The sequence below is a fragment of the Xyrauchen texanus genome, chromosome 8, assembly GCF_025860055.1.
Source record: "Xyrauchen texanus isolate HMW12.3.18 chromosome 8, RBS_HiC_50CHRs, whole genome shotgun sequence".
Classification (NCBI taxonomy): Eukaryota; Metazoa; Chordata; class Actinopteri; order Cypriniformes; family Catostomidae; genus Xyrauchen; species Xyrauchen texanus.
This window is the reverse complement of record NC_068283.1, coordinates 22450404-22594582: the sequence shown is the minus strand read 5'-3', so window position 1 is coordinate 22594582 and position 144179 is coordinate 22450404. Positions and strand designations below refer to the sequence as shown.

Genomic DNA, 144179 nt, shown 5'->3' with positions numbered 1-144179 from the left:
ATCACATTTATAATTTGCAAGATATGATATATTCCTTATGTAGTCCCATGTATGCACTTTAAAGATATAAATTCATCATATTAACCTCAGCCGTCCTGACATTTACATGTGCTTTTAAGCCAAGAGTTCTGCGGAGGAGTTGATGGGTTTTCAGTCACCCGTTTATTCATGCTGTCATGCAACTTTTGCCCATGTGTAGTGTTTTCACAAGAAGGATCAAAGAGTATTCACCGAGTTAAAGATCTGATTATTGGCTGAGAGAAAAGACTCAGAAATCAGTTGTGATGTGTAATATACAGTAGGTAGATATTAGGCCTAATCTGTGAATTAGCAATGTGTATATAACATGAAATCAGACAACCCAAACAAGACCAACACTGACTGATATACAAAGAACAAAAACAAATATACCTGAATGGTCCAGAAATGAGACATATAACAGGTGTTTTATGAGGATGATATGAAGTTCAAATATTCATATTCACATTGCAGCTGAACAGCTCTGATAATAATAGCCTAATAGCCATAGTGATCTTGCTTCATTTCATATCAAATGCCATTACCATGTGAAATTAATATTTACGTTTTGAAACATTACCTAATTAAATGCATACTTACATTTTGGATATTGAGCAGCTCATGATTTCCAGAAACGTGTATAACTGTTGATTTCTTGTGTTCCAATATAATTTTCACCAATATGTAAAAACGAAAAATGTGGGGATTTAACGCACTGTGAACACGGCATGGTCGGGTATACTTAAAATGTTGCAAACACATTAAATACCTCTACGAAATTCAAGTGGGTTTTTTTTCCTGCTATTTTCTACACATTGGTAATAGCTGCTGCTAAGACACTTGGAAAAGAGCAAGGACAATGCTAGGAGAGTGCGCACGGTATCTGCACGATCTTTTGCGTGCACGTGACTGTGCCTTGGCGCATCCTGTATATTATGCGTCTTTGCAAGATAATATACTCGTGCTCGCTCCTGGGAGACTAGAAGACTTTTTACGCTCCATGTTATTTTTACTTGTAGTTTGCTTGCACTAATGTTATTAATGCAGCACTGGCCCGAACGGGCAAGTGCCAGTTCTAGCAACTGGCCCGAATCTTTCTCACACTGGCCCAGGGCTATCAGGCAGTCCTTATTGTCGAGCCCTGTAATTCCAGAACAACAGCAAAGGACCTTGTGTAGATGCTGGAGGAAACAGGTTGACAAGTATCTACAGTGGGGCAAAAAAGTATTTAGTCAGCCACCAATTGTGCAAGTTCTCCCACTTAAAAAGATGAGAGAGGCCTGTAATTTTCATCATAGGTACACTTAAACTATGAGAGACAAAATGAGAAAAAAAATCCAGAAAATCACGTTGTAGGATTTTTAATGAATTTATTTGCAAATTATGGGGGAAAATAAGTATTTGGTCAATAACAAAGTTTATCTCACTACTTTGTTATATACCCTTTGTTGGCAATGACAGAGGTCAAACGTTTTCTGTAAGTCTTCACAAGGTTTTCACACACTGTTGCTGGTATTTTGGCCCATTCCTCCATGCAGATCTCCTCTAGAGCAGTGATGTTTTGGGGCTGTCGCTGGGCAACATGGACTTTCAACTCCCTCCAAAGATTTTCTATGGGGTTGAGATCTGGAGACTGGCTAGGCCACTCCAGGACCTTGAAATGCTTCTTACGAAGCCACTCCTTGCGGTGTGTTTGGGATCATTGTCATGCTGAAAGACCCAGCCACGTTTCATCTTCAATGCCCTTGCTGATGGAAGGAGGTTTTCACTCAAAATCTCACGATACATGGCCCCATTCATTCTTTCCTTTACACGGATCAGTCCTCCTGGTCCCTTTGCAGAAAAACAGCCCTAAAGCATGATGTTTCCACCCCCATGCTTCACAGTAGGTATGGTGTTCTTTGGATGCAACTCAGCATTCTTTCTCCTCCAAACACGACGAGTTGAGTTTTTACCAAAAAGTTCAATTTTGGTTTCAACTGACCATATGACATTCTCCCAATCCTCTTTTGGATCATCCAAATGCTCTCTAGAAAACTTCAGACGGGCCTGGACATGTATGTGGACATGTAAAATAAAGTAGTGATCTTAAATGACTTAAGACAGGGAAAGTTTTCTACGATTAAATGTCTGGAATTGTGAAAAACTGAGTTTAAATGTATTTGGCTAAGGTGTATGTACATTTCTGAATTCGACTGTAGGCTATGTGTATATGAGGTATATAATTTTTAGTTAGATGGCAAAGGTAATTTTTAGTGCTGTCAACAGGGCTAAGAGACACAAGTTTGCATACATAGTAACATGTTTGATAGATTTTTATATCTTCTCCTTGTTCCTAATACCCAAACAGTACTTTAGCCTATGATTTTATACATAGCGATGGAACATGTTTTCATAGATTTATCAACAGCACACAAATATACTATACATAATAGTATCGATCTAGCTGTAGGTTTGACGCAGTAGAATAAATCAGCCTTAAGCCACAGCAGTTTCAGGACCGCAGTCTCCGTACTGATGTTACGGGCAGAGTTAATGACAGAACTATCATGTCAGAGAGCACGGTAAGTTGTTGTCTATGTAAAGTTTTATTAAATCTAGTATTTTTGGTAAACATATTAACTAGGGCTGTCAATCGATTACAAATTTTAATCGAATTAATTACATGGTGTCCCGATTAATTAATCGTGATTAAACGAAGAAGCGTATGCTGTTGGATATATGGTGCATTCCAGCTGATTTCTCTCCTTCTGTGTGATCTTTGCAAGAACATGACCATGGCAACATTGTGGTTGCGGCTTTCCTTCTTCCATGGGAAAGCTGCTCCTGCCGCCCCCCGCGCCGTGCCTTCTACCTACGGGTACGAGGCTGGCTCGGCTGGCACTAGAGCCAATTTGGGGATTTCAATGGGCACGGTCTCGCCGGGTAAACTCCCGCAGACCTCCCATTCCCCAGCACGCTCGTTTGCCCCATCGAGCTCCGAGATGAGACCAGCTCACCTCACAGCTAGCTTAACGTCTCTTTCGGAGCCCGCGAGCAGGATGAGTGCTCGATCGCTGCATCGGAGAGCGCCCTGGCAATGTTGCACACTGAGGACTCGACTCGACCTTCCAGTCTGCCCGCCCAGTCTGAGTCCGATGCAGAGCTGACCACCATGCTGGCCACCGCAAGTGTCGGGTTGGACAGGAACCCTCCAAACTCCCCTGAGCTCTCGTGGCTAGATGATTGGTTCCTGGGTTCCCCAAACCACGAACCCATGAACCCTGGATGCTTTCCTCTCTAGCCCTGTGGCTTGTGAATTCGATGGGGGAATTCGCAGCCAGACCCACTACGGGTTCTAATATGCCCTGTACTGTGATAGGTGCTCCACAGATGCGGACTACTCCGGTAACTCCCTGTGATGTATTTTCCACGGTACGGTCTCCCTGTTGGAAGACCCCATCTCCCTTGTGCAGTGCTTTCTCTGCCATTGTTTGTAGAGCTCCTCCCCTTTGAGGCAGGACCTACCAACCCGCCTCTTCCATGTGCGGCGGATGAACCAACGTGTCGTATTGCCACATGTTACCCCATGTTACATGTGGTCTCCTTTTTTCCCCCTTAAAGAATAGGAAAGGAAAAGAACACCTTCCCCGATGCGTATAATAGCGTTAGATTGCCCCATCCAAATATAATATTCTGTGTAGAGAAAACATAGAGAGAAAAGGCCACGGCTGACGTGGCCTGCTCCCATGCTAGTTACATTGCTTCCCCACCTCAGGGGTGTGGGGAACTACCTGACGTCTTGTGGGGTGTTGGGGGAGGTTAGGTGCAGACAAATGCACCTGCTATTACACATGCAGCAGCTTGCTTGCACCTGCATCGGCAGTTCACGTAACACGGTTCAGCTGTTGTGGCGTTTTTCTATAGGGACCCCTAGTGTCACTACATCAACACAACATTGAGTGAGTGACAGAAGGGGAACGTCTCAGTTACTGTTGTAACCTCCGTTCCCTGATGGAGGGAATGAGACATTGTGTCCCTCTTGCCACAACGTTGTACTATCCATTGTAATGGCCAAGACCTTGTCTCAGCTCCTCAAGCAAAAAACCTTAATGAGTGGCCGTATTCCAGCTCCTTTTATACATGTAAGTCTGGGGGAGTGGCATGTAAATTCCACTCGCCAATTCTCAATGGACTTTTCTCAAAGATTGGAGGTGTTTGGGGCTCCCAAGAGCGACCCCTTTTGTCACTACATTGACACAACGTCTCGGTTTCTCCATCAGGGAACGGAGGTTACAACAGTAACCAAGACATTTTAGATAGTAATCAAATCGATATCGATGTAAAAACAGCACATTTTAAACCTAAAAAAGCATGAAGCAAGCAAGAAATGATGCTCAAACGATAGATTGTGCTAATCTAACACCACATCGGGCCTGAAACTGCTGTTGCTCTGTGGCTCTGCAGATGGACATATCTCGAAACACATTACAATATTTAACAATTTTATTAAATATAAAAATATTGGTGACGCCATGTGAGGCGCAGACGTGTAAAAGGTGAGCTCTGCGCATTTTTGGTTATTTTTATGTCATAAACCAGTGAGATTCGATACACCCTGCTAAATATCTGTTCTTTGAAGTTAACATGGCAAAGAATGAAAAATCCTCAGGCTCTGGAGATATTAAAAGACACTTAGCTGCTCAAGATGAAACCTCTGACAGGCCTGCAGACCAGGGACTTGGTTTGGAATGTATGGTGGGAGAAATCCAGCCTCGGATGAGTAAATAATTACAAAATGTTCATTTTAGGTTGAACTATTCCTTTAACTTGTTAGAGAAGAGCTGAACACTACAACGCAGAAACACATTGGTTTCTGACTCCCAAGTAGCTTGTCTCGCTGAATATACACTTGACCGGCCGAGGAAACGGGCATCTGTTTTGTTTCTTTTTGTGCTGGTTCCGCCTAGCGACTGTAGTTTGGTTTGTGAAATAACACTCCTTCGGGACAGTTGTGGATGAATCTGCATGTGCCTTGTGTTTATGCCTCCTATTGGCTGGAGTTTGTTTTGTGAAGTATTTTTTGTAGGACATTGGGAGGATTAAGTCATCAGTTGTCGCAGGGACTCTAGCAGGCATACATGGACCTTTTGAGTTTAGAGTTGGCGCTGTCGTGCGCAGGGTTAATGTGCATGTTTTTCTTTTATGTTTGTTTGGTTCTGGGGAAAGTTCTGGAGTTGATTGTTGCACTAATGTTGGAAGGTGGTCTTTATAGTTTTATTTTTGACACATGATCTATTTTTTCTAATATGTCAAAATGTCAAACGCTAATTTGAGTGGATTATCTCTCTCCACATGGAATGTGAATGGGTTGGGGCACCCCATAAAAAGAAAGAAGGTTATTTCTTTTCTTAAACATAAGAAATATTATAACATGTTTCTTCAAGAAACGCATCTTTCCCCGCAGGAAGCTGAAAAATTTGGGAACACATGGGGTGGACATATTTTCTTTAGCGCTGGCTCAAGTAAGAACAGAGGAGTAATTACATTGATAAGTAAACATCTACAATTCAAATGTCTCAAACAGTATTAAGATAAATTAGGAAGAGTCATTATTTTAGCAGAAATTCAGGGGCAAAGGTTGATTTTGGATAATATTTATTCACCTAACATTGATGATCAGGGATTTTGTTATAGATTTTGAAGGGATGTTGCAAGCTGCTGGCACCCCTCATGATGGACTCAGTCCTTGATCATAGTGAAGCAAACGTGTGCAAGCCCCCTAGAGCAACATTGATGCATCACAGGATGTGTAAAAATCTTGGTCTTACTGATATTTGGAGACTTTTGAACCCATCATGTAGGGACTATACATTTTTTTCATCAGTCCTTAACATTTATTCTAGAATAGATTTGTATCTGTTGTTGAGTGCTCAATTGGAAACATCTTAGATTCAGATCATGTCCTGTTGAGTTTAGAAGTGTTGCCACATACGGAGAAAAATAAATCATATATTTGGCACTTTAATGTATCCCTTTTGCAAAATCTTGATTTTCAACAAATGTTAAAGACTGAAATCAATGTCTATATGGAGACCAACTGGTCCTCATTTTCCTCTGTGGGTATAGCTTGGGAGGCACTTAAGGCAGTTCTTAGGGGCCGGATCATTCAGTATGCCTCATTCATCAAAAAATCCAAAGCACGAGAACTCTTGGATTTAGAAGGGAATATTAAAAGTGCCGAGGCAGTGCTGAAGCGCTGAATGTCATCTGATGGCCTCAGGGAATTGACCTGATTCAAATATATATATATATATATACACACGTCACGGACCAAGTAGTCCGGCAATGAGGAAAACAGGAGTTTCTTGTTGAAAAATGTTTTTTTTTTTTTATTTACCCCAAAAATACTAAACAATAGAAACCAAAACGTTAACAACTAGGCCTATAAAAGAGGTCAACAAAATATAACTATACTCAAAACAGCATACAACAAAACAGGATATGAACTGAACAACCTGACCTAACTGAATGAGACACAAGGGAACATATATAGTGGCTTGGCCAAACCAATTTACACAAAGGAAAAACAAAATGGATGACAAATACAAACAACTACAAAGTAAAACAAACTAAGCCCAAAATCCCCCTCCAACATGGCAACACATGGTATGGCTTAACTGGCAGGTCACAGGATATCACAGTCCTCCACCTTTGGCCACACCTTTCTTCCCCCAGGACAGACCTCTCTCCAACATGGTAACAAATAAACAATGATTAATAGAACAAAAAATGTTTACATAACCCTACAATGTGAAAATGTGTGCACTCCATTTAAATAGTGTATGGCTAAAGCAAATAAATGTATATTATACCTGAAATAAACTATGTGATAAATCATGAATTGTTTGGGGTGTGGCTAACTGCAAAAATAACTTAACCTGTGTACTTAAAACATGGCTTGTGTGCTGTATTACCCTTGCTGGTTATTCATCCTGTGTGGCTTGGGCCATCACATCCCCCTTCAGGACTCTCGCTGGTACTGCGAGAGAGGTAGTCTGCAGTAACGTTCACTTTGCCAGGGATGTGCTGGATGATGAAGCAGAAAGGTTGTAATGCCAGATACCAACGAGTAATCCGGCCATTAGTGTCCTTCATTCGTTCCATCCACTGTAGAGCTTTGTGGTCGGTCTCAAGGGTGAATTCTCTGCCCAGGAGGTAATAACGGAAGGAGTCGAGAGCCCACTTTATAGCCAGCGCCTCCTTTTCCACCGTTGAATACCTCACCTCTCGGGGGAATATTTTCCGGCTGATGTAGGCAACTGGATGGCGGTCGTCTGGTGGTCCCTGGAGAAGCACCGCCCCCAGTCCCTTATCGGAAGCATCTGTTTGCAGAATAAAGTCGTCATCAAAGTGTAGACTATACAGAACTGGTTCCTTACTTAGTGATTGCTGGATGTCCTGGAAAGCTGCCACTGCCTCCTCTGTCCACTGGATCTGGTTGGGACACCGAGATCCTATCATGTCTGTGAGAAGAGCTGCTCTGGTAGAGAATTGTGGGATAAAGCGGTGATAGAAGCCTGCCATGCCCAAGAAAGAGCGTAGTTGCTTCCTTGTGTGTGGCAACGGACATGACTTTATGGCCTGGATCTTGTTGACCTGTGGCCTTATCACCCCATTTCCAATGATGTGACCAAAGTACTCTGTCTCTGCTGCAGCGAAGACACTTTGATGCATTTATGGTCAGCCCAGTAGAATGGAGACGATCCAAGACAGCATGCAGATGTTCCAAGTGCTCCTCCCAGGTGGTACTATAAATGACAATGTCATCCAGATATGCAGCTGCAAAATCAGTGAAACCACCCAGTACCTGGTCCATGAGCCTCTGGAAGGTGGCTGGAGCCCCATGCAAACCAAATGGCATAACGGTAAACTGGAAGAGACCCCATGGAGTCCTGAAGGCTGTCAACTCCCTGGACCGCTCCGTGAGTGGAACCTGCCAGTAACCCTTACACAAATCTATTGTGGTCAAGTACTTTGCCTTCCCCAATCGTTCCAACAGTTCATCAATTCTCGGTGTGGGATATGAATCGAACTGAGAAATGGAATTCAGGTACCTGAAGTCGATGCAGAACCTTATGCTTCCGTCCTTCTTTGGCACCAGGACCACTGGGTTACACCATTCACTTCTTGAAGACTCAATGATCCCCAGGGACAGCATTAGGTCTATCTCCTTCTTCAGTGAGGCCAGCAGGCATTCAGGGATCCTGTAACTAAGCCTCCTCACTGACGCACCCTCCTTAACAACAATGTCATGTTTAACAATATCGGTCCTCCCAGGATTCTCCTGGAATACTTCGTAATTACAGATTTCTCTCACCTGAAGCTGCTTTTCTTCCGAGAGGTGGTTGAGGTTGTGGTCCCCTGGAACCCCAGCTGAAGGCAAGTACTGTTCATTCACTTCCTCCTCCTCTTGCACACCTCTGATAAGCATCACTTCTTTTTGTTCAGGTCGCTGCACCCACTCCTTCAGGAGATTTATGTGAAGTGTCCTGCTTGACCGTGGCCGCCCTGGGGTTGCTACCTGGTAGGTGGTGGGACCAAGTTTCTTTAAAACCGCAAACGGCCCTTTCCACTTTGCCAGGAGTTTGTTGTCGTCACTGGGGAGGAGCACTAGCACCTTCTGTCCCGGGTTGAAAGATCTCTGCTGGGCTGACCGGTCATACCAGGACTTCTACTGTTGCTGGGCCTCCACCATATGTGATTGGGCAAGTTCACTCATCATTTCCAGCCGCTCTCTCATCTGAACAACATGGGATATAATATTAATTGATTCCCCTTTCCCCTTTATCATCTTTCTTCAGTGTTGGGGGATCAGCAACAAAAAAAACTGTTTCCTCAACTGTATAATCCCACCGCTGCCACCAATTGTCACGAACCATGTAGTCCAGCAATGAGGAAAACAGGAGTTTCTTGTTGAAATATTTGGGGTTTTTTTATTTACCCCAAAAATACTAAACAATAGAAACCAAAACTTTAACAACTAGGCCTATAAAAGAGGTCAACAAAATATAACTATACTCAAAACAGCATACAACAAAACAGGATATGAACTGAACAAACTGACCTAACTGAATGAGACACAAGGGAACATATATAGTGGCTTGGCCAAACCAATTTACACAAAGGAAAAACAAAATGGACGACAAATACAAACAACTACAAAGTAAAACAAACTAAACCCAAAATCCCCCTCCAACATGGCAGCACATGGTATGGCTTAATTGGCAGGTCACAGGATATCACAGTCCTCCACCTTTGGCCACGCCTTTTTTCCCCCAGGACAGACCTCTCTCCAACATGGTAACAAAGAAACAATGATTAATAGAACAAAAAATGTTTACATAACCCTACAATGTGAAAATGTGTGCACTCCATTTAAACAGTGTATGGCTAAAGCAAATAAATGTATATTATACCTGAAATAAACTATGTGATAAATCATGAATTGTTTGGGGTGTGGCTAACTGCAAAAATAACAACCTGTGTACTTAAAACATGGCTTGTGTGCTGTATTACCCTTGCTGGTTATTCATCCTGTGTGGCTTGGGCCATCACAATATAATACTATTTTGTCGCAGAAAGTGGAGTTTTGGTTATTCAGGGCAAGACAGTCATACTTTGAGTCGGGGGACAAAGCAGGGAAGCTTTTTGCTTAATATATTAAGCAGAGAGAGGCTTTTTCTACCATTTCCCTCAGTCAAAAGATATTTGCCTGCAGAGGTAAAATATTTTTCTCGTTCATTGATATTAATAATGCTTTTAAAGAATTCTATCTTGATCTCTATAATTCCATGTCTTTGTCTACTGATGAGGATATTAGAAACTTTGTGGAACCATTAGATCTCCCTAAACTGACAACTGAGCAAAAACATTCCCTTGATTCTGAGATAACCTTGGAGGAAGACAGTGGTTATAAGGCCTTGCCTACAGGCAAGGCTCCGGCGCCAAATCGCTTTGCTGCTGGATTTTTTAGATCTTATACAACAGAACTGGCTCCACTTTTCTTAGAAGTTTATATGGAATCATTTAAGAATGGAACGCTTCTGTCAACCATGACACAAGCCCAGGTCAGTCTGATACTTAAAAAGGACAAAGATCCAAGCGAGTGTAAGAGTTACCGTTCAATTTCCATGATTCAGCTAGATGTAAAAATGTTGTCAAAAATTCTAGCTAATCGATTCAGTAAAGTTATGACATATAGATCAAGTGGGGTTTATTTGAGGTCATAGCTCTTCTGATAACATTAGCCGTTTCATCAATATCATGTGGTCAGTGGTGAATGATCAGTCTCTGGTCGCTGCCATCTCACTTGATGCAGAAAAGGCATTTGATATGGTAGAATGGGACTATCTTTTTAAAATTTTGGAAATATACAGATTCAAAAATACTTTTATTGAATGGAATAAGTTACTTTGTAGACACCCGGTAGCGGCGGTACAAACAAATTGATTAATTTCAGATTATTTTACTTTGGGTAGGGGCGCCTGGCAGGGTTGCCCTCTTTCCCCATTATTGTTCTGTCTTGCTCTAGAACCAATAAGAAAGGAGGATGTCCAGGGGTGATGGTGGGAGGGGTGGCGCATAAGCTTTTGCTTTACACAGATGATTAGTTTTAAAATGTTATACAATTTTCAATGTTATTGAAAAAATATATCATATATGAAAAATGTTGCGAGAATCTCTTGCACATTTATTGAAATAAATGTATTTTTGTAGGATGTACAGAGGGGAAAAGAGAGCCATGAAGTTCGCTATCCCAAGAATTTGGCGGGAACCCACTGACCACTCAAGCTGTAACGCTTGAGCAGCAAGGCAGACGAGGAGATGTGGATCTAAATGCAGTTTCAATTTATTAAATAAACAAGCAAGAAAAACACAAAGGAACAACCCTCAATGGGGAAAATAGAACTGAAAACTGAAAACTAAACACGAAGGGACAAGACAGAGAACGCGAGCAGGGAACACAAACCAGGCTAACAACAAACAACGAACGACAAGGAGTGAACAAAAAGCAGGGCTTAAATACACAGTGAGTGATGACTGAATAAGACACAGGTGAGAACAATGAACAAAATGGCAGTGATGATGGCAGGTGGATGCTGGGAAGTGTAGTTCTTAAACAATGACAAGTGAACAAGAAAGCTACACAAGGGACAAAAGTGAAAACTAAGGAATGCAAAGGTGACAAAAATGGCAGACAAAGGGCAACAGAGAAACAAGACAAGGTATATGTAACACAAGCAACTGCTACTTCTGCATGGTGGACCCTTCAAAACATCGGACTGGCAAGAACACACCTGCTATCACGTATCCAGACCTTCCTTCATCCATCGCCGCTGTAGGGAAACAGTATGTGTGAGCTAGGAATTAATTTTAACTGTCCTTATTCTGCATCATTATGTAAGGAAATTTATAATGGAATTAGTCATGTTTGACAACCATAAATGACAAATAACTAGATTATTTGTCTGAATACAATTCTCGAATAATACGTAATACAACATCTCATTGTATCCTCTCACAATTTCTATTGTAAGGAATCTGTAGTGGTTGAAAGAATAGTTCTACCTGAACGATAGCGTGGTGTAGATTGAGTAACATTAGCTGATTGCAGCATGCAAGAGACGAGGTAATGATCCGAGATGTGATCGCTCTGCTGCAGAATTTCTATATTATCAACATCAACTCCATATGAAAGAATTAAATCTAGCGTATGATTATGGCAATGAGTTGGTCCTGTTACATTTTGTCTGACTCCAAGAGAGTTGAGAATATCGATAAATGCTAATCCCAAAGTATCATTTTCATTATCTATGTGAATGTTGAAGTCACCAACAATTAAGGCTCTATCTACAGTAACTACAAGATCTGATAAAAAATTTGCAAATTCACTAAGGAAATCTGAATAAGGCCCGGGTGATCTATACACTGTAGCAAGGGTAAAGGACGACAGAGAATTTTTATTTATATTTGTATTTGACGGTCACCTTAAGCATTATTAGTTCAAAAGACTTACATTTATATCCTGTCCTCTGAGTAACACCAAAAACTTCACTGTAAATTGTAGCAACACCTCCTCCTCAACCCTTCAGACGAGGCTCATGTTTATAACAATAACCTGGGGGAGTAGATTCATTTAAACTAATATATTCATCCGGTTTAAGCCAGGTTTCAGTCAAACAGAGCGCATCCAATCTATGATCTGTAATCATTTCATTGACAATTAGTGCTTTGGCAGAAAGAGATCTAATGTTTAGTAGCCCTATTTTTATATGATGTACATTTTTAATTTGTTTGTTTTGTTCACGTTTGACCTTAATCAAATTTTTTCTAAATGATTTAGTGAGGGTATTGTGTTTCGTAGTTCGTGGAACAGACACAGTCTCTATGAGATATCTAGGTGATACAGTCTCTATGTGTTGTAGTTTATGTGACCTGTGTGACGTCTCACGGCAGCTAGCAGATGTTCGGATTAACCAGTTTGTCTGCTTCCTGACCTGGGCCCCATTTAGTCAATTAATATCATTATTAAGTCTATGAGCCAAATTACCAGAGAGGAGAGCGGCACCTTCCCTGGAGGGACGGAGTCCGTCTCTCTTTAACAGGTCAGGTCTACCCCAAAAACTTTTCCAATTGTCTATAAATCCTATTTTATTCTGCAGACACCACTCAGACATCCAGCCATTCAGTGACACTAATCTACTATAAACCTCGTCACCACGACAAGCAGGGAGGGGACCAGAGCATATTACAGTGCTCTGGTTACAGAGGGTTTACGTTTGTGGAACAAAGAAGGGTCGTCTTTATTAGTCAGCTCCTAATCCTTGTTTGAGATTAAGCAGGCATGGGAGTGACGGTCTCCTTCAGCAATTTAGGCACCATGGATTCATTTTTATGACACTCTAATGGCTCGTTGGAGGATCTCTCTGATCTATGGAATGTGGTGTTGAGTTCATTTGATAGCTACGTTCATGGATAATCCTACACCCCACACTGCCATGAGCTCCCTTTACCCACAACTACAGAGAGAGAGCAGCCTTCTTTAGAAGAGAGTAGCAAGTCAGAGAGCGAGGAAGATGTTGTAGATCCAGATGACAATTTCAGAGGTGGAGTTGAGGAGAGATGCCCATACAACCCCAAACAAAAAGACCTCAACGACTTGATTAGAGATCTTGGTCTCACCAAGTCCAATGCCGAGCTTTTGACATTTGGCTCAAGCAGTGGAACTTGTTGGATTAAAGTGTGCAAGTCGCAGATCAGAGGAAGCATCACCAACCTTTTCCAGCTTCTTCTCTGCTTCTGCCACAATGTGACCAGTCTGTTCGAGGCAATCGAAATCGTCAGTAACCAGAATGAGGGCCGCCTCTTCATAGACAGCTCATCCAGGAGCCTCAAAGCCGAGCTGCTCCATAGTGGTAATAAGTTCCCATCTCTTCCCCTGGCTTACTCTGTGCACCTCAAAGAGGATTGCAGCATGGGTCTCCAAGGCTGCCCTTACAATCACCATGTGATGGCCATTACTGCTTCCTCTCTCCCCAATGACAGACACACAAACACGTCCCGCTCCACAACACCTTGTGGTTGATATGAAAAATAAAATTGTGTTTTATAAACGACAGAGGAAATGGGTTGTGGGGAGGAATTAGTGGTTCTCTGTTCCTTGAGTATACCTTTCTTTTATATATTCATAAGGTACTTAAGGAACTCATAAGCGTTCCTCATTTCTATGCACATATCCTAAAAGTAATGTAACAATTCCTTTTTAACATGTAAGTATTCAGTTACAGTTATCAAGAATTATGTTTTTTACTAGTTGAAATGTATTTTTGATATCAAGAATGTGATTTCTGTGAGTAATGACATCATTGTTGTTTTCAAGAATTCACATTTTTACTAATGGAAATGTAATTACTGATATCAACAATTGCTGTTTCCACTAGTAGAAATTACAATTCTGATATGAAAAATTAGCATTTTTACTAGTGAAAATGGTATAGTTTATATCAACAATTAATATCCTATATGTGATTATAAGTTAAAAAGGGAAAAAAACAGGGTTTAAATAGACAGACATGGTAATAACAAAATCACGAACAGGTGCGGACAATAACAAAGTGCAGGCACTGATGAGGGCTGGGAAACATGGGAAATGTAGTTTCTTACACGGACAGTGAAACACGGGGCGGACAACAAGGAAAACGTGACATGGAACGTGATAAGTGATATGTGAAACAGAAAACACGGGGCAGACAACACGGGATCATAACATAACCCCCCCTCAAAAGGACCGGATTCCAGACGGTCTAAAGAAACACAAAAACAACAAACACAAAATGTTCCAGGAGATGGGGGCTAGAAGAGGGGGAGAACAGACAGACCAAAGGGGGCACAAGGGACACAGAGACAGACCAAGGAGGCACAAGGGGCAATTAGGCAGTCCAGGGAGGCCGAGAGGGCCGACAGGCAGTCCATAGGGGTATGAGACGGGGAACGGGTCAGGTGGCCTGGGGGGCGTCCACCGGTAGGGGCAGGTTTAGGAGGCCAGGGAGGTGTCGACCGGGCAGGGACAGGTTTAGGTGGTCTGGGAGGTGGCCATAATATGGGGACAGGTTTGGGTGAACCGAGATCTGGCCATAAGGTAAGGGCCGGTTCCGGGGGCCTGGGAGGAGGAGTGGCCACTGGGGGAGCTGGCGGAGCCAAGGATGACTGAGCAGTCAGAGCAGTCGAAGATTTGGTTGGCGGCGCCAATGGAGGCGTAGGCAAGGCCGCAGGAGACCCTGGGGGCGGAGCAGAGGCAGGCAGAGCCGTGGGAGACACTGTGGGCGGAGCAGAGGCAGGCAAAGCCGTGGGAGACTCTGAGGGCAGAGCAGAGGCAGGCTGAGCCGTGGCAGACTCAGGTGGTAAGGCCTTGGGTGGGTCAGGAGGCGGAACCGTGGTGGGCGGAGCCAAGGAGGACTTCGGTGGCGGAGCCGTAGAAGGCTTGGGAGGCAGCGCCGAGGAAGGCGTAGGTGGAGCCGTAGAAGGCTTGGGAGGTGGCTGTGCCGAGGGAGGATTGGGAGGCAGAGCCGAGGGAGGCGATGGTGTAGAAGGCTCAGAAGGCGGAGCCGAGGGAGCCACTGGAGGTGGAGCCGAGTGAGGCTCAGGAGGTGGATCCGAAGGAGGCTCTGGATGTGGAGCTGAGGGAGGTTCAGGAGGCGGAGCCAGGAGAGGCTCGGGAGACTCCGGAGGCGGAGCCGTGGTTGGCGGAACCATAGAAGGTTCTGTAGGCTCAGGGGGCGGAGCCGTGGGAGGCTCAGGAGGCAGAGCAGAGGGAGGCTCAGGAGGCAGAGCAGAGGGAGGCTCGGGAGGCGGAGCCGTAGGAGGCTCGGGAGGCTCAGGATGCTCGGGAGGCAGAGCCCTAGGAGACTCGGGAGGTGGAGCCGTAGGAGGCTCGGGGGCGGAGCCCTGGAAGGCTCAGGAGGCGGAGCCCTGGGTGGCTCGAGAGACCTGAGAGGCGGAGCCCTGAGTGGCTCGAGAGACTTGAGAGGCGGAGCCCTGGGAGGCTCGGGAGGCTCGAGAGACAGAGCCCTGGGAGGCTCGGAAGGAGGAGCCCTGGAAGGCTCGAGAGACTTGAGAGGCGGAGCCCTGGGAGGCTCGGGAGGAGGAGCCCTGGAAGACTCAAGAGACTTGAGAGGCGGAGCCCTGGGAGGCTCAGGAGGCAGGGGCCCTGGAAGGCTTGGGAGGATCGAGAGGCGGAGCCTTGGAAGGCTCAGGGGAGGAGCCCTAGAAGACTCAAGAGGTGGAGCCCTGGGAGGCTCGGGAGGCGGAGCCCTGGAAGGCTCGGGAGGCTCAAGAGGCGGAGCCTTGGAAGGCTCGAGGGGCGCTGGCTCTTGGACGGTCATGGCTACTGGCGTTGGCTCTTGGACGGTCGAGGCTACAGGCGCTGGCTCAGGGATGGTCGAGGCTACAGGCACTGACTCAGGGACGGTTGAGGCTACAGGCTCTGGCTGGTTAGCCATGGTATGCATGAGCTTGTGTCCGCTGGACACTGGGGACAGAGCCACGGGGGGTTCCGAGGACGGAGCTGCGGGAGGCGGAGGTCGGAGAGCAGTGGACTTTCCCCTTCTCCTCTTCCTCCGGGCGGGTGAGACTTGCGACACTGGAACGCTGTGCGTGGTTGGCGTGGCGTCAGGCTCGCTGACCGTGGCTGACGTGGGCTCAGGCTCGCTGACCATGGCTGACGTGGGCTCAGGCTCGCTGACCATGGCTGACGTGGGCTCTGGCTCGCAGACCGGGGCAGGCATGGGCTCTGGCTCCCAGACCGGGGCAGGCGTGGGCTCTGGCTCGCAGACCTGGGCAGGCGTGGGCTCTGGTCTCGCAGACCGGGTTAGGCGTGGGCTCTGGCTCGCAGACTGAGGCAGGCGTGGGCTCTGGCTCGCAGACCGGGGCAGGCGTGGGCTCTGACTCCCAGACCGGGGCAGGCGTGGGCAGGAGTCCGGGAAGTCAGAGACGTTTGCCAGCTCAAGGAATTCGCCAATGTGGTCCTCCAACGGTCGGTCCCCTTGTTTTAGGCAGAGCAGCCGGTAGTTTGCTTGTTGTACCGCTGGATCCATAGTGTTGGTTCATTCTGTTATGGGTGCGGGAAGCAGGAGAAGGCAGACGGGTGGTTAGGATCCAAATGCGGTTTATTTCAGAAATAACAAGAAAGCAAAACACAAAGAAAAGTCCACGAGGGGAAAAACTAACTTAAACACAAAAGAACACACAGCGGGTAGAACAGACAGCGAAACATCCACGAAGGGCAGGGTAAGCCTCGAACGAACAAGGGGGACAGAGAGAGAACATTGGCATGAACATGAAATGTAAACGTGCAACGATAACGAACCACAAAGGAAAGGGAAAACAACAGGGTTTAAATAGACAGACACGGTAATAACAAAATCACGAACAGGTGCTGACAATAACACAGTGCAGGCAGTGATGAGTGCCGGGAAACATGGGAAAAGTAGTTTCTTACACGGACAGTGAAACACGGGGCGGACAACAAGGAAAACGTGACATGGAACATGATAAGTGATATGTGAAACAGAAAACACAGGGCAGACAATACGGGATCGTAACAATTAGAAAGGATAAGACAGAATTTTACCAAACTATGTGCAAAGAAATTGAAGATGAACATACGAAAGGAAGATCAAGAGCAGCCTACAAGAAGATCAAGCAGATCCGAAGGAATTTTCAGCCAACGATGGGCATGCTGAAAGACAAAAACGGGAATATACTAAACGAGCCAGAACAAATCAAAAGACTATGGAAACAATATACAGAATATCTCTACAAGAATGATGTAGCAACTCAAGAATATTCACCCCCTGTATACGAGCAAGAACCAGACATACTGAAGGAAGAAGTCATTGCTGCCATTAAGCTTTTGTCAAACAACAAAGCTCCAGGATGGGATGCAATACCTATCGAACTTATCAAACCATCAGAATGCAATCGATGCAATCACGAAACTCTGCCAAAAAGTGTGGGAAACTAGAAAATGGCAGACAGAATGGACCAAATCAATCTTCATTCCTATTCCCAAAAAAGGAGATGCAACAGACTGCGGTAACTACCGAACCATCGCTCTAATATCACATGCCAGCAAGATTCTGTTGAATATCATACAAAGACGACTACAGCCTTACGTTGACAGAGAACTTCCAGAAGAACAAGCGGGGTTCAGAAGAGGCCGAGCAACACGAGACATCATTGCAGACGTTCGATGGATGATGGAAAAGACCAAAGAATACCAGAAGAGTATGTACATGTCTTTTATTGACTACAACAAGGTGTTTGACTGCATCGTTCATGAGAATCTATGGAAAACACTCAAGAACATGGGCGTACCAGACCATCTGACTAGCCTCATCAGAAATCTATATGGTCAACAAGAAGCAACCGTCCGAATGGCACATGGAAACACCGAATGGTTCAGAGTGGAACGAGGCACCAGACAAGGCTGCATCCTGTCACCGTTCTTGTTCAACTTGTACGCTGAAACAATCTTCAGAAAAGCCGGACTGGACGAGGTCAAAGAAGGGATCAAAATTGGAGGCCGAAACGTGAGCAATTTACGGTATGTGGACGACACTACCTTGATAGCGGGCACTGATGAAGGAATGAAGAACCTACTGCGGACAGTTAAAAGAGAGAGCCAGGAAATGGGACTGTTGCTGAACTTCAAGAAGACCAAGGTGATGACCAATGAAAATTACGATCGACGAACCCTTGACCTGGATGGAGACGAAATTGAGGTTATCAACGACTTCAGCCTACTTGGATCAATGATCAACACTAAGGCAATGACTCTCGAAGAAGTGAAACGAAGAATAGCCATGGGAAAATCAACGATGAAATCATTGGACAGAATTCTCAAATCGAAGGACATTTCTTTGCCCACAAAGACATGACTCGTTCACAGTCTCATCTTCCCCTTTGTAACATATGGCAGCGAGAGCTGGACAGTTAAGAAACAAGAACAGAAAAGAATCGATGCCTTCAAAATGTGGTGCTGGAGACGAATCCTGTCGATACCACAGCCAGACGGACAAAAAAATCTATATTGGAGCAAATCAAACCGGACATGTCTCTCGAAGCAAGGATCACCAAACTACGACTTGCCTACTTTGGACACATCGTACGAACAGATCACTTACTGGAGAAGGACGTTTTGATGGGAAGCATCAAAGGAACAAGAAGGAGAGGAAGACCAACAACCCGATGGCTCGACATTATCAAGACAACAACGGAGAAGACCTTAGCCCAACTTATCCAACTGGCACATGATCGATCTTCCTACAGATTGTTCATCCATCAAGTCGCCATGGCTCGGACTAACTAACTAACCAATATTCTGCCAAAATCTAATTTTGTGTTCCTCAGAAAGAGAAATTCATACTGGTTTGAGGGTGAGTAATGCTTTATTTCTGTGCACTTAAACCCTATTAGGTGTAAATGATGATAATGGAGGCTTTATTTTTCCTTTAGTTTTTGTCAGACAAGTACATTTTTACCTCGGACATGTGAATGACCAATTTACTTGTCTGAAGGGCAAGCACATGACAATACTAGTCCAGACCAAAAAGAAGAAATAAGGACAGTCTCTCTCTCTCTCTCTCTCTCTCTCTCTCTCTCTCTCTCTCTCTGTCTCACTCGCTCGCTCTCTCGCTACCAAAATATAACGTAAACTGTGTTTTCCATTTGATTTGTCAGTTGTTGTGCATATTGTGTTTTGTTTTGTTTGATTAACTTTATTGTATAGTGGATGCAATGCACTTTAACACAATTTTGGACCCTGCTTTGCACTCTCTTGATTGTGTTTTTTGAGTGCGCCTAACATTATTTTGTAGTAGTAAGGTTACATTAATTCTAGGGTGAGTTTTCCCCCTATATCCTCATGCTAAAATTTACTGTAAATCCACATTTTAAAGCTGATATTTAAAACAAAATTCTTCAAGGGGGGGCATGCCTAGGGGACCACCCTAGGGGGTTTGCATCTTTGTCACCCTGATGAGTTTGCATCACTGCAATGTATGTATAATGTCTCCAGTATTAATGAACATCTGGAAAGGTTAAAAAAAAAAATTGGTGAAAAAGTGTGGGAACCCAGTTACTTTTAGAAGTTGTGAATGTACATGTATTCTAGACTGTCACCAGCAACCAAAGAATCAATTTCATTGAGCACTGAAACTTAATTGTATTAGATAAATATACAAAAAAATTAAAAACATTCAGGTGGTCAGTAGCTCTAAGCACAAAGGGTGCTCACCCAGCACATTGATGGACTACAAAAAACTGTGGTAACTTAGCAGTAACCAACATAGTTCTTTTTATTTTATTGTTTTCATATTCTAATTTGTTTCATGTTATTTTAGCCACAGATGTTGCAGTTAATGTGGGATCAGTAAATATGTTGGTCAGTTTAGCCTGTGGAAAGTGGTATAATTCTGAAACTGCTTTAAAACACAATGGGTTTTATATTCAGTTTTTCTGTGGCTTTACTGTACAACACCATATGGAAGTTCTCACTTTATCGCTCTTTTGGCTTTTAACCACAAGAGGGCATACGAGATTTCAGACCCATAAATATGTGATTTATACAAATGGAAGCTGCTTCTTCAGAAAGGTTCAGAGCACAGTATAAGGTATTTGAAGTTTGTTGACGTTTTCATTCTAAAATAAATATTTTAGTGCCATGCTTGCCCTGTTTAGTAGGCAAAAATCAAGTTGGCTGGATTGCTGTATGAGTCACAATTAATTGGAGCACTGGTGAAAAAACAGGATGCCTTGTGTTGAAAACAAACAATAGGCAATCTTACTGAGCTCATTGGCTGAAATTATTGTCTTCATTCTTTCTTGATACCTAAGTTCTATTGCCAGTTTAACTGAAGATTGTTTGTAATTTACTTTAAATTAATTTTGCAATTGGCCATTTAAATGTATTGGACAAAACTTGAACAGATTTCCAGACCATGCTCTGTATTAACCAATATAGAAGTACACAAAAGAAACTGGACTAAACAACCAAAGAGAACATAAATGTGTCGGTTGGCATTCAGCTGAAAAAGGAGCATTCCTTTGGTGGGCTGGCACAGTGTTGATGGTTGGCACAGAAATATTGTATGTCCTGTGTGTGTTTGTCCTCACAAGTGGGGTGTTCTCGCTTCAAGTTTTTCTCTAGTCTCCCCCTGCCACCATGTCTGGCACTGCCTTCTGAGTGAGTCTGCGTCAACTGCATGCCAGATAAGGGAAAACACCCCACCTCTCTGCATGCATATTAGGGCTGTAAATAACTATTATTTTGATTAATCGATCATTCGACTATTCTGCAATTATTGCAACAGTTAATCATTAGCTCTTAACCGATTATTCATCTTGTACCCCGACTTGTATTAAAAAAAATGTATTGTATTAAATGTGCTTACTAACAATAAAGAGGACAAAATCAGCTTTTAAAAATACCTCTAAATTACATTCACTGAATTAAAAGGAAAAAATACTTTTCTATTAAGACTTGCTTTAAGAGAATGTATCTTAAATATACAGTAAGTGTATTTTAAATATAACATTTTTTCACTTGGATATAATTCTGTGAGTGCAGTAAAGACAAAATATACTTATATTCAGGATCTATTCTCTGAAAGCAAGTCTAATTATCTTATATGCTGCTTCTCAGGTGAATGCATCTTTTTTTAAAGACATTTCATGATTTTTTATTATTATTGTGTTTGTTTTTTAAATACAGTCAGTATTTTAAATTGCCTACAATGAGTGCTCTGACAGTGTGAGAAGCAAGAATAAAGGTTAATTTATGCCTGGGTGCACATATGCACAGTTGCTTATGTGTTTGTTCTCATTTTTGTCTCTTGTTTTCGTTTTACCAACACTCCCTGTGGTAAACGTCTAGGTTACGTATGTAACCTCCGTTCCCCGATGGAGGGAACAAGACGTTGTGTCAGAGAAGCGACACTAGGGGTCTCTCTTGAGTGCCGATATTCACCTCTGAACTATGAAAAAAGGCCAATGAGAGTTGGCAACCAGTATTTGCATGTCCCGCCCCCGGACATACGGGTATTTAAGCGGCGCAAATACGGGAGTTCATTCAGGGTTTTTCTGAGGAGCCGGAAATGGTCCGGCCACAACAGGGGCTCGGCTCAGCAACGTGGCAGGGGAGACACAACGTCTCGTTCCCTCCATCGGGGAACGGAGGTTACATACGTAACCTAGACGTTCCCCTTCTGTCGCTCTCTCCACGTTGTGTCAGAGAAGCGACACTAGGGGTCCACTTAAAAATAGCCATGCGCTGAGCCGTGTACGTGATCCGCTGATACAGGAGTGAGCAGGTATTCCTACGTGCAGAACGACCAACTGTATCAGGCTGCACGTACCCTTCCCCAATGCCCCGTTTAAGCCATCAGGATTCCTTATCGTTACCCTGGAGGGGGGAACAAGGTGATGGCCACCAACATGGGAACGGGCCAGCCTGGCTGGGCCTCTTTTCTCTCTATGTTTCTTGCATTGAGTAACTACGGCCGGGGCCCTTACACGCATTGAGGGAAGGGGGTCTTAGCCCTTATTAGGGCGGAGAAGACCCTGCTGAGGCCACACCTACCCGGGAGGGGAGGCAAATTTTGAGTGGCAAATACATTGCATGGCCTATACTTAGGTCTTATGCGGAACAGTAGTGCGGTGGTAGATCCAGCCTCGCAGAGGGGGGAAGCATACAGCACGGCACCCGAGGCAGCTGTAACTGCCTAAGGAAAACACGGAGTCAACTCTCGTGAGGGGACAGAACCATGGTTTTACACACAGGGGGAGTCCGAACAGGAGGCCTTACCTGTGGGGGCACCTATACCAGTACAGGGTAGCTAGTGGTACCCGCAGTGGTTTGGGTCAGCGAGTTCCTCCGCAGAACTGCGACCCACGAGGGCTAGGGAGGAGTCAACCAGTGTCCCAACCTGGGATCTCCTGGGAAAGAAGGCGCACTGTTTCCCCTGGTTAGGGGGAAGGGCGCTGGGTGCAAGCGATTCACCCGGTCAGATCGTGGACGTGCCACCGAGTTCTACGGGCTCGGTTCCTGAGAGAACACGGGACGATACTGACTCAACTCGGAGATTGTAGAATCTCGCCAAAGTGTTAGGTGTTGCCCAGCCTGCTGCTCTACAAATGTCTGCTAGGGCAATGCCCCTAGCCAGTGCCCACGAGGACGCAACACTCCTAGTGGAGTGGGCTCGGACCCGCAAAGGGGGGGGGCACGGCCTGGGTGTGATAAGCCAGGGAAATGGCGTCGACAACCCAGTGGGCGAGTCTCTGCTTGGAGACAGCATTCCCTTTCTGCTGTCCCCCAAAGCAGATGAAGAGCTGCTCAGAGCGTCTGGTGCTCTGTGTGCGGTCCAGGTAAATATGTAAGGCACGTACTGGACACAGCAGTGAAAGGGCTGGGTCTGCCTCCTCCCGGGGCAGCGCTTGCAGGTTCACCACCTGATCCCTGAAGGGTGTGGTAGGAACCTTGGACACGTAGCCCGGTCAGCGGTCTTAGGATCACGAAGTGTCCGCCGGACCGAACTCCAGGCAAGCGTCGCTAACAGAGAACACATGCAGGTCCCCGACCCTCTTGATGGAAGCGAGCCGATCAGCAGGGCGGTCTTGAGAGAGAGGGCCCTGAGTCCAACTGAGTCAAGCGGCTCGAAGGGGGTCTCCGGAGTCCCATAAGGATGACCGAGAGATCCCAGGAGGGAAACAGGTTAGGCCGGGAGGAGTCATCCTCCGGGCACCTTTTAGGAACCTGACGATTAAGTCGTGCTTACCAAGAGACTTGCCGTCTACCGTGTCGTGGTGGGTCAGCGACAGTGGCAAAATACACCTTGAGGGTGGAGGGGGACAGCCTCCTCTCCAGCCTCTCCTGAAGAAACACGAGCACTGACCTAACTGCGCACTTCTGCGGGTCTTCGGCTCGGGAAGAACACCAGTCAGTGAACAGACGCCACTTCAGGGCGTAAAGATGCCTGGTCGAAGGGGCTCTGGCTTGGTTAATAGTGTCTATGATGGCAGAAGGTAGGCCGGCTAGATCCTCCGCGTCCCGTCCAGGGACCAGACGTGGAGATTCCAGAGGTCTGGATGCGGATGCCAGAGCGTGCCCTGTCCCGGAGAAAGAAGGTCCTTCCTCAGGGGAATTCGCCAGGGAGGGGCTGTCATGAGGAGCGTGAGATCCGAAAACCACATCCGGTTGGGCCAGTAGGGGGCCACCAGAGTGACTTGCTCCTTGTCCTCCCTGACCTTGCATAGCACCTGTGCAAGAAGGCTCACTGGGGGAAAAGCGTACTTGCGCAGCACCGCGGGCCAGCTGTGTGCCAGAGCATCTGTCCCAAGGGGAGCCTCTGTGAGGGCATACCAGAGCGGACAGTGGGAGGTTTCCTGGGAGGCAAACAGGTCTACCTGGGCCTTGCCGAACCTGTCCCAAATCAGCTGAACCGATTGGGGGTGGAGCTCCACTCTCCGCCGGGCAAGTTTTGCCTTGACGGCGCGTCCGCTATCACATTGAGGTTGCCGGGGATGTGAGTGGCGCGCAGTGACTCCAGTCACTGCTGAATCCAAAGGAGGAGACGACGGGCGAGCTGTGACATGTGGAGGGAGCGTTCTCCGCCTTGGCGGTTTATGTAGGCCACCACCGTGGTGCTGTCTGTCCTGACTAGGACATGCTTGCCACGAATCAACGGAAGAAATTTCTTCAGGGCAAGAAAAACAGCCAGCAGCTCTAGGCAGTTGCTGTGCCAGCGCAGCGGGCCTCGGTTCCACCAGCCTGCGGCTGCGTGCCCGTTGCACATGGCGCCCCAACCCAATTTGGAGGCGTCGGTTGTAACCAGAACGCGACGGGACACCTGCTGCAAGGGTACTCCTGCCCGTAGAAAGCAGAGGTCTGGCCAGGGTTTGAAGGTTTGGCGGCAGGCGGGGGTAACTTCCACGCCGTGCGTGCCGTGGCGCCATGCTCGTCTCGGGACTCAAGTCTGGAGCCAATGCTGAAGTGGTCTTATATGCATCAACCCCAGTGGCGCGGCCGCCGCGGAGGATGCCATATGCCCCAGGAGCCGTTGGAAACGTTTCAAAGGGACCACGGTGCCTGGTTCGAAAGAAGCGAGGCATTGCAGCACTGACTGAGCACGCTCGTTGGAGAGACGTGCTGTCATTGAGACTGAGTTTAACTCCAAACCGAGAAAAGAGATGCTCTGGACCGGGGTGAGCTTGCTCTTTTCCCAGCTGACCTGAAACCCTAAACGGCCGAGGTGCTCGAGCACCTGGTCTCTGTGTGCGCATAGTAATTCCTGCGAGGAGGCCAAAATGAGCCAATCGTCGAGGTAATTGAGTATGCGTATGCCCGCTCCTCGTAGCGGGGCAAGAGCCGCCTCTTCGACCTTCGTGAAGACGCGAGGGTACAGAGACAGGCCGAAGGGGAGGACCTTGTACTGATACGCCTGGCCGTCGAACGCGAACCGTAGAAAGGGTCGATGTCGAGGGCGAATTGAGACGTGGAAGTACGCGTCCTTCAGGTCTACCGCTGCGAACCAATCTAGATGCCGGACGCCAGATAGAATTTGTTTCTGGGTAAGCATTTTGAACGGGAGTTTGGACAAGGTCCGATTGAAAACTCGCAGGTCCAAGATCGGTCGTATGCCGCCGCCTTTCTTGGGTACAACAAAGTAAGGGCTGTAGAAACCAATTCGGGCACTGATGTAAAATGTGTACAATATGTTTTTTCTGTATAATACACGGATGACCTACTACATTTGCAATATGAGCATTATACAACTTAGCTTACTGTATCCCAAAATACAATGCAATCAGCTTGACCTTCCATTTCCAGGATTTTTAACATCTCTTTCTTGACAAATGTTTGAGCAGACTGCTAAATGTTAAGACATTTGTTCACAAAATTGGATATTTCCAAGATGATAACTGAATGCCACTTACTGTTCATGTGACAACAATGTACACTGTTAGTCTACTGTTTATAACATTGATAATGGTGTAATACCTATACTGTTTCACTCATTCAAGAAAATGTAAGCAGTATACATTGTATACTGCTCAGTATTCAGTAAGCAAGCTAGTATTCCATTCTGAACCTAGTCATTCTCAAAGCTTTGCAAATGAGCACAGGTAAAGCAGTGTCTGTTTTTACAAAGGAAAGGAAAACCCAAGCAGATATAGTGGATCAGCACCTTGCCAAAACCATTCTTTGTCATGTGCCTCTATGTCAGAGCATCCTTTGCTAACAATGTATTTTCACAAGAGGTGTTGACTCACAGCTTCTTAATGACTGTCTGGTCTGGCAGTATAGCTCTGCAGGGCTCTCCCTGACCTGGCACATACGCACAGAAACTGTTCCAGTGGCAGTCTGCTAGCCTCCATATGTCTGGCCTGTAATATACTTACAGAATTGCACATACTAACAGTAACTCTTTTCTTTATCTCATTATATTTTCACTATAACATCTCAAGAGCCAAGAAACCTGGCAAGTTATGTAGAATTGATTTAGGAAATTAAGTTTCTGTGCTACATACAACAACTTTAAGTTCAGGTATTCTTTTAAGTGTTATACTGCTTGCTTGTAATTATTTTCCACCATAAGTTTGTTTACGTGTTTTATAAAAAATGAAGAGAGCAATAAAATTGACAGAGGAAGATTGAAAACACATTATGTATAATTTCTGCAAGTTTTACAACATTTGACAAAGTAGAATATTTATACAATGTTTTGTGCCTTTTGTACTTTGCACATTGCAAAGGATATATGCTGGTAGCATTTTATTTTACAGTACTTTTCTGCTTTTACATACTATATAATTACAGCAACTACAGTAATTACTAGGTACAAACCCTAAACCTAAACCTAACCCCAACCCTAAACTTAACCCATATTAATTTCATATTTATTACTATTCTTGGGTAAGTATTCTGAAAGTACACATACTGTCAAAAAAATTGCAACTCATATGCTTATAACACTGGATAAACATGTTATTGTATTGCATTGCACTGTACTGTGCAGTGGGTAAGCTTTTTATAAACTTTCATATTTTTGCAATTTTGTAGAAAGTTTGCATAACAACTGAAATATATTATTAAAAAAAAATATGAAAGGTTCTCACTGATATAAAAATAATAATTTCCAAAACAATAAACCCAATAAAAGAAAATCTTTTTATCAGTGGGATTTTCACTGTAGTATTTTTACTGTACATTCATAGACAGATGAACTGGCCTGGCACTGTTACATTCACACAACCTGTCAAGTCCTTACACTACCTGCAAGGACTCACTTTCAAAACATTACATGATTATACTCTAACAAATGCTATTAAAAAAACTGCAGAGAACTAACTGACATCCCAGTTGGCAGTTCACAAATAACATGAGGATTCTTTTTTATCAGGATTTTAAGTTAAAAATGTAGACATGTCAAAGGCAAATTTTATTTAGGTGCTAAACTGGTCACCACTATTTTTTTTTTTTAAACCGTTTTCAATAAGCTTTTAGCATTTTCTGCAATTCAATTAAATATTCATTCAGTGTGGTGCATGCATTTCTAAAAAATTACAAATATTCCATGTAGTCTCTAAATTAATTTAAGGCCATGAAAACTGCTTGTACAATTTGTAAAATTATACAAGAATTAGAAACAGTAATGTTGTTTAAAATAGTGACACTGCAGATTATTGATGTCATGGCTTGACATGGCTTCTCATATCAGCTACCACAATAAGCAATAGCCACCCAACATGTTCCAAATGTACCAAATAATACAGAGCTCACTCTGTAAGGTGACCTCTTCTGCTTGATATCTGTAAGTACAGGTCACAGAGAGGGTGTTTAAGTGGATCATTCATAATAAAGAATTTCAGAATATTGCACATATAAATATTTGAACTGATTTACCATTCATCACTGTTTGATATAGAACAGAATGGTTCAACAGGGAATTGCTTAGACTTGACTATGGGTTGACAGGTGATGTGCCACTAACTTGCTGGATGGTGATATTTTTTTCTTTGCAAACCAGGTTCAAAGCAGGCCACAAAGAACTATTATGAGGCTGGTTGCTTTGGAATTATTGTGGCTGCTGCCTCTGGCTGTTTGTCTGTCTGTATCTGTGGCTGAACAGTGACTGCAGTGCTGAGAGGTGCTGAGTCCTGATTGCATCTCCTGTGCCACCACTGCTTCCTGGCCCTGCCTTTGACCAGAGCTGTGCACAGAATTTAAATGAGCTTTGTGAAGGAACAAGAGGTTGTCTGCCTCACTGTGTGTGTGTGTGTGTGTGTGTGTGTGTGTGTGTGTGTGTGTGTGTGTGTGTGTGTGTGTGTGCGCGCGCGTGTGTGTGTGTGTGTTTGTGCGTGTGTGTGTTTTGGAGGGGTGGGGGTTGCTGGTTTCAATGTTGAGAAGAGGTTTTTACAAGCTTCGTGTTCCACTAGTTTTTTTTATTTTGCAAGCAATCAGTGGCACTAACGTTGAAGGGACATGCCATGCTCCCCTAAAAACCTCATACACAACCTGTCAAGAACATGTCATAAGTAACATTTAATGTAATTAGCAAAAACGTACTTACATCATCATAAAAATAACGTGACAATGCTAAAAAATCTTAATAAACAATAGTGTTATTTTAATTATTAGTATTACTAAAAAAAAACTCAACTTTAAAATGAGGGATGGGAGTGGTGCTTAGAGGTCATGAAAATAATGCGACTGCAAACAATTCTAAGGCTTCATTTCATATGCCAATTATGAAATAATTTAATAATATTAATAATAATATTGTGATTATGATAATTTTTATTAGAATCATTATTATCATTATGGGGTAAAAATGTGAAAAATCTGACGAGGACATATTTCTTGAGATTCGTCCTACGCCCAGGGCCGGCGCTACCTATAGGCGAACTAGGCAGTTGCCTAGGGCCTCGGCCTTGGAGGCGGGGCCTCCAAAACATACACATGCTTATCCACCAATCAAGAGCAGCAAAATACTATGCTGTTTGTCCATTGGATATAACAATTGTCATTCACCTGTAGTTAAACCAATTAATATCACCGTTTACATGCGAGTCACTCCCAACCTCTGAATTTATGAATGAAGAGATTGTAGATTAATAAAATCCAACTTTTCTGCAAATTTATCTGATGGCGCCGAAACGAACTCATCCTTCAGGGGCTGCTAAGCGTAAGGCTAAGCAGGCACGCAAAGAAAGTGCAGCTCGTGATTCAGGTATCATCTATTTTTGAGTGATTGTAATATATTGTAAAAAAATACGATCAGCGTCATTTTGAGATAGATCATTTGACGGTTATTTCCAGTTCAAAAGAGCGCGAGCACCGTTGATGGACTGAATTCGCTTCTGACACTTTGAATCCGAGCGTATGTAATGCAGACTTTTGTTAGAAAAAAGAAATACGTTCTAAATGAACCGTCCGAAAGAGTCTGATTCGCGGAAATGAATTGGACTTCCAGTCACTGTTGGAGAGATAGAGGCGAATTCATGATTAACTGTTGAACTGAATCTTACAAAGGAGTCGATTCTCCTCGATGGAATCGATTACAACCTGTGGAATAGAATCTTGATTCCTAACGCCTCTGAATCAAGGAATCGATTCTTTTAGAATCGATTTCCAGCCCTAGTCAGGAGCTGACTCGCAAAATACTACAGAAAAAGTAAAGTTTGTCAGTCAAAGAGCAAACGCACTGTACTAAAGCATTGTTTATTATGTTTTAAAACAGTCTGCATATCTTCTAAAACGCAGATGTTTAGCCTACATTAACTGCTCTAGTCTATCATAATAGACTATAGACCATAATAGACTTCATTTTTTTCGTTTTCCAATCATAAATACTGTTGCAATATTTATTGAAAATAAGTATGCAATCTTAAGCATATGAATAAGCACACAATTACAGTTGACGAAATTAACTTGTCTTTTCACTTCCACTAGCAGCTGATTTGTGTATCATAAGGTATTTCTCTACAATAAATGCCTAATATGACTATTTAGTCTATCAAAAACAAAACGGTTCATTATCCTAAATAGTGGGTTAGTGTGTTACAATAAATAAATTACTGAACAAATTACTGCAAAAAACTTCATGACTTCTAAAAAAAAAAGATGACTTTTCAGATGATTTTTTTTTTGTTTACCTTAATTAAAGTTACATTAATATGCACATTTAAGTAAAAATATAAAAATACTGATAACAGGTTTTGTATAAATAAAATGGTTAAGAATCATATATGTTTTCAAGTCTTTTTTATTAAATTATGTTTTATTAACAAAGTTCGGGAGGAGCACATTCAGATAATCAACGAGATAAGAGGTATATATACTGCAGACTTACCTCTGTTCATTGACAGTTTATCAGCATCCCTCCACCGCCCCATCTCCTCACTTTGATTTTTAATAATCTCTTATTGGATGTAAACAACACAATCCAAAATACAATGCAATCCAATGTAATACTGTGTAAATCTGGCCAAAATTCAGAGCCTGGAGCCCTCCCCTGGACAGCATGCCAAATACGCATAATCTTTACTCTATTTAATTTGATGTAAGTGTGAACTCGTGAATTCTGAAAGGTGGAGGGGAGGAGGGCATGGCGGGGGGCCTCCAACATACATTTTGCCTAGGGCCTCCAAATGTCTAGAACCGGCCCTGCCTACGCCACCCCGATTGATGCAAGTCACTACTTCTCCCCAATTTGGGCATTCCAAATTGGGGAGAAGAAGAAAAAAAAAGAGATTCGCCCCTATATACTTATGGATGTTCAGATCAGATCTCATCATCAAAGGCAGCATCAGTCACTGCTTTTAACTGCAGGTTCGGAACCCTCTGTATGTCTGTGTTTAGACACATTCTGTTTCATTTATGTCTCAGCTCAGCTGGTGAAGTTCAGCAGAACAGATTGTCTTTAGGGACACAAGGCTGGGGAATGGCAAGTATTTTGGAAGAGGATAGGGTGAGAGCTGTTAGCTGGATGTATGACAGGGTGGAAAAGAGGCGAAGAATCTGTGTGCTCTCTGCATCAGCATAATGGGGGTTTTGTGTGCCTCTAACCCTGAAAGAGAGAGAAAGAGAACTAGTAAAGGGGCAAGTGTGTCGGCTTGCAAGGTATCCAGTGTATATATGTGTGACGCAGTGTAGAGTGTGCCCTGCAACTGCTCAGGAGTGGCAAATGGCCCTGCTGATTTAGCTTTTAACAAAGGCAAGCATTCAAATGTATTAGCCTCTGCTCCAAGACGGGGGTTACAACGAGACAGCTCGACTGATAAATATTCATTAAAACTCTGACATTTCTGCAGTGTTCTTACTCTCTCACGCCAGGGTTCTTTCTCTGTCTCTTTTCATGTGCCTTCTTTCATTATGATTTGCATGCAAGATGCCACCTGCACTGCTTTGCTCCGGGAGGCTCATAGAATTGCATAGAAACTCAGAGGACCAGGAGATGGTGCCCCCTAGTGTTCCCTTATTTTATTCTGTCTCTGTCTCTCGCTCTCTCTATCAATTTTAAATGTCAACATACTTTATTGGCATGATTGTTTGCTTTAAATATTGTGCACACACACACACACACACACACACACACATAAAACAGGGGCAGACAAGGGGATAGTAATAATAATAATAATTATTATTATTATAAAAAGGTGCCACTTGTGTTTTACCATTTTAAAATAAAAAATAATATTTACAATATACAGTACAATATAAAACATGGCAATAATAAAAATAAGGTGCCAGTTACGTTAATACAAATTATAATTGCGATATTCAATATAAATAACAGTATTGTTAATAAAAAATAATAATTAGAATGTGCAGAAAACAGCAATGAAAATAATAAAGTTTTGTTAATTAAAAACAAACAAAGTTTAAAAAAACAATTACAATATACAATGATAATAATAAAAATAAGGTTATGGATCTGTTAATAATAATTGTTTAAAAAACTATTTAAACCAATAATACAATATTAAATACAGTAATAATACAAATAAGGTTCCAGATGTGTTGATAAATATAATAATGGTCATGTACAGTATAAAATACAGTAGTGATAAAAAAAAAAAGGAATTGCCAGTTTTGAGAATAAAAAAATAATAGTTGCAATTAACAATATAAAATAATAAAAATTAAGGTGCCAGTTGTGTTAATAAAAAAAGGTGCCAGCTGTGTTCAAAACACCTTTGCTATTGAAAAGTTAACCATTCACAATATACAATATATATATATATATATATATATATATATATATATATATATATATATATATATATATATATATATATATATATATATATAAACTAATTAAACAAACTTTAAGGAAAAGATAAGATATGATTTAAAGCTGCTGTATGGAAGATTCAGAAACCCTTGTTATTAATGACACCTGTGGCCGTTAAGTGAACTGCAGCCATCTAGCTGTTTCTCGTGCTCGCGCTACTGCACACACTCCATAGGGATGTGAATGAGCGAGCATAGACCAAAACAACGAGGTAAGGTACAAAGAGACTGAATGTGATTACCCGGCATCATGCTGACAGATGAGGTAGCATGATTAAAATTACACAGTTATGATTGTTTTACTACAAACTTTGAAACAAAACTAAAAACTACTCATCAGCTAACATAGCATGCTGATACAGACATATAGATACATACTACCAAACTATACCAGACATTTTACTGTTGCACTGCACTGTTATGTTGCACTATTGTATGTTTTGTATGTTATATGTTATACTACGAATAAGAAACCAGCATATTTGCTTAACTTTATCCTGTACACCTGACTTTTAGTATAAAGAGAAGATCGTTGAAATTATTTATTTGAAAGTTACGAAGCAAGGTAGCTTTGTAGCTGACTCTGAGTCCAGTGTAAACTCGTTTCCATGACTACACCGGAAATGTTCATGCTCAACCACTATGACGATAACGTTGGTTTGTAATGTAAATTATAATGTGTCTTGTTTATTGTAATTCTGTGTAGTAGTGTGACTTAAAGCTGTTATGTTGTCATTGTTAAATTTATTGAAGAAGAAAAAGGGTTGTTTATTGATAGTCACATGATTAACCCCAGAAGCTCTGAGAGCAGCGTGTCAGAGAGAAGAGAGAGTGGCGGGTGAAAGCAGCGAACTTTTAAGCTCCGTCTATTTTCTACAGCTGGTTTACCAGGCAAACACGGTAATAGTTATCGAGTTATGTTGTTAATCAATGTTAAAGTTTGTGTACAAGGTGATGTGAGACATGTTGTATTAGTCTGTATAAGAAATGGAGTATATGTGTGTTGCGTTGAATGTTTGTATTTGAAAATTGTTTTGTTTGTCTTTTAGTTTTCACGGTGTTCCATGATACGGCAAAGAAGAATAAATGTGAATGTGAACATCAGTAAGAAGCGTGGACTCATTTAAAACCAGTGTAGTTACAGTGAAAACGTGGCCTAACTCCATAATACAGAGGTCTTCAATGTGCGGCTCTGCTTCATATCCTGTGGTGAAATTCAGGCCTTCGGTGTGCGACTCTGCTTTGTATCCTGTAGCGAACTTCAGGTCTTCAGTGTGCGGTTCTGCTTCATATCCTGTGGTGAAATTCAGGCCTTCGGTGTGCGGCTCTGCTTCGTATCCTGTGGTGGAATACAGGGTTCAGCGTGTAGTCTGTTCAATCGTATGCAGTTTTACTGCAGCGGACAGCACTCATTTCAGGTCAGACTGTACAATACTGAAATTCAGAATAAGTCCTCTGGCAAAGATGGACAGGTCCACAATAATGCTGTAAAAAGAGATTGATTGCTACGAAATATGAGTCAACAGTTGAGACATTGAATAAGAATAAAAGTTCCTGATTGTACCGTCCTGTTCGGCTCTAAAGCCTTACTATAAATTTAAGGACATTTATAAATCACAAATGTTGGCACAGTTGAGTTTATCTGCCATTTAAGTGTCAAATTCTAAATGAGCAACAGTGTTAGTCATATGTTAAAGGTGTAAAAAATTAAGCCAATTCAAAGTGCTGCATTGTCTATCTCAGTAAATTCACGTGCTTGTAATTTACCTTTCTTCCCCTTGAGTGTCAAAATGTCAGTTCTCACAGAATCGTTGTCTCAGGATGGTGAGGTATCTAGGCAGGTTGATTCCCTGTCTGAAGTGCAGGGCGTTTTAGACTCTAATTCTAGGGCAGTAGAAAAGAGGAAATAACAGATCATACTAGAAATAAGAAAGCTAAAGCAAAGCTCAAAGAGCCTTCTGCAGCTGAAACACAGTTAAATGATGAACTAAGGAAATCCTCCCGTGACAGACGTCCAACACCTAAAATGATAGAGCTGATGGAGCAAGAAGTCATTCAAAGAGAAAGGAAATTCAATTCAGTGTATGAGAAGTGGAAAATACGAGTCAAGAATGCTCGTTCAAGATTGAAGCAGGCATGCTCTGAGAGTGATTTGTACGATATGATGGATGAGGTTGAGAAGCTTGAGTCTGAATTAAGGGAGTTATATGACAACATACGGCTCAAAAGTGCGCCAAGCCAAGAGGTACGGAGGAAAATTGATGCCAGTGTAGCGGTGACGGCGGATTTGTTAGGATTAATGAGAGTTCGTCTTACTGAGGGAGATGAAGAGTTCGATGGTGAGGCGGAAGGAACAAGGTTACGCATGCTGCTTAATAGTGAATATGCCAAGTCCATATATGGATCCACAGTTTCCAAGGCGACCGCACTCAGCCATCGCTCTAACCGTCCTTCAGAGTCACCAAGCATTTCAGTTAAGAGAGCTGAAACAGCAGCCCAGCTGGCTGCAAAGAAAGTTGAGGTTGAAAGAGAAGTAGCCATTGAAGCACAACGTCTGCAACTGAAAAGGCTAGAAAATCAAAGAGATATTGAGGTCATTGAAGCACGACTCAGAGTGTTTACTGAGGAAGAGTTAAGAGGAAAGAGTGAGAAATACAGTCCTCCATGCAGTGAAGGAGATGTTCCTGGACAACTCACTCCCTCTGCAGGATGTCTGAAGGAGCGAGTTATACAGAACGAAGCATCTTTAGTTCAGACATTACAGGAGTCAATGGCCCTTACTTGACTTCCATTACCAGAACCTCCTGTATTCTCTGGCGACCCACTGAAGTTTACAGAATGGAGCACAAGCTTCAAAGTCCTTATAGAGAGACGATGTTCAAATCCGGCAGATAGGTTGTTCTACCTACAAAGGTACATAAATGGAGAAGCGAGGTCTGCTCTAGAGGGTGGCTTCTACAGAAAAGATGAAGAGGCATACCAGCAAGCATGGCAGAAGCTGAATGCAAGGTACGGTCACTCCTTCGTGGTGCTGCATGCTTTCCGAGAGAAGCCTAATAAGTGGCCAAGGATAGGCGCTAAGGAGTATGTCAAGCTGAGAGAGTTTAGTGATTTTCTGCAAACATGTAGTGATGCTATGCCTCACATCAAGGGTCTTCAGGTTCTGAATGACTGCGAAGAGAATCAGAAAATGCTAGGGAAACTCCCTGACTGGATAACGTCCAGGTGGAATCATCTTGTCACGAAGCAGTTGGATCAGGACAAAGACTATCCAAGCTTCAAAGAATTTGCTTCATTCATCTCAAAGGAAGCACGCATAGCATGTAATCCAGTGTCATCATTACATGCACTAAAGCCTGAGGAAAAGTTGTTAAGGGAAATAAAACGTCCAAAGGCAAATACTTTCGCTACTAATGTGAAAGCTTCAAACGCTTCAAGTATCACAGTCAAATCCTACAATGTAGATGAAACCAAGTTGAGGGAGTTCAGTAAGTCAAGCAAAGGAGGCATACCAACTTATAACTCAAACACAGCCAAGTGTATACTTGTGGAGAGAATCATTCCATACATAAGTGTAAAAGCTTAGTGGAAAGGTCTGTGGAGGAAAAGAGGAAGTTCGTCCAAGATAATAAGCTATGTTATGCATGTCTGAGGAAGGGACACATTTCGAAGGACCGTAGGAACAAAGCTATATGTAATATATGCAAAAGACAACATCCCACTCCATTGCACGAAGACCGTCCCTCAGTGAACCAGGCTTCTTTGCAAGGTGTCCAACAAGCTGAAGAAAACACATCCTCACTATCGTGTTGTGTGAATGGAGGTGAGGGTGGGAGCACCTCAATGATTGTTCCAGTATGGATCTCTTCACATGGAAACCCAGAGTCTGAAACCCTGGCTTATGCTCTATTGGACACTCAAAGTAGTCACACATTTGTGGACCAGGAACTTTGTGGAAGGTTGCAAGCATCTATGGAATCAGTAAAATTAAAGCTTTCCACTATGATGGGAAGGGATTCCATTGTGGAAAGTCAGAGAGTCAGTGGACTCAGAGTCAGAGGATTCTCTTCAGATTGCCTCATTAACCTGCCTCCCATCTACACAAGGTAATTCATTCCACTCGAACGTGCGCACATCCCCACATGTGAGACTGCTAATAGGTGGAAGCATTTAGCAGTCATAGCCCCCGAGATGTCTCCATTAATGAATTGTGGAGTGGGACTTCTGATTGGTTACGACTGCTCCAGAGCCCTGGCACCGCGAAAGGTCCTTACTGGAGGTGACTATGAGCCTTACGCTGTAAAGACTGACTTAGGGTGGAGCATCGTAGGCAGATCACCACAGCGCTTGAATTCCAGGGATGTGACTGGGCTGTGTCATCGGATAGCTGTCAGGGAAGTTCCGCAGGTGACACCAGCTGCTATTAAAGCCCTCAAATCTGATTTTGCAGACACTAGATCAGGAGAGAAAAGCATATCTCAAGAAGATATTCAATTTCTGCAAGTCTTAAAGGATAGAATCCATCAGAACGAGTGCGGTTATCTTGAGATGCCTCTTCCATTCAAAGTACGTCCTCATCTTCCTGATAATAAGAGGCTTGCTTTAATCCGCCTGAAGCATCTTAAAAGGAAATTGGATAGAGATCCTAAATTTAAGGATGATTATGTAAGATTCATGGAAGGCGTCTTCAAGGATGGGGAAGCAGAGGAAGCAGATGAGCAAGCGGAGTCAGGAAGTGTGTGGTACATCCCACATCAAGGTGTTTATCATCCGAGGAAGCCAGATAAGATCAGGGTAGTTTTCGACTGCTCTGCAAATTATGAAGGCACCGCTTTAAACGACCATCTGCTGACAGGACCTGATCTTACAAACGGGCTGATTGGAGTGCTCTGCCATTTCCGCAAGCATCCCATTGCTGTTATGTGTGATGTGGAAAAAAATTTCCACAGGTTTCACGTCAGCAAGGAAGATAGAGACTATTTACGATTCCTGTGGTGGGATAATGGTACAGAGTCAGAGCCCAGGGAATACCATATGACTGTCCATCTCTTTGGAGCATCTTCATCCCCAGGCTGTGCCAATTACGGTATGAAGCATATTGCCAGTCAAAATGAGGAGAAATACCCTGAAGCAGCTAGCTTCATCAGAAATAACTTTTATGTAGACGACGGCCTTATAAGCTTAGAGTCAGTCGACAAGGCAATCAGGCTGGTAAAAGAGACCCAAGCATTGTGTGCTGAAGGAAAGTTGCACCTTCATAAATTCATCTCTAACAGTCGAGAGGTACTTAAGTCCATCGGTGTTAACGAACGCGCTGCTGAGGTGAAGAATGTAGATCTCAACTGTGATGATCTTCCATTCCAGAGAGTGCTAGGAGTTAGATGGAATGTAGAAGGTGACGTCTTTTCCTTCAATGTTTCACTTGACGAGAAGCCAATTACACGACGTGGAGTCCTTTCAGTTTTGGCGTCAGTATATGACCCATTAGGATTCTTGGCACCATTCATCCTACCAGGAAAACGGGTGCTACAAGAGATGTGTCAAAAAGGCATCGGTTGGGATGAGCTACTTCCAAGCGAATTAAAGCCAAAGTGGGAGAGCTGGATCAGTGATCTAAGAAATCTTGACAAGATTCAGATTCCAAGATGCTTCACACCTGAAAATTTTGGAAAAGTTCTGAGAGTAGAACTGCATCACTTTTCAGATGCCAGTAGACAAGGCTATGGTCAGTGCTCATACATTAGACTGGTGAGCAAAGATAAGGTGCATTGTACTTTGATTATGGGCAAAGCAAGAGTTGCTCCTATAAAAATAGTCACTATACCAAGACTAGAATTGACTGCTGCAGTAATCTCTGCTGCTATGAGCAGTATGCTAAAAGAGGAGCTAGAGATCAAGATCGACAGAGAATATTTCTGGACAGACTCACAAGTAGTTCTTGGTTATATTAACAACATAGCCAGAAGGTTTCATGTCTTCGTGGCAAACCGTGTCCAGAGAATCCGGGAAACCACTGACTCAAGGCAGTGGTTCTATGTTGATACAGAGCACAACCCTGCTGATCACGCCTCAAGAGGTCTCAAAGTATCAGAGCTGATCAAGTCTAACTGGTTCACTGGACCCAAGTTCCTGTGGGAGAGAGAGGTAGTTACAGCCCAAGGAACCTCAGAGCTACTGATAGGAGATCCCGAGGTTAGGTTAACCCAAGTCTTGAAAACGGACATTTCAAGGCAAGTCGATTTTCAAGAAAGACTCGCAAGGTTCTCAAAATCGTCTACGGCCGTAAAGGTTGTCGCTCGGATACAACGGTTGGCCAAGAGAATCAAGGTCACAGATCCTCTTAATGTTGAGGAGAGAAGGAGAGCTACTCATACTCTCATCAAGCTTGCACAGAAAGATGCCTTTGGAAAGGAGTTACACATTCTCCAGACATCGGGAAAACTGCCTTGTAACCACCAACTGTATCAGCTAGACCCATTCCTCCAAGATGGTATAATGAGGGTGGGGGGACGTCTGAGGAGAGCATCCGCACCTCTGGATCTGAGACACCCTATAATCCTCCCAAAGGATGGTGTTGTCACGCGCCTTGTCCTTGCTCACCACCATGAGAAAACGCAACATCAGGGCAGAGGACAAACGTTGAATGAACTCCGGGCCAATGGTTACTGGATTATTGGTGGCAGTAAGGCAGCAGCCCAGCACATAAAGCAGTGTGTCCTGTGTAGAAGAGCCCGTGCACCTCCAGAGGAACAACGGATGACAGACTTACCCAAAGACCGTATTGACCCCTCCGCACGTTCACATACTGCGGTATGGACTGTTTTGGTCCCTTCAAGGTCGTAAGGAGAACAAACGATACGGTCTCCTTTTTACATGTTTGAGCTCCAGAGCAATCCACATAGAAATGGTGGATGATATGACGACTGATGCATTCATCAACGCTTTACGGTGTTTCTTAGCTATTCGTGGGGTCGTCAGACATATCAGATCAAGGATCAAACTTTGTTGGAGCACGAAATGAAATGGAAAGAGCCCTCAAAGAAGTAGATAAGGAAAGAGTGGCTACATACTTGGCGGATAAACAGTGCGATTTCTGCATGAATGCACCAGCCTCGAGTCATGCCGGAGGTGCATGGGAGCGGCAGATCAGAACAGTAAGGAGTGTGCTCAACTCAGTTCTAGCTCACAGTGCTGGAAGATTGGATGACACTTCTTTAAGAACCTTCTTTTACGAAGCTATGTTCATTGTAAACAATCACCCTCTAACTGTTGACAGTATCAGTGATCCCACTAGTATAGAGCCATTAACACCAAACCATTTGCTCACTATGAAATCCTCTGTTCCTTTGCCCCCACCTGGCAACTTTGTTAAGGAAGACTTGTATGCCAAAAAACGTTGGAGACGGGTGCAATACCTGTGCGAGCAATTCTGGAACAGATGGAGGAAAGAATATCTGGTCAACATTACTCTTAGTCAACGATGGCATGTACCAAGGCGCAATGTGCAAGTCGGCGATATTGTCATTGTAAAGGAAGAGGAGCTTCCTCGTAATGAGTGGAAACTTGCCAGAGTTCTTAAAATACATGAAAATGATGATGGACTGGTGCGAAGAGTTACAATACAGATTGGAGAGCGCCTCAACAAACCCTCCATCGTTGAGCGAGCCATTCAAAAGTTAGTTATTCTCGTAGAGAGCAGCTAAAGTTCTACTTCATAGTTCTGTTACAGTTAGTCACTAATTACATATTTCTTCTGAGTTGTTATAGGAAATTGTTTTCTTCAACCTTTGAGTAGTGAAGAAAGTACTTTCAGTTGATATTGTAACATTTAACTTTTATGTGATGTATTCTGCATATTACTCAGTTTCAGATGTTTATGAGTAATCTTAACGACTGTTTTGAAATAACCATTGATTAATGGGATTAATGTACACAAAACACCAAGGTTGTACGATTTGTTATTAATCATTCAAAGGTCATTTGGTGGGAGTGTAGCTGACTCTGAGTCCAGTGTAAACTCGTTTCCATGACTACACCGGAAATGTTCATGCTCAACCACTATGACGATAACGTTGGTTTGTAATGTAAATTATAATGTGTCTTGTTTATTGTAATTCTGTGTAGTAGTGTGACTTAAAGCTGTTATGTTGTCATTGTTAAATTTATTGAAGAAGAAAAAGGGTTGTTTATTGATAGTCACATGATTAACCCCAGAAGCTCTGAGAGCAGCGTGTCAGAGAGAAGAGAGAGTGGCGGGTGAAAGCAGCGAACTTTTAAGCTCCATCTATTTTCTACAGCTGATTTACCAGGCGAACACGGTAATAGTTATCGAGTTATGTTGTTAATCAATGTTAAAGTTTGTGTACAAGGTGATGTGAGACATGTTGTATTAGTCTGTATAAGAAATGGAGTATATGTGTGTTGCGTTGAATGTTTGTATTTGAAAACTATTTTGTTTGTCTTTTAGTTTTCACGGTGTTCCATGATACGGCAAAGAAGAATAAATGTGAATGTGAACATCAGTAAGAAGCGTGGACTCATTTAAAACCAGTGTAGTTACAAGCTTGCCATTCGTCAGCGTTATCAGGCAAGATCAAGTTAGCTCACATTACAAAGGTCAATCCTTATGGCACTATATTTCACATGCTTTGCAGTTATGTAAGCTTACAAATAAGAAGAACACCAATTCAGGGTTGGATTTAGTCCCCAAAACCGAACAAAGGTCCCTCCAGGAAACAAATGACCTGCCGATGTTCACTGTAGTTTTCGCTCGACCATGATCATGCTTAGCCAGACGGGATTCAGTAGATAAATGTTTTTGGGCTTATTCTGAGTTTGTGTAGTCGGTGTTGTGTTGGATCCGGACGTTTGTTGGATTCCATCTTTAAGATAACGTTTCCTAGTGTTGCAGTTTGTTGTCACTTTTGAATAGTGGAAGAGAAGGACTGAGGCAAGGCTCTTGGTAGCGCGCATAAAAGTCACATCCTTTGGACTTTCCCGGCAAAAGCGACTCGCTCCTTTCGCATGAAAATCAACCAATAGGCAACCTTGGAAGTACGGGAACGGCAAATGTTTTAAGTTGCGTAACAAGCTGTTCACACATTGGCAAATACAAATAGTTACATATTGCACCTTTATGTCTACACAGTACAGACAATAAATTAACCAGTGGTTATGGAGATTAGCAGCAATTGGTTTCTGAGGGTGTGCAGTTAAATTATAAATTTGGCAGTGACAGATGCATTACTGCTCTCCACCAGTAACCAGTAACAGACCAGTATTTGATCTCTTTCAGGCAGCTGAGGAAATTGTGGAGTGAGCTTTGAGATTTGTTCAATGTATTTCTCTTTTAAATCTCTTAATTTATTATAGGTAACGAAAAAGTCATTTTCTTGGACATTCGCTATTCCCCAGATTCAAGACTAGGTTTATCATGTGACCCTTTCAGTCATGTTCACGTGACTGTGTGGAGGGCTGTTTGGCACCACATGTGGTCCTCTCTCCCAATGTATGGGAGAGGGAGAGAGACAAGGAATTGAAACAAAAAGGGGGGGAAAATCCAGCGTCTCAGTGTGTGTCACTGGAGTGGAGTCTGCAGCCTGCCTGTCTGTTTATGTGTGGCAGCTAACACTTGGGTAAGTTCTCTGATACTTGCATTCATTCGTGCTTCACTACAGTGTAGTCATTGTTGTGCATGGAGAGCTCCCATGTAAATATTGTTATGCTCTCATGAAACAGAAAGCATGGCACTGTAACAGTGGGTTTCCTGGTGCACCACTGATGGCACGACCGTGCAAACCATTTAGAAATGGACAAAAAAGGCCTTTTGTTTAACCTCGCAAGAATTCTTCTCTGGTTTTCTCAATGATTGCATGTTTTGGTCTTGTCCATTGTGATCTATATTCTGAAGACTATTTCCTTAGAAATGTTAATGAGGTATTCTACTGTATTTCATGTATTGTTGGAATATCCTGCTGAAGATGTACAGGAAAAACAGGCTGGTGTAGATAATTTCCTGTTGTTAATACAGTAAGTGGAATGTTTTACTAGACTCAGTGCTTATTATCTCTTATGGGAGGTGTGTGGGAACGTAGGTGCTCATGGGATGATCATCCTCAAATAAATTTTCACAAAGGTTGAGCGTTCATGCTAATTAACATGCAATAAATCTTGTGGATGCATTTTAGTGAACAGTATTTCTTTTTTTTCTTTTTTTTTAAATTAAGTCCTCATATTATTAAAACCATTAAAAGAGAAAATACTGAATGTCATGGTTTGAAATGGCTTTGTTATTTTTTTAATGTTAAACTTTAAAAATGTTAAGTTGTAAAAAAGGTAAAATCAGTCATATAACGAAGCCATACCATTTGATAATATAAAAAATATGTTGTAGATATGAACAGTGATGGTTATATTTTAATATTGCAAAACAACACTGCAGCTTCTGCTGTTGTTCATTTCTCACAAGAAATATTTCTCAGTTTCATAACCGTTTCATAACCGTTTCACTGTAGGTGTGTATGTGTAGGCCTACAGTACATGTGTTTAGGGTTAGGTGCTCTGCTATGATTGCTGCTGACAGTAAGTCAGATCGTTTACTCTGTTTCAGCAGAAGCCCAGCTGAAGAGCATCCGCTTGCCTGTTGGCCATTACTGTGTCAGTGAGGAAAAAATGTGCTCTTTTATGCATCATCCAAAATATTGGATGACATGTGTAGCTGCCCGGGGTTTGTGTTGCAAAGTTATGTAACTGATTTTGGGCTTATGTGCATTCTTGATTTCTTTTTAATTGCTTCATTGTGGACAACCATGCAAAGGAATCATTTGAAGTAATCAAACCAAACTGGTTGTTGTAAAATAATTCTCTCTCACGCTCTGTGTGTGTGTCTTTCTCTTCTGTGAAGGGGGCTATACATAGGTGAATCGTAATGTGGTATTTGAGTTCAGTACAAAAGTAATAAATCACAGATGGGACTTTCAAGTATATTTTTACCATTGATCTATGGTGGATACTTGATGTTATAGGACATGGACTGTGCAATTGATTCAAAACAAAACTCCTACAAATGTGAGCAATACTTTATGGTTATTACCATGGTAAGCATCACTATTTAAATTGCTCATACTTAGGGTTAAGGTTTTAGGACATACTTTACATCTCACTCACCACAGTCCAGGGTTGGGGAAGTGTAACAAAATGGTGGAGTTCTCTTCCACCATCCCAGCATTAAGCATCTTAAGCACCAAAGGCTTCAGGAGGGGCAAAGCCAAAAAAACAAACAAAAGTACAATTACTAGTATGAAGTCAGAACTAACTTACCTAACAAAAAAAAATGCAAATAAACATAAATGAACCCTTTATGAGCTTCCTCACTTACAAAGGAGAAAATACAGGACTAAACAAAATGGCACCCACCTCCATACCAATTCCATATAATTGTACTATTTCATATATACAAAGTCACACATTGAGTTTAAATGAAATCCTGCTCAGTTATCAAGTGAAACAAATTACCAATTACACAGTAACTTGCAACTACAAATTTTAACTGCTACAACAATGTGCAGCAACACATGCACACCAACTGTCTGGAATGGGGGAAGGGATGCTCCTTGCATTAGAGATCTGCCTGGGCTTTATCCTGCTTCCCTCTCCCCATCAACCAGTCCAGACTGAGGAGTGATTGCCAATCATTATAGCAGACACCTGGATGTTGAGCAACCTGCAAGGGAGAGAAAGAAAGAGAGGGAGAGAACAAAAGAAAAACATGCAAAATCTCAGTTGCAATAATGCAAGTCATACATCTGCTGATGTCATTAAACATACAAATTATCACAAATAAAAATACACTTAAAATACATCCAGTGATGTAACACCAAGGATTTGGCATGTGACCCATCCTGGACCATTTGTGCTGTGGACATGAATGATACCTCAAATCATGTGGCTTGTTGAGGAGAGGTTTGCTATTACTTCAGTCAGAAACATTATTTTCGCATGGTGGACAGCAAAATGTGTGGGTAGTCAGCTTACAAAAAGGGAGTGTCCACAGACATAGCGACCAGGATATTATAGAGAATTGGGGGTGGGCTCTTTTTCTTGGGCCAGTTAGGAACTTCCTAGCAATCAACCAGAAAACCATAGCAAACATCTAGCAAAACCCTAGTAACCACCCAAACACTTCGTGAAGGTGACCTTTGCATGTTCAGGCTCTAAACCTTTTTTTAATTTTTTGTCAGAAAATAGAAATATATGGTTTTACATGTTCAATTAAAATCAGTTACATTCAATTCATAGTTTTCTTTTTAACAGTAAAAGGAAACTTGATATTGACAACTTTTATTTTTCAGCTAATGAAATTGGCCAACCCTTTTTTATTTTCAGGGGGAAAATCTTTAGTCTTAAGCCAAAAACATTAATTCATCATTGAACCATTTTAATGAAATTCATTCATCCAGAATGCCATCCTGTTTCGAGCTAATTTCTTTTGCAGTGATTGTTATAAATGTGCAGACTCTCCATATTGTGTATACTGTAAGGTGCTGTCAATGTATATTCGCAAATCTCAACATTCATGGTATTTTTTGCAAAGGCTGAGCAGGACATCTTAATTACTCCATTTACAGTGCTATGTTTGCCAGCAAGAACTACTAACAGTGTTACAGTGTTCACAAGAGCACGTATTTTGCCAAATCCCACCCTGTGAAGTTTATAAAAGCCAGTTTAGTACAGAACAGACTGTTAAATGTAAACCACCTTGACTGATCATCAGAACATGCATAGGTTTTCAAGAGTTCAACCAAAGCTTGGGGTACAGCAGCCGTGTCCAGAACATGGTGCACCAGCATTGTACCTCACATCCTGGGTGTTTTTGTTTGGTGCCATAAAGGCAGCACTGAGCTTTTCTTCCTTACAGAACATGAGCCGATTGCAGCTTGGCAGACATCCAGCAGCATTGGACTCTGAATACAGAGAGCTCTTTCATCCCCGCTCAGAATTCTCCTTACTGCAGCCAAACATTCCACAGAGCCACAGCCAAGTGCCATCACTCACTGCGCACTGTGATTAATGTGCTCGGCGGACACAACAGCTCTGCATCTGGAAACAACAGAAAGGCAATTTTATTGTTCATGTCTTAATGTGTTTTTGCAGATGTGTTGAAAATGACTATTAAAGACACTGTAAAAACAACTGTGCTGAAAAGACAAGCATTGCTGGTCACCAGCTTATGTTGTGTTTTAGGTGCTGGTCCCCCAGCATGGGATGCTGGTGTCTCCACCAGACTTTTAATCTATCTATCTTAACCAGCTTCTTCAGAAAGACCATGCTGGTCAACTGGCTTCAACAGCTTGGTTTTGCTGGTAAAAACAAGTAACAGGAATATGTATTTAAAATACAAAATATAAGTAACTGTATTCCACTTCAGTTACAATTTAAATAATTGGTCATTAGAATACAGTTACATTCAAAAAATATTTTGATTACTGAAGAGATTACTTTGCATATTATTGTCTTTTGTTTCATTTTTATATTTTGTCCTTTCAAATGGAAAACATTTATACATATAAATTATGTGATGCTAAGTCCCTTAGAACAGCAGTGAAACACTTTCTTATGATGTGTGGAAGGAATAGAAATAAATCTTGTGTAAATTGTCAGCTTTACGCTAAGATAAAATGCTATTTCTAGCCATTTTACATGCACGTTACCAGACACGTTCAGATTTTTTTATCAAGAAAATTCACATTAGATAATATTTTTTTTCTTCTAGTAAAACCATTGATATTATGGAAAAAAACATATTCTTGATAATAATTTTTGTATTGTTTTCCTGCAAAAATATCTAAAAATCCTTTTAACAAGATCAATTAGGTTAATCTTGTTTTAGAAGCAACACTGCGTAAGATATTTAGGTTTTTCAGAGAATGTATTTCTAATATGTGTATTTTGTCTCACGGTACTGGCAGAGATTTACAGTCAAAATAAGTGAAAAAAATCTACCAGTGCTGAAGGAGTAATCCAAAGTATTTAGATTACTTTACTGACCTTGAGTAATCTAACAAAATATGTTACAAATTACATTTTACAGCATGTATTCTGTAATCTGTAGTGGAAAAGAAGAAGTAACCCTCCCAACCCTATCTGTATGCTAGGGTATGCCTAAAAGTAGATAAAAATAACTTTTTAAGGCTGTACACATTTATAATTGACAGTCTTTCTCTACTGAGAATATGAGCCAAAAATATTGATGACTCATTTTGCATACACTGTTTTTGTGCAATCAGATCTCTCAAGCATGAGAATGAGAACTGATTAGCAAGAATCAGCAAGAATCATGGTTCATAGCTGTGATGTAACTAAAGCATTTTGGCTTTTATATGAGCCCTTAGATTTAGGCTGTTTAATTACCTGTTTCATTAGGAAATACATAAACACATGAGAGAAAACAACAGCTTGTCTAGTGATTGGGTTTTTAATTTGAATGGGCAGATTAGTGGTTAGTAAAGTGATGTTTTTAGGTTAAGGAGATCAGTTCTGTGTTGCATTGGATGGGTATTGATTTTGTCTGTCTATTCGACGAGTGGACGTTACAACATGTTTGGGGAATGTTTCCTGTGTGGCAGGAGGTCCCGGCTAAACTAACAGGCATTAGTGTTAAGCTGTACACAGAGACAGGAACAGGCGACTTTTGAGCATTGTGCTGGCTCTCAGCTCTCACTTTCCCACAGAGAGGTTTGTGTTGTAATTTGAGAGAGAGCTCCTTCCATGACAACCATGACATCATCACAAACCAAACACTCTCTTGGTGCTGCAAACATCCACTTGGTGCTTGGCTCAAAGGAAATGAACAGCACAGAAAATAACACCATGTCTTAAGTGCTATTTAATTTGAACTGCAGACGTGGCCGAGCCCAGTAGGTTGAGTTTGAATGTGTAGGAATATACAGTGGCCCCAAAAAGTATTTGGGCACTTACAGGGGATAGGTCACCCAAAGATTCTGTCATCATGTACTCATCCTCATACCATCCCAGATGAAGATTTTTAGAAGAATATCTCTGCTCTGTAGGTCCATAAAATGCAAGTGAATGGTGATCAGACATTTGTAGCTCCAAAAATTACATAAGACATCACAAAAATGAAACCATAAGACTCCAGTGGTTAAATCAATGTCTTCAGAAGCTATATGATAGGTGTGGGTGAGAAACAGATCAATAGTTAAGTAACTTTTTTGCAATAAATTCTCCTCCCTGCTCAGTCAATTGTTTGTTCATATCACCCCCAGCTGAGCACGGAGGAGAATTTCTAGTGAAACCTGACTTAAATATTGATCTGTCTCTCACCCAAACCTATCATATCATTCTAAAGTCATGGATTTAACCACGAGTCATTTGGAGTATGTAAAGTAGTCAATGGAAAGGAGGAGGCGAGAACCGGCTTGTCAATATAAATAATAATTTAACTCTTTCCCCGCCAGCGTTTTAAAAAAAGTTGCCAGCCACCGCCAGGGTTTTTGACGATTTTCGCTAAAATTTAATGGCCCGCAGAATATTTTCTTCCATGAATATATGAAGATGCTATATATCAAAATAAAGATCTGAGCCTCTGCTTTTAGGCAAAAAAAAAAATGATTTTATTTTATCTTCATTTGTTCTTTTTTTATTGCCACTTGAACAGAGGTAGGTTTTGTCAAAAACAACATTTCGGACAAAAAGCTGAGAAAAAGGCATTTTTATCAAACAAGTGCTTTAGTATTAGTATGGTGTTCCACTTCACGTTTGAGACCATCGCAGTCTGTTTCTTTGATCAAAGAGTGGCGTACTCTTTCAAAACATGCACGCGGGTCTTCCTTACCGTATACCACCTAAAACACGGATACCCGGAAAATTCTGTGTTTGGCGGGGAAGCGTTTTTTCATAAAACCCGGAAAATTCTGTGTTTGGCGGGGAAAGAGTTAATATAAAACTTAAACAAAAGACAAACACACACACATGACGGACATGTCCGTAAACGATCTCTCTCTCACTCACGATCCTCTGCAGTCGACCTTTATCCCTCTCGGGAGGCTTGATTAGCCTAATACGGGACCGGGTGTGTACGATCATGACCCGTCCCCGCCCTCCGCCTTGCCACAAAGTACTTTTATGATGCCTTTATGTGCATTGTATGGACCAACAGAGCTGAAATATTCTTCTAATAGCCTTTGTTTTATCCTGCATAAGAAAGAAAGTCATTCACATCTGGGATGGCATGAGGGCAAGTAAATTATGAGAGATTATAATTTTTGGGTCAACTATCCCTTAAATATCTGAATGTTATTTCATAAATACAAATACCAATTAAAGTGGTATCTGTAAACAAATGCTTTTCTTAGAACTTATTTTCTTAGACATATTGGTCTCAAGGTGATTTTTCTTTCAAATAATTGCCACTTGGTTTAATATTTTGTTATGTAAGCAAAGAGATTTGTACAGTTTAATTGCGGCTTAAGTGTCCAGAAACTTTTGGGGACTACTTTATATATTGCAACTTTAGACTCTTAGACTCTAAACAATATTTTTCAATATGTTTAAAAGTTAAATGTTTAGAAATGACCTGCATGATTATGTTGGTTTAGATCTAAGTTATTATATAGGCTTTCAGGTCATTGTTTAGATTTCAGATAAATACTTTTTAGGATTGAACTGAGGTTACACTACCTTAATAGTATTAGAAGATAAGGATTTGGCACATTGTTTCGGTATCAACTGTTTGTCCAAATAAGCATTGGTGCAAAACTTGCTCTTCAAAGTGAGAGTAATTGTGTGTGAGAGTGTATATTTGTGTGCTAGCAGGAGTCAGTATAGGTCAGTAATGCTTAGGCAAAGGTTCGGTCAAGGGTAAAGGCCACTTTATGCTAAGACAACAGAGAAGGCGGGTAATTGTGATTGGGTCAAGGGTGAGCTCCTTTGGCTTGGATCAGTTTAGCAGAGCAGAGTTATAGACAAGTGATATAAACACGAAGAAGCATCACATTCAAACAATCAGTCTTCTGTGATTGACATTCAGTAGCCATGACTGTATACAATGTAAGTGATCACTACCATTCACCTCTATGTGGGTCAGACCTTTACCAATGTTAGTGCAAAATATTGATTTATTGATGACTGATTCTGAAATGACTATAGCGCAAAACGTGTGTGTAGAAAATTGGTTAGAATAATTGATATTCTAGTTGATAAGTTGAAAACTAGTTGATAAGAATAGTTCAGTACCTCTGATGAATATAGATTACACTATGTAAAAAAGCACCAAAACGTATATGGTTTTTCATGTTTTATGTTTGTTTGTTTGTTTTGGACATGGAAATAACTAGTATTTGGCCATGTAACCTACCATGGTAGTATTGTGGTGTTCTTTGAAATACCTTGGAATGACATGTAACAATAATGATTGATCAATGTATCGGCCAGGCTGTTTATTTAACCAATATTTTAGCTCTTTTGAGCTTTTTGGCAATGACCTATAACTGTGCCTGATTGGCTGAATATAAGATTATAATAATTTTGTGTCATTTGTTATCATTAAATTGTATTATTCCCACTCTAGATATCGGTATTGGCATCAGCCATTAAAAAATATTTTGGTGGACCACTAGTAAAAACCATGGTTGGTGGCAGTAGCCTTGGTAGTAAGGGTGACATGTTGTTCTGGGTACACGTCTGCGGTTCACGTTAGAAGCCACCGTGTCGGGACTGGTCAGTTTTTCAAGTTGGGTTCGGGCTTGTAATTTATGAAAAAATATATAGGCCATCTGAACTTGTTTTGCGCAAGCACTCTGACTCACAGATACGCACGAACGGATGAGTTAGGGGCTGTTCAAATCGAATGTGTTCTTGCATGCGTCTGCTCTATTTTTCCATTGTTTACCTGTGTAAACATGCGCTGAACGAACATCCTTGACTCCTGCACCACGTCTCACTGTCTCTTCAGTGTCTCAAGCAGGACAGGCCCCTTTTTTTACACTTTGACACTTTGTTAATAAGAGCTTCAGGTTTAAAAAATGCATGTCAAGACACCTGCATTCTGCTTCATTCATTGTGTTGTGTCTAGATTGTTTTAAGCCCAGGTGTCAAAAAGATTGAATGTTCTGAACAAGTTCAGGTTGCAAAGAGGTGACTGTTACAATGTTATTATTACAGATTTTCTGTAACAAGCAAAGTTTCAGCGCTTGATAAATGCCAATGTTTTTTTTTTTCTTCTTCTGCTCTAATGTGCTGAGGGGCCACTGTGTCTTGTATATTGACTGTTATAATTCTATTATGAACGTTGCCTACAATGCTAACATCAAATACAGCCTTAGCGTCAGAATATAAGCTCCAATTGAAAGTAAAGTGGTAGGTGGAATATGGTAATCATTAAGTTCTATGGTATTTCCATCTGTTACAATGACTGTAGAATGTTAGCACCGCTTTGGTATTTTGTAAAGCTGTGACGGTCTGAGAAAGTTTCCCCAAAAGACCTTCTCCAAAGTTAACTGTGGCCCAGTAAAATTTTTGAAGTTTGTGGTCATCTTCTAAAATAAATGACATTTGCAGACTGATCTAACAGTGAAATAGGAAACTGTAGGTTGACAATTCTTTAACTGAAATCGGTCTGTGCTTACAGAAAATCGAAACACTGCCCCAGTGCCCAAAGGGGTAAGTGTCATGTTCATTGTTGTCTTTTGTTTTTTTTTGTGCTTTTATGTTGAAGTTTAGTTTAGTTCCTGTTTCCTGTTTGGTTTTTTGTAGTCCTTTGTAGTTCATTTTTATGATTGGTGTTCCCTTGATTGTTTCCTCCAGGTTTCCCTCATTCCCTTGTTTGTTCCTTTATGTATTTAAACCCTGCCTTTCCTCTGTTTGTTTGTCGATCATTGTATGTGTTAGCTCCTTGTTCCCGTTCCATGTTTTCCTTGTTTCACTCTCTCGTTCGAGGTTCCTTTTTCCATCGTGGATGTTTTCTTTATTAATAAAGAAAAACCGCACTTGGATCCAAACCACCCGTCTGCCTTCTCCTGCTTCCCAAATCATAACAGAACGATCGACCACAATGGATCAAGCTGCCGCCTCCTGAACCTGAGGCAAGGTAGCCGCCCGGTGGAGGACCACATTAGAGACTTCCTGGACCTAGCGTGGGCTACCGACTTCCCAGACTACACCCTGGTGGTGTTCTTCCGGGCTAGTCTGACCGATTCGCTCAAGGAGCTGTTGCCACCAGCGACGCGTGGCTGGACGCTCCGCGATTTTGTGAAAGAGACTTTGCTGGTCAGCGGCTCGCCACTAACTGTGGGCGTGGCAGAGGAGGACCCAACAGTGCAGTGGTGACCTTCCACTCGCCCATGGCTTTTCCCATCACGCCTGCCCCACCTAGACGGTCCACTTCGTCTGCCCGGAGGAGGAGGAGAAGACAGGCTTCCGCCTCCCGGCCCACGCATGCCCCGGTCTGCGAGCCAGAGCCCACGCCTGCCCCGGCCAGCGAGCCAGAGGCCACGCCTGCCCCGGCCAGCGAGCCAGAGGCCACGCCTGCCCCGGCCAGCGAGCCAGAGGCCACGCCTGCCCTGGCCAGCGAGCCTGAGCCCTCGTCAGCCACGGTCAGCGAGCCTGAGCCCTCGTCAGCCACAGTCAGTGTCACCCACGGTCAACCAGCCAGAGCCCTCGTCACCCACGGTCAACCAGCCAGAGCCATTAGTCCCCGATGTCAGTGAGCCAGCGCCTGTCGCCTCAGCAGTCAGTGAGCCAGCGCCTGTCGCCTCAGCAGTCAGTGAGCCAGCGCCTGTCGCCTCAGCAGTCAGTGAGCCAGCGCCTGTAGCCTCGACCGTCCCTGAGCCAGCGCCTGTAGCCTCGACCGTCCCTGAGCCAGAGCCTGTAGCCTCGACCGTCAAAGCACTAGTAGCCATGACCGTCCAAGAGCCAGCACCAATAGCCACGACCGTCCAAGAGCCAGTGCCAGTAGCCATGACCTTCCAAAAGCCAGCGCCAGTGGTCGTGCCCGTCCAAGAGCCAGTGCCCCCCGAGTCCTCCAAGGCTCTGCCCCTCGAGTCTCCCAGGGCTCCTCCTCTCGAGCCTCCCAGGGCTCCGCCTCTCAAGTCTCTCGAGCCTCCCAGGGCTCTGCCTCCCGAGCCTCCCAGAGTGCCGCCTCTCAAGTCTCTCGAGCCTCCCAGGGCTCCGCCTCTCAAGGTTCTCGAGCCTCCCAGGGCTCCTCCCCTCGAGCCTCCTAGGGCTCCGCCTCTCAAGTCTCTCGAGCCTTCCAGGGCTCCTCCTCCCGAGCCTCCTAGGGCTCCGCCTCTCAAGTCTCTCGAGCCTTCTAGGGCTCCTCCTCTCGAGTCTCCCAGGGCTCCTCCTCCCGAGCCTCCTAGGGCTCCGCCTCTCAAGTCTCTTGAGCCTTCCAGGGCTCTGCCCCTCAAGCCTCTCGAGCCTTCCAGGGCTCCACCTCTCAAGCCTTCCAGGGCTCCGCCTCCCGAGCCATCCAGGGCTCCGCCTCTCAAGCCTTCCAGGGCTCCGCCTCTCAAGCCTCTCGAGCCTTCCAGGGCTCGGCTCCCGAGCCTCCCAGGGCTCCGCCCCTCAAGTCACTCGAGTCTTCCAGAGCTCCTCCTCTCGAGTCTCCCAGGGCTCCTCCTCCCGAGCCTCCTAGGGCTCCGCCTCTCAAGTCTCTTGAGCCTTCCAGGGCTCTGCCCCTCAAGCCTCTCGAGCCTTCCAGGGCTCCACCTCTCAAGCCTTCCAGGGCTCCGCCTCCCGAGCCATCCAGGGCTCCGCCTCTCAAACCTTCCAGGGCTCCGCCTCTCAAGCCTCTCGAGCCTTCCAGGGCTCGGCTCCCGAGCCTCCCAGGGCTCCGCCCCTCAAGTCACTCGAGTCTTCCAGGGCTCTGCCCCTCAAGCCTCTCGAGCCTTCTAGGGCTCTGCCTCTCAAGTCTCTCGAGCCTCACATGGCTCCACCCCTCAAGTCACTCGAGTCTTCCAGGGCTCCGCCTCTCAAGCCTTCCAGGGCTCCGTCTCTCGAGCCTCCCAGGACTCCGCCTCTCAAGCCTCTCAAGCCTTCCAGGGCTCCACCCCTCAAGCCTCTCGAGCCTTCCAGGGCTCCGCCTCCTGAACCTTCCAGGGCTCCGCCCCCCGAGCCTTCCACGGCTCTGCCTCCCGAGCCTCCTACGGTTCCGCCTCCTGAGCCGCCTTCGGCTCCACCTCCTGAGCCTCCTATGGCTCTACTCCCAGAGACTCCAGAGCCTTCTAGGGCTCCGCCTCCAGAGCATCCTATGGCTCTTCTCCCCGAGCCTCCTTCGGCTCCGCCTCCAGAGCCTCCTACGGCTCTGCTCCCAGAGACTCCAGAGCCTTCTAGGGCTCCGCCTCCAGAGCATCCTACGACGCCAACTCCCTCGACTCCACTTCCCGAGCCTCCTAAGCCTCCCTCCACTCCGCCTCCTGAGCCTCCCTCGGCTCCGCCGTTTGAGCCTCCAGAGCCTCCCTCCGCTCCGCCTCCTGAGCCTCCCTCGGCTCCGGCTCCTGAGCCCCTTCCGACTCCACCTCCAGTGGCTCCCTCAGCTCCGCCTCCAAAGCCTCCCTCAGCCCCGCCTTCTGAGCCTCCTTCGCCATCGCCCCCTTCGGCTCCGCCTCCTGAGCCTTTCCCGACTTCGCCTCCAGTAGCTCCCTCCACTCCGCCTCCGAAGCCTCCCTCAGCTCCGCCTTCTGAGCGTTCTACGCCCTCGCCTCCCTCGGCTCCGCCCCAGGGTCTCCTGCGGCCCTGCCTACGCCTCCTTCGGCGCCGCCACCCAAGTCTTCGATTGCTCCGCCTCAGAAGCCCTCCTTGGCCCCGCATCACACAGCTCCACCCGCTTCCCCAGTGGCCACTCCCAGGCCACCCAGATCGGTCCTTGCCCTGTGGCCACCTTCCTGGCCTCCTAAACCTGTCCCTGCCCCTGGGACTTCCTGCCTACCCTCTGTGCCCCCCTGGACTGCCCTCCTGCCCCTTGTGCCCCCTTGGACAGTCTGTCTGCCCGTTGTGCCCCCCTGGTCTGTCTGTCTGCCCCTTGTGCCCACTTGGACTGTCTGTTTGCCCCTGGTGCCCTCATGTTGTTTTTGTGGGTTTTTGTCTTTTGTTTTTTGTTTTAGGATCATCTGGAATCCGATCCTTTGAGGGGGGATTCTGTCATCTTCATTGTTGTCTTTTTTTTTTTTTGTGCTTTTATGTTGAAGTTTAGTTTAGTTCCTGTTTCCTGTTTGGTTTTTTGTAGTCCTTTGTAGTTCATTTTTATGATTGGTGTTCCCTTGATTGTTTCCTCCAGGTGTCCCTCATTCCCTTGTTTGTTCCTTTATGTATTTAAACCCTGCCTTTCCTCTGTTTGTTTGTCGATCGTTGTATGTGTTAGCTCTTTGTTCCAGTTCCATGTTTTCCTTGTTTCACTCTCTTGTTCGAGGTTCCTTTTCCCATCGTGGATGTTTTCTTTTCCCCAGTGTTTGTGTTCTTTTGTTTATTAATAAAGAAAAACCGCACTTGGATCCAAACCACCCGTCTACCTTCTCCTGCTTCCCAAATCATAACAGTAAGTGTTGTTGGGTGAATGGGCACGTGTCCATGCAACTGATCAAACACATTTTCTGTTGTGCCACAAGGGGAGGGAAACCCACTTGAGCTAATGCTAAAATATCTGATGGGAGATGGCGCTTGTTAGTGAGTCTGCATAATGTGACCAATCCTAGGGAACTGGAACTCTCGAAAACAACACGTGTGATAATGTTGGATTTTTGTGCACAGATGTGTAGAGGAGAGATTTTAAGTGATTTCATATCAGACTAAGGCAGGGGGTGTGGCAAGAAGGTCAGTTTAGTCTATTTTAAATTCTGCCATCATTTATTCACCTTTATATTGTTCCAAATCTGTATCACTTTCTTTCTTTGTGGAACAAAAAATTTGATGTTCGAATGTTATGGCCTTCATGACGCCAAACAAAAAAATTTGGCCACAGTTTCTTGCCGCAATTAACATTTTGAATAAAAATTGATTATATGAGGCCATTCACACCTGGAGTGAACATTCATATGCCACCAAAGCAAGTTGTTTTTTTTTTTTACTGTGTTTTTAAGTCGCAGGCTGATAAAATGTCCTGACCAATAAAATATGAGCTTTTGGATCACATGTCAGGAGCCACTGCACCTACCAAAACCAGCGCATCAAGTGGTGCTAAAGCACAGAAAGCTGTTTTGACCAGCAACCATTAAATGCTGAAGGAACTCGAGGAAGAAATTCTGTACAAACAGTGAGGATGTGCATTTTATTTGCATCCGTTTCTGCCTTAACAACTGGAACATATTTCCTCATATAGGTTCACTTAATATGTAATTTATATTTCTGCATCACTTTCAAGCATACTCTTTAAAAAAACTATCTGATCTTATGTGGATTGTCTTCATAATTTATTGTAATTGAACTATGTAATTGTTATTGCTGTGCAATAACACAGTTAAATCATTAACAGCTGCTGTCAGCATAGCTTTGTGTTAAGATGTCATATTTAATTAATAACATGCAGGGTTTTGAGCAAATATATAACAAGTAGATATACAGTACTGTACATGACAATAAGATCAGTTTTGTTCCAACTGACAATAATTGAATTACAGTTATAATGTGTGCATTACGCAATTATTTTATACAAATGTACTTAACACAACTGTATACAGTATGTGTGGCAGTGGCATATAATCAGTATTGTTCCAAATGGTTACATGTTTTAACCATTAGTATAAGTTTTATTTTTACACTAGATTCCTTCTAATCACATGTATATTATCATATTCTGTTAATGATAATACTTCAAATCAACTAAAATATTTTGTGAAAGTGTCTTATATTCTTATCTCTTTGAGCAAATCAACAATACACTTGTCATCGCTGCTGCAGCTTTTAGAGAAATCTGTTTTCTTTTTTTATCTGCTCGCTAGAGAACTTGTTTGCTTGTCTTGGGATGCTTCTTAATCTGAAGGCTGCAGCCTAGTTAGGCTGTGTCCTTCCTAGAGTAGTCCTTCTAAACCTGTAGACTAGACTCCTCCTCAGCAATCAGAGTTAGGATGAGATGGTCTAGTAAGTGTGCATGGCTATGTCATAAAGGTGTCCGCCTCAGCGTCGAAGATGACAGATGTGAAAATTGTGCTTATCCTCAACAAGTTCTTTGTAGATATGGAGGAAGAAACCAGGACAGTGCACAGTCAAGCAATAGCATGCAGAAGGACTCATTTTACACATTGTTTTTATAAATGTGCAAGGGATTTTAGGGTGTTCGAAGGATTCTCTTGATGCATCCTTCAGAATATGACAAACGAAGTTTGCGAAACGAGGCTGCCTTCCAAGGGTCCTCACAATTGAGATGGCCTTCAACTCTGCTTGATGATGTGGCAGCCAAGATGACCAGCCTAACTAGGCTACAGCCTTTCGATTGAGAAGAACCATTGGTTGTTTTGCAAACTAGTTGTTCTTCTTCTCATCTGTGATAGGCAAAGGGCAGACCAGCTGAAAGGTGCTTTGAGCCACCTACCGTACAGGGGTGAAATCGCTTGTCGATTAGAGTATAGAGCGATACCTAGAGTATAGTAAAGGTGTGAATTTACTAAAGGCGATAATTTGCTATCATTGTGAAACTACCATTTGTGACACTTTCAGTCACCATTTACTTACATTGCTTTTATTTTTTTACCATACATTAAAAGTGCATGGAGACTTTGGTGGAAAGATCTTGGAAGAATATGAGGTTAAGGAAATGAATTTACCTTAGAAACTTTTGGGTTACCGACTCTCCGTGAACAATGAACCATTTTGCATTGTAGTCCAAATTAAAGTTACGCTCATATTTCGTGGGCATGGTGGTAAAATTAAAGCAGATACTACATGTTGTCAATTTCAACCTTTAAAGTACTTGCAGGGGAAGCATGCGTCAAATCAAATTTAATAAGGCTTGGTATTTGTTATGCGTTTCTGCCTCTGCATGCTTTTTATAAGTGTGTGTGGTCCTCTGGGTCTCATGCATGATATGGGAGTTATATTTTACTCATCTACGGTTGAGGATGAGGTGAGGAAAGAGGAGAAAAGAGCGTGTGGAGTGTGTGAGCAGATGAGATGATGCATATGCCCGGGGCTGAGAAGAGAGAAATGAAACTGGCATACAGTTTGATTTTTGCTCTGCCTCCAGCTGTGCACAACTAATGTATGCCAGTTACCATAATGAAATGAAGTAGCTAGCACTTCATAAACCCCAGACTGGGACATCGGCTGTAACCTGGCAAGAGAGCAGGAGCTTATTTTAAACAACATTAGCCCGGGTCCTCTGGTTTACTGTGTGTGTGTGTGTGTGTGTGTGTGTGTGTGTGTGTGTGTGTGTGTGTGTGTGTGTGTGTGTGTGTGTGTGTGAGCGTGTATTTATCACTTTGTGGGGACCAAATGTCCCCATAAGGATAGTAAAACCCGAAATTTTTGACCTTGTGGGGACATTTTGTCGGTCCCCATGAGGAAAACAGCTTATAAATCATACTAAATTATGTTTTTTGAAAATGTAAAAATGCAGAAAGTTTTCTGTGAGGGTTAGGTTTAGGGGTAGGGTTAGGTTTAGGGGATAGAATATAAAGTTTGTACAGTATAAAAACCATTATGTCTATGGAAAGTCCCCATAAAACATGGAAACACAACATGTGTGTGTGTGTGTGTGTGTGTGTGTGTGAGAGAGAGAGAGATGGAGGGGGGTTTTCTAGACTGAATTACTATCTTGAGAGAGATAGAAAGTTTGGAATAGGTTGTTCAATATCTGACTTACTGAATGGAGCTTCACTTGCTCACCATTCATCATGCTAAGGATGATATTCCTGCAAGAAGAAAAAAACAAGCAGCCTAATCTGGTTTGAGCTGATTTAAGCTGACCTAACTGATCACCCAGCCTGGCCAAGCTGGTATTCAGCTGGTCTTGCTGGTCAACCAACTGGTCTCCTGGCATGACCAGGTGACGGCTTCCCAAAAGCCCTCTAAAACCAGCAAACCAAACCAGGATGAGAGACCAGCTTTGACAGAACAAAAATTTAACAAAGCAGGCTCTGTATTATTATACACAACAATCGAGTTGGGACATACCTCATACCTTTGAGTATTAAGGGGGGTACATACCAGGTCTTGGTGGATGCTGATTGCAGCCAAACCTCCATCCATCAATGCCTGGTTCAAGATGATGCTTTGAGTGCCAGTCACAAAGTGAAGGTAAGGTGTGTGCATGGGGATATCCATGATTATCCTGATTCAATTTCGGGGACAAAAGCAGTGTTGGGGCTGAGGTTAGTTCGCCTCACACATCCACTAATTTTGGGCACAAATTGGCCAGTGTTTTCCACATTATTAAGGGGATTTTTTGTGGATGGTCCTGTAACAGTGAGTTTCAGGGTGGGTTTTGTGATGCTTTGGATGGGGAGGTGGAGCCGGGGCCATCTACGTCAGCTCAGGATGACATAAGGAAGGGGGAGGTCTTGGCATCCCAAGCCCTTAGAGGATTTCCCACAGGGGATTTCCCTCTGGAGCAGATGTGAGACGAGACTCTTAGGCACGGCTTCGACCAAGTGAGAGTGATTGATGGTCATCATTTTCAACAAGACATTGCACTTGCCTATATGTACTTTTCCATTGTAAATGACCGGTTATATCGAGTAATGTGGGACGCTCAGACAAAGGAAGATACAACCCAGTTATTGATACAGAGGAACCGTCGGGAAATGTTACTCGAGACGCTCATTAAAATCCGATGGTGGGTCACTTAGGGCAGGAAAGTTATTGAAGCATCTAATGGCCCATTTCTATTAGCCGGGTATTCGCAGGGATGATCGCAGTTGGTGTGTGGCATGCAGTGAATTTCAGCTGGTGAATCTGCCGGCCACCCTAAGAGTGCCTTAGCGCCTGCTTCCTTTGATCGAGGTCCCCTTTGAAAGAATAGGTATGGACCTCGTGCCATTAGAGTGGAGGCACTCTTCAGAATGATCTCCCAAATGGGGATTCCAAAAGTAATCCTCACTAATCAAGGCTCTAATTTTATGTCACGTACACTACCTGAGCTGTAAGAATTATTGGTTATTAAATAGAGAGTCTGGGAAGTCGATTATGAGGTTAAACGCATGGATGGGGTGGAGCACATCAGATTTACCACCTCAACCTCTTAAAACCGTGGAAGGAGGTGAACTTAAAGCCAATCACGGCACCCTAGTGACTAGGGCCTAGTCACCGAGACCACCTCAAGACCATGCTTGATATGGGGGTACTAGAAGAATCCCACAGTGACTGGTCCAGCCTGGTGGTGCTGTTCCAAAGAGTGACGACTCGGTCTGGTTCTGTGTGGATTACAGAAAGATCAATGCGGTGTCTAAATTTGACGCATATCCAATGCCTCGTATTGACGAACTGCTCGATCGGCTAGGCATGGCTTGCTTTTATTCGGCACTGGATTTAACAAAGGGTTATAGGCAGATCCCCTTAACACCAACGTCCCGTGAGAAACTGCCTTCTCCACACCATTTGGCTTACACCAATTCTTGACCCTTCCATTTGGTTTGTTTGGGGCCCTGGCTACGTATCTGCACCTTATGGACTGAGTCCTCAGACCGCACTCTGCGTATGCCGCTGCCTATCTGAATGACATTATTATATACAGTAATGATTGGCAGTGGCATATGCAGCTTTTGGGGGCGGTCCTGAGGTCACTGTGACGGGCATGACTCACGGCAAACCCCAAGAAGTGTGCAACTGGACGGGTGGAGGTACGGTATTTGGGGTTCCACTTGGATCATGGCAGGTGCGCCCTCAAATTGATAAGACTGCAGCAGTTGCGGCCTGCCTGAGACCCAAGACCTAAAAGGAGGTGAGACGGTTACTGGGGCTGGGTGGCTATTATAGTTTGTGCCTAATTATTTGGACATCACCAGCCTACTTACCAATCTCACAAAAAAGGGAGCCCCAGACCTGGTCCAGTAGTCGGAGCTATGCCAACAGGCTTTTATGCAAGTGAAAGCTGCGCTTTGTGATGGGCCGTTGTTTACATGCTTCTGATTTTTCACTCCCTTTTGTTTTACAGACCGATGTGTCAGACAGAAGGTTAGGAGCCGTGTCATCCCAGGTGGTGGAGGGGGATGAGCGCCCGGTGCTGTACATCAGCCGGAAGCTTTCGGCGATGTACAGCACCATTGAGGAGTGTCTGGCCATCAAGTGGGCAGTCCTCACCCTTTGGTACTACCTCCTGGGATGGGCTTTCACCCTCTGTTTGGACCACACCACTCTACTGTGGCTCCATCGCATCAAGGATACCAATGTGTGGATCACCCGCTGGTATCTAGCTCTTCAGGCTTTTAAGTATGAGGGGGTGCAGATGGCTGTTGCAGACTTTCTCTCCAGAAATGGGGGGGGGTACTTGGCAGGCCAGATGGTTCCCTGGCCTGAGTCGGGCGAGGGGGGTATATGGTGGTGCAAGCGTGGTTAAGAGTTTGCTTATGAATGGAGAACGAGTTAAGGAGATAAGAATGGATCATAACGTGGCAATAATTGTCTCTAACAGCTGTTTGTCATTGCAGTGAGAGTGGAGATGGGCTTTAAGATTGAGCCGGATGCCAGTGAGGGAGAGAGAGTTATGATGCACAAGCCGAATAGACTGTGCTGAACTGTGTCCACTGAAAATAGACTTTTGTTTTTGAGTGTTGCTGCTGAAAAGTGTGACTTTGTCACCCATCTGCCATTCTGAACTGGTGTGTGTGTGACAGAGCTTCGACTGAGGAGAGTGAGAGCTCAAGCACAAAATTTGGTTTGTGTGTGAGACACCTTTGGCCAAAGTCAAGTTGTTTTTAACTGGCAAGCTATACTGATATGAGAAGTATTTTAGACCCATTTGTTGACTTGGCTGCCTGGCACAACGTCACAAAAATAGAATTCATTCCAAAAACAGAATGCCCTGTTGCTCGTCGAGGCTGGTCAGGACAAAATTTCAGTTTAACATGAAAAAGATACCTTTTATCAAGAGATGTAAGGACACGAGGAAAACATCTGTCATTGGTTGGTGTATAACTTTCATTTGTATTTTGTACAAATGAAAACGTACGAATTGAAACAAATTCACCACCTCGTACTATTGTGATGAATTCTTGTGAGATTTGGTTTGTACAGTAGGGTCATTGTATTTAAACAACTTTTATCTCCTGAATCAAGTGTTGTTTATTGAAATTGTTTCCCAGCTTTTCCAACCCTTTTCCTCAACACCAAATCGACTGGCTTTGTACTCTGACAGGAGTAATTTATGTGTCAGACGTTTGTTAATCAAAACTGTGCTGCTGTTTTTGAATAGGATGTTGACTGGGTGAAAAGCTATGGTTGGTGCTAATTTAATTATCACAGGATTGTGGACAGTTGAGACAGTGGATCACAGCCCTCAAGTGCTTTTTGTTTAATTGTCACTTATGGAGTTCTGGGAATCAAACACAGCTCAGCATGTAAATTAGCTTCTCAAAGGAACAGAAAGGTGCCTTCCCAGTGTGAGGGAAATTACTGCATTTCTACAGCCCTTTCCTTTTAAGTTTGGCTCTTCACCAGGGTTTAATTCGGTAGAGAAACATTGTCTCCTGCATGCTGTGTTTGCATAAGATTTTATTCAAGCCTTGTTGGATATTGTAATATAAATTGTTCTCAGAGAATGCAAAGTATTGGTATTCTAGATGTGTTTGTGCCAGGAAATGTTGCCCTTGGCTTGGTATTGGGTGAATGACCTTGCCTTGCCTACATCTTTTAGAATCACCTAATACATTTACATCATTTAGCTGTGATTATTCATTACTCTTGCAAGAGACCTGTTGTACTTGTACTTGTTCTGTAAACAAGGTATTATGTAGTTAACTTGTAAATATTAAGTGGTTTAAATTTTAAGCACAATATTGGCAGTTATTTTGCCTATATTTGGTCTGCTAACAGAAATATTTCTGTTACGTAATCAATGTTGTAACATAGTGCTATCTCTAATAATGTTTTAAAAGTGACAAACCCTCTATGAAAAGTCACTTCTGCTATTTCCTGGCCATCTTTCTTTCTTTCGTGGAAATGCTACTGGAACCATTACTCACCAAACAGTTCAGCCCGATGGTGGAAAAGAACTATAATTGAATGAATGTCCATTTTACATGGTCCAGTCCCACAATGCTTAAAAGGGCAATCAGTATTTGCTAACGTGCCTGTTTTATGTACCATACAGTACAAACGAACCACCTTTTAATCTTTCTGCCAACCCTTCATTTTGACTCATGCCTGCTGTAACAGGGTGGAATGGCTTTGCCAATATCGTTCCATTAACCAGACCTCACATCATTCTTAAGCTTTTCAGGCCACATCATGGTCAGCTGCAGGGTATTGAGTATGATTCAGTGCCCAGCTGGGTCCAGGTTTGTCTTTCCCTTTTAATCAGGAGAAAAGGCCTTGCTGAACAATCAGCTGGAAATATCTTAATCATAATACTCTCCAACACCACCACAGCTGTAGCCAGATAAATCTAACTGAACTACAGTTCAGATGACTGCTGAATGTGAGTCTAGTGACAACCCCTAAGGAACCTATTTTCATTCATTACTCAATTTTGATGAAAGTGTAGTTACTGTATTTTGCCTTTGCAGGGGGGTGTTTATCTATGACCCCAATAACACAGGGTATTACTATACATCTTGGGTGATCACAGTGCTAAATACAGGTGTAAATTTGGTCCAAAATGTTTTGTGGTCAGATCACTGAAACCTTTCAAAGTTTGTCAGAAACAGTTGTGACCACATCACATTTGTAAATACTAACCCGTCCTGCTGTCACCTGGACAACAACAAAGAACTACCTACTCACCTATCAATCATCCATTGTGCTAAAATAAGGGGTTGCTGGTTTTGCTTTGCAGGTTACGTGCCGCTTTACAAGACATCAACTTAACGGAACATCTTCATTATGACTCATATCAACATGCAGGTAATAACAGATACTCAAATTTATGAGATGATTATTATATATTATATTTGGTTCTTTTCTTGTTGACTTTTTCTTATTTTATCTTATTTTCTTATTTTTTTTTCTTCATGACAATTTTGTCATCATTTAAAACCCTCATGTTTTTCCAATACAAATGGTGATGTTGGGAAGAATGTTAGCCTTTGAATGTTAAAAAAAAAAATGCAATAAAAGAGAATGTTGACTCTCCTTTTGCATTCCACAGAAGAGAAAGTCATTCATGGAACAACATGAGGGTGAGTAAATGATGTCAGAATTTTCATTTTTGGCTGAACTAACTCTTTACTAACTCTGTTCCATGGAGCAAAGGAAAGTCCTCATTCTTCTTTTGTCCTTTTCAGTGTGATTAAATCAAACACTTCATACCAGAGCTCATATCAAGGGCTCTATCTAACACACATAATAAGCATTTAGCCCTATCAGTGGCCTCCCTTTTGTCCAGGCAGCACATGTGCACCCAACAGTGAGAATAGATTAGATAAATGTGTGTCAAATAAAAATCCCAGCAAAGAGACAGTCATGTTTTTTCTTTATTTAATTCCAACCCCAGCCTTTTGTAGAATGTAGAAAACTCCAAAACATTAGAGTAGTGCAATAATGGTTTGGCGATAGAGCCAAATGTCCACTCAGACCCAACACTGTCTTTGCTGTGCTTACAAATTTGATTGATACTAAGACCCTGTTCCCACCTGGTATTAATATGTGTTTTTGGTGATCTGTTAACATGTGGTCAGCGCTAAATAAGCCTAAACAAGCCTAAACAGGATCTAAAACATTTTGTGATCGGATCACAAAAACCACATACGTATGTGGTCAAAAACAAATGTGAACACATCACATTTGATGTGTAAACGCTAATCCATCATGTTTGTGTCCCAGAAGCAGCGAAGCACTTGCCTGTTTAGCTGTGCTAAAACAAGAGTTTAAACTTTGCCGGTAATGAGTGTCTTTAAATGGAAAAAAACGTCAGATCGCAAAATTTTAAAAAGAGGATACACACACAAGCATGAAATCTTCACAGATCTTCTTTAGTTTGTCTGGTACCAACATGCACTTATGAGAAGCACAAACATCTGCAGCTCAGGTTAATACAACTTATCCACTAAAATAACAGACATTTCTGCTCGTAATGTTGCTTTTGTGGTTAGATAACATTTCAGCTGCATCTTCTCCATTTTTTTGCATTTTCTTTGTCTTTTCTGACCTTGTTGCGGTTTATTATCATGCAATAACATATTGACATAGGGTTTGATGTGTGTTATTTTGAAACAGAGTGGTCACAACAGACACATTTAAACAACCAGGTGAAACAGCGATGTGTCTCACATGTCCACATGTGTTTGGATCACCCAAGACGCATCTTAATATCAGGTGGAAACAGGGTCTAAAAGTCTGTGGATTTACACAAGCATAATCAGAATAACAAACCAAAATTATTACATATTTAATAAACTGGTATATAATGTGGGGTCCGAAGTCTGCACTGACAACCTTAATAAGTTGACTTTACTCGATTGATTGAGTAATGGGGTCTCCAAAACGTATGAATTAAGTTCACTTAAATTGGTGTTTATTTAGAATGAACTTTTGCTGTTTCAACTGGTTTTAGTTGAAGTGGCTCAAATTTAGATCATGCTATAAGTTCCACAGTTCCATTTATTAAGAATATTGATTGATTGAAGGCCAATCACTAAATAAACTTAATTCTCCACTGAAATGCATATATACCTGTACTTCAGTTGCACATATGCAAGAAGAACTTTGATAATGTTAACAGGGTGCAACTTGTCCAAAGGGGACACAGATCTACCTAATGGTCTAATCACAAAAAAAACTTAACAACAAAATAATACTACAAAAGAGCTAAAACATCTATGAATGCTTAATAATCCTTGACCAATGAAACATCATTAAAGGGGACCTATTATACAAAATTCACTTTTACATGGTTTGAACATAAATGTGTGTTGGCAGTGTGTGTGTACACAACTACTCTATAATAATAAAAATCCACCCAGTCCTTTTTTTAAATCCCCATTAATCATAAGGACTGTCTCAGAACAAGCTGTTCGTAGAATCTGTACAAAGTGACATCACTTTGTACAGGCCCTGCCCACGACTGTTGACGGACATGTTTGTTTGAGTGTGTTGTTTCGTTATAGTGCATAGAGAACATTGTAACAGTATTTATCACTTATCTACATTGGGGTGTTCTCTGTTATATTTGATGTAGTTTAGTTAATGTTTATTGCATAATTTTAATTTCACATGTGTTACCCTGATGGTGTTTAGTGTTTGTGTGAGTAACACTGAGCACTGTCTCTACAGGTTTATTAGTCATTGCTCTTGGAAAGGCCACTACTGATGAACTTCATTTGTGTCTTGTTTTCCTGTAAAATTATCTAAACATTCTTAAAACATGATTAATTTACTTGTCAAGCAAAATGGGATAAGATATTAAGTTTTGTTTTAAGATAACTCACAAAATTTGAGAACCTTAGACTTAAAACAAGAAAAAAAATCTGCCTATGGTTAAGCAAAAGGAATAGTTCACCCAAAAATGACATTTTGCTGATAATTTGTTCACCCTCAGGCCATCCAAGATGTATCCGAGTTTCTAAGGAATGTACTCCATTTTTTGACGGTACAAATTGCACATTTAGGGTGCATGAAAATAATCCACATAACTCATGTCGACAAATAAAGTTCTTCTGAACCCAAACAATTGATTATTTTGTTTTAAGATTTATCTTAAAACAAAACATAATATCTAATCCCATTTTGCTTGACAAGTAAATAAATCATGTTTTAAGAATTGTTATATAATTTGACAGGAAAACAAGACAAAAATACTTTGATCTCCACTGTATATTATTACTATTTTGTGTGGAGCTGTATGTTATTAAAAATATATAGAGCTTGATTATATCCTGTGCATTTGAGCATGCGAATTGAACTATTACAAGACAGCTTGCAATTGATGTTGTACAAGACATATGAGCTCCATCCCACTGGTGTAAAATGGGTTCCAGTGATGGACTTTTACAGTCCTCATCTATCACACTTATACTGCCTCAAAGTGTGTCTCCCTGGTTGCCCCTGCAGCAGCCTCTGCATCCCACCAGACAGCCTGTAGCCTGTGTGGCTCAAAGCAGAATATGATCCATTTAGCTAGTCAAACATCACAAAACAAAAGGAGAGAAAGATAGTGGAGAGGAAAGACAAACAAATGGAGAACAAACAGAGAAGGCTCATTAAAGCCATTTCATTACCACAGCCTTATTTACAGGAAAGCAGAACTTGAGAGAATGAATTACCATTTGCTTCTCCTTAATGTGCCATATATATTACTTTCTACAGGCTATTGTTCCCCCTCTTCCTACAAGATGAGGAGAGAGGGAGGGGGTATTTATGGAGGGGTAATTATGTAACAATTCTGTTTCATTCATTCAATTGCAACACATTCTCATTCAATTATAATCAACCACAAAACATTGCCTCTGTAATTGCTCTAGTAGTTAAGGAGAGAGCAATTGCTTATTGAAAAGATTGAAGCTCTTGTTGCTGTCTTCAGCAAAATGAATCACACTTCATGTGTCTTGGGCCCCCTTTATACACCTGGTATTAACAACTGTCTTGGGTTATATGATTACAAGTGGATAATGCTAAATACAGGTGTAAATGCGGTCTTAACCATTTTGCAATCTGATCAGTAAAACCAAAATTCTTAAGGGCCCTGTTTGCAACTGGTGTGAAGGTCACAAGTGTTCAGAGCTAAATTCAGGTGTATTTTGGCTGTAAATACAAATTATGTTTATTATTTTTAAGATTAAGCCTACGGTTACATTTGAATGTTTTCTGTCTGTATGTGAATTGTATCTCAGTGTAGAATAACATACCTACAGAACAACCAAAATCATTGTAATGCATGTTATTAATTTTCTTGCCAATGTGTAAAAAAAAAAGAAAAAGTTATTATTTCGAGTTTGACCAGAGCAGATTTATAAGAGTCTTATGTGCACTTTTATGGTAATATATACACTGGCGTCCAAAAGTTTGGAATAATGTAAATGATTTTGCTGTTTCAAAGGAACTTGGTACTATAAGTCACCAAAGTGGTATTCAACTGATCACAATGTATAGTCAAGACATTACTGATGTAAAAACAGCACCATCACTATTTGAAAAAAGTCATTTTTTATCAAATCTTGACAGGCCCCATTTCTAGCCGCCATCCCTCCAACACCTTATCTTTGAGTAATCATGTTAAATTGCTAATTTGGTACTAGAAAAGCACTTGCCATTATATCAAACACAACTGAATGCTATTTGATTCATTAAATGACGCTTAACATTGTCTTTGTGTTTGTTTTTGAGTTTCCACAGTATGCAATAGAGTGACATGTCTTAAGGTCAATATTAGGTCAAAAATGGCAAAAAAGAAACATCTTTCTCTAGAAACTCATCAGACAATCATTGTTTTGAGGAATGAAGTCTATACAATGCTTGAAATTGCCAACAAACTGAAGATTTCATACAAAGGTGTACACTACAGTCTTCAAAGACAAAGGACAACTGGCTCTAACAAGGATAGAAAGAGATGTGGAAGGCCAGATGAACAACTAAACAAGAGGATGCATCAGAGTCTCTAGTTTGAGAAATAGACACCTCACATGTCCTCAGCTTCATTGAATTCCAGAGGTGTATAGTAACGAAGTACAAACACTTTGTTACTGTAGTACAGTTTTTTAATAATTTTATAAGAGTATAAATATTTCTTTGGACTTTCACTTCACTACATTTTGAAGAGAAAATTGAAAATACTTTTACTCCGACACATTTACCTTTTCCTTAATTCTGCGACTGAACACAGCAAAAATGTAACAGCAGTAGGCTACGTGCAGATCGGCGATAGTGATGTGTGATTCGCTGAAAGAATCATTTGAGTCGAATCTTTTAAATTTGATTCACTTGAACTGGACAAAAAGATTCAAAATAGGTCAGAAAGTTCATTTTGCGAATCATAAATCTAAATAAAAATCACAAGCGAAGCGCGCGCAAGATTAAGTGTCCGTCGTCTGTCTCCTTAGGGGAAGACAAGAAACTGCTTATGTGAGTTAGGCTAATTTTTAAACCGACTAATTAAATGTGTAAGTTTAGGCTTAAACATGAAAGCTGTGAAATAATGAAGTTATGTGCGATCAGTCTCCCGCCTTTCCAGGAGACCTGTTCATATAAAAGTCAATCACATGCGTTTACATTTTACATTTAAACAAGATACGATGTTTATGAATAATTATGAAAATGTCTCATGAAATTGTCCAACAATATTTATTTTTATATTTTATGAAGATGGTCTTTGCAGAAGCAAAACTAGCTTTCTGGTTGTTGCTAAAGTGTTATATTTGCTTTGTAGCACATTTATGCTCAAGTATGTGGTGACTTGAGTTCTCTGGATGGTTGCTAGGTGATAAAAAAAAGCTCAGTATGTGGTTGCCAGGTTGTTACTATGTTGTTGATAAGTTGCTTTCTGTGTTTTTGCACATTGCTATGCAGTTGCTAGGGTGTTCTGGGTGGTTTCTTATTGGCCCCATAACCAATATGATCATTCTGATGTGATTTGTATGTACCATTAAAATTCTCTCATCATTTTCTCACCCTCATTTGACCCAAGATGTGAATTTTCAGAAGAAAATTGCTGTTGTGTAGATCAATTCAATGAAGTGAATGGTGGCCAGACATTTAAAGTTCCAAAAAGCACATAAATGCAGCATAAGAGTAATTCATAAGACTCCAGTGGTTTCAGTGAATTCCACCCACTCAACACCAGTTTCATGTACAACAGTACAGAGAAGACTCAGGGGTGCAGGCCTCATGGGAAGAATTGCAAAGAAAAAGCCACTTTTGAAACAGAAAACAAAAATAAAAGCTTAGAGTGGGCAAAGAAACACAGACATTGGACAACAGATAATTGAAAAAGTGATTGTTATGGATCTTAACCCCATTGAGCTTTTTGTGGGATTAACTAGACTGTAAGGTGCGTGAGAAGTGCCCGACAAGACAGCCACATCTATGGCAAGTGCTACAGGAAGTGTGGGGTGAAATGTCACCTGAGTATCTGGAAAAACTGACAGCTAGAATGCCATGGATCTGCAAAGCTGTTATTGCTGCACGTGGATGATTTTTTGATGAGAACTAAAAGTAGTTTAATTTTTTTTTCAAATTGTAATATTGTAATTCACTTTGGTGAATAAAAGTACCAATTTCCTTCCGAAACAGCAAAATTTGTACATTATTCCAAACTTTTAAAATTTTATATTATTTTTTTAGACAGTTACAATTTAAAGATTTTAAAAGGTAGGGTCCAATGGATGTAAAGGCACCCCTTAAGGAAAAAAATATTTTTTTATAATCAAGTGTATCAAGATTTATTTAAAAAGTGAAAAGGGGCCTGTTTTCAGTGCAACAAGGGGGCTTTTTTTATTTATTTTTTTACCCCAAATACTATCATTTCACTATTGGAGAGTTATTGAAAAACTTTTAATTTAATCGACTTGAACAAAACAGAAAATTTTGTCTCAAAATAAATATGACTATTTCAGGGATTCTCATTAAGTATATACACCTAGGATCGGCAAAAATGTCATTGCTGCATGTGGAGGATTTTTTGATGAGAACTCTTTGAACTAGTTTAAGAAGATCTGAATTTTTTTTTTCAAAATGTAATAATAATTTTTCACGTTATTAATGTCCTGACTATACATTGTGATCAGTTGAATGCCACTTTGGTGAATAAAAGTACCAATTTCTTTCAATATGAGCAAAATCTGTACATTATTCCAAACGTTTGGCTGCCAGTGTAAATTTGCAACATTTTAAAAGTCATGGAATGTTGATCAAATTACATCAAAATCTTCCATTAGACATTGCATGCATTGACTTCATGGATCAGGAAACTTTAGCAGTGCATAGTAAGGGTATATAGTAAAGTGCTCAACTAGTTTTTGTTGCTATGTTGGGAGAAAATTCAATCAAAAGTGCCTTTCACCCCAGGGGGTTTTTACCCTAGTGCATAACACAAATTACCTGTAAAAATTTCTCATGTGAAACATTAATTGCTAAATGCCTGCTGATGTGCAGATGAGAGTTAAAGGTCAACAGGCATACTACAGTGTGTTTGGTTTTGTTTGACTAGATGGTTGAGTAGGCAATGCCCAGCAAGCGTCTTTCTGAATGTCTTTCTTCTGATGGTCTGTCTCCTGATTCCAATAGATATCAATTGATATTGGTACAAATATAGCTGCTTTTTGTTCAGTGTTTGTCCTGTTTGTAAAAAGCATTTCAGATGTTTAATTCTGTGCATTTTAAAGCAGGTTTTAAAATAATGCCTAAAACCTGGGAAGAATTTTGTTTTATAATTAGATATTTGATGTCCAGAGGGTGATAATTTGTAAGACACCATTTGTTAACAAATTCCAGCACCCCTGCAACTCAATTTAGTGACTTTGCATTATTAAAACCCTGATAGTGCCAGGAAATTAACTTGGAAACATTTTGAGTCGATGGCTATGGTCAAGACGGGTAAGAGTGCAACCTTATCCCTCACATGAATTAGTAATCTTCTCCTGTACGGCCTTATTACCGCTCAGTATGTCAATGCTCTAGAGAAAACACAGAGTGGAAATATCCCTGTGCTGAGGAGCTTTATATATCTGGAAAGGAATCCTATGCTGTTTTTTCACTATGGGTTAAAAACTTTTTGTCTGAGGATCATCTCAAATGGACATTGTTTTCCATACTAACCCATATTTCCAAGACAAAAGCCATCCCACAGCCTAACCTAACTCTAGTGCTCTCTAAATGCATCCTGCATTTCGAACATTCATGAAAATGATATATATCACTAAATCTGTGAATTAAGAACAAGATCACTGAAAATTACAACACACCATACTGTCCAATCACCAAAAATAATTAAAACTATGCTAGTGGTTAATCCTAATGTATGTTCTAAAGTTTGCTTCAAAATCAGACGACACAGTATGCTATATCTACAGGTTTTTATCAAAAAAGAGCTTTTCACATCTTCAATTGTTATCCACCAAATGTGATGTGCTATAAGTGAAGTATCATGACATTTGCCCTGCAATGAGTGAAGCTGGATTGACAAGATTGTTCTTGTGTAACACCATTGTGTGCTTGTCTGGTCTATTTGGTTGCCCACTGATTAATCCTAATGCTTCCCTTTGCTACTACTGTACCCAGACTGAAGTCTCAGTGGGATAACTACAAAAAGGCAGAGATCTTTCAATGCTGTTGATGTTTGTAGACACTCAAAACTTGATGGGATGTAAACATGCAAGGTGTACATTGTAATCTAATTGCCTGGAAGCAAACAAAGTCTTAAGATTTAGATCTTTTAACAAAGAAACATTGATTTAAAATGAACAAGAAGTACTCACGATTCTGTACTATTTTAAAAGGCCAAATGAGCAAATTTGCTCTTTGGAACATTATCAAATCATGTTGGGACAAAATGGATCATCTGGTTTTGCACAAACTTGTAGATCCATGCTATCTTGAGTGCACACTGTCATTAAAGCCAAAGAGGGGTGTACCAAATAATTTTTCAATTAATCTTTTCACTCAAATTCTTATGCTTATACGTTATATAATGCAACATAGAAGCATTTTTACAAGTGGTCTTAGACTTTTAGACCCCAATGTATGGCAATATTTCTTGAAGCATGAATTATAAGTAGGTATCTGACTTTTCTTTGCGGTGATAATAATTACTTCCTCTGCAGAATCGCTTATGGTGTACATGTTTCTTACATAACAGCTGAATAAGGAAAAACAGGCACACATCACGATGCCCTGTGTGTGCCACCTATTGTCGCCTCACTCTGTAGCAAGAAGCAAGCTGCATAGGATTTGAATAAAACAATTTCTGTAGGACATAGAATATTAAAATTTCTAACAGACAGCATTAGAAGGAAATCTGCACGGAAAGCTAAAGGTCTCATTGAAGATTATATCTGTGTGATGAGGAGGAGGGCGTGGCCAGGCCGAGAGGATTCCCATCCGGCACTAAGTTGCAAGGGCGGGTAGCATCTCTAGGTCCAATAGCTCAGCTGTGGCTATGACATAGCGTAGAGTAGACTCAGGTGTGGCTGTGACATGGCATGGAGGAGGCTCAGGCGTGGCTGTGACATGGCATAGAGCAGGCTTAGGTGTGGCTGTGACATGACATAGAGCATGCTCAGACTTGGCTGTGACATGGCATGGAGTAGGCTGAGGTGTTGCAAAAGATGGCGCTAGCTCAGCGACCATGATGAGAAACTCTTGTCAGCCATGACATGGAACTTGGGCTCTGCGGCCATGACGTGGTACTCTGGCTTGGCTGCAATGATGTGGAACTCATGCTCGGCAGCCATGAGGTGGAACTCTGGATCAGCTGCCATGATGTGGAACTCATGCTCAGTGGCCATGACGTGGAACTCTGGCTCGCTGACCATGACATGGGACTCTGGCTCGGCATCCAGAGAAGAGATTGGCTTATTCAGTATAAAACAGAAAATGCCATCAGAGAGCCCTTGCCACTGATGGAGGATTGCGACGCCGAGTAAAGGAGTTGTTTAATGGTACTGGAGCGATCCACCAGAGGATAGAGGATCCGCTGCCATCTGTTGGGAGGTGGAGGAATCTCGACCGTCTGCCAGGGGATGGAGGAGCCACTGCCAGCTGCCAGAAGGCGGAATCCAGTGCCATCACTCGGCATCGTTGAGGATCACCGGACAGCTGGTTGAGAACGGAATGGTGTCATGGTCGGAAACCACTATCTTCCTCTCTCCCCTCCCCTCTGCTCGTCCTACCCAGGTACTCAGGAGGAGGGGAAGACCAGCCGGTGACGGAATGGCCGAAGGGGCAACTCCTTCCCTCCAGGAAGTCAGACCGGAGGTTTCCCCAGCTTGAATCGAGCAGTGGGGGTATGTGATGGGGAGAAGGGCATGGCTGGGCCGAGAAGATTCACGCCCGGCACGGAGTTGCCCAATCAGTGGGAGAGAGATAAAAGGAGGAGCTGGGGATGCCAAAGAGAGAGAGAGCATGCGCAGCAGTGTTTTGTGTGTGCGCTTTTGTTATGATTCAGTTCATTATTTTATGTTGAATTAAAGTGTTTTTGATTGTTAATCCAGTTCTTGCTTCCTCCTTTCCCAATGAACAAGAGACTTGTCTGCCACAATCTGTAGTAGCAACTTTCCCCAACCTGTGCTCACCCCCCACTTACAAGTTACAACTCATAGTTTGGATCTGTGAGAATGCAATTGAGTTGGTCTGCTGAAAATGTGATAATCCATCTGCTCTGCTGTTACCACGGCAATGGGCAACACATTGGCTGGCCCAACTGCACATGCGTTCTCCATAATGAGCACTTAGCGAGATGCCAGGGCAACATCCAACCAACCTCCCTCCTTGTCGATTCATTTTCCAGCACTTACAACTCATAATTCACAGATTCGCTCTGCATATTTCACCATGAATATGTGCTCACATCAGGGTCCATCAATATGCTCCCTAGCCTCTTTTTGACTTTAATGATTACCGTCACCCTGTTCCATTCCCTTGGCTCACTTTGGCAGTGGAGTGGGGGATCAGTCAACACACATTCCTGACTTTATTTGCTATTCCTGCAGTTAGTTACTGTGGTTTATGTAACTCATCTTTGGGCCATTTGTGATTGGTGGACCGTGAATTAGTTTAGACCTGTTTTAAAGAAAGTGCTAAAGGGATAGTTCACTCAAAAATGTAAATTCTGTAATTTACTCACCTTAATGTCATTGCAAACACTTTGATTTGGGATGTTTCATCCACACTGAAAGCATTTTCCTCCCCCAAAAATTGAGACTTTCAAAAAAGCTTTCTGGTTCTGCATACTTTGGAAAATGATTACAATAAAAAATGGAAAATAGAGTTTTTAACCGAAAACATTAGTGTGGAGGACGTGGCCTCAGTTCTAATTAACTTTAAATGTATAGAAAAAAGAATTGCCTCATTTGTAAGTTGCTTTGGATAAAAATTTCTGCTAAATTACTACATTAATGTAAAAGCGTCAACATTCTTTAGAATTTCTCCTCGTGTGTCTGGGCAGTGATCACACTGAGGCTGCGTTTGTGGATGGTTCATGTTCTCAATGCGAGAACATGACCATGACAACGTTGCGGTCGCGGCTTGCTTACAACCGTAAGCAAGCCACTCCAGCCGCCCCCCGCGTCGCTCCTTCCCACGGGATTGAGGACGATGTGGCTGGCGATGGAGGCGATTCGGGGATGGCAGCGTGTGCAGCTCCGCCGGGTACGCCCCCTCAGACCACCCGCGCCCCGGCACGCTCGTTGACTCCCGTCCCCGCTCGAGGTGGCGGCGACTCGCCTCACAGCCAGTCTGCCTACCCTCTTGCGATGGAAGCAGATGAGTTCGCCGCGACATCGGAGGGCGTGGGCTCTGATGCTGAGGGCTCCTCTGGGCTGCCGCCTTCGGGCTTGCACGCCCAGGAGGAGGCCGACGCACAGATGTCCGATATGCTTTCCGGGCAGCCAACAGCGTGGGCCTGGATTGGAACCCTCCATCCTCCCCACAGCCATCACGGCTGGACGATTGGTTCTTGGGCGTGGGGCACGGCTCACAGCCTCGCCCCGGTTCCTTTCTTCCCGGAGGTGCATGATGAGCTGGCGTCTTCGTGGAGAGCACCCCTCTCCACTCGTCGCACCGCCACCTGCTCATCCGCCCTCGCCACCCTCGACGGCGGAGCGCGCCACGGGTACACGGAGATCCCCCAGGTGGATAGAGCTGTTGCGCTCCACTTATGTCCCGGAAGCACTACCACCTGGCGGGGCCGCCCTGTACTCCCTTCCCGGTCCTGTAGAGCAACATTCTCGTTCACCGCGAAGGCCTACAGTGCTACCGGACGTGCCGCTTCCGCCCTGCATGCCATGGCTCTCCTGCAGGTCCACCAAGCCAAGGCAATTCGCAACATGCACGGGGGTGGCCCTGATCCCGACACGCTGCAGGAACTGCGCTCAGCGACCGACCTCGCCCTGAGACCGACGAACAACTATTTTACTTCTATAGGTGTGACTCTTTCGAAATCTATAAATCCTCCAGGGGGAGCTTCATACCAACAATATTTAAAAGGAAATTATCTGAATTCTTTTTTTCTAACACCTACCGACAAAATGGAAGTTCGGAAAATTATTATGAATATGGAAAGCTCTTATACTGCTGGTGTGGATGATATTTGTAGCAAGATTGTTAAATCTATTGCAGATGAAATTCTAGAGCCACTTGTCTATTGTATAAACCTCTCTCTATCTCATGGAGTAGTACCAAAAATGACAAAAATTGCAAAAGTTATACCAATTTATAAATCTGGTGGAAAAAATAACTTACAAAATTATCGACCTATATCTATTTTACCAACGTTTTCCAAGGTATTTGAGAGGGTTGTGTACAACAGACTTAGTGGTTACCTGGATAAAATGAATTGAAAAAATCAACGACACTATAGATAATGGTGAGATTGGTATTGGTCTATTCTTAGATCTATCAAAAGCCTTCGACACCATTGATTTAGAAATTCTAATTGGGAAATTGCAACACTATGGTGTCAGAGGGAAGGCACTCTGCTGGTTCAAAAGTTACCTGCTTGATAGGGAGCAATTTGTGCAAATTAACAATAGTTATTCAGAATGCACAGGTACCGTTTGTGGTGTCCCCAGGGCTCCATATTAGGTCCACTTCTTTTATTTTGTATGTAAATGACATTATAAGTTCAACAAATCTTTTTCATCAGGTTATCTTTGCAGATGACACTAATCTTTTTTGTCTCATAAAAATCCAGATATTTTACAAAAGCTTGTTAATGAGGAATTAGTTAAAGTAGATAGTTGGTTTACATGTAACAAATTATCAGTGAATGTATCTAAAACCAAATTTATTATATTTCAGTTCAAATAGAAGCCGGGTAAACATTGAAAGGATACAAATTAAAATACATAACAAAGTAATTGAAAGAGTAGAGAACATCAAATTTTTAGGTATTTATTTAGATGAGTTCTTAAACTTTAAACAACATATCGAGAGTTTAACAAAAGAATTGTCAAAATATGTTGGTCTGTTCTATAAATTGAGATATGATCTTCCTTTTATTGCTCTTCTAACACTGTACCGGTCCCTTTTTGAATCACATCTAAATTATTGTAATATTATATGGTGTAACACGTATCCAAGCCATCTTGAAAAATTGCAGATCCTACAGAAGAAAGTTATACGTGTAATATCATGGGCAAAGCATGATGCTCCCTCTGATCCGCTTTTTTATAGGTATAAGCTTTTGAAGCTCAGCTGAGTGCAACAGTTTTCAAAATGCTTGTATTATGTATAATGTAGTTTATAAATTGCATCCAAAACTTTGCCATCTCATTCCAGTTACCTCATCTATTCATGACCACAACACTAGAAGGAGAACCTTATTACGAGGGAAAAGCGTAAGCTGAAGTGTACCAGCTTTAGTATAACATGTAGGGGTCCTGGGTTCTGGAATGAGATTGACAATTCTATAAAGGAACTACCTTCTCTCGATATATTTAAAAAGTATCTTAAACACAAATTGTTACAACATTATGCATGATAGACCCCACAAGGCTGAAGGTTTCATTCATATTTATTAATGTATCTGGCTTTCTCGAATACCCTACTATCGGATTTTGTTTGAGGGTTGGATAAGATGCGTGATATATGCTGGTTGGGGGGTGGATATTTTGTGGTGAATGGTGTTGTTGTTTGTTGTGGATGGGTACTGGGTGGGTGGATTATTTTGTGATGTTATTAGTACTAATTATGTGTCTTTAAGGGCCCTATTTATAAGGCAGGACTTGGCTTCTGGGAGGTCCTTTTCTTTTACAGAATAGTTCTTTAAATCTGTAAACATGAATTTGTTGTGTTCTGTGAATGAATGAATGAAATGAAATAAAAAAAAAATAAATAAAAAAAAAATAAAAAGGTCACAGCGCAGGCACTCGGGCAGGCGATGGCCACTCTGGTGGTCCAGGAACGTCAGCAATGGCTGGACTTGTTTGAGATGCGTGAAGCTGACAAGACTCGCTTCCTCAACGCCCGTCTTCCAGTTCGGCCTCTTCGGCAACACCGTTGAGGACTTTGCCCAGCAGTTCTCCCTGGTGAAGAAGCAGACGGAGGCCATTTCGCACATCATGCCGCGCCGCAAGCTTGCCGCCACGACCCAGGCCCCACCTGCTCGCCGAGGGCGTCCTCCCGCGGCCAGAAGACCTTCTGCTCCGCCCCAACCTGGGCCCAGCTCTCAGCCCCGGCGTCGAGCAAACCGCAGGAAGCGTACGCCCCCTGCCTCACGGACCCCTTCAAGGACCCGGAAGGCTCCCAAGCGTCCCTGAGACAGCGGACCCAGAGGGCAGAAGTTAGCTCGAGGTGGTAAGACCACTCCGTCCCCGGTGGAGGGCGGGAGGAGAATCTTTGTTTTTCATTTGCCGCACCCCTGGCGGGGCTGCGGTACCCAAATTCTCAATAAAAGAGCTATTTCCTTTACCTCTGGGTCACATGGCCCGCAAATGCCGTTCTCATGGCACTTTGCTTTCAGGCCTCAACAGTCTCGGCGCCCAGGATGCGGTGCTTCCGCCCTCAGCCCCATGACTGTTCCCGGCCGGCCGGTTCAGACGAGTCCAGAGGACGCCAGCATCAGACCTCCTCCTCAGTCACGAACCCGCCCCTGCCGGGTGCGCGGAACAAGGTAAGTGCTTTGAGTTTATTCTCAGCACCAGAGCCTCGGGACGCCACAGCGCCTCCCGACGCCGCGTTACCTGTTCCACACCGCTGCGAAGCCCCGCCGGGTACGTCCAAAATACTCGTCCCCTTGGTGCCCCTAGCACGGAGCTTAGAGGCATGGCTTTCACTGCCCAGCTCGTCACGGTGGCTGCACCGGACCATCCGACTCGGTTACGCAATTCAGTTTGCCAGGTCTCCGCCCCCCTCCGTGGGCGTTCGTTCCTCCGCAGTGCACGGCGAACATGCCCACTCCCTGCGCGAGGAAATCGCCTCCCTTCTAATCAAGGACGCGATAGAGCCTGTCCCTCCGACCGAAACGAAGAAGGGTTTCTACAGCCCTTACTTCGTTGTACCCAAGAAAGGCGGCGGCATACGACCGATCTTGGACCTGCGAGTTTTCAATTGGACCTTGTCCAAACTCCCGTTCAAAATGCTTACCCAGAAACAAATTCTATCTGGCGTCCGGCATCTAGATTGGTTCGCAGCGGTAGACCAAACCTTCAAACCCTGGACAGACCTCTGCTTTCTACGGGCAGGAGTACCCTTGCAGCAGGTGTCCCGTCGCGTTCTGGTTACAACCGACGCCTCCAAATTGGGTTGGGGCACATCAACTGCCTAGAGCAGCTGGCCGTTTTTCTTGCCCTGAAGAAATTTCTTCCATTGATTCGTGGCAAGCATGTCCTAGTCAGGACAGACAGCACCACGGTGGTGGCCTACATAAACCGCCAAGGCGGAGTACGCACCCTCCACATGTCACAGCTCGCCCGTCGTCTCCTCCTTTGGAGTCAGCAGTGACTGGAGTCACTGCGCGCCACTCATATCCCCGGCAACCTCAATGTGATAGCGGACGCGCTGTCAAGGCAAAACTTGCCCGGCGGAGAGTGGAGGCTCCACCCCCAATCGGTCCAGCTGATTTGGGACAGGTTCGGCAAGGCCCAGGTAGACCTGTTTGCCTCCCAGGAAACCTCCCACTGTCTGATCTGGTATGCCCTCACAGAGGCTCCCCTTGGGACAGATGCTCTGGCGCACAGCTGGCCCGCGGGGCTGCGCAAGTACGCTTTTCCCCCAGTGAGCCTTCTTGCACAGGTGCTATGCAAGGTCAGGGAGGACAAGGAGCAAGTCACTCTGGTGGCCCCCTGCTGGCCCAACCGGACGTGGTTTTCGGATCGCACGCTCCTCATGACAGCCCCTCCCTGGCGAATTCCCCTGAGGAAGGACCTTCTTTCTCAGGGACGGGGCACGCTCTGGCATCCGCATCCAGACCTCTGGAATCTCCACGTCTGGTCCCTGGACCGGACGCTGGAGGATCTAGCCGGCCTACCTTCGGCCGTCATAGACACTATTAACCAAGCCAGAGCCCCTTCAACCAGGCATCTTTACGCCCTGAAGTGGCGTCTGTTCATGGACTGGTGTTCTTCCCGAGCCGAAGACCCGCAGAAGTGCGCAGTTAGGTCAGTGCTCGTGTTTCTTCAGGAGAGGCTGGAGAGGAGGCTGTCCCCTCCACCCTCAAGGTGTATGTTGCGCTTATCGCGGCCCACCACGACACGGTAGACGGCAAGTCTCTTGGTAAGCACGACTTAATCGTCAGGTTCCTAAAAGGTGCCCGGAGGATGACTCCCCCCCGGCCTAACCTGTTTCCCTCCTGGGATCTCTCGGTCATCCTTATGGGACTCCGAAGACCCCCCTTCGAGCCACTTGACTCAGTTGGACTCAGGGCCCTCTCTCTCAAGACCGCCCTGCTGATCGCGCTCGCTTCCATCAAGAGGGTTGGGGACCTGCATGCGTTTTCTGTTAGCGACGCTTGCCTGGAGTTCGGTCCGGCGGACACTTTTGTGATCCTAAGACCGCGACCGGGCTACGTGCCCAAGGTTCCTACCACACCCTTCAGGGATCAGGTGGTGAACCTGCAAGCTCTGCCCCGGGAGGAGGCAGACCCAGCCCTTTCACTGCTGTGTCCAGTACGTGCCTTACGTATTTACCTGGACCACACACAGAGCACCAGACGCTCTGAGCAGCTCTTCGTCTGCTTTGGGGGACAGCAGAAAGGGAATGCTGTCTCCAAGCAGAGACTCGTCCACTGGGTTGTCGATGCCATTTCCCTGGCTTATCACACCCAGGCCGTGCCCCCCCCTTTGCGGGTCCGAGCCCACTCCACCAGGAGTGTTGCGTCCTCGTGGGCACTGGCTAGGGGCATTGCCCTAGCAGACATTTGTAGAGCAGCGGGCTGGGCAACACCTAACACTTTTGCGAGATTCTACAATCTCTGAGTTGAGTCAGTATCGTCCAGTGTTCTCTCAGGTACCGAGCCCGTAGAACTCAGTGGCACGTCCACGATCTGACCGGGTGAATCGCTTGCACCCAGCGACCTTCCCCCTAACCAGGGGAAACAGTGCGCCTTCTTTCCCAGGAGATCCCAGGTTTGGGACACTGGTTGACTCCTCCCTAGCCCTCGTGGGTCGCAGTTCTGCTGAGGAACTCGCCGACCCAAACCACTGCGGGTACCACTAGCTACCCTGTACTGGTATAGGTGCCCCACAGGTAAGGCCTCCTGTTCGGACTCCCCCTGTGTGTAAAACCACGGTTCTGTCCCCTCACGAGAGTTGACTCCGTGTTTTCCTTAGGCAGTTACAGCTGCCTCGGGTGCCGTGCTGTATGCTTCCCCCCTCTGCGAGGCTGGATCTACCACCGCCCTACTTTTCCGCATAAGACCTAAGTATAGGCCATGCGATGTATTTGCCACTCAAAATTTGCCTCCCCTCCCGGGTAGGTGTGGCCTTCGCAGGGTCTTCTCCGCCTTAATAAGGGCTAAGACCCCCTTTCATTCAATGCGTGTAAGGGCCCCGGCCGTAGTTGCTCTATGCGAGAAACATAGAGAGAAAAGAGGCCCAGCCAGGCTGGCCCGTTCCCATGTTGGCGGCCGTCACCTTGTTCCCCCCTCCAGGGTAACGATAAGGAATCCTGATGGCTTAAATGGGGCATTGGGGAAGGGTACGTGCAGCCTGATACAGTTGGTCGTTCTGCACGTAGGAATACCTGCTCGCTCCTGTATCAGCGGATCACGTACACGGCTCAGCGCATGGCTCTTTTTAAGTGGACCCCTAGTGTCGCTTTTCTGACACATTGTGGAGAGAGCAACAGAAGGGGAACGTCTAGGTTACGTATGTAACCTCCGTTCCCCGATGGAGGGAACGAAACGTCGTGTCTCCCCTGCCACGTCGCTGAGCCGAGCCCCTGTTGTGGCCGGACCATTTCCAGCTCCTCAGAAAAATCCTGAATGAACTCCCGTATTTGCGCCGCTTAAATACCCGTATGTCCGGGGGCGGGACATGCAAATACTGGTTGCCAACTCTCATTGGCCTTTTTTCATAGTTCAGAGGTGAATATCGGCACTCAAGAGAGAGACCCCCAGTGTCGCTTCTCTGACACAACGTGTCGTTCCCTCCATCGGGGAACGGAGGTTACATACGTAACCTAGACGTTTCTCCATATAATACCACCTGCAAACAAATCACAAGTAAATCATGGTTAATGTGATGTAAACTAAAGTATATTGGCTATTTAAAAGACAGGGACAAACCTTCAGATACACTGATCACCCACAACATTAAAACCACCTGCCTAATATTGTGTAGGCCCCCCTCAAACCACCAAAACTGCACCATTCTGAGATGCTATTCTTCTCACCATAATTGCATAGAGCTGTTATTTGAGTTTGAACTAGTCTGGCCATTCTCTTTTGAGCTCTTTCATCAACAAGGCATTTCCGTCCACAGACCTGCCGCTCACTGGATGTTTTTTGTTTTTGGCACCATTCTGAGTACATTCTAGACTGTTGTGTGTGAAAATCCTGGATATCAGCAATTACAGAAATACTCAAACCAGTGTATAAAATCATGCAGATATGGGTCAGCAGCTTCAGTTAATGTTCACATCAACCATCAGAATGGGGAAAAAAATAATCTCAGTGATTTGGAGCTTGGCATGATTGTTGTTACCAGACAGGCTGGTTTGATTATTTCTGTAACTGCTGATCTCCTGGGATTTTCTCACACAACAGTCTCTAGAATTTACTGCGAATGGTGCCAAAAACAAAAAACATCCAGTGAGCTGCAGTTCTGTGGACAGAAATTAATTGTTGATGAGAGAGATCAACAGAGAATGGCCAGACTGGTTCTAACTGACAAAGTCTAATGGCACTTTTCCATTGCACGTTACGGTTCGACTCGACTCTACTCGCTTTACTTTTCTGAGCTTGCTTTTCAACTGCTGTTTAGTGCCGCCTCAACGTGGGTGGGATTATAGGCTGATCGTCATAGTTGCACCACCTCTACTGCCATGACATCATCTTAAATGTGACACAGCTGCTAGCTACTAGCTCATTTTGCGGCATAAAGCAGTTGTTGCATGGTGATTTTACACAAGTGTAACAGTTGAATTGGCCTGGTTGTTTTAGAAGCAAGCTTTCCAGTAGCTGGTCAACTAAATAAAGTGAAGCTTTCAAGCAGAGTATGGAGTTAACATACCATCCTCCATTGTGGACTCCAGCCATGGCTGAGTCCATGGCACTCTCCCTCCCATTGCTCGCCTGTCTAGATAGTGACCATTTGGTCGAACCACTTCCACTTTTCCTTGATGGTTCTGTAGTCACTTTTAAGTTTTTTTTTTTTCTTTTTTTACTTTTCCCTACACTGTTGGTAGGTCCGGTAGTAGCTGTGTCTCAGCTGTGCGCCAACAGCTGAGACACTTCCTGAAATAAGTTTTCGTTTTATTCATCGCTAACGAGAGGAACATCTGCACCTTGTTTATTGACCACGGTGTGGTTTTGAGAACAGCCATTTCTTTTTACAAGTCGAAAGTCACGTGAACAAATGATACTGCCATGATGACAAAATTGTACTCCAATTAAATTTCCACCGCGTCAGTCAGTTGAAGTAAAATGGTTTCTCGTTGATAAGAATGCACTTGCAGGATGCGTTGTAAAACTGAAGCCAGATCGCCGTGTGTAGATTGACGTGCACGGTTCTTGCACAGGCGTCAGTCTTTTATGACCTGGGTGTGAGAACGTGTTGACTATAATGTTAGTATCTTAATGTAAATACATATCTGTACATATGTAAATTCATATATTTAATTAAATAATTGTACATACTCCTACCTTGCACATACATTACAAATTGCACATGGACATGCACCATTCTGTTATATGTCCTATTATTTGTATGTCTATTTATACTTTTACATTGTTTTATATTCTGTGTTTCACTCTGTTTTGTGTGCACTTATCACCAAAAAACATTCCTTGTTTACGTGAGAACACTTGGCAATAAAGCTTATTCTGATTCCGATTCTATCTGAAGAGTCTCAAGACAGGGAGTCCTCATTAGGGCCCAAATGAGCTCTGCTCTTCGCTCCAGCCATTGGCTATGTATATTTCCCTCTGTAAGCCCCAGTTTCAATTTCTCCTAGGCAAGACATAAAAGGAAATCATACTCAAAATGCAGATTTAAAGCTAACAAAGTAGATCTGGTAAATCTCCGGAAAATGGTTGGCAATTTGTCCTGTGTGAAAGTTGGGTAAGCATATTTTATTTCAAATACCATGCTATCTATTTCATTGGAATTCTATGTGCTGTGTTTATTTACTTTTAGTCCATGTTTATTAGCTTTGAAGCCCTCTATATACGATTGTACTCCTAAAAGATGACAAAATTCATCTTAAACAGATTTAAATGTACAGTTTTCCAAAGGTAAATGGACCAAAAATATTGATGACTCATCTTGCACTACACACATTTATGTCCAATCAAATGCTTTCTAGAATGAAAGTTTTCCATCCAATAAAAAACACCAGCACTCAACAAGCTAGTAGCAAGTCATGATTAATGGCTGTGATCTTAAAGGGCACCTAGTATGCCTCTTTTCACAAGATGTAATTTAAATCTTTGGTGTCCCCAGAATGTGTCTGTGAAGTTTCAGCTCAAAATACCCTACAGATCATTTATTATACATGTTTAAAATTGCAAATTTTTGTTGGGAATAAAAATTTGCTGTTTTTGTGTGTGTGTCTTTAAATGCAAATGAGCTGGTGCTCCCCGTCCCATATCCAGAATAGGGTGGAGTTTTGACATCTTTGCTTCGGATAACTACACATCATAAGCAATATGACTGACAGCGAAAATAGTGGTGTTCAGCCCTGTATGTTTGAACCGGAGTCAGACAGATGAGGGAGAGAACTAGGAAGTTTCCGAATGGTTATTTGATAAATGTATTTATTTGTTGTAGAATTTTTCAGCAGTTTTGCAACGATGGATGAGCAACACACACACACACACACACACACACACACACACACACACACACACAAATACTGTTACAATGTTCGCTATACGTTATATTGAAACAACACACTAGAACAAACATGTCAGTCTGCAGTGTCCGTCAACAGTCATGGGCAGGGCCTGTACAAAGTGATGTCACTTTGTACAGATTCTGCTTACAGCTTGTTCTGAGACAGTCCTTATGATTAATGGGGATTAAAAAAAAGGACTGGGTGGATTTTTATTATTATAGAGTGGTTGTGTACACACACTGCCAACACACATTTATGTTCAAACACCATGTAAAAGTGAATTTTGCATAATAGGTTTATAAAAACATTATTTTGCTATTTTAAGTCAGTAGGCTATTTAAAAAAGCAACAAGCCCTTCAGTATGTCCAGCCCAAACTTCCTGTTTCAATTAAATGCGCTCATCAAGTAATTTCTTTAACTAATGTATATGGCTATATGCAATTAAACCTCTCTGCTAGTTGCTTTTGGGTTTGTACTGTTTCCTTGAGGGGCAAAGCAAGCACACAAGAGATATAAGCTATTTGTAGTCAGGGGAGTGGGTTTTACATAGCTATAGGAGGCAGGTCAAAGTTTCTATTTACTGTATATAGTGGCCATGGTCATGGTGTGAGCCCATTCAAAGCTCTGTTTTGTTACCTTACTGAATTTCACCATACTGGACCGGGAGTACATTTCCTTACCCCCCTCACAGCAACACCCCCTGGTGAGAAGGAACAAAGTGTGGCCAACAAAGGGTGTCCATCTATGTTATGGATCTTATTTAGCCATAACCTTATTGGGATAGAGAAATTGTAATGGAAAAGAATGAAGCTGTAGGTATGAAAATTCTTGTCATTAAAGAAGTTTATTCGATTTAAGAATTTGATTATGATCTTTACTTTTAGTCAAAGTGACACCTTTGGCTCACATCTGGTATTTACTTATTTTAAAAAATATATATATGGCTGTACTTATATTTCCCATGGAGATTTAAAGGAGCCTGACCTGAAGATGCATACCTTGCAGTTGAAACAGATTACGCAAATACGTGAATTATCGAGATGAGAATGGGATAGGCACATGCAAATGTGTCTCATTTGGAACAGAGCAAAGTTTTTGAATGGAGCACTAGCACTCTATGTAAAATGTCCCCATCTTAAATATATACTGCTTGCATACATGAAAAAGATTAGCCTTTCCAGCTTTATTTGCATCTTTACATTTCTGCTATGTAAAAAGATTGCAGTATGTCAGAAATAACCAGTCAAGCTGTGATGATAGAGATCATCACAAAAACAAAAATTGAGGCATGAAGCTTCAACATTTTGCAGTCTTGATCAAATGTAAAAGTGTTGTTTTATAGAAGACAAATCTGTTTTTAGTTTATTGTGAGTTGTGCTGTACCAAGAGTTATAGTAGTATATGTGCCTGTGTCTCCCTCTAATATCACAAAAAAGTACCAAAGTTTAGGCATGGTAATGCCATGTTCTTTGGACACATACCATGGTGATTCCTTTATATTCTTTGAAATACCTTGGATTACCATAGAAATGTCATGGTGTCGTAATATGTTAATCATTCAGCACCATGATATCAAAGTACCATGACCACTGTTCCATAGTAAATAACACAATAGATGGAGCAGAGCAGACATAGTCTCTCAAGGGTTAACAGTGGTGTGTATTAACATATAATGATGGAGCGCATGCCTGTGTGAAAATGATAAATGCCTTTCATAATAGTGGTCTGAGCACAGAAGTGTAGGCTGACCTGCGTATGGTCAGACAGGTAATTGGTTGGATGCAGAGTGTAATTTAGCTCAGACAAATCCCTTTCACAGCTGGCACCCTGTCTAAGAGAGTGACTCTAGGGGGATGGGTGAGAGACAGATAGAGATTGAATATAATGATGGGGGTAGTGGAGGAATTGGGAGAGGGAAAATTAAAAAAAAACGCCCTTGTTGGTGAGACTGTTAGTACATCTGGGGGCCGATGAAAAAGGAGGATTGGGGGGCAGAGGTAAAGAAGAAAGAAAGGCAAATATAGACATGCCAGAAGACTGACATAGCTTTGGAGAAAGTTTTTTATGCCACATCCATACAATCTAATTCTAATGGAACTACTGTGGCAAATTATTGTTTTGTGCTCACACCAGAAATAGTCACATTGTACTGCAATTTCACTATTGAAAGTTTCATTTTGAAATATAACATCGAAACAGTAGAGCTAAAGCTCAGGATTAGATGGCACACTATTTGGTGGAAACTAAGTGAGTTTGGAAGTGAGTCTCAGAAAGCCAAAGCCAGCCATGTATTTGTCATGCAAAACTCTTCCCCTCCTCCTGCCCTGTCTGCCCGAGCACAATGCATATGCCTGCGTTCCCAGGCTCCCCTTGCTCTCAGTGGCCTGGAGGGGGGAGAGCAGCCCACTGGCCTGAGCAAACTGACCCTTGTCCTTCTGCAGCTAACTCACTCAAACACAGCTGGCCTCGGACCTCTGCTGATCATCAATATTCATGCCTCATACAAAATTCATTCTCAACACCACAGACGCTGAGGCCTGAGCTTTCCCCGAGCACAAAGCATCATTACATTCTCATTTTGTTTTATGTCAATTGTAAAGTTACAGACTTGTTAAAACAGGAATATGTCTTACATAGTATGTCCTACTTGGCCCATTTCAAGTGGAATATTTAGTTTAAAATTATTTTTTGCCCATATTAAAGACTAATTGGAATGTACAGAAGTAAACAAATAACATGTTAACACGAAATACATGTTGTGTTTGAAGTTACAATAGGTTTATAATTTTATGGTTACGTACAAACATTTGTTGACACAACTTTGCAAAGACAAAAATATATCCGCGTTTTACCTCCGCTCCATTTTAGAAACATGAATAGCGCCCAGTGGAATGTAGTTATACAAGAAACTCTATAAACCTGTTTGTGTATTTTTAGTATTCCAATTTTTTTCAGTGACACATACATTTAAATGAGACATAATTACATAAATGATGGGAACTGACATTGTAATATAAATCTGATTGTATTGATAAAATGCCCGTGTTTAAAACAAGTTGTTTTCAGTTTGAAAGAAGTTGTCACATTCTGTATGATTCCTGCCTAGTGAGGCAGAATGACCACATAGAAAAGGACAGCGTAGCTGATCCGTTTTCAGCTGTGTGCCACTGCTTTGTCTTCAAAGTGAAAACGCAGGCAAATTCCAGACTAAAGACTGGACTGTATCTATATTGTTGAATTGTTGCAGTTTTTTTTTATGTTTTTCCAATATGCTCTTGGTTAGTGTTTTTGTCTTGCGTTTAAAGAGTAGTATCTTTCTCAATGGTGAAAGTGTTCACTGTAAACAAACCAGGTATTTATGCTTTAAATTGCACATATTAACACTTGATAATGATGGCATAAAGCACATTAAACAACTCGTGTATCATGGCCCATTCCAAGGGGGCGCTGGGGGGGCCCCCGCACTGATTTACAGCGAAACGATTAAGGGGCACTCCGCTTCCCGGACAGACGGCGGAACTATCAATGTTGCCCCCCTTAATAAACAAGTACCACACCAAAGATCACATCTTAGTACAGGCCTGTATCAGAAATGAACTTTTACATTAATATTGGATTTAATATCAGGGGCATTTTTATTTTTACCTTTATGAGGACATTTTGTTTAACCAAACTGTGTCTGGTCCATTTAATTCAAACACATCAGTTTGAATCCATTCATTCCAAATAGATTCTCAGTATTGAGAGTTTATTACCTATTAACTAAGGATTAAACCAAGTTCAACTAAAATGTTATGCCTTAATATGTACAGTATATCTACTCAAGTAGAATGTTAAGTTAAGAAATATATCAGATAACACAAATAAAAAATAAATAAAACAAAACAGAAGAATTCATTATGAGGGTATTTTTAACCACCACACTTTGAATTTCAGGAGGCATTTTTGGTGGAATTTTTGCCCCAACCCCTCATTAATTTCTGACCCTTGTACAGCCCCAGTTGTGTATGTATAATGCATAAATTTGAAAACGAATAGGCTATTAAATATTTGCCATCTAGAACACAGACATACAGCATATTATTTAACAGTGTAGTCTTATAAACATGGATTATCAATAGGCTTGATTCAATATAAATCTGGCACTATATGAGATCAAAACAAATACTTTGGGCTTTTGTTCTTTTTGTGCAGCATTAATAAGTCTCACTTACAGGATGAACAATTTTAGTTCCAGTTTTATTGCTCATTAGATTACTTTTTGTCCTATTAATGTATTACAAAAATGTGTAGACATCATTTACTTTTCTTAGTATTTATTTAAGTATAAATATAGTATTAATTTAAGTATACTTACTGTATACTTTTTAATTGTTTCACAATTGAATGTGCCACATTCAAACGTTTCTTTAACACTTTCGGAAATCAGGATTTATGCAGTTTTTTAAACTATTTTATAAATATATACTTAAAGTCAAAGAATAATCTCTAATATTCTGTGTGGGGCCGGGTTTAATTTAGGTTGGCACAGGCCTACCCAGCTCACCCTTGAATACTTTTTTTTTTTTTTTTTTTTTTAAACAATTGCACAGTTTACAGGAACGTTCATCTCCATTATAAAAATAATACATTGTGCAGATTCCAACATTGCGGGTGTTTTAACATAAACAAAACATAAACAAAAGACTCACATCATCACATTTTGCCAGGGGAAGTACGGATTTACAAAAAGATATCAAATTGTTTACACGCATTCACAGTTTTTGTTGCCTTTTGATTAAGAGAATACTTAAGCGTGTTGACATATTGCTTGACCTCATTGTTAAAAGCAATAAAAGATGTTTTGGAATGCGCAAACTTACATTTATGAATGTTAAATTTTCTCACCCTTGAATACACCACTGAGTAAAATCACCATGATGAGTCATGGTTAACATCAGCTCCATGGCTGTGTTTATAAACCTAGGGAGTTCCCTACCAAGACAGCATTTGTGGGCATTAAGATTCATTTCAGCTATCACGCACACACAGCACAGCAGTTTGGGAATGCGTTCGTGATGCCCACAAATATTGCCCACGCCTATAATGTAAAAACACGTGGTCGAGGTAGTCACTGCACTAGGTTTTGAAACACTGCCTAAATGTGGCCACCATTTTGGGGGTGCGTGTTTTGAGTTGTAGGAAGTGCTTAGAGAGCGGCGTCTGCTCTTCCTGCAGTTACAGGGATGAATGCATGAACGCGAGAGAAGAAAATGGCGATCGAGCAGGACAAATGTTTCCCCTCCCAGACTCTGCAAATGTGTTGAATTTCCACAGCCTTATTGTTTGCTTTCATTTCATCTCTACTGCACTTTAAACTACAAGAGGTGAGTGTTTTTTTGTGTGTGATTTGATGTAAGCGGTATTCATTTATTTCAAAGCCTTTCTGCGATGCATGGTTGAATGTTCCTGTCTTGTTTTCATTTGCATGACAATTTTTAGTTTTGATGATTAATAAAAACGACAGGGCAGTTTTTACTATCAGTGTGTAAAAAGTGGAAGTGTATTTCTGTGTGGTAGATTTCTTGAACATTGATCTGCATTCACGTAATGGCATCGCCGTCTGTTTCATAAAGTGTAGCGTTTGATCCTGAATGCTTAGAAACATAAAAGGCGTGTTCATGCATGTACATGCCAACTAGGCTAGTTGTTTAATATGGTATGTGTGTGTGTGGACTTGCGGGAATAAATAATTGTATGTTGGTGTATTTTAGAGAGATTTCATTTGGATGTTTGTTTCGACATCCTGCAACTTTTCTCGTTGTCGACTCGTTTTTTCCGGTTAGCAGCCGATCGGAGCCTTTGCTTGATAATAAAGAAAGAGTATACGATAAAACACGACTGTATTTCTGATTAGTTAATGCGCTTTGTTATTAAATAGCATTTAATTGTTAAAGCTGTTAAAATTAAGAGGCTTTAGTAGCCAGCTGGTTAGTTTGCGCTCTTCGCTTGGCGCTGAATTGCGCACATCGAGAAATAACAGGAAATATGTCTTATTTAATAACTGTAATCTGGTAGTTTACATCTTAATCGCTTTCATCACTTCAATAAGATAATGCATGGACCAGCTTTACTTGTTTTTATTTAGGGGTTTAAAGTACGCTGTCACGAAAGCTAACACATGCTCGAGGCGAACTGTGAAAGGTTACAATTTCTCAGAGCAGCAAAGAAAATGCATATGACAAAGTCACCCGTCTGCTTATAAAAGTTGTTTAGAAAGACGTTTTCAGTGTTCTATTGTATTGTTTTTAAGGGCAGGTCAAGGTTGCTGGCGTAAGCTGCAGCTGAAGTCAGTAGTGGGGGAGGTGTGCTTCAGAAATGTAAAGTTAATCTGCATTATTTTTAACTTTATGGAAATATATTATTTTTTTTTACTAATCATTAGTTGTTTCTGTTAAAGCTAAGTTTAACTTCACAGAACTGTGTAGGTATGCTTGACAGACAGACTTTCATACCCACAATTTTCTTTTATAGCCTATCATTAGTAAAAGATACTCTGTATGTGACCAAGAAGAGACTCTTGATGAGTTGGTTGTGGTTTTATATTGTGGTTTATGTTGTTCTAGTGAGTTGGTTAAGGACGTGTTTGTGGTTGCCATTGAATATGAAAGCTCCATATAGGCAACATCCATTATTTGTGTTGTTGCTGCTTCCCAAGAAATGAAAGTGAAATATATTGAAAAATAGAGAAATCAAAGTCTATCTAGATTTTTTTTAGGTGTTTTATTAGTGTTAGGATTTATTTAGCTATAATATTAATTAAATCTTTACATTTTCATTTGCACACTGTAGTAGCATTTGCACAATATAAATCCAGTAGGCTTTGGTTTTATTTTCAGATGATTTTCGATTTATATAGTCATTTTTGCACATATAGAGCTACTCGTATAGTCTTTGTCTCATCATACATATTTCTCATCACATCTTTGGTAGTGTTAGCGGCAGGTTCACTTAAAGGGTGTAGCACACCGGACATGTCCGGAAGACGACATGCTGCGTTCTTTTGGAATGCCAAATTCCTAATGCGCTCTAAGTCCTCGTGGTGGCGTAGTGACTCGCCTCAATCCAGGTGGCGGAGGACAAATCTCAGTTATCCTTCAACCTGCGCATCTTATCACATGGCTTGATGAGCACGTTACTGTGGAGACACGGCATCCACACACAACTCCCCACGTGCCCCACCAAGAGCGAACCCCATAGCGACCACGAGAAGGCTACCCTCCCTAGCAACCGGGGAATTTTTTGTTGCTTAGGAGACATGGCTTAGTCACTCAGCCCACCCTTGGATTCAAACAGGTGAACTTCAGGGGTGGGAGTCAGCATCTTTACTCACTGAGCTTCCCATGGCCCCGACATGCCGCGTTATTAAATTACAAAAAAATAATTCTATGGAGGTGCACCGCTACTCGCCGTCTGTTGGCAGTGCCCAGCTACGACTCTGGAAGGTGCTAAGCGTACATGCAAAAATGAATGGTGTACTTTTTTCAAAGCTTTTCTTTGCCTTTTTAGATCTAGCGATATAGCCTACAGCTATGAAATCCAATTCCATTTGGATTCGGTCAAATTTTGTCTTTGTAATAACTGCCTGTTTTGTCAACATTCTTTATATGCTGGAGAATGCAAATTGAAATGTTAACACAGTTGTCCTATGTTTCTTACCATTTAGAGAATTGGATGCTATTGCCACCAAAGACATTGAAGAGAAGCAACACAGGTCAGTAAGTGTTCCCAACTCCTTGTAGTCCATTTCAGATTGATGGATAAATACTTGATTTTTCTGAAGCTTGTGTCCTTCTGGGCTTTTCCTATTCATGCCGATGCCTGTGCTGGGTGACACTAACAAAGCCAGGTCAAACATCTGCTGCTGGTGTAAGCAAATGCAGTTCCGTTTGTATTAAAGGGGTTCCCAGTGCTGAGTAGGCTTTGCTGTTTTAAAATGTCCAACAAAACCGTGTTTGTGTAGCTCTTTCAAAGTCTACTGTATTGCACTTGTGAGTCACAAACTCCTGCCTCCACTGTTTATGTCTGCCAGATTTTTTTTTTTTGAAAATGTAGCCTAAAAGATAAGAAGTACTGATCAAAAAGTCATGAGCACTTTCAGGTTAACGTGTTTAGGTGCTGTTGTGATGTTAAGAAGCTGAGGCATATTGCTTAACTGGCTCTTAACACAAAGTTAATCATAGATCGTCTTCACGTTTTTCTTATCAGGAAAATGAACATTGCCCTTGTATGGTCATAACCACGTCCACACCAAATAATGCCAGGGACTGGACCACAACACTTCACTTTTAAAGTGTTGATGACTAATAATGTAGCATTTAAGAGGTTCACACTTAATTGCTTTGTAATGCCCATACTTCATGTGATTAATTCTCAGTGTACCTCATCTGTTGATGCATCAGGGCTTTAAACTGCAACTAAAATGGTTGCAAATGCTACCAAAACAAATGAATTGCGACAACTTTAAATCTAGTTGCCACTGGCGACAGGCGTGTTTTGCGCATACATAAGCGATTTTGTCAGATATCTTGTGGGTTATTGAATATATATTTAGAGCGCGCACTAGTGTCTCGAGTCCCCTTTCACCTGTTCTGTTGTGATGACGAGCTCGCTGAACCGCACAAAACAACAAACCCAGCGTGAGAGTCTTGAACAAATGACTTTTTCACAAATCACCTGAAAATAAATGAGGGCTTGAACTCAGGTAAGTTTGAATCGGATTCAGTTTCTCAGCGAGTCAGCCATCAGTGAGCTCACAACTGGGGAGCACAGACATTTAAAAATAAGAGTCTCGGGTGTTTTTCCCAGCTTCTTTATAATTAAAAGTCCCTTATTGTGTACCACTTTTTTTTTGTCGCCCAGCATTCAGTAGCACAATAAACTGCATCTGTAATTTCATTCAATTTGTAGTCTCTGGTAACAGTAAAGATTAAGGCAATATTTTATATATATATATATATATATATATATATATATATATATATATTTACATAATGAGATCAAGACTTTGACACTGAGGGACTCAACTATTACACAAGGTGCAAACATTAATTTATGCTCAAGAAGACATCATGCTACTATATGTGTATTATACTTTATTTAAATATCTGTAATGTATATTCTGAAGATCAGTACTTAATAAAACATATTTTTTCTTTAGCTCTCTATCTTGTTTCGGAACAGCAATCTAAATCGAGCAATTCTGTGATTTGGCAACTAAAAACAGCCATTTAGCTCTTTGTGTCTTTTTTTTTTAGTCTGGAGCCCTATGCATAAAGAGAAAAGTCAAGCAGATGTCTAGTTATTTAATCATTTAGATCACCTTAGTGGATCATTTGACACTCTTATTTGGTAGAAAATGGTTGTAAACCTATTCTAATCTTGTAAGTCAAATTATTGTTGTACAATGAAATGAATGAGCTGTGCTGGTAAAAACTGTCTGTATGCATTTCTGCCTGCTGCGATCTCTGCATCTGGACCCAGAGCTCTTCATGGAGGGAGAACTTATAAAAGTCACAAAAGAGACAACGATTTTAGGGCTAGCTTTGGACAATACATTTTTTTATTTATCCCACATACACTACCAGTCAAAAGTTTTAAAACACTTATTCTTTATTATAATTTTTTTTCTTTTTTTTTTTTTTTCTACATTTAGATTACCGTAATTTCCGGACTATAAGCCGCAACTTTTTTCCCACGCTTTGAACCTCGCGGCTTATACAATGACGCAGCTAATATATGGATTTTTCCCGCTTTCAAATTTGATTAAAAAAAAAAATTACAAAAAAACATTCTGTGACGTGCTCAGTTTTTTGGCGGCGTGAAGCTTTCATTAGACCAATGAAATTGCCGAATGGGTTAAGGTCAAACAACTTTTTTTGTTTACTGTTTAGATTAAATCGAGCACGCTCAAACTTCCCATCATTCTGATTACGATAGTAATTTTGTCACCCTCACCATGGCAAAGACATGGAGAAACGCATATGATGCTGCTTTCAAGTTGAAGGCGATTGATCTGGCTGTTGGAAAAGGAAATAGAGCTGCTGCACGGGAGCTTGGTCTTAATGAGTCGATGATAAGACGCTGGAAACAGCAGCGTGAGGAATTGACTCAGTGCAAAAACACAACTAAATCTGAGGCTATTCAACTCCGACACCGAAGGAGATGACTTCAGTGGTTTCAGTGCACAGTACGAGGAAGATAGTGACCAATGACTTTCTTGGTAGGCTACTATTTACTGCAAATGTTTTATTACAAGCCGTGTGTGGCAGCGGGGGCGTGGTCAAGCGCCCGTCCGGGAGAGAAAAGCTGTAAGGGCGCTTACACCTGCGATAAATTATGTCTAACACCGGTGTCTAATTTCAAGTGCCCTGCTTCACGTGTCCTTCTTGGGAAAACTGTCACACGGGCACCAGTGTGACAGTTTTCAGCAGGGCACTTGACGTTCCAGGTAAGGCTTTTAATGGCCACAGCAATGTTTACAATCAATTTTATAAAGTTTCTCAATTCTTCTATGCGCCAACACTAGAATGACGTGTGTCACTCTCTCAGCTCTGTGGCTGCTGCCTTTTTATGCCGCTCTCCCCATGCTTACTGAAATTAGACACCGGTGTTAGACATAATTTAGCTCAGGTGTAAGCGCCCTTACCGCTTTTCTCTCCCGGACGGGCACTTGACCACGCCCCCGCTGCCACACCGTGTTTCGTTAAAGCCTATTTATTTTTGTTACAAGCCGTGTTTCGTTAAAGCCTGAGTAAAGTTCATTTGTTTCAATGTACCGGTAGGCACCTGCGGCTTATAGACAGGTGCGGCTTATTTATGTTCAAATTATATTTTATTTAAAAATCAGTGGATGCGGCTTATATTCAGGTGCGCTCAATAGTCCGGAAATTACGGTAATAATACAGTCATCAAAACTATGGAATAACATACATGGAACAGCGGGAATTATGTTGTGACTAAACAATCTAAAATAAATAAAAACTGTGTTATATTTTAGCATCTTCAAAGTAGACACCCTTTGCCTAGAATTTGCAGAAATGTACTCTTGGCATTTTCTCGACCAACTTCTTGAGGAATCACCCTGGGATGCTTTTTAAACATTATTGAAGGAGTTCCCATCTACTTTGGAAAGTCATCAATTTAAAAACTTTTTTTTATTAAATTTGTTTTATAAAATGGTGGCACAATTATGTTTTTGTCTGCAAAACTAATTTCAAATCACTATTGTCACACTACCATGTACACAAGTGCAACAGTAGGTGAAAGCCTTGTGTGCAGTTCCGAGCAACATAAGAGTCAATACAGTGATGAGACATATACCAATTTACAATAAACAACATATTTACGCAACACAATTTACATATATAATGTACACATACTTACACAATAATAATATACAATGTACAGTAAACAATACACACAATATAGAATACACATCCAATAGAAATAAAGAGTATATAAAATATATATATATATATATATATATATATATGTGTATATATATATATATATATACACAGTAGTTGAATCATGGAGAATCTAATTATGACAGTCCAGTGTGAGATAATAAGCATATGTCTTCAGATCTAAAGAAAAAATAAACATCATAAAGGTACTGGCTAAAACAAAATGGGGTGCAGATTGCACTACACCTCTACATCTTAACAGAACGCTGGTGCTATCCTAAATGCACTATGCGAGCATCAGTTTATTGATCTGCCAGGAAACGTTACATTAAAATGCTGGATACGGTACACCATATAGGATTATGACTTTGAACAGTTCAAGTCCGGAGTGCTCCTAAACAAAGTTTGTATATTGAAGCAAAGGAACAATCACTTGACAACAGGTGCCTGAAACTTTCCCTTCAGTATGCAATTAAGATGAAAACAAACCAATGCAATCCAGCTTTCTCTACAGTTTTCCACCCTCAACATCATATTTGTTTGAAGCCAGACACAGTCCTTTTGGCATCTGTATAAAACCCCACTTGGAGAACATGGACATTAATCTAGACATACTAACACAAACCCATCTATGCCCTATTCCTCCCTGGAATCAGAAAATTAAAAATAATGTTGAATTTGGCCCAGCAAAAGAAGTCCATGGACCATCCAAATGAACACAAACAGGAATTTATAGAAATTAGATATAATTTTCCACTTCATAAACCGGTGTGCACAGATGAATCCAAAACAGAGAACGGTGTATCTGTATTTGGACAAAATATCTTTTAGTATCCGTATTCCAGAAGGCAACATTTTTACTGCTGAGGCCTGTGCTATACACTTTGCTTTAGAGCAGATAGAGGACAACAACATAATTTAAGTTGTACAGATTCCAAATCTTGCCTCAAATCACTTGAATCATTAAAAACTGATCAACCCATTTTTGTTAATATAATAGCAAAACTGAATCTCTTAAAGGAAATGAATATTTTAATAAGGTTTTCTGCTGGATTCCGGGTTATATGAGACTGTTTGGTAATGAAACGGCAGATACTGCTGCAAAAAATGCTGTCACTCTTGAGAATTACAGTCTGTCTGGTCCCAACATCAGATCTCAAACCTGTACTGTGTGTGTGTATGTGTGGTGAATGGAACAATTGCATCCATAAGTTGTATGAAGTCTAGGTCATTCTAGACTTACTCATATGTTTTGTATTGAAATGTGAAGTGCCACCAACATGTGATTTTTGTCAGACACCGCTGTCCATAAAACACTTTTTACTGGAGTTTACTGTTAATGCCACTAGGCAACATTTTTACTCCAAATGTTTTTAGTAGATGTTTTCAAAAATGTCTCGCAAGGGAAAGTTTTAAATTGATCAAATATTGAAATCAAAGGTCTTATATAATTTTCATTGTGTATATTACTGTTTTATCTACTGTATTGTGTATTTAACATTTTAAAACTACCTTGATCTTGCCATGGAAATAGCCAGTGATGCTGAAATGGCAAAATAAATAAATGAGCTGTGCTTGTATGATTTTGACTGGTCAATTTTTCAGCTATGATTATTGTTTGTGCTTGATAAGCAGATGCCCTGTCTTTGTTTGTTTGTGTATTGGAGGCTTCTGTTGTTTAGATGGCCATCTGGTTAAACACTTTAAGGAGAAGAGGTTGTTCCTGGGGGAGGGGCAGGGCCGTGCGGCCTCAAGCAATGATGATAGGCTGACTTTAGCCCCTGTAATTGGCTATACTCTTCACGCCAGATAATCATTTGGCCTTATTTATTTGTTATGTAGGCTCATTTATTGAGCTTGAAGGGTCCCCCAGTTGTTGAAACGGAAGGCAGCGTAACCCCCTACCCTCAACTGCTGGTAACTGCACAATTAATTGCAGTTTTATTGCAATTTAATTTAGACCCAAGTACTCTCCGGCTAGTTTAACTTTCAAGACAATTCTTTTAGCTGATCACATTATGTCTTGGAACTTGGCTTACTTTGTATTTAATTTTAGATGATGCTACAATCTATAAATATTTGACAGCCTCAACTCTACAATGCTATGGTACAGAGATTAACAGTGAGCCCGTTTACACCAATATGCTCCTAACTTCCAAAGTCAGCTTATTTAAAAAAATAAAAAAAACAGATCAAGCAAGCAAATAGTATTTACATGAGATCTGACGTAATCAAGTTATTCTCTGCGTTTGATGTCAAACAGTGAAGAGCCATATGCACAACACTTTACTATACATTGGATAAGCCAGTTATGGCACTTTTCCACTGCACGTTACGGTTCGACTAGACTCTGCTCGCTTTTCTGAGCTTGCTTTTCCACTGCAGTTTAGTGCCGCCTTAATGTGGGTGGGACACAAACATTACTGACCATAAACTATTACATGACCGCTAGCTGTTAGCTACTAGCTCATTGTGCTGCATAAAGCAGTTACATGGTGATGTTACACAAGTGTAACAGTTAAATTGGCCTGGTTGTTTTAGAAGCAAGCTTTCCAGTAGGTGGTCAACAAAATAAAGTGAAGATTTCAAGCCGAGTATAGAGTTAACGTGCCATCCTCCATCGTGGACTCCAGCCGTGGCCGAGTCCAGGGCACTCTACCTCCCATTGCTCGCCGGTCTATTGCCATAGATGGCGTCAATTTGATTGAATAACTCCTGCTGTTGTGGTCCATGATGGTTCTGTAGTCACAAGTTTTATTAAATTTTTCCCTACACTGTTGGTAGGTCCGGTAGTAGCCGTGTGCGGCAAACAGCTGAAAGACTTTTTTCATTTTGCGTTTTCGTTAACGAGAGGAACGTCTGAACCTCGTTTATTGACCACAGTGCACAGCCATTTCTTTTTACAATTCAAAAGTCGCATGAAAAACGATACTGCTATCGCTGTTGCTAACTTTAAAACTAGCGTGTTGATGTCCCGTGTCACAAATCCAGTGACACTGGTAGTGTCCACAGTGAAAACCCCCAAAAAGTGAGCAGAGTCGATCTGTACCTTGCAGTGGAAAAGCCAAATTTGAACACCGGTAAAGTTGTTTACATGCAATGCGAAGTTGGAGGAATGGGCAAAAATCTACCTGTGTCGATCTGTTTATTCCTAAGCTTTTTATGACCTTGAATTTCTTGACAGTTGGGGTTTGAATAGTCTTGGCCCCTTTTTTGAACTTGTTGTTAGGCCCATTTGTAAATTGATGGGATTTTTCTGAAATTATCATCACCCGTTGAACAGACTGAAGATATGTGCCAAGTTTGGTGGATGTAGCTTCAAAGCTCTGCGCAGTTAAAATGAGAGATGCACCAATTCAATACCTGGATCTGTATCTGCTCTGATACTGACATTTTTAGACTGATTGGGTATCGGACCAACAAGCCTGATCCAAATCCGATATAATTTTTCAGTTATGTTCATTACTGTCAAACTTAATGATATTGAAGAACTTTAAAAGCACCATTAAAGTAGTACATAGGACTCATTTTATTCAAAGCCACTTGAAGACATGCGATAACTCTGAATCGCACAAGCTGTGTTTAGTAAGTAAATGTATAGTATGCATGGGCGGCTCTCACACATAGCACGTGCATGCTGTTGATATGCTTGCAACCCAGCAGTGCACAATATGTGAGCGCACAAACAAAATCTCAGATGTTTAAGCACAAAAGTTTGGTTTGCAAAAACTGTGCATTGAGAACAGTACTGGAGAAGCATTTGACCAGATTTTGAATAAGTAAAGTTTACTGGGTTAGAACAAAATAACTGAACGAAAAGTGGACTGACATTTTATAACTTATGTGAACAAAAAAGAGATCTGAATCCTTTAAAGTCCAGATACTAGTTGAAACAATTGTGCAAATAAACCTGGCATCATTTCTTCTGTAGACTTTCACTGGAATTACTGATAATTTTGCTGCTACATTATCCAGTATACTAGTTAAAAAAATATTTTTTTGTAAAGTAGGCTATAGATTTGTATTGAAATAAAGTGTAGTTAAATGTTTGTTTCTTTACATATAAAAGAGTACCCCCAATTATTATCTCCGAGTGAGGTATAGATAGTCTAAACTGATTATGGGGGAAAAAAAAAAAAAAACTGGTAGTGGATCGAGATCAGTATCGGCCGATCGAAATTTCAGGTATCTGAATCAGATTTGAAGAGAAAAAGGGGTGTCTGTGCACCCCCAGTTAAAATGTATAACGTTGATCTTGGTTAAGGGATTTTGGAAAAACCACGTTGACAAAAAATGATGGAAAAAAAAAATTACTGCAAGCTATTAACGGTGCACTATCAGTGTTAATTCAGGAAGAATTTGTATACAAAGAATTGCTTCAAATGATCCACTCAGTATGATTGGGATTTCCTGTTTGAGCTAACAAATTAAAACATTGGTAAAATAAATCACTGTGCTTCCAGCTTAATTACCACATTAAAACACATGCTATACATTTGAGATTAATACGCTATATCCACAACATAATTACAACATACACATACCCCCCATAATTATTTTAATTTAAAATGTAAATAATTTTTTTCATGTTGAAATGTTATATGCAGTGATGCATCAATGCAGAGTTCTGATTCATTCATTTTATACCACAAAATAATCAGCTGTCATATCTTGATAGTTTTAGTCCTTCAAAAAGTGTTTTGTACTGCATTGCATGGGATTAAAATGGACATGTGTGTTCCAAAACCAAAAGTTTCTGTTGGATTGTATGTAGCTGACTGGTAATGTGTACAGTGAAGGTATTTTAATGTCCATCTTTACAGCATGTCCAGCAGACTGGTGGTTATCTCAATACAATAGCTGACTTGCAACAAACATTGTGTATTCCACTTCAATTGGCAAGTCAGTGAGCAGATCTCAAGTGCAGGTAGTCAGTAATGCAGTATTTGCTGGTTTGACCCTGAGAGGTTGTTGGCTGTTTATAGAGGAGTAATTTCCAAGTGTTATCCGTTAAGGAGATTACATGAAGCTTTCTCCCTTTTACTAAATGTGTTACTGCATCATTTATTTGGAAATGTAGTCATGGGTAAGTTTTAGAGTTACTAAAGATGAAGCGAAGATATTGTGTATCATTTACCATTTGGTACTTTAATGTTTAGGGAAGTCTTTTGAAACACGGATGGAGAGTGGACAGAGGAAAGTGTAAAGCACAGTGGAATGACATTAAGGAAGAGGGGGCTGATGTAAAGGAAAGAATCGTTGTCTGTTTACAGGACCCAACAACTTTGGGTTATGCTGCACTCCTTAACGTTGTTGTTGTTATTGTCATGTGTGTTGTCACCGTATCAATTAACATGCCACATTCACTTATTAAATGACACTTTCCGTGTGTATTATTAATCCGCAGAGAAAAGCAAAGCCGTCTTATCACAAATGACCATACCTTTCCTTGATGCTGGCCAAGGCACATCATAGAAATTTTCAGTGGGTGTAGCATTTTTCCACTGAGCGATATGGAAATGCTGATAGCTCAGGACTTTATCTCTTGACCTTGTCTTCTCTCTCACAGTAGCTTAGGGCTAAAGCCAGCGGAGCAACTGGCACTCACTTCAGTCTGGCAGCTAAACGTTCTCCTTGGAAAAGATCCTGCAGGGGTGTCTGCTGTCTAATGTATGTGGTTTAGTTGCTGTCATTTAAAAAACGAAATTTGTGTGAGTGGTAATTTTGCTTTTGTGCCACGGTGAAATTTAAAGAATGCACTGAGTAAAATGGCTTATTTGTAAGCCTGTGTAAAGAGCTTTGTTTGAACATGAGAAAAGGCCTATAAGTATGGCAACGTAAAAACAGTATCACTCAGTATCTGGGCAGAACGCTGATGCTCAGAGTTTCACAAGGCACAAATTCAAGAATCATGTTTCCAGTACGCACCTCCACCCCTCCCTCATTACCCCGGATGACTTGTTACTTATCTGTTGCTCCAGATGTCCTTGTGTCATGGTGTGATACTGAGTGTACGAAGCAATAAATTTGACTCTGCCTTGTTGGCTGCTGTATGCTGAACAATTCTTTGCTTAATTTTATTTTGACTAAACTAAAGTAGTTTCATTCCATATAACATGGGATTTTCCAAAAAGCACCAGCTGGAAACCATTAATCCAAAGTTTTGAATCCCGTCCCATTCTATAAAGGATTTGTTTATTAGAACTATTTTCCCTTTCACCTCTCATTTCAAGTCTAACATAAGTCTGTAAAAAAAAAAACATTGAATTTGTCATAGCCTTTTGTTAGCAAAACCTTAGGGTCAGAACATGGAAAGCCTTCAAGAAGTGATTTGAAGTCCTCTGTGCTCTGCAACGAAGTCTTCGTTTGTTGACTTAATCACATAGCTGTTGCTTAGCAATGGAAGTGCAAAATACAGAAGTCTGCTTTAGTTGAAGTGTCACTGGCAGAGACTGTCCGCAAGAACTCGTCTGGGCTGGAAAAAGCCCTTAAAAGTAAATATAACTTAAGACTACTTTGTCCTAAAGGAGAGTACCTTGTCCTGTTACAGATTACTGACATGACTGCCTCCAAATATGGAAAGTAATTTCAAGTCAAGACCTGCTCATGCATACTTGTCATTTTAAGACCTGATCATTTTGGTTTTTAATGGGATAGTTCACCCCAAAATAATAATTCTCTCATTTACTCACCCTAATGTATGACTTTTTTTTACCTTCAGTGGAACACAAGTGGAGATTTTTGGATTTAAGAATGTTTGCTTCAATTACCATATTTATCATTGTTTGAAAGAAAAAGATACCAGAAAATAGAATGGTGTGTTAACCATCCTTTTTAAAGGGGTCATGACATGGGTTTTTTTATTGTATTATTATGTTCCCTTAGGTGCAATTATAGTATTAATATATATTTTTTTAAGAAAAACTTTTAAAATCTAGTGATTTATGACCTTTTCCCACCCTGTTTCTCATCCTCTGATTCAAACAGTCTGTTTTGGGGGCGTTTTCCATTTAAGACTTCAGTGTTAACGCCCACTGTTATGATTGGCTAGCGTCAGTGCCTATGTATCAATTATTGGCGCCCCAACCAGAACAATATGCAAGTAAACTAAGTAAAAACACTGTGATTATTCATAATGAATGAAATTGCGCTTTAAAAAGTAGTTTAAAGTTTAAAATAGATTACTTACAGTTTGCGTCGTCGTTGTTCCCAGAATAGTCGGCACGGACTTATCTTTGAGCAACAGTTTTCTGGCAAAGCCAGCATCATATTGAGATTTGTTCTCAAAACAGTCATCCTTAAAATGTACAGAACAAACGCTTAAGTTAACACTGCCGTGACTGGGACGTCCGCAAAAAATAAACTGCATCCATTTTTCCCTGACGTCTGGATCTTTCGGCAGCTTATTCAGAGGTTTTGTTTGACCACAGCCAGGAACAGCACATCTGTGTGGCATCGTAATTTTCCTGTGCACAAGTAGTCTCTGTCAGAGCTCGCTGTCCATCGACTGAACACTTGTGAGGCGCACGGCGATACTGAAATGAGCGTAGTTGTCTTTGCGCTTAAAGCGTAGTTATCTTGTGCTGGAGGCGGTCATATGCAAACACTGGTACGTCACTTCTAACCGTCACGTCACTTCTAACCATGAATCCAGAACGAGCTGTATTTTGAGCTTGATTAAATAAATGATTCGTTTAGAATGGGGAGGACGTCTTAAAATATTAAACTTGCAGGACGTTTTAATGATACAAAGACCTCTTATATACCAAAAGGTCAAGGCAAATTTGGTTTCTCATGTCATGACCCCTTTAAACAATCTGGAAGTCCTTTTGGGTGTCTTGAAGTTTTTTTCATATGCATCAGCTTTTGACAAATACTTAGACTGGCATGAAGTGCAAAGTTTGCACTTTGCTTTTGCATTTGACCTTGAACAATGAATAAATGCACTTAATGTAGTTGTTCCTGGAAGGTTGACTTACCAATACACTGTCAAATCAGTACTTGAAAGCATGCATGCTTTTTCTAATACTGTAGTCATGCCGGCTTGCTATTTAATATGCTTCTGGTTCTTGAACTGCAGCAGATCTGCAGCGAAGTCTACATGTTGCAACTTGACCACCTGACTTCCTGACTGTTGTCATTCCACAACAAGCAAGTCGGTGCTGTTTAAACAGGAAGTTGCCCCTAAGAAAACAGACCCGTTGCATGTTTACAATATTTCTTCACGTGTCTCGTTTTATTTGAACTCTTCCTCTAAATGTTGAAATGATAAATTACACTTCTAAAAAAATAAATCTATTCTTGAAAGGTTAAAGGTTGTTTCTTAATTCTGTATTATTTGGGTCTGATTTGCTGTTCTGTGAGGTCATTACCAAAGAGTAAATTTCATAGCCAAAATGACTACAATGAACAAACTGGATATTGCAAACAGTATTGCTAAGATTATAATGGTGCATTGCATTGATAATTTTATGAGGCTGTAGTTCTGTGCAATGGTTGACTCTCAAACTATAGGACTGAAACATCTTTGTGGTTATTTTGACTTTCAGCTATTTAGAATTGTATGTGTACTAGTCGGTATGCATGGATATGCTTTGTTAGGAAGATCATGAATATAGTAATCATTCAGTAATAGGGCTGCACAATATGGAGGAAAAATCTCAACAAACTTCTTTCATGTTGTCATTATGGCATTGTTGTTTGTAGAATTGAGGAAAATAATGAATTTAATCCATTTTGGAATAAGGCTGTAACATAACAAAATGTGGAAAAAGTGAAGCGCTGTGAATACCTTCCATATGCACTGTACATGTTTACTGTTAACAAGTATTGTGTTTTCTTTGCATGTACATAGCAGTCTTAACTTTTAAGATTTGCCATCAGCTCTTGGTAAAAAATCAATTGCCACCTTGTACCATGATTTCTCTTAAGGTGTTTTCAGACCTTGATTTGTTATGAAACGGGCTAAAGGGTCAAAAGGTTGCTTTTTCTTCATGGTTCTGTTCGCTTTAAGGCAATATTTCAAAACAGACAAACTGTTAACAAATGTCATGTGAGCAAACTGTCCCCTCATTGGTCTGAATGTTTGTGCACTTCCTGGATTCAGCTCAAACATAGAAATACAAATTTTACAAGACCTGTAAAAATGTGTCATCTGGTACAAATATTTGAGTATTTTTTGTCATGGTAATGCAAAAAGTCATCGCATGGCACAAAATGTGTGTTCCTGTCATCCTACCCCATTTCTGCCACAATCTAAAAGAGTGAAGTGATCGTACTACAATTACCTCAGTAATTACTAATCAACTCCCATTTTAAACATGCTACTATATCTTATATAGTCGGCAAAAGCTATATCCTCATTTTGATGAATTACAGTGACTTAAGTACCCTAATGCTGATATTGATGCTCATTGACAGACTATGTTCTCAGATATCGGGAAACAAAACGATGGAGCTGGGAAATCGCCAAATATATTAAATAGTAGCCCTGGGTATGAAATTGGCACCCACAACTAGGGTTGTGCCGATGGACTATATCATCGTCCATCGTGATGGCTGACCAACATCACGATGTAGAGCCACCATCGTGATGCCACGCCCCCTTTTGCGAGTCTTGCTAGTGTGACTCACTAATCCTAGTCTCTTCTATAGTTAACCTAAAAACTTTGCAGGGATTGCTCTGTAAATTAAATTGAGAATATAACTTATATGCTATTTTAAATACTGTAGTATATGCCAGAGACGTGACGTGTTAGTCTGTGAAAATACCGTGTCAGGCAGGCTCATTATCACATAGCTCTTGTATACACTGAAGCGGCAGTTTAAGAGAAACCCAGACCAGCGAACGTCAAATAACTTTTGTCTGGTTAATACTTTTAAAGAAAAATTTCCTTAGCCATAAATCCATAATGTCAAATCAAATGAAAGAAACAAGGTGAATATGAATAACACACATTTATTAAAACATAGAAGAACAACAAATAAGAACAAGAAAACGGGAACAACACTCAGACCGAAACTCGGCATTAACATTTCACTTATAATTAGCAGCACAATTAACTTCAGCACAGGCTACAAAATAAATTATGTTATTAAAATATTGTAAAGTGGTCATATGAACTACACAAATGAACGTTTAAAAAATAATATGCAAAATCGAATAGCTCTGCAACGGATGGCGAAAAATGCGTAAAGAAGTCTAATATCTTTCACCATAGACCATGTTTAAATTTCGATGTTTCTGGCCAGAAATACCAACATATTCACTTTATCTGGTTTTAATAAGCTGTGGATTGGAGTAACTACACTACCCGCTGTGCTGAAGACCCGCTCTGATGGAGTACTGGTAGCACATATGCACAGATATTTCCGTGCTAATCTTGCCATGAACGGAAACCTTTTGTCGTTTGTTTTCCACCAAGTCAGCAGGTCCTCTTCCCCATCAATGGCCATTTCCTGCAGGTACATGGTCATTTCTGCCTCGACCTTTTGCTCATCAGTGAGCGTGGCTGTGGCTGCTCTCTTCGCAAGAAGGCTGCCCAAAGACGACTTTTTTTTCTTAGGCGCAATATAGGCCAATTAAAAAGCCCGGATGAGTACTAATTTGTTGGGCTAGTAAAATAACGAAATTATAGTTTTTCAGTAGAAAAAAAATATCTATGTAAAGAGATATATTAAAATAAAAAGTGCTTAAAAGTGCACAACTCTTCTTAAGTGGAAGAAATATTTTTCCCCTTACGTGCAACCTATTGGAAAGCGCGGATGAGTCAGTTGGGATAGTAAAATAACAAAATTATAGTTTTTAAGTGGAAAATAGTATTTATGTAAAGAGATATATTAAAATAAAAAGTGCACAACTCTTAAGTGAAAGCTAAAAAAAAATGCTTCACGTGTCGTGCAACCTACTGATAATGCGCCGACGAGTCATTAGTTGGGTTAGTAAAATAACGAAATTATAATTTTTCATATAATTTTCGAAAATTATATGAAATTATATAACCCCCCACCCCACCGACGATATCATCATCCATCGCGATGTTTTACTGCCAATTTAGGGGACATCGCCAAACCCTACCCACAACCCGCCTAATGTAAGTATTTCATGCTCCGTTGTGGGTAATTTTGCCACTGTGGCAGGTGACTTGCAAGAGTCTCGATTGTCGCATAAAAAGAAATGCTCTTTGACACAAAAACGAGGTTGAAGTAACACACTTGATGATATTTTTAGAACAGACGAAAGAAAAGCCATCGTGTGTCTGATACGATGTTTGTTCAAAGGTAAATGGCACACTCGCATGTGAAGTGTTCTCCCCGTTCTCTTTTTTTCTGATAACAGAAAACTGTTTGCAAGAATAGTGTCATCTATGAGAATGCTGCAAATGACCTAATACCATCTCAGGAGGTGTTTGATGTTTAGTTAACTTTATTTCCATGGAGCAGTTTGTGCTTAACATTTATTGTGAAAGCAAATTTGCTGTTCACTTTATATAGCCTACATATGTGATTTAAATCATAAAATAATACAAAAACATGTTCACTTTGAACCTAAAATGTTAATTATTATTTTTACATTTATAATTTTCTTTAGTTCTAAATATTCCAGCTCATCTTGTAGACAGATACTTGGGTGATGGCAATTGGGAGGTGGTTATTCGTTGTTATTTTTTAACCAGATAGATCTTTTAATTGGTTTTTGCTTCATTTGTAGTGCAATTTGCGTGCCTCTCCAGAGTTTGTTTACAATTGTACAGACTGATTGTTTTGGTGTGAATCTGAGTGCGATTTGTCGAGTTCATATATGCTGAAACAAACTGAACCAAGGTAGAAAACGCACCAGGTTCCGAAACAAGTGGTCCAAATGAGCCAGGTGAGAAAAAGCCTTAAAGGGATAGTTCGCCCAGAAATTTAAATTTGCTGCTCACTTGCCCTCATGTCATCCTGGGTGTGTATAACTTTCTTTTGCTGAATACAAAGATTTTTAAAAGAATATTTCTGCTCTGTAGGTCCTCACAAGTCAATTGAATGGGTGCCAAAAATTAAGCTCAAATACACAAACACATCATAAAAGTAATCCATGAGACAGTGGTTAAATCCTTATCTTCAGAAATGATATGATAGGTGTGGGTGAGAAACAGGTTCTTATTTTTGGTGATTTGCATTCTTCGTGCATATCGCCCCCTACTGTGCTGGAGGAATAATTTATGGTAAAAACTGATTTAGAGTTGAAGTCAAAAGGTTACATACTGCTTAGTCAAATCCTTTTTAAACTCTTTTGTTTTTCACAATTTCTGACATTTAATCGTAGAAAACTTTCCCGGTCTTAGGTCAGTTAGGATCACTATTTTAAGTATGTGAAATGTCAGAATAATAGTAGAGAATGATTTTCAGCTTTGATTTCTTTCATCACATTCCCAGCGGGTCAGAAGTTTGCATACCCCTTTTTTTTTTTTTTTTGTGTTTGGTAGCATTGCCTTTTATATTGTTTAACTTGGGTCAAACATTTTGGGTAGCCTTCCACAAGCTTCTCACAATAAGTTGCTCAAACTTTGGACCATTGCTCCAGACTGCTCGCACATGCTTTTTCAGTTCTGCCCACACATTTTCAATCGGATTGATGTCAGGGCTTTGTGATGGCCACTCTAATACCTTGACATTGTTGTTCTTAAGCCATTTTGCTGCAATTTTGGAGGTATGCTTGTGGTCATTGTCCATTTGGAAGACCCATTTGTGACCAAACTTTAAGTTCCTGGCAGATATCTTGAGATGTTGCTTCAATATATCCACAATTTGACTTCCTCATGATGCCATCTATTTTGTGAAGTGCAGCAAAGCACTCCCACAACATGATGCTGCCACCGCCATACTTCACAGCTGGGATGGTGTTCTTTGGCTTGCAAGCCCTCACCCTTTTTCCTCCAAACATAATAATGGTCATTATGGCCAAAGAGTAAAATTGTTTATCAGACCAGAGGATGTTTCTCCAAAAAGATCTTTGTCCCCATGTGCACTTGCAAACAGTAGTCTGGCTTTTTATGGCAGTTTGAAGCAGTGATGTCTTCCTTGCTGAGCAGCTGTTCAGGTTATGTCAATATAGGATTCGTTTTACTGTGGATAAAGATTCTTGTCTACCCGTTTCCTCCATTATCTTCACAAGGTCCTTTGCTGTTTTGTGTGATTGATTTGCACTTTTTGCCCCAAACTACGTTCATCTCTAGGAGACAGAATGCATCTCCTTCCTGAGCGGTTTGATGGCTGCATGGTCCCATAGTGTTTATACTTGCGTACTATTGTTTGTACAGACGAACACTGTACCTTCATGCATTTGAAAATTGCTCCCAAGGATGAACCAGACTTGTGGAGGTCCACAATTTATTTCCTGTGGTCTTGGCTGATGTTGTTTGATTTGCTCATGATGTCAAGCAAAGAGGCACTGAATTAAAGGTCGGCCTTAATATGCATCCACAGGTACACCTCCAGTTGACCTATCAGAATCTAATTGCCTAAAGGCTTGACATAATTTTCTGGAATTTTCCAAGCTGCTTAAAGGCACAGTTAACTTGTATGTAAACTTCTGACCCATTGGAATTCTGATATAGTCCATTTAAAGTGAAACAATCTGTCTGTAAACAATGAGTGGAAAAATTACATAGATGATCTAAATGACTTGCCAAAACTACAATTTGCTAATATGAAATATGTGGAGTGAATAAAAAATAAGTTTTAATGACTTCAACCTAAGTGTATGTAAACTTCTGACTTCAACTGTAAATATTAGTTTCTCACCAACATCTATCATATCACTTCAGAAGATTTAACCACTGGATCCTTATGGATTACGTTTTTGATGACTTTGTGCATTTTGGAGCTTAAAAATCTTGGCACCCGTTCACTTGTATTGTATGGACCAACAGAGCTGAGGTATTCTTCTAAAAATCTTTGTGTTCTGCAGAAGAAAGTAAGTCAAGTACATCTGGGATTGCATGAGGGCAAGAGTAAATGATGAGAGCATTTTAATTTGAGTGAACTATCCCTTTAAATGCAAGAAGTATCAGGACATTAATAGTCAATGTAACATGAAGTGCATTATTCATTCAACTTTTGGCTTCATTTTAAAGTGTCAGGAAACCCCCCTTGCTTGGCACCAATGTTCACACCTCAGACTGGAAAAGACTCATGGAATAGGGTGGGAATAAATTGAAAAATGTGGTGGATGGGGTTCGAGCTACTTCCAAAACTTGCACACACCCACAACAGAAATAACAGAATATCACATTATGAGTGAGATGAAAACAAAAGAGTTGTGGGGCTTTTTGCTGTGAAAATTATCTACAAAAAGATAATATTTTGTTCAAACTTTTGAGAATGAAGTGTGAACAGCACTCGGAGCAGACATTATAATGAAAACCAGCACTGCATTGAGACCACATTAATTCATGGATATTTATTCTTACAATGAGTGTAAAGGGTTTAATACAAGTTAACCACCTAAAATAAATTTGACACATCCCTCCTTTTTCTAAAGAAACACATTGCATACAGTAAGGCACATACAATGAAATCAAATGGGTCCGATACACACAATATTAAATATGCACTGTTTTACAAAAGTATAGCCTCAGTTAAGCATAATGCACGTTAACATGGCTCTAGTGTGATAAAATTGTATACAAACCTTGAGTGTTATCCAGTCATTCAGCTGCATTGTTATGATGACAACTCCAGTAAATCATGTATGCTTAAATCCTGCAAATTTTGCTTAATGTTAAGTGTACAAAAAAGAGAGCTGACATCAACTTTTTAGTTTCATCACTGTCTTCTGTTTTTGAAAAAGCTGTCATGTTATCCAGTTTATGATTAGATGCACAGAGAAGCAGCGATGGAATCAGTGCACTGTCTAAACATCCCTCATAACATCTGCTTCATGTCTGCAGCCAATAAACACTCGCCTTTACATTTATTCACAGTGTTAAGTGTAAAATCTGTTCATGTCTGTTACATGAAATTGTACAAAATACAGCAGAAAGTGTGATATCCAATTTAAGGTGTGTACATGTCAATAATGTGCTTGAGAATGTTGTTGTGTTCAGGCCAGTAGTTGTATAATTAGATGCATGTAAACAATGTGATTATTGTTTACTTGGACTATGACCCTTTTGGAGATTATGACTTTGGAGATTTATGGCACATCTTGCAATCAAAATGCTTTACTTGCTATTGGTTGCACCTTGTAGTATTAATTGTAAAAGCTAGCTAAACTGTAAAAACAACTGCTCAATTTGCATGCCGATAGCTATCTTGTTAGCAACGTTACAGGAAGCTTTGAGTTAAATGAGTGGTGATCTAGTAGAAGGAATGGAAAAAATATGCATTCTCTTTTTTTTTTTTTTTTTTTTTTAAACATTTGCTTTATTGACTTGGTTTCTTTTAGCAAAATGCTGAAACGGATGCTTTTAATTGTGCAAAGTTTTACTGGATCATATATTGTTTTGAATTCTTGTTATTGTTTTGATTTCAGTGCCAGAACTTATCAAATCCAGTTTCAGCCAGCCTCAGTCTGCCAGTTATAATAGCAGCACCTCCACTGTTACCTGCGCCATCAGCAATGCCAAGAGGGCCCCAGCCAGTGGCCAGCCCCAAGCCTTGCCTCAGTACCCACTCTGTGAAGTTCCATCGAGTGTCTGTCAGCACAAACAGAAGCAGCTGTTGAAGCGTGGGTAATCCCTCACGGTCCTTGCAGCCACCCTGGGAACTCAAGTGCAGCTCATCTCTAGCCAGACAGTGGATCTTACGACTGAGAGGCCTGTCCCACACTGCACCCAAAGCCACATCTCAGGTACCACTACACTGCAAAATTATTTTTTTAGTCACCGCCAGGTGCATGGAGACTCATGTTTAATGGTATTCATTGCTGATAGGAAGACACATTCCAATGTTGAAATGAAAGGTACATGTACAAGGATATGTCTATTAACCGATATATTGGCCATGGCAATAAATTGTCTGATATTTGACCACTTTGAGATCGATGGCATTAGCTGATTAACAAAAGTTAGTGTATACGCGATTGAAAAACCTGTATTGTTTGGCCTCTGATTTAAAGTCAAAGTGCAGTTATTGGTGTGATTTGTAAAAATGGTAGCTTTTAATGTGAGTTTGCAGTGTGCTTTCCAACTGTACTGTTCATTTTTATGTCTTGTTTCTTTCACAGTTTTTGTAGAATTGGAATTGACTTTGATCATAGCAGTGGAATGAGCAAATGTGATGTTTGTGTCATGGTCTTAGTTTGTGGCTTTTTTATTGACAGTTTAGAAAAAGATTTGAAGGTGTTTTTCCAAGCTCAGTCCTGCTGTGTAATCTTCCTGTCAAGAGTGTCTCATTGTGTTGCTCTTTTGTTTCATAGGCATGGCTCCTATTCGGGATTCTGTCAGCCACTCCTCTAACCAAACAGGTGACACACCTTTTTTTTTTCTCACCACATGTGGCTGTTTACTGTTTTTGTTTGGTATGTGTGATGAGTCCAAAGGTCACAGCTGACCTGTTTGGCATTTTGTGTTTTGGTAGATTAAGTAGCAAGTTTTCCTCTGTATATGATTAATGGTCTAAATAATCTGCAATACAAACAGTATTGCTTAAGCACTCAAGTGTAATTTTGAATCACTAAATATAGCCATATGCTTTGGCACTTCTTGTAAGAAAAATGTTATACGATCTTGGCATAAGTACTTAACTTTCCCTTTTTTTCCTGCCAAACCTGTGTTATGTAAAACCAAACCACTTGTGCTGCCAACTGATTCACCGTGCACACTTTTCTGAATTTAGGCTAGTTTTTAAAATGTAAACCAGTGATTGTGAATTTTGCACATGACACGGTTTAAGTGTCCATAACAAGAAGCCTTAAAGAATAAAACCAGACTATTATTGCCTCTAGAGAGATGGGTTTTGAGATCAAACTGTGTTTTAAGTTTACTCTACTGAGGTCATCTCAATGACCTTCAGCAGAATTTCCCTTTTTATCATGTCACAATCTGTTTTCTTGAGACCAGCAGTGAGACTGTGTTTGTTTGTCTTGCCATATCTGTTAGTAATACAGCCAGGGAAGAAAGATCTCAGACTTGGCAAGAGAACAACGCTCCAGGAAGCTTGGCAGCCATCTTGCAGAAAAATTTGAAAGCAAGAGCAGACTAGCAGAAACTGCTTATTTTAAGGAAGATCGCAGTTGCATTAGTGTTATGGCTTAGCATAATGAGGGAACTTGCAGAGACACCTCACACTGTCTTGCTGCTAGCGATCGTCTGCCTTTCCCTCTATCTCTTGGCATGCAGAAAGATCATGCTGCTGCTACAAAATGGTGGCAGCTGTACTACTGTTTCAGTCTCGCTTCAGTAAGGCAACTCTCAGCAGTACGGATGCCGGGTCTATGGGCAGTTAGCCATTGCCAAGTAATTCTCAAATGGACACATTTTGAGAATGTAATTAGAGGTCTACTGAATTTTACGGTTTTCAGTGCATTGCCAAAGAAATGTCTTTGGCTTATATTTTTGTTTTGTGGCATGCATTACACTTCATACAGTTGAAGTCAGAAGTTTAAATACACTTAAGTCATTAAAAATATATATTTTTTTTAACCACTTCACAGATTTCATATTAGCAAACTATAGTTTTGTCAAGTCGTTTAGGACATCTTGTGCATGACATTGAGTAATTTTTCCAACAATTGTTTAGACTGATTGTTTCTCTTTTAATTGACTATCACAATTCCAGTGGGTCAGAAGTTTACATACACCAAGTTAACTGTGCCTTTTAAGCATCTTTGAAAATTCCAGAAAATGATGTCAAGCCTATAGGCAATTAGCCAATTAGCTACTAGTTGGAGTCAATTGGAGGTGTACCTGTGGATGTATTTTAATGCCTACCAAACTCTGTGCCTCTTTGCTTGACATCATGAGAAAATCAAAAGAAATCAGCTAAGACATCAAAAAAATAATTGTGGACCTCCACAAGTCTGGTTCATCCTTGGGAGAAATTTCAAAACACTTGAACCAACATAGTACCACATTCATCTGTACAAACAATAGTACGCAAGTATAAACACCATGGGAACATCATGACACACATTTTGTCTCCTTGAGATGAACGTACTTTGGTGAGAAATGTGCAAATCTATCCCAGAACAACAGCAAAGGACCATGTGAGATGCTGGAGGAAACAGTTAGACAAGTATCTACAGGTGAAACTCGAAAAATTAGAATATCGTGCAAAAGTTCATTAATTTCAGTAATTCAACTTAAAAGGTGAAACTAATATATTATATAGACTCATTACAAGCAAAGTAAGATATTTCAAGCCTTTATTTGATATAATTTTGATGATTATGGCTTACAGCTTATGAAAACCCCAAATTCAGTATCTCAGAAAATTTGAATATTACATGAAATCAATAAAAAAAAAAGGATTTTAAATACAGAAATGTCGGCCCTCTGAAAAGTATAATCATGCATATGTACTCAGTACTTGGTTTGGGCCCCTTTTGCATTAATTACTGCCTCAATGCTGCGTGGCATGGATGCTATCAGCCTGTGGCACTGCTGAGGTGTTATGGAAGACCAAGATGCTTCAATAGCGGCCTTCAGCTCTTCTGCATTGTTTGGTCTCATGTCTCTCATCTTTCTCTTGGCAATGCCCCATAGATTCTTTACGGGGTTCAGGTCAGGCGAGTTTGCTGGCCAATCAAGCACAGTAATACCATGGTCATTGAACCAGGTTTTGGTACTTTTGGCAGTGTGGGCAGGTGCCAAGTCCTGCTGGAAAATGAAGTCAGCATCTCCATAAAGCTTGTCTGCTGAAGGAAGCATGAAGTGCTCTAAAATTTCCCGGTAGACGGCTGCGTTGACTCTGGACTTAATAAAGCACAGTGGACCAACACCAGCCGATGACATGGCTCCCCAAACCAACACAGACTGTGGAAACTTCACACTGGACTTCAAGCATCTTGGATTGTGTGCCTCTCCATTCTTCCTCCAGACTCTGGGACCTTGGTTTCCAAATGAGATGCAAAATTTGCTCTCATCAGCAAAGAGGACTTTGGACCACTGAGCAACAGACCAGTTCTTTTTTTCTTTAGCCCAGGTAAGACGCTTCTGACGTTGTTTGTTGTTCAGGAGCGGCTTGACAAGAGGAATACGACATTTGAAGCCTCAGTCCACTCCTTGTGAAGCTCCCCCACACATTTGAATGGCCTTTTCCTGACAATCCTCTCCAGGCTACGGTCATCCCTGCTGCTTGTGCACCTTTTTCTTCCACACTTTTTCCTTCCACTTAACTTTCTATTAATGTGCTTTGATACAGCACTTTGAGAACATCCAACTTCTTTTGCAATTACCTTTTGAGGCTTTCCCTGTCAATGGTTTTCTGCACAACTGTCAGGTCAGCAGTCTTCCCCATGATTGTGAATTCAACTGAACCAGACTGAGAGACCATTTAAAGGCTCAGGAACCCTTTGCAGGTGTTTAGCTGATTAGGGTGTGACACTTTGAGCCTACAATACTGAACCTTTTCACAATATTCTAATTTTCTGAGATTCTGAATTTGGGGTTTTCATAAGCTGTAAGCCATAATCATCAAAATTATATCAAATCAAGGCTTGAAATATCTTACTTTGCTTGTAATGAGTCTATATAATATATTAGTTTCACCTTTTAAGTTGAATTACTGAAATTAATGAACTTTTGCACGATATTCTAATTTTTCGAGTTTCACCTGTATATCCACAGTAAAACAATTCCTAAATCGACGTATCCTGTAAGGTTTCTCAGCAAGGAAGAAGCCACTGCTTCAAAAACGCCTGTGTATGTAAACTTTTAACCCACTGGGAATGTGATGAACGAAATAAAAGCTGAAATAAATAATTCTCTCTACTATTATTGTGACAAAGTGACATTTCACATTCTTAAAATAAAGTAGTGATCCTAACTGACTTAAGATATGAAATGTTTTATACAATTAAATGTCAGAAATTGTTTAATGTATTTAGTTTAAATGTATTTGGCTAAACTGCTGACTTCAACTGTATGTTTAGATTATGGGTAATAGTGTTAGGTCAGTGGAACTCTTAATCAGGATTTCACATTTAGTTATTCCTCTGCGATTTGCAAATCTTACTCTTTGTCTAGCATTTTTTTGCCATATCCAATGTCAAAACTAACACAAGCTGTGATGCATACTAATCAGTTTTTGTATTCTGGCATTATTTTTTGCTTAGCCAAGTTGTCTTTGCCTACTTTTGGAATTCCTTTTGTCAGGTCTCACTGAATAACTTCTCAATTGTGCCAACAAACATCTTGTTGAAGGACTTTATAATAACTTATGATTTGACTCCCTACACTCATGTATAGTCCTTTTTATAAACAGCTTTTTTTTTGTCTTTGTATTGATAGTTTTTTCTTTCTTTTTGACTTAAGAACTGATTTGAAATTTTTATGTCCACAGATTTGGAACATGCTGGTCTGGAACCTCAGTATGAAAATTCACTGTGGAGCTCTGGCAGCGACTCGAACAGCAACTGGGGAAAAGTCATTGTAGATAAGGGACCATGGCCCTCCATCACTGGTAGTGACCCAGAGTTAGCCTCTGAATGTATGGATGCTGACTCTGCCTCCAGCTCGGGGTCTGAAAAGAATCTTGGTAGTATGGCATCTGGGAACACCTGTGGTGACAACAATGGAAATAGACAAGGCAGCAGTAATTTCATGGTTGCAAATGGCAGCAATAATGTGGGTAATGGGAGTGTTAAGGGGTCTTGGGGTATGCCCAATGGCTCGATGCTAAACCCATGTCAAGGCTCTGTGGAGGGCCCCAGCAACAAGCTGGCAGAAGGCAGCCATGGCAAAATAAATGCATGGGGCACCCAAGGTTCCTCAACCAATGGAGGTATAAATCCAAGCACTTTGAACCCAAATGCCAACCATGGTGCCTGGCCCATTCTTCAGAACACTGGGCCCAACCCCCATGGGCCTGTGGGGAATGGAAATGGCGGCACCAACACTCAAAGCACCATAGGTCAAACACCCAGCGTACAGAGTATCAACTCTAAGATGTCCTGGGAATGCCTGCGGGAAAATATGTACGAAGCTGAAGTCAATGGTACAAACAAGGTTCCAAGTGGGCAGCCTCAAAACCTTAACACTGAATTTAATGGACCAAATAACACTACTAACACGATGACCTCTAGTTTACCAAACTCTACTGGTTCAATGCAGCTGAATGAACAGCCCTCAGGGCACCGAGCCTGGCCTGTGAGCACAGGAGGCTCTCCTCAGCTCCCTATTTCTACAGTCTGTAATGGCACTTCCATTTCTCAACATGGCAACAGTGAGGGAATTAACAATGGGTCTTATGGTACAGCATGGGGCATTCCGCCCTGCACTAATTACTCTGGAGACAAATGTCCTGTCCCTAAAGGCCAAGCTATGGGCGACACTGTGAATGCAACTCTAATGCAGTCTGGAGCCAATGGCTCCTCTGTGAGTGCTGCTTCTTTAAAGAATAATAATAACAATGGGATGGGTGGTCATGGAGGAGGTTGGGACTCTGCGTCCACTACCTCAAGTATGTCTTGGGGTGCAGGTAATGGTGTGGGCCCTGCTGCCATCCCTCGCCCCTGGGGGAGTGCCTCCTCTTCTTCCTCTTCCTCAACCTCTTCAAACACTGGCACTAAGGTCTCAAATTGTGAGTGGAACACTCTGCCCAGCAACAGTCAGCATTCCAATGATGACACGAATGAGAGCAGGAAGGGAACAAATGGATGGAAGTCCTTGGAAGATGATGCTCTTGGTATAAGAAGCTGTGGACAAGCTTCCCAAGACAGCACATGGAACAAATCAACAGGCAGTGAAGGAAGTGGGGAGAGTTCAGTAGGTTGCAGTGACAGGGATGGACAATGCAACCGAAGAAGGGGTAATCAACAGGGGATGATAAATGCAGCTCTCACTAAAATTGATATGGACCCCAGGGTCTTGTCCAACACAGGGTGGGGTCAAACACCAGTCCGCCAAAACATTGCCTGGGATGTATCGAGCTCTGATAAAAAGACAGGAAATCGACAAGCTGGCTGGGCCAGTGCTCCCCCGCAGGTGTCTAAATCGAGTGGGTGGGGAGACGGATCCACCACCAACAGTAATGATCCTGGGTGGACCGAAAAGAAACTTTCAACTGGTTGGGGAGAAACCAAAGGCCCAGTTGGGCAAGGTCGGTGGGAGGAAGCCTCTTCCGTTACAATGAACAAGGGCAGTTCCTCATGGAATGGTGGAAAGGATGAGAAGTCCTCCTCTTGGAATAACACACAGAAGGCAAAACAGGGATGGGGTGGAAAATCTGCTGAAGAGGGATGGGGTGGAGAAGGCCAAAAGGGAAACCATTGGGTAGAGCCCCAGAAATCTGGTTCCGGTGTCTGGGACAGCGACAGTGACCGCTCTGGATCAGTTTGGAGCGAACCTGGCCGTTGTGACACAGGCAACACCTGGGGAGGCAGTGGAGGCACCAACACTCACGACCAGTGTAGTCCAACCACAGGATGGGGAGGACCAGCCAAGACCAATAATCAAAACCAAGGCTGGGGTGAGCCAATCAAGCCAAGCTACTCCAACCCTACTTGGGGTGACTCCATCAAACCGAACAACTCTTCAGATTGGGGCAAATCCCAAGAATCCAGCATGGGAACATTCAGGAGTGGGAACACCCCTCAGACTGTAGCCCCTTGTCAGAACAGGCCTACAGGATGGCTGGGAGGCCCGATGCCTGCTGCCTCTAAAGAAGTATCCACTGGCTGGGAAGAGCCATCTCCTGAATCCATCAGGCGTAGAATGGAGATTGATGATGGTACTTCAGCATGGGGTGATCCCAACAAATATAACACTGGCAATGTCAACATGTGGAACAAGAAAACTGCTGGAGAGCAGGATGGCATGGCTACTTCCCAGCACCCACAGGCCCAAAGCTCTATGGCTCCAAAAGAAAAGAACTGCAGCTCAGGTGGGTGTATTTCTTTTTTGCAGTGCCTCAGCAAGCATTTATTACCTATTATATTTATCTTGCAGTCATCCCTTTTGGAATTTCTCTAGATGTGCATTTTCTCACAACACAAATACACATGCATACATGCATATCAGTGTTTCCTATGGAATTCAGCTCTTGCAGCATGGGAAATGCTGTGCCACCCCTCCGCCTATGCGCCTTGGGGGTGGATTACAATTTGTTATACTAAAACATCTGAAATTTTACAACAATCTCACCTAAATATCATGCAGGGGCTACTTTTCTCACTGCTTACATCTATTTTTTTTTTCAGTCACTTGTTTCCCAGCTAGATGTGATGCAATCATATGCTGACATTATGTTCTTGTTCTTGGCAGATACCTTTAACGAATACTTTAACAGGTAGTTGGAGGGCAGTTCACCCAAAAATGAAACTTCTGTCATTATTTACCCTCAAGTCTGCATTAATTTGCCTCTTGTGTAGAACACCAAAGGAGATGTTAGACAGTATGTCTGTCATCATTCAATGTCACTGCATCAAAGTGAATGGTGACTAAAACATTCTCCCTAACCAATTCATTGGAAGAAAGTCATAAAGCTTTGTAACAACACGAAGGTAACAGATGACAGAATTTTCATTTTTGAGTGAACCATTACTTTAAGAGTTTAAGTCAATTCTCAACAGTTACATTTTAAAAATGTCAGTTTAATGCTGACAGTGTATTAAAGACAACACAGCTGTTATTCTGTGCACAAGATGAAATTCGTGGAGCGGCACAGAACCGCTTCACATGTGCTCAGAACATCATGTACAGACTGTTTGATTAAATCACATCATGGCCCTTTGTGATTAAATCACATCATGGCCCTTTGCAGTTTAACGTTCACATAAGGTCATCAAGTATAGGTCAGAAGGATCGTTTAGCCCTATACAGTGCAGAGCAGCGCTTCTGAATAGCAGTGCAGAAAACACTGATGCTTATACACCGATCAGCCACAACATTAAAACCACCTGCCTAATATACCTCCCCTCATGCTGCCAAAACAGTGCCACCATATTCTTCTCACCACAATTGTACAGAGCAGTTATCCGATTTACCGTTGTGGAGCGGCACAGAACCGCCTCACGTGCTCAGAACATCATGTACAGACTGTTTGATTAAATCACATCATGGCCCTTTGGATCGTTTAGCGATCGAACCAGTCTGGCCTTACTCTCTTGACCCCTCTCATCAACAAGGCGTTTCATTCCGCAGAACTGCCCATCACTGAATGTTTTTTTGTTTTTTGTTTTTGTACCATTCAGAGTAAATCCTAGAAACTGTTGTGTGTGCAAATCCCAGCCGATCAGCAGTTACAGAAATGCTCAAACCAGCCTTTTGGCACCAAAAATCATTTATGCGATTTATCTAATCCAGTTGTGTGGCAGCAGTACAGTGCATAAAATCATATGGTCAGGAGCTTCAGTTAATGTTCACATTGACCATCAGAATGGGGAAAAAATGTGATCTCTGGGATTTTGTGTGTGGCATAATTGTTGGTGCCAGATGGGCTGGTATGAGAGTTTCGGTAACCGCTGATCCCCTGGGATTTTCACGCAAGACAGTATCTAGAATTTTCAGTCTCAGAATGCTGCCAAAAACAAACATAGATCTAGTGAGCTGTAGTTCTGCAGACAGAAACGCCTTGTTGATGAGAGAGGTCAACAAAGAATGGCCAGACTGGTTTGAACTGACAAAGTCAACGGTAAATCGGATAACTGCTCTGTACAATTGTGGTGAGAAGAATATGGTGGCACTGTTTTGGCAGCATGAGGGGAAGTATATTAGGTAGGTGGTTTTAATGTTGTGACTGATCAGTGTATATGTGTGTGTAATATATATTGTATATAATATATATAATGTGTATGTGAGTAGATCTTTGCTATTATCTGCCATGTTATTGTTTTGCATTATTTGCTAAAGAGGAAATATAAAGGTTTATGTGCAAGTGGTGTTCCCACCTCATTTGGAATTCGCTATGCATGAGCTTTGCTTAGGAAAAAATAGGCTTGGGTTATGTTCTGAATGATGGTGCAGTCATATGGCAGCAACCTGAGCAATAAGGCTCACATGAACAGGGCTATTTTTGAAAGAAGAATTCAGGGCATATGCTGTACGGTGAAAGTGCAAAAACCTTAGCGGTTAAATGTAAGCTGATCCATCAGTAGGACTTCAGAGTAAACAAAGCTTACGTAAGCATGTTTTTTCAATGGTTGTACTTGGACCATAGGAAAGTTTACAAGTTCAGTCCAGAGTTTATTTGCAAATATTTTTTGCATTGTTCTTGTAAATAGATTTTCTTTTTAAACACACTCCTCTTAGTATTCTTAATTTTTTTATTATTTGCTTTGTAGCTGGTGTAATTTGATTGGTATATAGAACATAAGTTTTATTGCAGTGCCATAAATAATATCCCTTCCACTTATTGTGCCTTGGGCTCATTTTGTTGCCATCAATTCCTGCCATATGTGCAAAACTGGGTAACATTTTGCCTTCTGGTCTTTAATCATGATATTGTTTTTATTTTATTTTTTATCACAGGGTGGGGAGAGACATATGGTGGGCCACAAAAGAATGAGTCTTCTACGTGGAGTGAGACTGCTGGTCCACCAGTCAAAGTAGACAATGGCACTTCTGCTTGGGGAAGGCCTGTTGATTCAGGTTCAAGCTGGGAAGAGCCAGGGAGGGAAAACTCAGGAGGCGGTAGCTGGGGCAATGCTGCTGTAGGACAACAATCAAAGAACAAGTGTGGTATGTCACATAATTTACTTGGTCAAAGAGGATTCTTTAATTTACAATTCATATTTATTTGCTTTGATGAAATATGTAATCAAAGAGACAATCTTGTTTCCATGCTTTTTATTGAAATGGAGCAAGACTTGCTATGACAAGTCTTTACTTTTGTCTATAGTATCCAAATCTATGCAAGACAACTGGTGTGGAGATGAGATGTCCATGGCAGGTCACTCCAACTGGGAGGAGGAAGAGGAAGTAGAGATCGGCATGTGGAACAACAATCAATCACAGGAGACAAACCATACTGGAAACTGGTCCTACAAGAAGATGCCTCCCAAGGTAATGGTTAACAGACCTTATTTAGCCTGGCAGAACTTCAAGTAATCCATTCTTAAGGGATTTTAAGAGTGTTTACATTTACAACAAAATACTGGTAATAAATAAAAAATCAGCTCATTATAAAAACTCAATGCAAGATAATCACATTTACATTAGGGCTGGGAATTGCCACAGACCTCCAAATTCAATATTAAAACACTTTTTGATTCAACATTTATTGCAATTCTGTAAGTATTGTGTCCCCTTATATTTAGCTTTGTTAATTCATTTCTATCTGAATGAAATGTCTATTTAAAAACAGTAATATCTGATGTGACAGTTGTTTCATTCTGTAATACAGAATTTGCAGGTAAAAGGTAGGGATTTGCAAAACTACCAATATGGAACTACCAATTGAACAGTTGGTGCATTGTCAGAGCTATTAGTCATCTAGTCAGTGTTTGGCATGTTTAATTAGCCTGCATTATATCCATGTTACCCAGTCAGATGCGTTTTATAGGGATATATGAATGCTAAGCATAGCCTTTTAACAGGGTAAATGACAAATAAATAGGCTAAATAACTATAACCTCTTATCCCACCAAACTATTCAAGTAAGAAACACGAAAGGCTAAAAATCATCACAAAACCTCTTATGCCGGATGCAAAATTATATGCTTCCGTGCGCTTTAATGCATTCCTGACATATGACGCTTCAAGTAACTGGAGCTCTTGAAGTCACATGATGATCGCTCCATGTTCAGAAGTGCACAAGCTGTTAGATCATAAATATTATGGGGCACGACATGTAGTTTAAGGCATCCAACTGTTTGATAAGCCTTTTTACAGCTAAACTTTTTAATAAAGCTGTCAGACAGACTCTGCACAAAGACTAATGACAAACTCCCCAACACCTCAATTAAACTTTTTTTTAATTACCGTAATTTCCGGACTATTGAGCGCACTTGAATATAAGCCGCACCCACTGATTTTTAAATAAAATATAATTTGAACATAAATAAGCCGCACCTGTCTATAAGCCGCAGGTGCCTACCAGTACATTGAAACAAATTAACTTTACTCCGGCTTTAACGAAACACGGCTTGTAACAAAAATAAATAGGCTTTAACGAAACACGGTGTGGCAGCGGGGGCGTAGTCAAGCGCCCGTCCGGGAGAGAAAAGCGGTAAGGGCGCTTACACCTGAGCTAAATTATGTCTAACACCGGTGTCTAATTTCAGTAAGCATGGGGAGAGTGGCATAAAAACGCAGCAGCCACAGAGCTGAGAAAGTGACACACGTCGTCTAGTGTTGGCGCATAGAAGAATTGAGAAAATTTATAAAATTGATTGTAAACATTGCTGTGGCCATTAAAAGCCTTACCTGGAACGTGAAGTGCCCTGCTGAAAACTGTCACACTGGTGCCCGTGTGACAGTTTTCCCAAGAAGGACACGTGAAGCAGGGCACTTGAAATTAGACACCGGTGTTAGACATAATTTAGCGCAGGTGTAAGCGCCCTTACAGCTTTTCTCTCCCGGACAGGCGCTTGACCACGCCCCCGCTGCCACACACGGCTTGTAATAAAACATTTGCAGTAAATAGTAGCCTACCAAGAAAGTCATTGGTCAATATCTTCCTCCTCTTGTGCACATGAAACCACTGAATTCATCTCCTTCGGTGTCGGAGTTGAATAGCCTCAGATTTAGTTGTCTTTTTGCACTGAGTCAATTCCTCACGCTGCTGTTTCCAGCGTCTTATCATCGACTCATTAAGACCAAGCTCCCGTGCAGCAGCTCTATTTCCTTTTCCAACAGCACAAATATAGCTTCCAATATTTACCTATTAATAATTGTATTTGCATTAAGCTAAATGTGTAAAAATTGCTGTTTTACCAGGGAGATTATTTTAAAATAGTTTTTCTCAAGAATCATGATTTGTAACAGAATTAAAAAAACGAATTGTCCTTCCCTATTTTATATGCAATTTTGAAAATATTTTGGTGTTTTTGTCCTGTCCTGACAAAACATGCACCCATTGAATAACCCGGTCATGATGAAATGGGCAAAAATCTAGGTGTGCCGATCTAGTTTTGTTTAAGCCATTAATGACCTTCCCCAATAAAAAGAACAGTTTAAGGCATTTGACCGTGATGCTATTAACTGGTGTAAGATTGTGCATTTAAACACTTATTTAGCGAATTACTGTTTTATCAAATTGCAATGAGGGACATATGGAGTTGCAAAAATGTGTGTACACATTTACATAATTCTTTTTTTCACAATTCTCTTCCTTAGCTGAATAAAGGACCCAACAAGCAGGATGATTCTCCATGGATGAATCAGTTTGTGAAACAGTTCAATAACATGTACACTGTAAGGATAAATATCATTACATTAAAATCTGAGAAACCTGTTTATATTTAATATTAGCACAAATCATTTGTGTAGCTGAAAGTTGCTTTTTAACATGCTGACACTTCTATGTAATTTTACAGAGGGATTCTCCTGAAGCTTCCCTAAAGAGCAATAAGATGGATATGCCTGGAGGTATGTCATGTTCACATGCTGCTCCAGGGCTGAAATTGTTTATTGGGGTTGTTGCATTTCATTAGTACTAGCATCTTTAATTCCCTCTCCTCTTCTGCAGGAATGACAGATAAGCGCATGGATGTTGAAAAGCATGTTCTTAATATGGGAGAGTACGGAAAACATCCTGCTTCACGCCACCAGATCCACAAAGACTCACCCATTGACCGTAATCCATATATGGATAAGGTCAGTTGTTCTCTACTCTCATATCGCATTATTGGAGTCCTCATTTTGAAAAATCTTGAGGTGTTACTTTTGCTTGCCGAGTACTTTAGCGCGCTCTATGGGATGAGAATGCAACTTAAAATAATGTTCTTGGTTCAATACAAGTTCAGCTCAATTGACAGCATTTGTGGCATAATGTTGATTACCACAAAAATAAATTGACTCATTCCTCATTTTCTTTAAAAAAAAAAAAAAAAGCAAAAATCGAGATTACAGTGAGGCACTTTACAATGGAAGTAAATAAGGGCAATGGAAGTGAATGTGGCCAATTTCTAGAGGGTTTAAAGGCAGAAATGTGAAGCTATTATTTTATAAATGCACTTGCATTAATTCTTCTGTTATTTGAGCTGTCAAGTTGTTTAAATTGTCATTTTTACAGTCATTTCAAGGTTTTAGGGTTTGTTGACGCTACATCGTCATGGTAATGAAGTTGTAAAATTGGATATAACTTTACACAGAAAAGGTAAGTGATGTTATCACAGTAAAATCATGTTAACACACGTATCCTTAATGGATTGTGGCGTGTGTATTTTACCATAAAAAAATTGGCCCCCCATTCACTTCCTCACTGTGTCACTATGTGCCTCACTGTAACCTTGATTTTTGCTGCTGCTTTTTTTTTTTTTTTTTTTTTAGAAAAGAAGGAATCCCTTTCCTTCGAAGGAGTCGAAGTATTTGTGGTAATCAACATAGTCACAAATGCTGTTGATTGAGCTTCACTTGTACTGAACCTGGAACATTCCTTTAATGCAAAATTGAGTTTTGTGGCTTTTAAACCATGTTTGTTAGAATTGATGCCATCTATATGCTAGTGTACTCTTAAAGTTAACTTTTAAACATAAATGTACAACTCATTCTATAAAATTACAGTCTTTCCTTCTGAGAAAAAGGACAAAAATATTGACTCCTTGAACAAAAACTTGGAAAAACCCCTGAGTGCATTTAAATATTCTCTAGAATAAGAATGGCGATATTTGGAATAGCATACTATTCTTACTATTTCCGCTGAATATAGGTTAGTAGATATATAGAGTAGTATGGTAGTGTGCTATTCTGAACATAGCAGTTGTCCGTTCTCCTAATACCACCTGCCTCTGGATATATGTTAACAGAGAAAACTGTGGTCACCAAGCAATTTCATGGGATCTTTAACATTTAAATAGTTCCAATAGTCTTAGTCTCTTTCTTTAACCCAGTTTCACTTTGTAACCTTCTATTACTTTCCTTACTAATTTGAATTTAAGAGAACACTAATTAGTTGCCAAATAGGATGCTAACATAGCCTTTCTCTCTCCTTCTCTCTGGCTGTTGATGTCTTTCTCTGTTGGCCTGGTGTCCACTTTGACAACTCTTGCATCACTACTGTCCTGCCCCTCTCTCTGCTTGGCCTGTGGTTGTGCTTCAGCTTTCACTGCCTGTATATGATAGCTCTGTATCAGATGAGTCCCCAAACTCCCAGATCGCTTCCATGCAGAATATCAGCTTTTCCCCAACAAAAAATGCACTGGCAAACCAGTGCAGCTTGCCAGGGCCTCACCAACCAAACTCTGCCTCTGTTAGGCAGGTGAGTTAGTGCATGCCGCTCCCTGTGTGCTTAAGCTGTGAATGAAGTGGACTGCAGGATGCTCCTCATTCATGTGTGGTGTGTTTGTGTTTGCAGAATGTAAACATGTACGGTGTCAGTAATGCAGCAGCACAAGGCCGGAATGCCCAGCAGTCTCCCGCACAACCTCTGAACTCCACTCAGCCCAGTCTACGCAACCAAGTGCCTCCTCCACTACTGCCCTCTCAGGTAATGCCACTTATGCCCAGCTCACATTGAGATTGAGGCAGTACTGAAAAGGAAAATCATACTCTCTGTGAAGGGTCCAAAAATACTTGCCTAGCGTCAAATGAGTAAATGATCTAAGAATGAGGAATTTCTTGTCAGATAAAGTTTTTGCAACATAATTTTGCAAAAACAACATTGTTCAAATTGCAGTGTAAAATTGATAGTTTGACTGTCACTCAAGTTTTTTTTGGTGTGTTTTTTTGTTTGTGATGATTCACCAAGATACTGGCTAATAAACTGCTATATTTAATATTCATAGTTTCAGTAATTCCTTTTGAAATGACTGAAAAGCCTATATTTTTTTTTATAAATTATTTATGACTTAAATGAACAAATATGGTTTAAGATAGAAATTACCCTGCATATTCAAAGCTAATGTGTTTTATATGCTCTTATCTCAGGTCCCGCCACCCCGGTTGAAGTGCTCCCCTAATAATGGAGGTCTGAACCCTCTATTTGGCCCACAGCAGGTGGCTATGCTGAACCAGCTGTCCCAGCTCAACCAACTCTCTCAGCTCTCTCAGATTAATCAGTTACAGGTATTGATCTCACTGCAAGTGCACTCTAGTAAAAGTAGATTAATGTGTTAAGTTGTGGTGTTCTGAGCCGCATTTACAGATCTTTTTATTTTCTCCAGCGCCTCCTCCTACAGCAAAAAGCGCAAAACCAGAGGGCCATGCCTGTTAATAACCGACAGCAACAGGAACAGCAGGTTTGTGATTACTTGGTCCCATTTATTTGTTCTTTTCATGGATTATACTGTATTTAATTTTTGTTTGTTCTGAGAAAACACAGAATCTTTAAGTTCCATCTCTTGTGTTGCGTGGCTTTGTTTCCAGTTAGAAAAATAACATATTTAAAATAAAAGTACACTGTGCAAATAAACAAATAACAATAACAATGACAATTTATTAAGAAACAATGAAACAAACTCTGTTTACAAATTGCCTTATTTACTAGTTACCAGCATTTAAATATAACCTTTTCACTATGGAACAATTGTTACAACTTTGTCCAGTATTCTAGTACGTTCTGAAAAAAAAGGGAAAAAGTAATTTTTTTGGTTCCTTTTACCATTTCTGATCCCTGGTTCTATGTATTTTTTGACGTTTTCCTACTTGTGACTTTCTAGGGTCGGGGTCTGGGCCCCTCCCAGCAGATGATCCAGCCTCCCCGCCATATCGATCCCTCCCTGATGAAGCAGCAGACCTCCCCCCAGCCACCCTCACTGCACCAGCCCAGCCTCAAGTCCTATATGGAGAACTTCTCGCCCCCCAATGCCTCTGACCTGCAGAAAGAACAAAGTTCCTTGAGCTCGTTCAGTAATTTCCCTTTAGGTGGGTGTCCTCCCCATCTTAATGTAGGCCAGACTGACTCAGTGTTGCACCAAGCTGCCAACCCCAACATGATGTTTGCTTCTGACATGTCAGGCTATCAGCCATCTGGCATTAGACAAAGTCATAGCCTCCTAGCCCCTCCTCTGAGCAATGGCCACATGGTGCCAGGCTCTCCTATCAACCCTCGGGTAGGAAAGAACTTCTGTCCCAACAGCAGCTCTCTGCCAGCAAGAGGTGAATACATATTTTGTTGTCCCAAGTCAATTTCCCCATGCATTTTATTTATTTCTCTGGGGAAAAGGAAAATTTGCAATGTCACAGAGCTTTAAGTTCAGGCCCTTATTATTTGATTGGAAATCCAATGTCTGGCTGGCATATGTATGGGGCTTCTACCTATCATTTCTGATGCTTGACAATCATAACATGTTTTTTTTGTTGTGCCTTCTCTACCCATGTCCCCCACCCCTTAATGTTTTTATTATTTTGTGGAAACACTTTACAATAATGTTCTTTTTATGAAAATGAATGGTAATACTTTACAATAAGTTTCTGTTTGTTAACATTAGTTAACATCAAATAACAATGAACAGTACGTTTACAGCATTCATTAATAAGTAAATTTTAACATGTACTAATACGTTTTTAAGATACAAAGTTGTATTTGTAACATACACTCACCTAAAGGATTATTAGGAACACCATACTAATACTGTGTTTGACCCCCTTTCGCCTTCAGAACTGCCTTAATTCTACATGGCATTGATTCAACAATGTGCTGAAAGCATTCTTTAGAAATGTTGGCCCATATTGATAGGATAGCATCTTGCAGTTGATGGAGATTTGGGGGATGCACATCCAGGGCACAAAGCTCCCGTTCCACCACATCCCAAAGATGCTCTATTGGGTTGAGATCTGGTGACTGTGGGGGCCATTTTAGTACAGTGAACTCATTGTCATGTTCAAGAAACCAATTTGAAATGATTCGAGCTTTGTGACATGGTGCATTATCCTGCTGGAAGTAGCCATCAGAGGATGGGTACATGGTGGCCATAAAGGGATGGACATGGTCAGAAACAATGCTCAGGTAGGCCGTGGCATTTAAACGATGCCCAATTGGCACTAAGGGGCCTAAAGTGTGCCAAGAAAACATCCCCCACACCATTACACCACCACCACCAGCCTGCACAGTGGTAACAAGGCATGATGGATCCATGTTCTCATTCTGTTTAAAATTCTGACTCTACCATCTGAATGTCTCAACAGAAATCGAGACTCATCAAACCAGGCAACATTTTTCCAGTCTTCAACTGTCCAATTTTGGTGAGCTCTTGCAAATTGTAGCCTCTTTTTCCTATTTGTAGTGGAGATGAGTGGTACCCGGTGGGGTCTTCTGCTGTTGTAGCCCATCCGCCTCAAGGTTGTGCGTGTTGTGGCTTCACAAATGCTTTGCTGCATACCTCGGATGTAACGAGTGGTTATTTCAGGCAAAGTTGCTCTTCTATCAGCTTGACTCAGTCGGCCCATTCTCCTCTGACCTCTAGCATCAACAAGGCATTTTCGCCCACAGGACTGCCGCATACTGGATGTTTTCCCCTTTTCACACCGTTCTTTGTAAACCCTAGAAATGGTTGTGCGTGAAAATCCCAGTAACTGAGCAGATTGTGAAATACTCAGACCGGCCCATCTGGCACAAACAACCATGCCACGCTCAAAATTGCTTAAATCACCTTTCTTTCCCATTCTGACATTCAGTTTGGAGTTCAGGAGATTGTCTTGACCAGGACCACACCCCTATATGCACTGAAGCAACTGCCATGTGATTGGTTGATTAGATAATTGCATTAATGAGAAATTGAACAGGTGTTCCTAATAATCCTTTAGGTGAGTGTATGTTAATGCACTATGAACTAAGATTAACTTAAAATTCTATTAACTAACACTTAAGATAAATTCTATAAAAAATAATATTGTTCATTCATGATATCTAATGCATTAAATAATGTTTACGAATGGAACCTTATTGTGAAGTGTTACCAGATTAGTAAATGTGTTATGAATCATGAACTAACAATAAACAATATTTTTATACAGCATTTATTAATCTTGGTTAATGTTAATTGCAAGTGCAATTGTTCAGTACGTTGTACTTTTAGTTTACAAATATATTTGTATATATTGAAGTAACATTAACCAAGATTAATAAGTGCTGTAAAATATTTTGTTAGATTTAAGTTAACTAATGTTAATAAATACAATTATTATAAAGTGTTACCATTTATTGAATCAGTTTATATAATTGTTTGAGCTGCTGCTGATGATTCCTGCTCACTGGAAAAGATCTTGAAATGAAATTAAGTATTTCTGGAAAGATGTATTTTTTTTTTTTCTCCTAAAACATTTATTAATTGTTTTATTCTTTTGACTTATTCCTCTAGGCTTGAACTCAAACTTGAATGTAAGCAACCTCGACATTAGCAGTGTTGGTTTTAAGGAGCCACAGTCCCGTCTAAAGAAGTGGACTGCCATGGATATTTCCGTTAACTCGCCACTTGATCAAAACTCCAGCAAATCTGGTTTGTTTCACCAATTTATACCTTGACAAAAAAAAGTAGAAATTACAACTGCTGTAGCAAATGTTTATCAAATGCATTTTTGGGAATGTGTGACTCATTTGAGGCATATTTTTTTGATATAGGTGCTATAACATCTGGGCTAAGGCTTGAAGATTCACCCTTTGGTCCATATGACTTCATCAATGCCAGTAATGCTCCTATTAGTCCTCCTGGCTCTGTTGGAGATGGCTGGCCCAGTCGTGCCAAATCACCTCATGGTTCCACCAATGTCAACTGGCCACCAGGTTTGGATCCTAGCTATCTCTCTATATCTCTCTCTATCTATATCTCTATCTCCCTATCTCATATTGTAATAAAGAATATCTCAAAGAGTAAAACCCCTCAGTGATTGGAGTGTGGCATTGTGGAATGAATTAAAGCTCAAGTCATGTTTGATTTGCAGAGTTCCGTCCTGGTGAGCCTTGGAAAGGATATCCAAACATTGATCCTGAAACTGACCCATTTGTCACTCCTGGCAGTGTGATTAATAATCTCTCCATTAATACAGTCCGGGATGTTGATCACCTCAGGGACAGGAACAATGGTAAGTGGTTTATTATATATAAATATGTGAACGCTAATGTCAACTATCACTATAATTTGCTGATGACTTTCCATAGTGCACAGAAATCTGATCTGGCTTTCAAATCTGATCTTGAGGACTGACTGTCTGCACTGTCATTTTGCATATGATGAAATTGTATCCATTTGTTCAAACCGTATAGTCAATATTAGGTGCACCTACATTGGTTGCTGTAGTAATGATGTCAGCACAATGTCAAGAGACTTTATCCTACAAAAAAAATTTAAATTGTCTCATGGCATCTTACAATAAACTGTCCAAAGCTAATGACTCTTTGACTAATTCACTATTAACTACATATTACATGGCACATAGTTTTGCTATATGAGGAGAGGTGAGTGAAAATGTAGTTTTCAGCCCATTCGGACAACATTGCACACTTGTTATGATGTATGTGGTTTAGACCAGGTTGGTAAACATCAGATTTCATGAAGTGTTTTTTCTGTTTAGACTACAAAGTAAATGGATTTGAGGCTGATACACCAAAAGCAAAAAAGCTCTCCTAAAGGGATAGTTCACCCAAAAATGAAATTCTCTCATTTACTCACCCTCATGATATCCCAGATGTGTATGACTTTTTTTTTCTTCCGAAACCATTTGAAGAAAAATATCTTGGCTCAGTAGTTTCTTAAAATGCAAGTGGTTGGTGATCAGACCTTTTTGAAGCTCCAACGAGGACAGACAGTCAGCATAGATGTACGTCATCCATACGACTCCATCGGTTCAATTTATGTCTTCTAAAGCCATACAATCACTTTTGGTGCAAAAAAGATCAATATGTAAGTACTTTTTAACTGTCATCCAATGCTTCTGGTCAGCAGCAGTCAGTGTGATCATGAGAGGGCTGAGTTCACATGTATGATGAATTCATGTTGGCATGTTATGGACATAATGTCACGTTATTCTCTCGGTTGAGACATCCAAGATGAGCACACAAATGCACCATTGTGAGAGATCTAAACCAATTAAGCTTCAGTACAGCATTCCTCCTATTCAATTGTAAACAGTGCTGCTCTTCCGAGTGTCGCACGTGCATCACGCGCATGCTGCTGTTCAGAAGTGATGTTAAAAGGTACTTAAATCTTTTTCACACAAAGTGATCGTATCACTTCAGAAGACATTCATTTATCTGCTGGAGTCATATCAATGACGTTTATACTCTGTGATTTTTGGAGCTTCAAAGGTCAGCTCACTATCCACTTGCATTTTAAGGACCTACTGAGCGAAGATATTTTTCTTCAGATGGGTTCTGCGGAAGAATCGCATGAGGGCGAGTAAATTATGAGATTCCTTTAACAAAGCCTAAATGTGCATATTAGTGTTTCATATTGTGGAATATCGATTTTTTCAGGACCATCCTCATCACTTAACACCACGCTGCCTTCAAATAGTGCCTGGACATCCATTCGTGCCTCCAACCACAATAGTTCCCTCAGCAGTACAGCACAAAGCACTTCAGGTCAGTGGGCAACTACTCAAGCATAGCAATATAGGCCTACGGTTGAAATAGACTCTTAGCTTTATCTGTATGTTTTCCTCCCTACAGCCAGAAACAGTGACTCTAAATGGTCTCATGGTACAGTCACCAACACCTCTTTGGCTCATGAGCTGTGGAAGGTTCCTCTCACCTCGAAAGGCATCTGTGCTCCGTCCCGCCCCCCACCTGGCCTGACAGGCCAGAAACAGCCCTCGTCTTGGGACAACAGCTCTCTGAGACTGGCAGGCTGGGGGAACTCTGAATCCAGATTTACCTCTGGTTAGTCACAATAAATAGCATTCCCTTGAACCTGCAGACTTCATGGGTGGTTTTACACTAGAGCTTTTGGTTCTAATCCGAGTTCGTTCTCAACCGGTGTGAATGCAATCCAGCCTAATTTGCGGTAGCAAACACCTAATGATGTATATATCATTTTCTTCTTTGCATGCTCCGTTACACTTGTAGTAGATTTCATAATAGCTGCTTGATGCAGAATAAATTGTCTTTGGAGAGAAGCTTGAATTCTTTACATCTCTTGGTTTGTATACTCTGAAACTGGCATTTTCTCCTCAGTCATTACCTAGCCACAGTGGTAGACTGGTTCTGCTTGTACTTTTGATGAAGCAAACATATTGTGGTTTGGACTAGTGCTGTCATGGTACCAAAATATTTGTACCAAATACCATTGAAATTTCACGGTACTCAATACCATTTTTGGTACCAAAGCAAAACACAAAAACAGGTTACTCAACAACACTCTTTTAATAACAAAGTCTACAAAACATTAGCAGCAGAACTAAGAATAAAAATATGCCATTTGAGCAACACTTTAATTTAAATGTTATTTTTTAATTATAACAAAACTGAACAATGTATGCTTAAAGTATTTTTGAACACTTGTATAAGATTTGCTTCAACTTTTGCAACTTTTAATTTAAATTTTTACCAAGTACTAAAAAACAAAGCCTAAATAAACAAGCATACAATAGAATGAATAAAAACCATTTCCAAACTAATGTGCAAAGTGCTCTCTTATTAATAAAGCTGCATTTTGCCATTTTTCTTCATAAGAAATACATATGGACACATATATAGATATTATGATTAAATAAGTTCTAATCTAGCTGCATTAAGCATCCGCGCTCGAGGGATGAGCGTCCGCGATCGAGGGATGAGCGTCCCCGAGGCAGAGTCTCTCTCAGCCGGTGCAGTTTCAATCTCTTCCCCCTTAGATCGGGACATTCCGCAGCTCATTGAAGAGGCACCGACCACACAGAGAAATGCCAGTTTCTGAGGTTATAGTTATTAACATGAGCTGCTTCTGTATTATTTGAACTTTAATAAAGCTATAACGCATTAAATTTTACTGCATTTAAGATGTAGTGCCGGGATGTTTCCTTTTAAAGAGCTCCGCCTCCGCTTATTCCACAACGGTACATGCTTCTGAATGTACTTTTTTTAAAAAATTTTATTGCCTAATTATTTGTGATCTACATAAAATAAACTGTGAAAGTTTAGTGCATCTCGACTGATCTGTGTAATTCTTCCTTCATCAGGCGTGAACTGCTGCTCTCACACGTCATCGTTATTGTGATTTCATGTTACGTTAAATGAGATCAAAGGACTATTCAACAATGAAAATTTTTCTCGTCAGTTTTGTATTTTCGACGATGCCGATAATGTCGACTAAACGTTTCAGCCCTAATGTAAATGATAATATGCTTTTAAACTCACCTGCTTTAGTTGCTTGAATTAATCCGGGTGTCTGTCTTTCAGGTGCTTTATTAAGTTTGATGTGTTTCCTCCTTTTGTCAGAAAATTGCAAAAGCAGCGTTTACAAATAGGTTTTTGCTGATCTATGTTTCCCTAACCTATGAATTTCCACTTTTCGATAAGATTCAGTTGAGACTCCGCACGCAGCAGCTTTGCTTGTCGTCATTTTTTTTTCATGTTGTGAGCATTTGAAAGTTCCCGACTTTGCATGGGTACCAGGTAGACTCGGTACCACGGTACCTCCAGAATTTCTGGTATCGTAAATAATTTTTTATTTGAGTACCGACTTGGTACCGGAGTACCGGTATTATTGACAACACTAGTTTGGACCCATGCAATACACTGTGAAATCGAGCTCAGGTTCAGACCAAGCAATCAAACCAACCTTATATTAATACTGTCATTGCAATGGAGATTAAACAAACAGAGACCTGGAATAATCTATGTTAACAGGTTCCAGCTGGGGTGAAAGCAGCTCAGGGAGGACTAATTGGCTTGTTCTCAAAAACCTCACACCTCAGGTAAGGGAAGTTTCTATGCCTTTTTTTAATTTTTTTTTTTATTGTGTCAAATATACATAATTTGGTAACGAGAATCACGACCATGTTTTGCAGATTGATGGCTCCACCTTGCAAACTCTGTGCATGCAGCATGGTCCACTGATCACATTCCATCTGAATCTTCCCCATGGCAATGCTGTTGTCTGTTACAGCTCTAAGGAGGAGGCGGCCAAAGCCCAAAAGTCACTGCACATGTAAGTCCATATCTTGTCTTTACAGTGTGCTACCATGAATGCCAGTAAGTACTCTTGACAGAAACAAAATCATGTTCATATCCTCTTTCTGCAAGGCATGGTTGACATTTTGAGGTTTATGTTTTAATCCTCAAATGTAACTCTCAGATGCATGGTATCCACTACAGTGGACAAGTCTTTAAAAGCTATTTTAAACCATTCAGTGTGTGATGTTACATCCAAACCACCATATCCCTATCCATAATTCTCTATGACTGTTCTTTATATATAATTTGTACTTTGCATTGATGATTAGTGTCAATATTGAAATTGTTAATATTTTGGCAAAATCAGCTTCCCTAGCTGGAGTTCAGACACATTCTGATAGTTGAGGCTCTGTACTGATGAAGGCTCTTCCTCCTCCTCAGGTGTGTTTTAGGGAACACTACAATTCTTGCAGAGTTTGCTAGTGAAGAGGAAATTAATCGTTTCTTTGCACAAGGTCAGTCAATGACTGCCTCTCCCAGCTGGCAGACGCTGGGCACTTCTCAGAACCGGATCGGATCCATCGAGGGTTCTCACCCCTTCCAGAACCGCACTGATCCAAATCATTGGAACGGCAGCAGTCTGTCAGGAGCAGGCAATGGAGACCTGCACAGCTCTTCTCTCTGGGATTTTCCCAACTACTCCAGGAGCCTGTGGGGGAACCCTAGTGCCAGTGACGGGGGGAGAATCAACAGCCCCTCCCCCATCAGCTCCTTCCTTTCTGTTGACCACCTGACAGGAGGTGGGGAGTCCATGTAGTACATTTTTCACCTTCTGACTTAAAAACTACAAAAAACAAAACAAAAAAAACATATATATAAAAAAAAAATACAAACCTGTGACCTCAATGTCAAATAGTTAATCATAATCATATAACCATATATATATATATATATATATATATATATGAAAAATAAAAATCAAATGGCACTAGTTAGACTTCAATTCAAACAAACAAAAAAACAATGCAGGGTCACCCTGTGGAAACAAGTTACGTTCTTTTCTTCTGCACATTTTGTCCACTTTGTTTTAGCCCACAACATATCAGTTTGAAATACTTGAATTATGCAGGCCAATTCTATAATGTGAAAGGATGTATTACACTTCCAGGTAGTGCTCTTCATACAGAAAAAAAGCTTCAGTTGAGCTCATCTGTTTCTTCATCATGTTTATTTGAATTCCAATTCGTTTAGTTTTATTTTTATTATTTGCGTTTTGTTTGCTGACAATGTTGGAGTTTGAGCTTTTTTTTTTTTTTTTTAACTTTGCACTGAATGTGGTTTTTCTCAGTATAATCTGCAATATGGAGGGAGCCGACAGTTCCAGTGTAGTTGTTTACTCAAGGATGTTCTTAAAAGTGTGCGCTCTACTATGCCTTGATGTACACCTACCTTTATTGTGGTATTGTGTAGTTCGAGATCAAGATATAGATGCTGATTTAGGATTATCTGATGATATTACAGAAATAAGTATTGCACCAATTTTGTTTTAAAACTAAAGAATTTAGCTCTGCAGTGTAAGAAACTGTAGCCACAGCTGTGACTTGCAAACCCGACCTGCAAGCCAGGGGGAACAGCACTTTCAAAATAGGCTTTCAATTTTGTTTTGGAGGCGTCACATTGTGCCCTCTTGTTTACAAATTTTTTTGAGGGAGAAAGTTTGGTCATTCTTCCTTTATATTTTAAATGACAAATTAAAAAATGCATAAAGAAAAAAAAAACTATAAAAATTATAAAAATAAAAACAAAAAATACAAAAGAGGAAAAATATATATATAAAAAAATACTGAGGACGAAGCTTTCTATCTCTGGGAATACTGATCAGTGTTTGGCCATGTCATTGGTTATTTTATCTATTCCTCTTGTCTGCTAAATAACCAGCATGGTTCTCAGGAAATATAGCCAGTTTTCCCCCATAGAAACTCCATGTAGGAAAATCCAACTTTTAGCACTGAAACTACTTATAGCTCTGTAAGTTTTTCTCTGCCAAAAACTGCTTTAAGCTGGAGACATTCTACATAGTGCTTTTTCAAAAATGCTGTCTTTTTATTGAGTGGATCTGGTTTGCTGAATCACTATCTAGTCCATCTTCCCTTTTCCCACTGAGTGGCTCAATGTTTTTCGCTCTGTGTCGAAGTAACTGTCTATGTCATAAGAAAAAGCAGAAATCTGTAACTATGCATACTGTAGCCAACGTCTTGGCCTACAGAATCGCTTTTTCTTTGTCTGAAGTCATATATTATGTTTCGATAATTTGCGTATACTTTGTTTTTTTTCTTTTATCGCCAGAGCTGGTGTTAAAGCATCTTTATTTTTTATTTTTTGTTATTTTAACAGTGCAAAAGTCGTCCACATTTCATTGCCTTGATTCAAATTGTGTCCGAAGATGCAACAAGTCAAGTGGCTTTTAACTGTTTACAAATAGAAGATGATTGTAACGTGTACAGTTTGGTTGTGTTAATCTGAAGTTCCTTACAATATTAATAAATCAATGTTTTGGCTGCTCATTATCATTTTATTTTGAATTTTATTTTTTCCCCCTCTTTTTTTCCCCCCTTCCTCAATGCTGGTTTGTCATTGAAAATGGCTTGCCTCTTTAGTTGTGGCCAAGGAAGGCTAGATAGAGGAGAATGTAATCTATTGCTGGTAGATAAAACACTTGCATTTAAATAATATGCATAGATTTACAGATTATTTACCTTTTTATTGTACTATTGTAGGTGCACAATTTATGAAACTCTTCAAAGAGCGAGAGGGAGAGAAAGACGTCAGCATTAGGCTAAGCCATGGACCTTAATATGTGTTTAAGCTGTTTTTCTCCATTTTAATTTTATTTGAGAAGTAGAACTTGGCTTGATGTGGCAAGTTTTCCATATTTAATGACTCAAATAGTACAAAACCCTGAGTATTACCCTGACTTTATGGTTGTGTGCCAGTATTGAACAATTTTAAGAAACTGCTTTACCAAATATACTTCAATCAATGGATTTGTTTACTTAATTCCATACCTGGCTTATCTCATACTTGTTTGACAATTTTTTTTTTTTGTGGAACATTGGAAAACAGGTTGTCTTGGAGAGAAAATACAATATTTTTTTGGAATTGCACTTGGTGTACATAATGAACTAAAACGCTTGTACTGTATTTGTTCTGAGGGCAGAGTGTAGGTTTGGACAACTGCATGGCACAGATAGATGAATTTGCCTTCTGTTTGTCTCTTATTGTTCATGTACATTGTCTATACTGATTAAGGTGTGAGATGGCATGTGTTTGTGCCTGCGTGCTAGAGTGGTCCACTCCATTCTTGTGCATCAGGAGCCCTAGTATTTTCCTCTTTTATACTAACGCAGTCTATCTTGAGGGCGTATAACTGCAAGAATCACTGATTTCATTTCTGTGACTTTCTTTACTTTCTCAATGTGGATTGCTCCAAGTTTATAGCGTTACATGATTGTATGTGTCCATGGTAGTGTTAGTAAGTCATTGTCTAGAAGGTTGGCGCTTGGCTTTACCAATGGTTCTGAATAGATTCTTCATTGCTGTCGTTGCAACTTGCTGGATTCCCTATTCTTCGTGGCTTTTGTTTTCTGAAGTGAACTTTGAATGCATAGGGAAAAGCCATTCGCACCCAGTTTATTTCCATTTTTAATTCCTCATTTATTTTCTTTACCTTTTTACCCGTTAATTTTGTTTAAATGAATGTGCAGCTGTTTCGTTTTAGAACTGTCATGCTGAGACATTGACAATTCACTGTCATGCCAAATTATGGAGTAGGGGGAGGAAAGGGAGTTGTTCTTTTGTAAAAGCTGGACAATGTATATGCTTCAAATGTCACTTGCAAAATGGATGTTTTGAGGATATTCATGAGCAATGTACAATCCCCATTTTTATAGCCAAGTATAAGTAGAAAGAAAAATTGACTTGGCCTGACATTCTACTTTTGTACTGAAATTGTCATTCTTTTCTGATTTATCCTGTGAGCAAATATACCCATGTCTTTTAAATGGTTCCTACTGTTGAACAATGTGCTAATGCAATTGACTTAAACTGTGAGTATTGCTGTCATGTCATTATAAACCCTGAAAAGCTTTAGAAAAACCAGCACAAGAAATGGATGAACGAGAGTTTAACTCTAAACTTCCACCATGGGGAAATTCTAAGAAAGTCTATGCATTGTAAAATGAGGCTTCTGTGTCTGTATTTTGCTTAATGAAATCCGAACCATGGTAGTGGTAGGATTTTAAAAAATACGATTCCTGTAATGTGCCATGTTTGAAATTGATTTTACTTAATTTTTTTTTTTTGTCACATTGGCCAGTTGTAGCAAATGGTGGGTTGCATTAACATTTCCGTTTCACAGCTGTCCTTACAGAATGGGCTGTGGAACAGCAAATTCTCAACTCTGACATTTCTAAGTCTGTCAAGAAAATGTTTGCTCACATGTAACCTATATGCACACTGCTTTGTTAGACTGTTTGAAAATGACTAGAAATAAAAATCAATAAGATTACTTAACGAGCAGGAAGTTATTTTCAGTGTCTTCCTGGTGTCATCTTTAGAGTTTTAACATGGGGAACTGCACTTTTTAAAGGACAATCCTTATTTGTATTGGTAACTATTGACACAAGGTTTAGTCTAACAATACATGGTAGATACTCAAATGTGTAGTGATGAATGTTTCCTGTAATGCTGTTTTATTTTTCTTTGTTGCTTGGTTTTCAATTTTAGTACCCTTAAGTGCATATGTAACGAGGTAGTTGAGATTAGAGTAGTTTTTAGGTCTTTTGTTGCCTGTACTTGTAGACTGATAATAACTGTTTGTTAAGTCCTGATCTTCATATCGGAATACAAAGCTGTATAACTTGGGTACAACCCGCAATAAAGCCTAACAGTGAAATGGTGTGCCAAATTGTGCTTTATTTACAGCCCTTTTATTCAATCTTTTTTTTTTTTTTTTTATGTAGTGCATGCAAATACAGGCAAGGGGAGAGGGTGTTAAGCTATGCTAATTTTTTTCTTAAGCCGTCCTCTAGGCAGAAAAGGAAAGAGGTAAAATTTAAAACTATTACACTTGGGGTCATAGAAATATGCCTTCAGTGGGAGCTAGGGGTAAATTAATCTGGAGTATAAAAACAATCTTTTTACTGCAATCTCAATAGTGAAACTTGGAGACATTTTTCCTGCATTTGGAGGCAGAATTAATAGTTAACTATTATTTGAGCTACCATTTTTGGTTAATTTAATAGTTCATGGCTAATCTTTAGCCATTTTATATATATAATTGACCTGAGATTAACTTACATTTCAAAGTATCTTTTTACATTGCAAGATGCCTATCACTTTTATTATGCAAACCTCAAGTAAAGGCACCTGTATTTGATTGGCGTAGATAACAAGAGAATTGTAATTTTTGCATGAACTTCCAGCTGACCCATATTACCCCTAATCATCTACAACCGTTTAGGCTGGCAATAGATTGAAGCGTTTTCATTTGTTTAAAATTGCATGCAAACTCACGAGATGAAGACTAGCTATAGTAGAAAAAGCAGATTTATTTAACAAGGGTAATCTCCCTGCATGGTGTCCACCATATTGAGATCACATGACTAGCCTAATACTAGTCACTTTATCCAAGTTCTGAATGCTATTACTACTATTAACATTTCTGCCATATAAAATATTTTGCCAACCCTCATCTGACATTTACTGTTGCTGAATTTATAATGCCTGACAAACACCTGCAAATAAGCCATTTATATAGTGCCCTGGTAATCAAAAACTTCAGCATTATTCTGAACCCATGGCAATAGGCGTCTTGATTCAGAGACCAATGTCTTGTTAGGCAGCAAAACAAATTCCAATACAAAGCAAGGCTCTACAAGTGGCACTGACCTTGAGGTATATTAGTAGTAATCATCCTTAACCACTAGAGGAACTGGTGAGTGCCCATTTTGACACAAGAATCCAATGAATTACCATTTTGTCTTGGCTTTATTTTCAGCTCAAGCTCTAAGGAGATTATACATTTTCATTAAATAAAACAATACACAGGACAAAGCAGTTGACTTCATAAGTAAGAGACAGACACTGGTCACTACCAGAATACAGTTGATCCATATTGTTTAATAGTCAATCCTCCATAATTGAGAATTAAAATTAGCAAAGAAAACAATTGACTATAGCAATTTGATTTACAAATATCATTGAACCGTGTTGCCTACAATCTATAGAAAGGCAATACTTACAATATGACATGCCTCTATACATAAACATCTTTTTTATCTGCAAGGTACTGTACGATCTCCGCAGGAGTCATAAGCTTCTCCGCCTCTGCATCTGGAATCTCAAATCCTGTGGATGAAAGTGTTTTTGAGCACTACAATATACATGTTGATACATTTTATATGTGCATGATGAACAAGGCAAATTAATTCTAGTCTGTCAAATGCCTCAATATTTAGTGAACAGCAGAAAATAAATTGATATCAAATTGGACAGTGAAAGGGCATGTAAAATAGAAGTTTCCCCACAAAGTTCAAGAACACAGGAACAAACACATACTAACCAAACTCATCTTCCATAGCCATTATAATCTCCACCTGGTCCAAACTGTCCAGTCCTAAATCTTTCATGAAATGTGATGATGTTTGAAGCTGTGGGGGGATCATTTAAGAACTGATGTTATAGATGTATATATAAGAACATTTTAAATATATATATATTTTTTTTTACAAATCCCCTTAAACAATAGGGATGTGCAAAACTTCCCATTTTCATAATCGACTAGTCAGTCTGTTGTTTGAGCAACTAGTCGACTGGCTGGTGTTAAGGATAATAATGTATAACAGGCTCCGTTAAGTTCATGTGACCCCTATGACGTGTTTCAGAGGGATATATGGATGCGAAGAGCAGCATTTCAACATGGTTACGATCAGATATTTAACAAAATAGGCTCAATAACTATAACATCTATTGCACAAAACGATAAAAGTAAGAAGACAGGCTCTAATACAGAGCGGCACAAAACTGCTTGTGCACATCCTTAATGCATAATGACGCACTTCAACGTAACCGAATGCTTCAGTGATCCTTGCTGTACATCCAAGCACAGAACTGCTATTGACGCTGATCACCACCCCTGGAGTGGCGAGTTTGAATCCAGGGTGTGCAGAGTCAGGTCTCCTAAGCAACCAAATTGGCCCAGTTGCTATGGAGGGTTGAATCAAATAGGGTAACCTCCTTGTGGTTCTCTCAATAGGGCGCATGGTAAGTTGTGTGATAAGATGTGTGGATTGACAGTCTCAGAAACGGAGGCAACTAAGACTTGTCCTCTGCCACCCTGATTGAGGCAAGTAACTGCACCACCACGAGGACCTAGCAAGTAGTGGGAATCGGGCATTCCAAATTGGAAGAAAAGGGAATCCAAAAAAATAGAGCAGAACTGCAAGATAACCTTGTGGGTGAACATCAAGTTCACAACACCAAAAGTTTAAACCTTTTTACAATAACCATTTTTTTAAGAAGTGTCAAGACAGATTCATCAGAAGACTTCAATATCGCCCCACTAAACCGCACATATACGGGAGCATTACTGACATCTGAGGATTTATCATCCGACAGTGATCATCTTGAAATGTATTGTCGATGAGGTGCTTTGCTGTAACAACAGCAAATAAAAACACTAACCCCAAAAGCATTAAACAGATAAAACTTCTTGCAGAGGGTTTTACTGTACTAAATGTTATTCACTGTTGCAAAAACACTCTCTGAGAAGTTGCTGAGTTAATTATGGAATGTGTCTCCCATTAAAACAACCACTACTAAAATATTATAGTTAGTAGTCACCCAACTCATCGACTAGACAGTTGTTGGACGACTAGTTGATTAGTCGACCACCCTGGCACATCCCTAGTAAACAAATCAATCAATCAGACAAGAAGAGTTTTAACTTTGTAACAATAAATCTGTATTTCCACATTACATTTACTAAAATGTGGTAGGCAATAGGCATGTACGAAATTCCCAGCTAACGGAAAGATAAACACGTTAAACAGATCAGATCATTAAACAGTTAACTGTTCCTTTAAGTCTCTCTCACCTTCTCCGGATTGATCTTGTCGTACAGTTTTAGGACGTACAAAACACGGTCATGGATGCTCTCTATAGTGAGAGGTGGAAGATCCCCATAATGCCGACAGAGCTGAACAGAGGGTCCTGTAATCTAGAGACATGCAAACATCATAAACTGCTCCGTTATCAAGAACATAATGATACACAAAGCTATGATACGGGTAATTTATTGTTCTTGTGCATTTTATTAACCTTTGCATAATAATTAATAAAAGAACAGTCTCAGTACCAAAACAGTTTGCTACCGATATCCTCATCCAGTTAACGAATCAGCGGTTTAGTACTGTAAAGATAATTTTGATACGACCATAACAAATGTTGAAGTAAATTGTATGACATGACATAAACTTTGTAAGAGTTGCCAGCTCTCATGCATGAATGGAGGTGTAGGTCAGACACAGGTAGGTCGCTGAGAAATCCAGCACTATCAGGCCACACAGACCAACATGCCCTCTTCAAGGAAAGCTCACCCGCATTAGTTCAGTCCACCTCGTCCGCTGATTGTAAGAAATGACAGAGAGAGGTCGTTGGGTTGAAACGCGGGGTGCACAGGCAGATCTCGAGAGCACGTTGGCCTGATTTAACCTTGCAGAAGCGCGAGAGATGGAGCGCAGCGAGTGTGCAAACGCCTGAGACGCCATGTCTGTGGAATATCAGTCCCAGAAAACACTGCGAGAACAGGACATGCGTTTGACATGCGCATGCGTGTTTTCTCTACAAGTCTGAAATTAAAAGTTATCATTTCAAAATAATTTAACTGATTGATATTAAAAATTAAATTAAAAATAAAATATGTGCTACACGACTTCAAAAAAATTATACCTTTATTTTGAAAACGATCATAGCCACTTTTCAGGTTGTATGCCCAAAAACCCGGAAGAGCTTCCGTATTTTCTAAAATGAATTAATAAATAATAAAAATAATAAGTACGGCTGTGTTCGGAATGTCATAGTACCCATACTACTGCTGCCATACCTGTCTATGGCAGAAATAGTAAGAGTAGATTGGTAAGTTGCTATATCTTTTTTAAAACAGTTTTAAAAATGTATATTGCTTGCTACATAAGGACTACAACTACCACAAGAGTGCCTGACAAAACCGTAGTAGTCCTTAAGACAT

At 41.1% G+C, this 144179-nt stretch overlaps 2 protein-coding genes across 4 annotated transcripts; one reads left to right on the top strand and one right to left on the bottom strand.

Annotated features, from left to right (window-relative positions):
- Positions 1-89363: 89363 nt before the first annotated feature.
- On the top strand, positions 89364-136031 carry LOC127647806 (trinucleotide repeat-containing gene 6A protein-like). 3 transcript variants are annotated; one of them, XM_052132280.1, is made up of 22 exons: positions 89364-89518; positions 91858-91905; positions 111117-111434; positions 112002-112049; positions 116087-118627; positions 121213-121422; positions 121583-121746; positions 124021-124098; positions 124221-124272; positions 124373-124500; positions 126200-126331; positions 126772-126909; positions 127008-127082; positions 127503-127707; positions 130143-130280; positions 130403-130564; positions 130723-130863; positions 132254-132361; positions 132449-132658; positions 134606-134673; positions 134767-134906; positions 135314-136031. In XM_052132280.1, exons 4-22 carry the CDS (start codon positions 112004-112006, stop codon positions 135687-135689), a joined length of 5112 nt encoding a protein of 1703 aa, XP_051988240.1. In that variant the 5' UTR covers positions 89364-89518; positions 91858-91905; positions 111117-111434; positions 112002-112003; the 3' UTR covers positions 135690-136031. The 3 variants fall into 3 exon arrangements, with proteins under 3 accessions (XP_051988240.1, XP_051988238.1, XP_051988239.1); XM_052132278.1 differs by having other exon boundaries at positions 127503-127941; XM_052132279.1 differs by having other exon boundaries at positions 91858-91909; positions 127503-127941.
- Positions 136032-140892: 4861 nt separating this feature from the next.
- Positions 140893-143709, bottom strand: LOC127647815 (acyl carrier protein, mitochondrial-like). The gene is made up of 4 exons (XM_052132292.1): positions 143530-143709; positions 143028-143150; positions 141495-141582; positions 140893-141280 (listed from the first exon to the last, which is right to left on the bottom strand). Exons 1-4 carry the CDS (start codon positions 143698-143700, stop codon positions 141189-141191), a joined length of 474 nt encoding a protein of 157 aa, XP_051988252.1. The 5' UTR covers positions 143701-143709; the 3' UTR covers positions 140893-141188.
- Positions 143710-144179: the final 470 nt, after the last annotated feature.

What these genes read in the sequence shown, in the direction of transcription:
- LOC127647806 (XM_052132278.1), top strand. Translation starts at nt 112,004, where the DNA reads ATGGCTCCTATTCGGGATTCTGTCAGCCACTCCTCTAACCAAACAG. An exon ending in AGTTCAATAACATGTACACT is followed by an intron (nt 124,099 to 124,220) that starts GTAAGGATAAAT and finishes GTAATTTTACAG; the next exon opens with AGGGATTCTCCTGAAGCTTC. An exon ending in TGAATCCAGATTTACCTCTG is followed by an intron (nt 132,659 to 134,605) that starts GTTAGTCACAAT and finishes CTATGTTAACAG; the next exon opens with GTTCCAGCTGGGGTGAAAGC.
- LOC127647815 (XM_052132292.1), bottom strand. Translation starts at nt 143,700, where the DNA reads ATGGCGTCTCAGGCGTTTGCACACTCGCTGCGCTCCATCTCTCGCGCT. An exon ending in GGTGGACTGAACTAATGCGG is followed by an intron (nt 143,151 to 143,529) that starts GTGAGCTTTCCT and finishes GCATGTCTCTAG; the next exon opens with ATTACAGGACCCTCTGTTCA. An exon ending in GGCTATGGAAGATGAGTTTG is followed by an intron (nt 141,281 to 141,494) that starts GTTAGTATGTGT and finishes TTTCATCCACAG; the next exon opens with GATTTGAGATTCCAGATGCA.